This window comes from Psittacula echo (assembly GCF_963264785.1).
Source record: "Psittacula echo genome assembly, chromosome: 11".
Classification (NCBI taxonomy): Eukaryota; Metazoa; Chordata; class Aves; order Psittaciformes; family Psittacidae; genus Psittacula; species Psittacula echo.
In genome coordinates, this window is record NC_137746.1 from 14070678 (window position 1) to 14203659 (window position 132982).

At 53.9% G+C, this 132982-nt stretch overlaps 13 protein-coding genes across 19 annotated transcripts in view; 8 read left to right on the top strand and 5 right to left on the bottom strand.

Annotated features, from left to right (window-relative positions):
• UBE2D2 (ubiquitin conjugating enzyme E2 D2) overlaps positions 1–18407 on the bottom strand; it is a 27264-nt gene extending 8857 nt beyond the window's left edge. Inside the window, exons 1-5 of one of the 2 annotated variants that reach the window (XM_080627115.1) lie at positions 8709–8772; positions 4476–4544; positions 3804–3835; positions 3635–3712; positions 3442–3547 (exon numbers count right to left, since the gene is read on the bottom strand). In XM_080627115.1, coding sequence (XP_080483241.1) covers positions 3442–3547; positions 3635–3712; positions 3804–3835; positions 4476–4485 — 226 coding nt within the window. In that variant the 5' untranslated portion in view covers positions 4486–4544; positions 8709–8772. Of the gene's footprint in view, positions 1–3441; positions 3548–3634; positions 3713–3803; positions 3836–4475; positions 4545–8708; positions 8773–17879 lie in introns of those variants that run through there. The other variant, XM_080627116.1, reaches the window with a different exon arrangement.
• A 3864-nt stretch (positions 18408–22271) lies between these two features.
• On the top strand, positions 22272–28034 carry STING1 (stimulator of interferon response cGAMP interactor 1; the record flags this gene model as incomplete). The annotated part of the gene is made up of 7 exons (XM_080626928.1): positions 22272–22393; positions 22714–22958; positions 23540–23714; positions 24758–24866; positions 25024–25262; positions 26735–26921; positions 27841–28034. The coding sequence occupies exons 2-7, from the start codon at positions 22714–22716 to the stop codon at positions 28032–28034; spliced, it is 1149 nt and encodes a 382-aa protein (XP_080483054.1). The 5' UTR covers positions 22272–22393.
• A 5762-nt stretch (positions 28035–33796) lies between these two features.
• LOC308226108 (SLC35A4 upstream microprotein) lies at positions 33797–34346 on the top strand. Its single transcript, XM_080627517.1, has 3 exons — positions 33797–33827; positions 33921–34019; positions 34132–34346. Exons 1-3 carry the CDS (start codon positions 33813–33815, stop codon positions 34327–34329), a joined length of 312 nt encoding a protein of 103 aa, XP_080483643.1. The 5' UTR covers positions 33797–33812; the 3' UTR covers positions 34330–34346.
• Positions 34347–34890: 544 nt separating this feature from the next.
• Positions 34891–36548, top strand: SLC35A4 (solute carrier family 35 member A4). Its single transcript, XM_080627516.1, has one exon. It carries the CDS (start codon positions 34905–34907, stop codon positions 35850–35852), a length of 948 nt encoding a protein of 315 aa, XP_080483642.1. The 5' UTR covers positions 34891–34904; the 3' UTR covers positions 35853–36548.
• A 6197-nt stretch (positions 36549–42745) lies between these two features.
• Positions 42746–45441, bottom strand: CD14 (CD14 molecule). The gene is made up of 2 exons (XM_080627027.1): positions 45424–45441; positions 42746–44620 (listed from the first exon to the last, which is right to left on the bottom strand). The coding sequence occupies exon 2, from the start codon at positions 44608–44610 to the stop codon at positions 43264–43266; it is 1347 nt and encodes a 448-aa protein (XP_080483153.1). The 5' UTR covers positions 44611–44620; positions 45424–45441; the 3' UTR covers positions 42746–43263.
• Positions 45442–47966: 2525 nt separating this feature from the next.
• TMCO6 (transmembrane and coiled-coil domains 6) lies at positions 47967–53916 on the top strand (the record flags this gene model as incomplete). The annotated part of the gene is made up of 12 exons (XM_080626929.1): positions 47967–48051; positions 48704–48828; positions 49067–49176; positions 49319–49502; positions 50456–50560; positions 50763–50848; positions 51375–51491; positions 52107–52218; positions 52312–52486; positions 52607–52701; positions 52868–53035; positions 53752–53916. 12 exons carry the CDS (start codon positions 47967–47969, stop codon positions 53914–53916), a joined length of 1527 nt encoding a protein of 508 aa, XP_080483055.1.
• A 306-nt stretch (positions 53917–54222) lies between these two features.
• Positions 54223–55899, bottom strand: NDUFA2 (NADH:ubiquinone oxidoreductase subunit A2). The gene is made up of 3 exons (XM_080626979.1): positions 55767–55899; positions 55548–55654; positions 54223–54415 (listed from the first exon to the last, which is right to left on the bottom strand). The coding sequence occupies exons 1-3, from the start codon at positions 55865–55867 to the stop codon at positions 54324–54326; spliced, it is 300 nt and encodes a 99-aa protein (XP_080483105.1). The 5' UTR covers positions 55868–55899; the 3' UTR covers positions 54223–54323.
• IK (IK cytokine) lies at positions 55845–64282 on the top strand (the record flags this gene model as incomplete). 2 transcript variants are annotated; one of them, XM_080626975.1, is made up of 20 exons in its annotated part: positions 55845–56016; positions 56603–56669; positions 56886–56978; positions 57422–57481; positions 58041–58208; positions 58292–58406; positions 58633–58703; positions 58811–58857; positions 59098–59261; positions 59345–59453; positions 59897–59936; positions 60342–60567; positions 60922–60940; positions 61432–61508; positions 61749–61831; positions 62351–62408; positions 62606–62694; positions 62981–63089; positions 63730–63764; positions 64031–64282. In XM_080626975.1, 20 exons carry the CDS (start codon positions 55845–55847, stop codon positions 64056–64058), a joined length of 1830 nt encoding a protein of 609 aa, XP_080483101.1. In that variant the 3' UTR covers positions 64059–64282. The 2 variants fall into 2 exon arrangements, with proteins under 2 accessions (XP_080483101.1, XP_080483102.1); XM_080626976.1 differs by lacking the exons at positions 61432–61508; positions 61749–61831; positions 63730–63764; positions 64031–64282 and having other exon boundaries at positions 62981–63092.
• Positions 64060–71643, top strand: WDR55 (WD repeat domain 55). Its single transcript, XM_080626978.1, has 11 exons — positions 64060–64195; positions 64792–65183; positions 65267–65409; positions 65497–65597; positions 65673–65760; positions 65870–66049; positions 66460–66559; positions 67001–67170; positions 67274–67584; positions 69740–70056; positions 71578–71643. Exons 2-11 carry the CDS (start codon positions 65166–65168, stop codon positions 71626–71628), a joined length of 1479 nt encoding a protein of 492 aa, XP_080483104.1. The 5' UTR covers positions 64060–64195; positions 64792–65165; the 3' UTR covers positions 71629–71643.
• Positions 71644–71688: 45 nt separating this feature from the next.
• On the bottom strand, positions 71689–87765 carry LOC308225819 (histidine--tRNA ligase, cytoplasmic-like). Its single transcript, XM_080626977.1, has 13 exons — positions 87674–87765; positions 86810–86899; positions 84638–84757; positions 84393–84488; positions 83515–83640; positions 79043–79150; positions 77466–77564; positions 76948–77041; positions 76712–76839; positions 76387–76629; positions 75368–75484; positions 74586–74732; positions 71689–73692 (listed from the first exon to the last, which is right to left on the bottom strand). The coding sequence occupies exons 1-13, from the start codon at positions 87749–87751 to the stop codon at positions 73633–73635; spliced, it is 1506 nt and encodes a 501-aa protein (XP_080483103.1). The 5' UTR covers positions 87752–87765; the 3' UTR covers positions 71689–73632.
• Positions 87766–87900: 135 nt separating this feature from the next.
• Positions 87901–93660, bottom strand: LOC308225866 (histidine--tRNA ligase, cytoplasmic-like). Of its 4 annotated transcripts, XM_080627066.1 has the most exons (12): positions 93351–93660; positions 93151–93270; positions 92693–92788; positions 91522–91647; positions 91290–91397; positions 91031–91129; positions 90625–90718; positions 90389–90516; positions 90064–90306; positions 89182–89298; positions 88784–88930; positions 87901–88541 (listed from the first exon to the last, which is right to left on the bottom strand). In XM_080627066.1, the coding sequence occupies exons 1-12, from the start codon at positions 93495–93497 to the stop codon at positions 88485–88487; spliced, it is 1482 nt and encodes a 493-aa protein (XP_080483192.1). In that variant the 5' UTR covers positions 93498–93660; the 3' UTR covers positions 87901–88484. The 4 variants fall into 4 exon arrangements, 3 of the variants coding, with proteins under 3 accessions (XP_080483192.1, XP_080483191.1, XP_080483193.1); XR_013957796.1 differs by having other exon boundaries at positions 88784–88926; positions 93151–93578; XM_080627065.1 differs by having other exon boundaries at positions 93151–93568.
• ZMAT2 (zinc finger matrin-type 2) lies at positions 93559–103614 on the top strand. Of its 2 annotated transcripts, none has more exons than XM_080627069.1 (6): positions 93559–93689; positions 97168–97261; positions 98009–98132; positions 99532–99605; positions 100730–100875; positions 102785–103614. In XM_080627069.1, exons 1-6 carry the CDS (start codon positions 93672–93674, stop codon positions 102926–102928), a joined length of 600 nt encoding a protein of 199 aa, XP_080483195.1. In that variant the 5' UTR covers positions 93559–93671; the 3' UTR covers positions 102929–103614. The 2 variants fall into 2 exon arrangements, with proteins under 2 accessions (XP_080483195.1, XP_080483194.1); XM_080627068.1 differs by lacking the exon at positions 93559–93689 and adding an exon at positions 94034–94237.
• A 9123-nt stretch (positions 103615–112737) lies between these two features.
• On the top strand, positions 112738–117075 carry LOC308225919 (protocadherin-10-like; the record flags this gene model as incomplete). The annotated part of the gene is made up of 4 exons (XM_080627152.1): positions 112738–115224; positions 116313–116371; positions 116476–116564; positions 116816–117075. 4 exons carry the CDS (start codon positions 112738–112740, stop codon positions 117073–117075), a joined length of 2895 nt encoding a protein of 964 aa, XP_080483278.1.
• Between the last annotated feature and the right edge of the window lie 15907 nt (positions 117076–132982).

Here is a 132982-nt window from a genome sequence, read left to right on the forward strand (position 1 = left end):
CCAAATGACTGCCTTCCAACTACGAATGGGCAAGATGCATCCGAGTAAACTCCAACAACTCCAGACTCTGCTTGGGTAAAATCCTATTTCTTAATGACAGCCCCATTTCAAACTCTTCTAGCAATCTTATCTACTCTACAGAAGTGTACCTTTAAATCTGAGCAGGTTAAACTTCTTGCTTCACAGCAACTTGAATTCCTGCTAAGTCAGTTCAACAATTTCTGGTGACAAGAGAGAAGGGTTAAGTTTTGCCCAGTGCATCATAAACTGGCTGAGGTTGGAAGGGTCTTCTAGAGATCATCCTGTCCAACCGCCCCAGCTCAAGCAGAGTCAGCTTAAACAGGTTGCCCATGACCAGCCCAGATGGCTTTTAAGTATCTCCAATGTGGGAGACCCCACAACCTCCCAAGGCAACCTGTGCCAGTGCTCAGGGTTTCCTGATGCTCAGAGGGACCCTCCTGTGTGTGTCTATTACCTCTTGCCCTGTTACCCTGCACTGAGCAGAGTCTGGCTCTGTCATCCCTGCGCCTTCAAGTATTTATATATATACACATCAACAGGAACCCCTGAGCCTCTTCAGGCTGAGCAGTCCCCACTCTCTCAGCCTGTCCTCACAATGGGAGATGCTCCAGAATCTTCATGTTCATGACTCTTCACTGGGCTCTTCCCAATGTCATGTTCTGGGGAGCCAAGCACTGGACAGATGCTCCAGGTACAGCCTCACCAGTGCCAAGCAGAGGAAAAGAATCACTTCCATCCATCTGCCAGCAATACTCCTCTAGTGCAACCTCCTCTCCAGCAAAGGCAGCATCCCTGGGAAGCCACCCAAGCAGCTACACTGAAGGTGCAAGAGATGTGGACTACAAGAATTAAAGTTTCCCTTAGAGCCCTAACTCAGTATATGTGGAAAGACTGGTCCATGTTATGTGACAAAGCCATGCCAAGCAAGTTCAGTCAGGTTGCTGGGTACTTGGGAATTCCCACCCAGTATGTCTTGGTGAAGCCACTTCTAACACCTCTAAGAGGAGCACCACAGAAAATTACCACTGCACTGGGCATGGAAGAGTTTGAGTAGTGTGAACGCCACACAGACTCCTGAGTTATAAAGCACAGTGGGGAGAAGTGGGGACAGGACAGAGTAAGTCAGCCCGATCTTTACTGGAGAACTACTCAAGTTCAGTGTTAACTCTTGCCCATCCACCCACCAAAAGCAAAAGCAAGCTGGATTTCCCCAAAAATGGCTGACAACAGTTGAAATTGTGTTAAACCTCTCTATTCTCCTGTTAAAGGCAACCGGGATTCCTATTTATGCAGACTTTGAGGTAACATTTTTAAGCCTACACATTCTGCTTAAGCTTTGGAGTTTAAATTAACCACCAAGGCGTGGTTAAGGCTGTATTTTGAGATTATTTATTCTCCACTAAGTATTCTTTAAGGAACACTTACTCCAGAATTAATACAAGGAATTTAGCTATTCTACTGAGACTCCCAATGCTTCAGAACCTGTTTTAACAGGCCTAGGAGGGACAAACACTGAGAGACAAAACAAGACCCCAAGATGCAGTCACCTCTAATACCCTGGCCAAGAGCTTTCCCTCTGTAAGCAAGTTCACAAAGGGAAAAGTTCCTTCTTTACGTAGTGGTCTGAAATAGAACTGCTCATAGCCCCCAAGCTCAGGCCTGCAATACCTTTCCCAGCAAACAGTGCAGGTTCCCAAGGCACAGCCTTTGGGAGCAACCCACTATCCTCCAGAGTGTAAGCAGCCAAGACCACACCTTTACCCGCTTAACTGGGATGATGAAGTAGCACTGATGTGATTTCTCAGTCTTTCCGCCAAGAAGCAGCACAGAAAGGCCACACTGATCCCATGGCTTAAACCAACTAAGCCATAAGGATACAGTTTGAGGAAGACAAAAAAGGAGTTCAAGGCAGAAAACAGGAGATTTTAAAAGCACATCCCAACTGTATCTAGGTTACAGAATTAAAGTTTAGACCTATTTTGTGAGGGGTGTACCATCCCTGGCAGTGTTCAAGGCCACAATGGACAGAGCTTGGAGCAACCTGCTCTAGTGGAAGGTGTCCCTGCCCATGGCATGGGGTTGGAACTGGACGAGCTTTAAGCTCCCTTCCAACCCAAAACATTGTAGGATTAAAGCTAACAGCCATTCATAGGCAGTCCACTGATGCCCTTAACTAGCCTCTTAAGTTCTTTACCCCATCTTCCAACTCTCCTAATTCCAGTCTTCCAGTATCTTCAAACATGCCTATACAGTCATTTCAGTCTCTCTGAAACAAGACACATTACACGCCTCCAACTATGGCACTCTAATGAGTCACACAGCAATCTACCCAATGGATGTCAGGGCTTAGTACTAACTTAATGCTTCTTTCTAACAGTAGCCAGTACCTGATAGGAAGCGCCTGCAAGGAAAGCTGTGTCACCCTGGCAATCGTTCCCCCTTTTCTGACACCATTTTTTCAGCTCTTTCAACTCACGGTGAAGACTTTCAGCTTCACGCATGAGCAGATTCACTGACATCACACACCTCAAAATACTCTTTTGCCTTTCCATCCATTTCTATAAATTGAAGCCTTTAGCTGAACAGAGAAGGTTGGGGCATCCATGAGCTCAGTAAAAGGGAGCTAGTTATGACGTCCAAGAGAGGGGCATCAGGAGCCATCTGTCTGAACCAAGAAGTCTCCAGGAACATCACATGTGGCTGGAGAGAAGAATTACAAGCAACAGGACAGCCTCACACGGCTGCAACACCATGAGGAGGATACTGTAATTAAATCGGGTAACTGCAGTATTTGGTTACAAAGACACTGTGAAGCTATGAAATAGAATGCATGGTCCATGCAGAGAGATCCAAAACTAGTCCTCAATAGCCACAGTTTGATCTACAGTTTCAACAGCCAGAAAAAAAAAAAAATCAGTAAAAAGCAAACCCAGGTCTTCTTTCAAGGTGTTTAAAGCCTCCTATTTACATTAAACATGAATACTGCTCTAGCAGGCAAAGGATGGATTTCAGTGCCACACAAGCTAACAGAGCTCACAGGGACCAAGATGTTTTTAGCTGAATATTAAGACAGTGCAAGCTAGTTAAGTTTTAATGTGTGTTTTAGTAGTCCCTGTCATTGAAAGCTCTGTTAGAAAGTGACCAACATGGAGTTCTGATGTTCCCCTTAAGATAACCAAGAACCAAGCAGCTTTAGTGGTGTTTTCAAAGCCACAGCTGTTCGCCTCCAGCCTTTGCTTGGTTTGCAATCTTCCATTCACATAGGCCAGGTTTAATCTCTGGCTTTAAGCTAAGAGTGTTCAGACCCTGAGGTGAGGTGACAAGACTATGGAACTCAGGAGACAGAAGCACGTTTTACATTCTAAATCCAAGTGAAAAAATTACTTCAGCAGAGTAAAATCCAATGAGCAATGGAAGTACCTTTTGAAATAGTTAGTGCTGGGGACCACTGTGATCGTAGAATATCAAGACAAATGCTGCCATTACTGTTAATATTTGGATGATAGATTCTTGTCGTAAATGCAACCTGCAGAAGAAGGAGAATTTCAGTGTAGGCTCACAAATATACACGACACCACACAGCAATAAAAGATTTCCAGCACAAGGCACTCACCTTAGGTGGTTTGAAGGGATAATCTGTTGGGAAGTGAATTGTCAAGAAGAATACTCCACCTTGATAGGGACTGTCATTCTGTTAGTGAGAAAGAATCATTGCAGGTTAAGGAGTTAGTACAAGAAGGCTCATCAGAAAGAGCTAGGAACATCAATTCTCTTATACTTACTGGTCCCATTATTGTAGCTTGCCAATGGAACACTGCAAAAGAGAAAGATTTACTTCAGTTTGGAGAAGCTCAAGTAATGAACTACTTTCTTCCAGACAAAGCAGCACAGAAAAGCCCATTTTAAAAACAAAGCCTTCTGAAAGGCTGCAGGAAGCAAGCCAGAGAATTAAACAGAGTGAAGTACCCAACACTCCACAGCCACTTGCTCCACACTTTCTGAGATTGCTGTGGTACCTCACACATGTGCCCTGCAAAACAATCCCCTACAAAACACATCCAGGCAGAGAGGAGTCAGCTTTTCAACCCTCAGAATTGTGAGTTCAGAGTTGTCATTTCCAATGAAACACCAGAATCAAAGCCACATTTCCAACAACTGCCCTCTTGGAGCAAGCATGACCTCACACCTTTGTTAGGTAGGATGTCTCCTACACGGATACATAGCCAAATGGAAAGTTAGCCTAAGCTTTGTATGTACCATATCTAAAGATATAACCTAAGCCAGTGGTATCTTGACTGAATCTTGAAGTTTAGCCTCCACAGAGGCCTCAAGATGTCATGAAAGCAGCAGGAAGCAATACAAGGCTTAAGAGAATTCAGGACTGATGGTCTCCATTCAACACTGGGGACCAGGGTTAAGCACTTCAGATTAAATGGACAAAAATCAAGTCTCACTCGTATGCATCTGTCCAAGAGAACATCTTAATGTGGTAATACAGAAGGTTCGTGGAGAATGTCGTTATGCTGCAGAACACAAGGAAAACAATCAAAGCTGTTAATCCGTATGAGGCACGGCAGAAGTTCTTGGTGTTCTCCAAAGGCTCTAACATTAGCCTGCGCAAGGAGCATCAACGTAATAGATGAGTTGTGAACTAGCACCATGGGAAATTTCCCTCTGGGGAACTGTACACAAGACTTCAGTTGTTGCAAGGTGAGTCTTCAAGCCACAGAGTTGCAGCTCTGTACTTAACTTCCAACTGGTGTCTATAGCCTCCAGGACTGCCTTGGCCAAAAGTAGCTCTGGCCCAGAGTGGCACTGCTTGTTCTACTCGAGCAGGTTGTAATTACAAGTGATACAGGCATAATATACATACTCCCATACATGGGAGTGATCTCATACAAGGAAGGGAGGAAAAGCAGAACAGGAACGGCCCTGCTGAGGCAAGGAGAGAAGAGCATTTGGTTAGAGCAGGAGGTTTGGTACAAAGGGTATTGCAACTGATAACACCAGGTAGCTCCTGAAAAACTACTTTCTACAGTCAGGAAATCAAGACAGGGGTTTATGGAGAAGAGAAGGCACTAGGGAGATCTTAGAGCAGCTCCCAGTGCCTAAGGGGGCTACAAGAAAGCTGCAGAGGGGCTTTGAACAAGGGCCTGCAGGGACAGGACAAGGGGAATGGCTTTAACCTGCCAGAGGGGAGACTGTGATGAGCTCTTAGGCAGAAGCTCTTCCCTGTGAGGGTGCTGAGGCACTGGCACAGGGTGCCCAGAGAAGCTGTGGCTGCCCCATCCCTGGCAGTGTTCAAGGCCAGGTTGGACATAGGGGCTTGGAGCAAGCTGCTCTAGTGGAAGGTGTCCCTGCCTGTGGCAGGGGCTGGAACTGGATGAGCTTTAAGGTCCCTTCCAACCCAAACCATTCTGGGGTCCCATGTGTTCTTATGTAGTGTTCACCCATTTTAAAAGGGCTCAGGCAGCTTCACAGCAAGTCCCCACCACCTGTAGCAGGACACCGAGAAACCTGGAACAAGAGGACACAGGGGCAGCAGAAACCCAGCAGTGAAGGTTGTGGCTAATCACCGGAAAACCACCAGGAATTTCAAAGGCTTCAGCAGATGCTGTAAGATTCACAAAGCACAGGACCTTAACCTGCACAGCCCTGCACTCTGAGAAACCAGTATAACCAACTACTGTCTAAAATCCAAGGAGCAGCCAGAAAGAAAAACATATTCACAGTAAATCTGAGCATTTCACAAGCCAGAAGGGTGGTTGGTTTGGATTCCCCCCCAGCTCCATTCCAGACTCAAGGGAAGTGCTGTCTAACCTCAGCTTTAGATGACTCCAAACATCCAGGACAAGTGCAGTGAGCACTTTGAACTCTGAGGACTGGCATTCTGACCAGGCAGCACAGGGACTCTGAAAAGGTACCTTTCTGTTGCTGCCTCTGTTATCCACTGCCACACACTCAGTGCTGTGTTCAGTAGTCAAAGTCCTTCATTAGAGATCCTTCAGAAAGATGGCATGAGGAACAGAAATGAATATAACTTTAAGGCTTTCTGAATTCTGTAGTAACTTTTCATTATAAGCATTCACCAACCTACATTACCACCTCTTCCAGACAAGCTCTGTCTCCATCACCTTTGAGAAGTCTTCAGAAACTGCAAAGTAGTTTTATCATGGAACAAAGGACACTTGCCCCATACTGGCTCTACAACTTGGTCTTTTCTCTTCCATGAACCTATCAGTTTCTTTGAGATACTATTTGGAAAGCAGAACTATGCTGAGCAGTAACCAGAGGCAGTTTGACACTACTGCTAAAGCCCTCAAAGCCACAGCTTCTACCTCTCAGTCCTGTCTGCACTCCTTTCAGTGCTCTCATTCTCAGATTTCAAGTGCCTTTTTTAACCTATCCTAGGTATCTATAGAAATGTGCACATTTCTATAACACTTCAGCACTTCTAAAGAGTTCAGAAATGATTCAGAAAGATCTTGGCAGCTAATTTTTTTCTTTTAGAAAAGATACCATAGCTTAGAGCAATTTGTGCTTAGTTAGAGGGTTTTCCTACTTAAATATCCCCTATTCATGAGCTTGAATTCTTCACTAACAGCACACTTGTCAGAGAGCCCACATCACACAGCAAGTTCTATGCATCCCAGACAAAGCTTCCAAGTGCTCTTAAGGAGCATTTTCTACACAGCAGCGCTGCTATGAGAAAGAGCATAAACACATTCCAGTATCTGAAGGAGGCCTACAAGGACGCTGCAGAGGGACTCTTCAGGAACTGTAGCAACAAGACAAGGGGAATGGCTTTAACCTGCCAGAATGGAGACTGAGATGAGCTCTTAGGCAGAAGTTCTTCCCTGTGAGGGTGCTGAGGCGCTGGCACAGGGTACACAGAGAAGCTGTGGCTGCCCCATCCCTGGCAGTGTTCAAGGCCAGGTTGGACACAGGGGCTTGGAGCAACCTGCTCTAGTGGAAGGTGTCCCTGCCCGTGGCAGGGGGTTGGAGCTGGATGAGCTTTAAGGTCCCTTCAACCCAAACTAGTCTGGGATACTATGATTCCCTGATCTCAGGTATTTTATGCATTAAGTGCCAATGCAGGTACCTGAATCCACCTCAGGGCTCATGGTCAAGTTATAAAGCACAAGATGAATTTACAAGTGTTCTGCTTCCCTGAAAACATCCCACTGATCTTGCTCACCTAAGCTATGACCAAGAGTTTAACGCTGCTATAAAAAGTAGTTCACCAGAAAGTAAAAGGTCCTGGTTAACATAGAGGAGAGCATTGAGCTTGCAAAGCCACTGCACTTTAAAAGCCTCTCCCAGAAAACCACCATAAAGCACAAGGCAGCAATTAAGTTGCCTTACTCACAGCTCATCAAAGCATAGTGGTGCACATCACCTACAACTAACATCATGGAGCATCCATGTAAACACCATTAAGTCAAGTCTTGCCTTCCTCCCTAGGAAAAAAAACACATGCACAAGAACGTGTCCCTGCCCATGGCAGTGGGTTGGAACTAGATGATCTTAAGGTCCTTTACAACCCAAACCATTCTGTGATTCTAAGATGACAGCAGATCTTCTTGCTATAAACCAGTGAGTTAAAAAAAGTCAGGGCAGGACTTTAAAGCAGGAAAAAAACCCAAAGAAACAAAAAAACCCTGTTATTCTTTAACACAGCTCCTCAGCTTCAAAGGGACAGAACAACTTCAAATCGCACACCAGGTGATCACGGGAATGGCCAGATACGGTCCCAGGCTACCCTTACATGGAAGCTGGCAGGACCAACTGAGCTGAGCACAGATCTTGCACATAAGAGCACTGCGTGCTTTCGGAAGTGCAGGTGGAGCCTCCTTATCTCATACCTAAGCAGCTGGGTCCAAACCAAAGCAGGATTTGGCAGTGTTCAAGGCCAGGTTGGACAGGGCTTGGAGCAACCTGCTTTAGTGGAAGGTGTCCCTGCTCGTGGCAGGGGGTTGGAACTGGATCAGCTTTAAGGTCCCTTCCAACACAAACCAGTCTGGGATTCTGCAGTGCAGACATTCTGATTTTGCTTATGGAGAAAGCCACAAACAGAACTCCAAGTTTAGTGAAAACCTGCCTAAAAATTAATAATAAATAAATTAATCTAACATGTCTTCATGAGTCAAGGTGTAATTTACTTTTTCCTGCCATTCATATTTTAACCTCTTACAACAAGGACTGCATGTAACCCTCTTACAACGCAGTGTTAACTAACTCCTCATAAAATACAGTTAACCCTGACCTTGCTGTGGTAGCATCTAGTGCTAGGAGTAGATTGCTTTACTTCTACAGGATGTGACCACACCACACTCAGTTCGGACATCAAAGTAGCTCAGAAGCTGTGTGCAGCTGGTTGGGACCCAGAGCTACTGAAGTGCAGTAGCATCACATCCTGTGAGTGCCAGAATAGTTAATTCTAAAGGTGCAATTTAAGATGTTCTCAGTGCACAGAGCTCTCAATAACATGGAAGTAACACAGATCTCCAGTGATACACAGGAAGGTGTTAGATACAGAAGGGCAATACAGTTAAGATTAGTATGAGGAGGGGGATCTAGTACTTTAACCAAAAGCAACAGTAGGGTTCTCCTTCCTCAGGAACTGGACATCCCATCTTAGAAGGAGGAAGTCAGAGCCAGCGGGTTGCTGATAGTAACATACTTACTGTCATCACCAACAGGCCCTGCTGAACACTGTGCTGGAGGATCACGTGCCAGGTCATTCAACTCCTGAAAAACACAACAGTTATGTTAGCACTAAAGCAACTACTGGTGGCACTCTGGCCATCACTCCTGCTCATGACCATGAAGCTCAAAATGCTGAGTTTCCTGAAACCACAAAACTAATAGCCCAGGAAACAAAGGTGCATTTTAAACCCAGGTAATACATTTGGCACATGCCTCAGTTAACTCTCCAGGATTCCACACAGTATTAAGTCACAACAATCCTTACCAAGCCATAGGGTCTGTCAGGTTTGCTTTCACTGAAAGTAGAACTTAGGAGATCCCAGTACTCCCAAGGTGTTACATATCCTACAATCTCTAAGAGCGAAGATGGCCTCAATCCAACACCTCAGCATCAGCCTGATTTTATCCCCTGCCCTGGAACAGCTCCAGGGTGGCTCCAGCTCATGAACAGATGATCTCTTGGAGTTCCAGCTTCTACTTCCCAAGAACTGGGAGGTCACCACTAACCAAACCCTCTTCTGTCACAAGACAGGAACACTGCTCCACAGCAAACAGGTAACCTCAGGATTTCCCCCTCAGTATACAGTCCCCCAGACTGTCTTGCAATAGAGATAAAGCTCCCCATGCCATGACTACTGCAGAGCAGACACAGCTTGGGTTTGCTCTCAGCAGCTCCCAACTTCTGAGAAGCCCATCTGAAAGCCTCCTGACTTGACCCCAGACTGCTGAAGCTTGCCTTGTGCTCCTCCCAGCGCTGACCGAAGTAAAGCTTGCTCCCACACTTTACGGTTCAGCATGGACCCAGACAGGAGCAGACACTAAGCATGCAGCACCTGCTGAAAAGCCTCCTGAATGTGAAGAGCACCTCCAGATACCCTCCAAAGGAGGAAAGCTCTTAGGAGTTTGTCAGTTATACATGGCAATTCAGAGTAGCCAACATTAGCTAAATAGGATCCCCTCTTTACCTCCTGGTTGCAAGTACATGGTAGCATGGAGATCAGTCACGCCCCCTCATTCCCCACCACCAGCACACTTCACCCACTGCACACCTCTGGTTTACCTCCAGAACATTAAATAGATCAAGTATCACCCTCGGCAACAGAACACCCTCCACCCAGAAAAGTGCATGTGCTACAGAAGCTTTTAAGTCAGCACCAGTCTCAAAACCACAGAGCAGCAGCCAGGCCTGTGATGTGCTTCAGCAGGCCAAGAGACAGCCCATGCAGCAAATGAACAGCACCCAGTGACGCACACAGCCAGCACCTGAAGGCCACACACCCCCTTTCATGGGCAGTCCAGGTATGGCCATACAGAATGAAGTGAGTGTCCACATGCATCAATGTGGAAATATGGGTATGAACACCAAAAAGCAGCCCTGCTCCTTCTGAAGGTGTAGAGATAGTACAGTCCTCTCCCAAATGCGACTTGACTCCAATCTTCCGGGAAAAATAACTTAATCCTACAGTATTCAAAGCTCCAAACACAGCTATGAAAACCCCCACATCTAAACCTCCCTTCCTTAGCTGTTCTCAATCCCCTCACTCCTGTTTTATGCATAAACACAACACTAGCCTCAGGAATACAACTAAACCCACATTTTCCATGCAGGATCACAACCTACTATGGATTATGTTTAAGAACCCAGCAGGGCCGTTCCCTACTACCAGCTGGTAGAATACACAGCCCCAAAGCTGCTCTGACACCCTCCATCCCACTGCTCCACCAGACTGGATGGCACAACACACCTTCAGTGGTACCCAAGCTAAGTCTCACAACTGCAGCAGAGGTAACAATTAAGTTCAGGCAGTAGCAGACTTGTTTCTCATCCAAATACTATTTCTCTCTCTTCACTTCCAGTTAGAAGGAATACTTAGGTTTTCTGCGGCTGCATACAGCAGCTCCCTGGGAAGAGATGACTTACAACAAACTCACACCACTTGTCTCAGTGACACTGCACCCACCTGTGGCTGCATTTCAGGTTCTGCTCTATAAATGCAGATGGCGCATTCCTGGCTTTAAGCTCCTCACATTGGAGAAGTTTAGCAACACCCCTCAATTCTAGGCCCTGCAATACAAACACCCTCAGTTTTGGCAGAACCAGCAACCTGGGTGACAATGTAATAGTTTTACCAGCACAAGCCACCTCTGGAGCACAGGTATCAGCCACAGCAGTGCCTCTGCACACCCAAGAGATGAGCACATCGCTGGAGCTCTTGCAGGGTACACATGACTGCTTTAAAGAGCTGCTCAGATGCTCACTCACCTGTCAGACCTGCAGAGCCAGGTTTCAGAGCAGGAATGGTAACTGCACAGACCCAGGCACAAATGCAGAGGAGCAGCTGGTGCTGCAGCACAGTGCCAAGCTCTTGCATCTGACAAAGAGGGCATTTTGCCTTTTGGAAACTCCTGTGCAGCCTCCAAGGTCCTGCAAGCACACCACCAGAGCTGGCAAGGTCTTTGCTTCCAGAACTTGCTGGGGGATATTGAGACCAGCTGGTTTGTAACTCACAACAACCAAGCCCAGAGGAAAACAAGAACTCAGAATATGTTGAGGAGTCAAAGACACTTTGGTATCATCTACAAACCAGCCATAAGACATCAGCCAGAAGTTCTTCCCTGTGAGGATGCTGAGGCGCTGGCACAGGGTGCCCAGAGAAGCTGTGGCTACCCCATCCCTGGCACTGGGTTGGAGAGGGCTTGGAGCAACCTGCTATAGTGGAAGGTGTCCTGCCACGGCACGAGGTTGGAACTGGATGAGCTTTAAGGTCCCTTCCAACCCAAAGCAGGCTGATTCTATTACTACATGAATCAGACCCGAAGCTGCAAGGCCTGTGCTCTGGTCAATGATCAAGTCTGATCTTGACAATGCTGATTTTAAGCCAAGGCCTGAAGAAAGCCACAGTTGGTTCCATTCAGGACAGCTTCTGAGCCTTAAGCACATGCAGAAGGTTTTGCTTTAGGAACTTAAAAGTGAAGACTCACGTGGCCTTTAGCTGAAGTCTCAGTTTGAGCTCTCAGCTCCCAGGAGGTGACCTCACCATGAGGCTGCAAAGCCAACCTACAGAGCTCACCATTTCTGCCACCTCCCCTACAGCAAAACACCCTTGTGCTGGGCCACTGCTGCACATCATAGCATGAACTCGATCCATCTCACAGTTCAAAGTATGTGTTAGTTCCTCAGCAAAAATGAGGAAGTGGAAGCAAAGCAAAGGTCCAGGTGTCTCACCCAAAGGCCAAGCTGAGTGAAACCACCAGCATCACACCCATGAACCAGTACACTGAAAGCTAAATAATTCACACAAGAAACTGCTATTTAGGTCTAAAAACAGATTTAATTGTGTTCCTAAGTTCCTAACAAAACAAACTCCTACACAAGGCTTCCAGGAAAGCCTTTTCCTGGAATCTCATTTGGCAAACACAAAGAAGGGGGAAACTGCATTGAGAGCAGCCTTAAGAAAAAGGACTTGGAGATGCCGGGTGATGAGAAGATCCCCATGACCCAGCTTCAGTGTGTACTTGATATCAGAACTCCTCCTATGTGCTGGGCTGCACCTCCAGAGCATGAGCTCTGGCGAGCATGAGCGTGATTCTCAGATCATGCCACAGACCCCCTCATGAGAAGCATCTGTGAGGCCTCAAGGGCATATAGGACACCCAGTGCCACATCTCACCCAGACCCACATCACCTTCTCCCAGCAGCACCTCCCAGCAGCCAGCACATGGCATTCAAATTGCATCTTGCTCAGGTAGGTGCACAAGAAGTTTTTAAAGCACTTGAAACACAAATATTTGAAGCCCTACTTTAAACGTTAACCCTGCACATTTCAGGTTATAATCAAGCTTTAATTAACTGTAAACTGCAAAGCTATTTGTTGAAGAAGCTCAAGTTCATCCCTCCAGACAACAATTCTCCCCCATCTAACACACTCCTGGATAAGAGCTGCTCTGGCCAGAAGATAAGGACTGGTTTTAAGGATTAATGAATGCTAATACAGCCTTCAGAAAGAATAACTAATGTAACTTGCAATCATCGGGCAGCCTACTGAGCAAGTAAAACATCAGCACCCTTTAGTAGTCAGTGGCAACAATGCTGGGAGACAGCAGAGACCCCAGACATAGTCCTGCACACCAGCTGAGCACCTCCAAAGAGCCAGACATTATCCAAAGGCCTTCCAGCTTGGGCTCCACAGTCTTTCATCCCTACTCCAGCTTGAACTGGTTTCAAAGTGTAATTTACTCAGGGACCACATCATTAGCTTGATTATAAGCCCAATCTTCACCTCAGGTTGCAGCTATAAGTGAAACAAGCTTTTAATCTGACTTCAAGTTTATCTGCCTGAAGCCCCTGACCCCCTCCTGTGAAGTGCTGTGTTATGAAATCAGGACTTAGCCAACCAAAAAGGAGCTTCCAGCCACTTAGCTATGAACTGATAGCAGCCCTCACCAGAGCACTGCCAAGCAACATGGAATCTAGGCCTTGAACCCACCACACATTCCACTCTACTTGCCAAGCTCACACCAAGGTCACACCACCCACAGGTGCTCTCCTGGTCTACAAGACTCATGTGATTCCAGAGCATCTGCATTCTAAGGCTCCTATCCCTGTGAGCAGAAGCATCTGAGTCTTCATAAAGACATGAATCCTTTCCCCTTTGACAAAATCTGCTTTTTCAATGCTTGAAATCCACTGAGTGACTTCTTTCAGGATTCTACAGAAGTCAAGGATAGAGGGAAGGTGAGCAGCACAGGAAGAGTCAAACTGCATGAAATACAGCAATAAGCAAAGTACAGGTTAGAAACAAGCTCTGATGTAACTGTCACCTTTCACTTTTGCTTTGTTAAAGCCTGAACAGCAGGAAGAGCAAAGTGTAACTTACGCGTGGGGTAAAATCCAAGTATCAAATGCTTTGGCTGGCCAAGAGAAGCTCCACTAATACTCTGTGTACTAGGGACACACAAGAGATTGGACACAGATGGGCTGCGCTGGCAGCTCCTCGAACACAGCAAGAGGCCGGAATGGAAGCACCACATTGTTCCCCCAGCTACTGTAAAGCTACAGGCACAGAAACACCAGCCCTGCTCAGCACAGGTAACACACATACCATCATCAACACTGCTCTATCTACCAAGCACCCTGACACAGCCCAGACAGGGGCAGGGGTCAGATAAAGTGATGCTGTAGCATCTCAGGTCAAGCAGCTCTGGGATACAGGCAAGTCCATCATCTTCTGCAGTGAACAAGGATATCACTGTGGAATATATAGTTCAGTTCTGCAAAGCACTACATGCTGTTTGGGTCTCTACATTATAAACCACCACTCTGCTGCAAGAAAGCATTTTACTTCAGCAGGGCTGAAGCACAACTTCCCATGTCCCATTCCCTCTTGCTGTACAGGCTGGGGAAGACTGGATGGAGCAGCCCTGAGGAGGATTTGGGGATTTCGGCAAGAAGCTCCCCATGACCCGGCTTCAGTGTGCGCTTGAGCCCAGAACCCCTCCGTGTGCTCGGCTGCACCCCCAGAGCGTGAGCAGCAGTTCAGGGAGTGGATTCGCCCCCTCTGCTGTGCTCTGCAGAGACAACCCCCCTGCAGTCCTGGGGAAACAGGATCCAGCTCTGGGGCAACAGCACAAGAGGGACGTGGAGCTGTTGGAGTGAGCCCAGAGGAGGCCATGGAGATGCTGTGAGGGCTGGAGCAGCTCTGCTCTGGAGCCAGGCTGAGAGAGCTGGGCTGGGTCAGCCTGGAGAAGAGAAGGCTCCTGAAGGGGAGACCTTAGAGCAGCTCCAGTGCCTAAAGGGGCCACAAGAAACCTGGAGAGGGGCTTTGGACAAGGGCCTGTAAGGAAGAGGCCAAGGGGAATGGCTTTAACCTGCCAGAGGGGAGACTGAGATGAGCTCTTAGGCAGAAGCTCTTCCCTGTGAGGGTGCTGAGGCCAGGTTCGCAGTTAGAGCAACCTGCTCTAGTGGAAGGTGTCCCTGCTCATGGCAGAGGGTTGGAGCCAGATGAGCTTTAAGGTCCCTTCCAACACAAACCAGTCTGCGATTCTAGGAATTTGTCAGGTCCACCAATTTCCTACTGAGCAGCCCATAGAAGACAGTGAACTCAGCTTTTACTTGCTCTCTCATTCAGTGATCTCCCAGCAGTGCCCCAGTTACCCGGTCACAGGTAACTGTGGCATATCACACCAGGTAATGCATTTCCTAAAGATAAGCCACATACATGGGGATGTGCTGAACTCAATTTGTTTCAGCCCAAATCCTGAAATGGAAGCCACTGGCTACGGTCCTCCAGTGTCATGCCCCATCCTGCCCCTGCACGGCTTCTCATGGCACTTCTTATAACAGATATCCATCAAAATAGATCATTATGTATATATAAAAGTAACAGTGAAGCTGTCCTTCCCTGTTACCCCCACACTTGTGGTTGGTGTCATTACTTACACCCCAAACATATCTCACAAGACAAGAGTTCCAAGTTTGAGACCTGCAAATCAGGAAGTGCCTGAGCTCACTGCTGAAAGACTGCAGTGAACAACACAGGCAGCAACCCCATAGCAGACCTCAAGTCCTGAGCTTTTTTGGAGCATCTGCTTAAAGAACAGCTGCTGCTTCACGTGGACACATCTTGAGTCTCTGGACAACCCCAAGAGAGACCAGCGACACACTGGGACAGACCCCAGGGCTCCTGCTCTGCTTCACACCCCAACACTACTTACAGCCACTAAGAACTCCTTGTCCTGCCCCTCTGCCAGCCCAGAAGAGTTCAACGTGCAAGAGGCCATTTCAGGTAACACTGTATTAAATGTTTACTCTTGGGATTTTCTGCTTTTTTCCAAGTTCTCATCCCTGTACTACCCAAGGACACAAAGAGCTGGGAGAAAACCTCACAGTCTGTGGTCGAGCATCAAACCCAAACTGCCCCAGCACAAGAAGCAGTGGCAAGCTTGAGACCTGAAAAAGACTGAGAACACCCTCTAACAATGCCTGAGCAGCAGCCTTCCTTCCCATTGCTTCTTTGTGCTCAAGTCTACCGGGATTATTTCCACTCCATCCACATTTTGCAGGCTTTTGTTCCTGCCACAAGGTGCAACAGCAAAGGTCAGACACTCCCCATCCCCCTATTGTCCTGGCAGGGCTGGTCACTTCACACAGACACCAGAACAAAAACAAGAGGATACTAACCTCTCCATAGGCTTAAAATAGCTGGAGTGTAAACAGAGAGTGACTCCCGCTGAAGTAGTTAAGAGGCAGCCACAGTAACTCAAGAGTGCTCCTTTCTAGCCTGTAGCTTAACTCCCATCTAACTGGTAAAGCACCAGAGTAAGTGGGTTTATTTCCCTTCACATACTTGGTTGGATATGTTGCCTATAGCCTCATCACCTCCTCAACAGCCACCACATTTACTCCACTGAAACACTTGGGATTTTGCAGGGCTCCATATACACAACTGCTTTGGCAATGCTCTTGCCACTTCCCCAAGGCTTTGAGCACTCTCCAAACCTCATACAGTTCCCATTATCCCTCAGGATCCTTCATCTCTCACAAGTAGCACAGAGTCACAGTCCACAAGAACCCAACGGTAACAAAGACTCAACATATTCAGCTTCTCTCCTGTTCAAAGCCACAGACTAGAAACAATGACTCAAGAGTGTTGAATGCTGAACACCAGCATGCACTAAACTCTACTAAAGCAGCATTCGTGCTTCCCAATAGAAACCAGACCCTCCCCACTAAAGCCTCACGCTACCCATGCATCCCCCCCGCCAAACTGACCCCCCTTCAGCAGACATTGCAGTGTACTGGGTATCACCGAGTACCAGTGTTGCAGACAAGTGATACTCAGCCAGAGCACAACTTCCTTACGTAACCCACTACCACACACTCATCTGGAAACTCCAGTAGACAAAAATGATACTCCAAATCCTCCCTTCCCACCTCTACCTACTCCTCAAGGAAACACAAGCCTTCAAGCTCTCCTATTTTCTTCTCCACCTCATCTTTAATTTGAGTCAGTATGACATACGAAGCTTTACCCAAACTTCAAGATAACCTACAAGCAAAGCAAAGAGGTTAACACACAGTCCAACACTGCACACGGGGCAAAACAGAGCTGCCACACTGATCTTACATATCAAGTACTGGATTCGCATCTGGTTCTAGTCCAAAACCAGATTTACATAGCAATGGAGACCAGACACCCTCTGACTGAGCTGATGGCTACACCTGAGCCTCGCAGGGAGGCTCCAAACAGACAACTACACATTTAGTGAGGAAGAGGATATAAATTCCCTGCCTGACTCACCAAGGCAATGGAAGTGTACTGCAATAACCCTCTTTTTCCAGGTAGGAGACAGAACGATGATGGAGCAAAGTACAGTTTCCAGCCCTCAGGGGGCTCAGCAGCAGCGCTGTCCTGAATGAGGCAGACACCAACCAACACCCTCCTGCTTCGGGAGCAGGCACCTCGTCTGCCTCTCCCTGTGAGCCTCCAGCTGACTCCGGCTGTGGAGCAGCATCGGCTCCATTGAACACCAAACAGCACCGCTGCGGCCGGCGGTGACAAGCGCTGCGCTCCCCGAAGAGGGAGGACAAGGACCTTTCACCGCGGAGCTCCCGCCCCGGCCACGCCAGAACTTGCAGTGCGGGCGGGTTCCCGCTTCCTGGGCTCCTCCTCCGCTGTCCCCACGCGTGTCCCGCTCCCCGCACCGACCCCCCCCCGCTTCCCCCCCGCCGCAGCAGCTGCCGACGGCCGCTGCCCACCCCCAGGCCCCGCCACCGGCGCCCCCTCGCGGCCCCAGGCCTGGGGGCCACGTTGCTTCAGAAGAGCCCGACCGCGGCCTCTCCGCGACTGTGGCGGGGGTGGGGGGAGCCCCGGGGCAAGGCCCCGTGAGAGCTGGGGGGGAGAGAGGGGGCACCGCACAAAACCCTCCCGGGCCCGCAGCGCTGACGGGAGCTGGGCGCTCCCCCCCACCGTCAGGCAGGCCCAAAGGGTCCCCGCGCCTCCGAGGCAGGGCCAAGCCCGGCCTTTCCCCCACCCACCAGCTCATCCTGCGGGCCCGGGGCGGCGGCGGCGGCGGCCGTGCCGGGTTATATAAGGCGGACGCGGGCGCGGTGCGGGCGGCGGCGGGGCCCGGCCCGGTCCTCCTCTTACCTTGTGGATTCTCTTCAGCGCCATTGTGTGCGCGAGGCGGCGAGGAGGGGCGGGCGGGGAGGGGGCAGCCGCGGGGACTATTTTCCGAGGGGGAGGGGGGGGAAGGAGGAGCGCGGAGGTGGCGCGGATGAAGAAAAGAGGGGGGGAAGAGAAGGAAGGAAAGGGGGGAGGGGAAGGAGAAAGAGAAGGGGGGGAAGGGAAGGAGGGGGAAGGGGCCCCCCGGAGGCGGCGGCGGGCGGGGGCCTGCGGCGGCCGGGGCTGGCGCGCTGCTCCCTGGCCGCTGCGCTGGAGCTCGCTGCCGCAGCTCCTACCGCATCCCTCCGCCGACCCTTTATGCGCTGGCGCCTCCTCTCCGGCCTTCCGCGTATCACTGCGCCGCGGCGCACCGACCCCCTCCGCTCTCGGCTGCTGCTGGATGGCGCGGAGGCTGCCGCCAAGACCGGGGCGGAAGGGAACCGAGGCCGGGGCGGGAGCGAAAGGGGAAGGACACGCAGGAGAGAAGGAGGAGCAGGGGGGATAGCCCGAGGGGTTGTGGGACTATTTGTCCTGAGGCCGCCGTGCAGAACTCTCCAGAAGGGGGAGGGGGAGAACGCGGAAGGATACGTCGGCGGCCGTGCCTGTGGAGTGGCACCACGCTCATGACGACGTCTTCTCGCGAGAAGACGGGACGGGAAGAAGTTCCGGCCGCGCCGCCGCTGTAGGGATAAGGATATGGCCTGAAGCGGGCCCGGTGGTACCGGTACCTTTTCCGGTTCGTGTCCTGGTAGCATAGGCGGGACTCGGCAGCCCATGCACGGAACCGCCCCGGGACATAGGGCCCGGGCACAGGCCGCAGATGCCCCTTCGAGTGCCATGGGGCTGTGCACAGGGTGTCCGGAGAAGCTGTGGCTGCCCCATCCCTGGCAGTGTTCAAGGCCAGGTTGGACACAGGGGCTTGGAGCAAGCTGCTCTAGTGGAAGGTGTCCCTGCCCGTGGCAGGGGTTGGAGCTGGATGAGCTTTAAGGTCCCTTCCAACACAAACCAGTTTGGGATTCGATTAATTCATTTTTAGGCCTGGGAGGACACGTGGTCAAAGCACATCAAGTAGGCCATGGCATGGCTGTGTAATAAAGCTTTAACCCAACACACATGCTTAAATAGTGATGGATCTCCAGTGCCACAACCACAATGTGGGCTGAAGAACACGAGGCTTGGTACCCATCAGGCAGCATGGAGGGAGGTGAAGGCTCTCCAGCAGCAGTAGCATCAACAGCTGTGGTGGGCAGAGGTTTTTTACATCCAGGTCATTTCCATCCAGCATCTGCATGGAAAAACCCCAACATGGGCAAAACCAACTGTTGTGAGGTGACTGAGCAGCTTGTGTCAAAGCAACTTCATCCAGTGGTAATCCTTATGGATACCAACAAGCTGAAGGGTTCTGTGCAGCCTCAGCGAGCCCCTGGGCCTGTAACTGTGTCCTGTTTGTGTAACTGCACTATCAGAGTGTGATGGGAACTGCCATAACAGTCAGCTCAGACCAAAGGGCAGCTTCCCTGCAGGTCTGAATCACAGAAACCAGTGAAGGAGGCTGGGAACAGGAGGAAGGAGGCAGGGAACAGGACACTGCTTGGGATGAGGAGTGCACCCAATCAAACAGGGTTGTTCAGGCTGACAACCAAACTGCCTGCACATACACACAGCCATGGGACATCTTGTAATAGTGAGATGTTTTCAAATCTACATCAAATGAGGGCCGTTTCTGTTGCTCCTGCTTCTCTTCCCGTCATCAGCTTTAGATCATGAGATGGATTGTGGGACTTGCCCTCCATCCTGGGCTTGTGGTGGGCTTCCAATCACTTCCAAGTTGGCAGTCCTGCTACTAGGGCAAGTAAGGAAAATGCCAAGAGCATTTTTAATCAGGATTGGAAGATCAGACTTCCCCAAAACCCATCCAGTTTTATTCCTTTACAGGAAAGCCTGGTTTTCTATGGATTTCCCTCTTGTGTAGCTAACATTTTTAGTGGATTGTACTATGTTTCTCTATTACTGTCTTCCCTTCACCTGGTACTGCAGCACGGTTGTTTTTCCCTGTTCTTGTCAATCCCACACCTCCTGTGCATCTCTTGGCAGAGAGGGATGAAAGGTTCAACCAGGAGGCTTTAGAAGCTGGTGGCTTTAGCATTGGGTGTGTTTTGAGTTAATTTCTCTGTTCTCCTTCACACTTGATATGGAGAAAATAAATCACAGTTTTGGGGTGGTGTGTGCTTCAGTTACTTTTATGCTTTCTGGCTTTTTCCCCCTTTTCTGTCACCTTCTGGGTTGCTGGACACCCCTTGGTTGCAGAAGAGCAGAGAAAAACCACAAGGAAGGCTGCTGTTCATCCCTGCCACACCGATCTCCACCAATACGGGGAGCTGGAAATGCTCAGATAACACTAACCCCAAGTAGTCCTGGCCCTTACGGCTCTCTCGGTCCTGGGGCAGAGACAAAACTGCTTTTCTTCCAACGTTTTTGTATAATTCCAGATTGGTTTGTGTCGGAAGGGACCTTAAAGCTCATCCAGTTCCAAACCCTGCCACAGGCAGGGACACCTTCCACTAGAGCAGCTTGCTCCAAGGCCTTGTGTCCAACCTGGCCTTGAACACTGCCAGGGATGGGGCAGCCACAGCTTCTCTGGGCACCCTCTGCCAGTGCCTCAGCACCCTCACAGGGAAGAACTTCTGCCTAAGAGCTCATCTCAGTCTCCCCTCTGGCAGGTTAAAGCCATTCCCTTGTCCTGTTCTTCTCATTTCCTACTTTCTCTTGTTAGGACATCCTTCTCCCACCTACTACCTTTCTCCCTGCTTCTCTTCCCGCTCGCCTCTGACTTTTCCAGGTGTCCTTCTGCAGGTTTCAGTCTCTTCCCACCCCTTCCCAAACAGTGCAAGTGACCCACATGCACTTTTCTTTACCCGACATGAGCTCATATCCTGGTCCTCTTCTCCAAAAGGATGAGTTCTGCTCCCCAGCGCCAGAGAAGATGCTCTGGGCCGCATCTACTGTGAGAATTCCTGACTGTTCCCCATCCATGACAGCCCCTGCTGCAGACAAAGCACTCATTGCTTAGGCAAGGGCTGCCTCTCTGTGCTGGTGGCTGCTGGCCCCTCACCCTGCACCTAAACTGGCATTTCAGGAGGCATTTCACTTGCAGCTCTGCTTTCACTCTCTCAGCCTGAAGAGCCAGGGTGTTGTGGGGTCTTTTGTCTTCAGCTGTGCTCTGCTTTCTGTGCCTGCCAACATCATCCTGTGCCAGCATCATCCCCTACGAACCAGCAGAGTATCACTGGAGGAGTTAGTTCACTCCTGCCTTATCCTCACATGCCTCCATGTGTCTTTCCTTCACCATCTTCCTCTGAGCAGCTCTGCTCCACAGGGCCAGCTTGCAGTGCTGTATGAAGAAAAAAGACTTAGACATGGTTAGGCAAAGGCTCAAGAACTTAAAGGAGTGCAAACAGCCCAGCCTCACTGGCTAAATCTGATGTTCCTAGACTTGGGCAACCAGTGAGGCCTTTGTTAGACAGTGAATAAAGCTGAAGGAGGTAAAACACAGGTGGAAAAGGAAAGATCCCACACTTAATCACTGTTGGGCACACACTTCTAAGCTTCAAAGAGAAAAAATCCCAGAACAACAGAGCTGGAGCAGGGAGAAGAAAGCTCTGCCTCTCAGGGAAAAGCAGAGGACCTGCACCCCTTCCTTGCCTCCAGAGCTGCTAAACCTTTGTGTCTTTCAAACACCGAGAAGCCACTTTTGCCCTTTCTGGTTGGTGCTCCCTCCAGGAGCAGATATCTCCAGAGCAGAGCTGCTCCAGATCTCACAGCATCTCCATGGCCTCTGGACTTGCTGCAACAGCTTCACATCCCTCTTGTGCTGTTGCTCCAGAGTACATCTGCTACTCTGGGTCTGTGGCCACCAGGACCAGGCATCCAAGAGGCTGGAGGGCCTTACTGACCAGCAAGAGCCTGGCTGCAGGAGCCCTGCTATGTTGCAGTGTCCATGGGCACTGCCTCCCAAGTCAGTGCCTCCCAGAGCTGTGTGGGGTGGGGGGACCCCACTGTGTGTGCACTGTGAGTCTCCCTCTCTTACAGAAGGAATTTGCTTCTGTTTCACCCCTGGAAACCTGCTGCACTCAGTAAATTAAACCTCCATCAATTCTTGTCCTTTTCCTTACTGCAGCTTGGCTCAGCCCCGCTGTGACCTGACAGGCATGTTTGGGCTTCCCAGAAGTCATGTCTGAAACCTGCTCCATGCGCCAGTGCCTGGGTTTCCTGAGTGCTGTGTGTGGGCTGCAGAGTGGGAGGGCTCTGCTGCTCTCCAGGCATGATTGCTCCTTTCATTTTCATTTTCCATGGTGCTGGGAAGCGCAGTTCCACTTAGGGCACCAGGAGCTTGATAAGGCGCTCCAGGTCTTTGTGTGCAGCAGTAGCTGCCCAGGCTGGAGAACTGAGCCCATCAACCCAGGTGCAGGAAGCCCAGGCAACAGCTGGTAGCGGCTGAGGTGAGTACAACAAGGAGCACGCACTGCTCTTCCAGGCCCTGTGGCTGCAGAGCAGGAAGAGCTGGCATGAGTATGAGATCTGAGAGTGGGGTGGCCACCCAGGCCCTGCTTGCCAAGCCCATTTGAGCACGGGGGGCTGCCCTGGGCAGCGCACAAGGGAGCCTCCCCAGAAGCAACTGCATTTCAGTAGCATAAAGAGGGCTCTGTTGCAAGCTTTGGGGTGCTCAGTGAGCGCTGGATGTTCCTGTGTCCCCCTTGTCCACTCCCCGCGGTGGGTGCTGGGAATAGTGGTCACCGCTGACCCTTGCTCTCTGCCGCAGATGTCTCGGGGACCGTGGCGGCCGCAGCACCGCAGCGCCCTGCTCATCCCCAGGGCGCGGGGAGGCCGAGCACAGGGCGCCGTGTACCTGCTCCTGGCTGTGTGTGCCGCAGCGCTGTACCTGACTGGGGAGCCCCTCATGCCCACCGCCCGCAGCCTCACCTGCCACTTTGTGGCCCTGCAGATCGGGGTGCTGCTCAAGGGCACCTGCTACCTGGCGGAGGAAATCTTCCACCTGCAGTCCAGGTGAGGCAGCTTGGCAGGGTTCCATCCCAGGCTTCAGAGCCACCCTGGGGACAAGGACATAGCCTCTGGATGTTGGGGAGGTATCTGCCCCTCTCTTCTGCTTGTGCCTTCTGTGGCAACGGCCTGCTGAGCCCCAGCAGCACACACTGCTCTCCATCAGCCTGCCTCTCTCATCTTCCTCCCTTTCTTCCTCTCCTCCTCTCCTAACTGCCCAGCTCCCATCCAGCATGGACCTGACCTCTCCTTTCCTTTCCTCTCTGGCAGATCCCCAGTGTGCCCTTTCCCTGTGTAACAGACCTCAGCCCCCAGCCTCTTCCCACCACTCTGTACTGGTGGGCGTGGAACTGTTGGAGATAGTCTCCCCTTGCTGTCCAGTGTGACACTGCATCTGCTCCCCTCTGACACCCATGGGTGCTGCAAGTGACCCAAGCTCTGTCAGGGCTGGAGGCACCTGGTGTACCCTGAGCAGGGTCCCACAGGGCTCCAGAAGTCAGCAGCACTGGCAGGGAGTGGGAGCATCCCCCGGCCAGTGCCCCATGTGCTGCAGTGGCTGCTGTCTCCTGTCTCCCTGTCCCTTGCAGGCACCGCGGCAGCTTCTGGAGGGTGCTGAGTGCCTGCTTCCCACTGCGCTGGCCCACACTGCTCCTCTGCACCTTAGCATATGTGGCTCTTCTCGATGAAGACAGGCAGAAGCTTGGCCTCCACCTCGGCCTGGCTGCCCTATGCCAGCTCCTCAGCCTCACCCTGGGGCTCCACGTAAGGCACCAACACCTCTGACCCGGCTGGCTACCCGGGGAGCACTTCGAGCCCTAAGCAGTGGTGGGGGCACAAGGCCCAGATCTGTGCAGCCCCTGCACATACAGCCCATCGGCATCCTGCCCCACAGCAGGAGAAACACTCTCATCAGCTCAGCCCTGAAGGGCTGATCTCCTCAACCCCATGCTGGCTTGCTATAGGCAGGAGTTGCCAGGCTGCCTTTGAATGAGCACAGCCCTGCCAGGGTGCTGGCAGCAGCCCTCAACAGCCAGAGCCCCACTGACACAAAAACCCAGGTATTTTTAAAGATGCCAGTCAGGCTGATGCTTGAGGGAAAGGGTGGCTGTGTGGTGTCCAAAGGGTTCATTGCAGGGGTGGGGTGTAGGCAGAGCCAAGCTCCAGGTACCTCTGCAGCACTCCAGGGCTCTGCTTTACCCCAGCTGAGCTGGATGGGGAGAGGGATCATGTGGGCTCAGAAAGGTGTTTTGGGGACTGAACATCCATTTCCACCTAAATCATAGACTCACAGAATCAGACAGGTTTGTGTTGGAAGGGACCTTAAACTCATCCAGTTCCAACCCCTGCCACGGGCAGGGACACCTTCCACTAGAGCAGCTTGCTCCAAGCCCCTGTGTCCAACCTGGCCTTGAACACTGCCAGGGATGGGGCAGCCACAGCTTCTCTGGGCACCCTCTGCCAGCGCCTCAGCACCCTAATGAACACACAGAGCTGGCAGGAGCCACTGGTGGCCCTGGAAACCCCGCTATCAGGCAGTGGAATGTCCCCTCTCAGATGCTGGAAGCACTGGGCAGAGCCATAAATTGCACTGGGACAAAACAATCCCAATTGATGGTGCAGCCAGAAACATGCCCAACTTGCCCCAGCATCATCTGCCACACCTGCAGGGGCTGTGGTGGTGGAAGGGGCCGCAGGGAGCTCACCCCTGGATCAATTTGCTCTCAATCCCTGCAGAGAACTGAGCATTGCAGAAGAGCCCAGGTGCTGCTTTCACCACACTTGCTCTGTCTTTGTTCCCTCTGCAGAAGCCCTCAGCAGTGGAGGTGTCTGAGATGTCCGAGAGGTCCAAGCACAACGTCGCTCATGGACTTGCCTGGTCTTACTATGTTGGGTACCTAAAAATAGTCCTTCCACGTACGTAGCTGTTTCCCTGCATTATCATGCCTAGAGATAGAAATAGCTCCTAATAACAATCGTCCCGCTTTTACAGTGTTAGCAGGGAAATGCGGAGCAAGGCAGAAAGCAGCTGGACTCACACCAGGCACCTCTGCCCCATGCTCTCTTCCACCAGGGCTGCAAAAGTCAATGGAGGAATTCAGCAGAGCCAACCCCAGCGTGCTGTCATGCAGGGAGACCTGGAAGCTCCACATCTTGGTCCCTCTGAGCTGTGACGTCTGTGATGACCTGGAGAAAGCTGACAGCAACATCCAGTACCTGACAGACCTCACAGAAACCACTCTGACCCGAGCTGGCACCAAAAACAGGGTCTACAGACACAGTCTCTATGCCATCAGGGATGAAGATAACAAGGTATTGAGTGCATTGTCGGGCCAGTGGTCAGCATGCATCAGCCCAAAGGTCCTCCTGGCCTAGACGCTGGCCCAGAAGTGGCCATAAGGGCAGGACAGTGTCCCCTCTTCTCTTAGATACTCCCAGCTTTCAGCAGGCTTCTGTGAGATGGAGAGGTCCTGGTCAATGAAGCCTATCTGCACGCATTCCTGCTGACTGCCTCCTCCCAGGCTCAGCCCTTTCAGGGATGCTGGGCTCACTTAACCCCTCCTGGAGCAGATGTGAGTCCAGAAAGCAGCAGAGACCTGAGCAGAAAGCAGCAGCTGTGGGGTACAGAGCATCACTTCCCATGGGACAAGTGAATATTTTTGTTGTGAAGACGTGCTAGAAGATGTCTGTGTGAGTCATTACATCATTTGACTCTCTCCCAATGCACCAGTCACCTCTTTTCCAGGCTGATAAGCCCTAAATCCCTCCATCTTACACTGCACTCATCTCCTTTCACATCTCCAGGCAGTTGGGCCTCAGTGGAGGAGGGAACACACTGGTCCTGCTGACACAGCCATGGATGGAAGTGTTGGCAGAGCAATGCTTCCCAACTGGGTCCTCCTAATTGGCCTTTTGCTGGTGCCTGAGCACGGAGCTGTTGCCTGCAGGGGCTCCAGAGCCTCTTTTCTAGCCCTGCTTCTGGGAAAGTGCACTCAGCATTGGGCTTTTCCTGCCACGATGCACACACTGATGCTGTGTTTCATCTGCCAGCCTCCTGCTGAGTCACTCGGCTCCAAGTGAGCTCCAGCAGCTCTGCAGCCTGGACCTGTCCTGACTCTGTGCTGTCAGTAAAACCCACACCTTGGCACCAGCACTGGGGCATCTCCCTCCCAAAGCTGGAAACTCTTTCTACAATTTACCCAGGGATCCCTTCCCTCTTCATTCTAATACTTTATTAAACTTTCCAGTTTACCCAGTATAAGACTTACTGTCAACCCTGCTCCTTCTTGGAATTCTTATGGCTTTAAAAAATCTCATATGTTTGATCAGCATCCTTCTAGCTGTGCATTCATCTTGCCAGTGTTTATCCTCTTCTCCATTCTCCTGTGCTTCATTAGGATGCTCAGACTTACACTTGTCCAGCAGAGAAGCCACAGAGAAGATGTGATCAGACAGCTCCAACCTCCTGCCATGGGCAGGGTACACCTTCCACTACAGCAGCTTGCTCCAAGCCCCTGTGTCCAACCTGGCCTTGAACACTGCCAGAGATGGGGCAGCCACAGCTTCTCTGGGCACCCTGTGCCAGCACCTCAGCAACCTTACAGGGAAGAACTTGTGCCTAAGAGCTCATCTCAGTCTCCCATTAGTCCAACACACAGCCCCAGGGCAGGGCAAGGAGCTGTTGAGGAGACTTGAGGGCTCTGCCCAGCACCAGGGTCCCCTGGCAGCCCTTTGCTGGGTGTTTGGTTCTCCTGCCCTCATGTCTTTTTCTTCCTTCCCTGCAGCTCTGGCACTGTGCAGTGGAATATGCCACCCCACTGCAGTCCCTCTACGCCATGTCCCAGGATGAGTGTGCTGCCTTCAGCCGGGAGGACCGCCTGGAACAGGCCAAGATTTTCTACAGGACCTTGGAGGAGATCCTGAAACGCTCCAAGGAGTGCATGGGTACCTACCGGCTCATTGCCTACGAGGGTGAGTGAGGAGGCAGGAGGGTGCCCACATGGTGGCTGTGCTCTCCCAGCCCTTGAGTGAAGTCAGATCAGGGCAAACAAGGGGAAGTGGGCCATGGAGGTGCTGCGAGGGCTGGAGCAGCTCTGCTCTGGAGCCAGGCTGAGAGAGCTGGGCTGGGTCAGCCTGGAGAAGAGAAGACTCCTGAAGGGGAGACCTTAGAGCAGCTCCAGTGCCTAAAGAGGCTACAAGAAACCTGGAGAGGGGTTTTGGACATGGGCCTGTAAGGACAGGCCAAGGGGAATGGCTTTAACCTGCCAGAGGGGAGATTGAGATGAGCTCTTAGGCAGAAGCTCTTCCCTGTGAGGGTGCTGAGGCGCTGGCCCAGGGTGCCCAGAGAAGCTGTGGCAGGGACCCCATCCCTGGCAGTGTTCAAGGCCAGGTTGGACACAGGGGCTTGGAGCAAGTTGCTCTAGTGGAAGGTGTCCCTGCCTGTGGCAGGGGTTGGAACTGGATGAGCTTTAAGGTCACTTCCTACCCAAACCAGTCTGGGATTCTGTGATTCCAGGAGTCCAGGAGCGACATTCTCCCTTCTCATTTTCCTTTCATTTCCCTTCTCCACACCTCCAGAACAGCAGGGCTTGACAACAGGTTTGTGCTTCTTGCTGAAGTGAACCTCATTCTTTTTCAGATGAAATTCAGCTCTCTCCCTGAAGGGGAGAAGCATTTCTATCCAGCGAGGTAGTTCCCACCACAACATGATGCCTGTATTTCACTCTCCTTCCTGCACTTTGTCTTTTAACTTCTCTCTTCTGACAAGGAGGAAGAAAGAACCATGTTTTGACTTCCCAGGGAATCCTGTGTATGCAGAAACTCTGCTCTCTGCCCAGCCCCCTGCCTTGGGCTGACCAGTGAAGGTGGGTTTTGTCTGTTTCTGTTCCAGAGTCAGGAGAAGCAGAGCCCCACTTCTTGTCCAGAGAGATCCTGTGGCACCTCCAGCAGCAGCACTGTGAGGAGTACACAGTGCAAGAAGAGAACGCCTCCCACATCCCATCCACCACCCTCGACTCAGCGGAGCTCAGCCTTCAGATCAGCAGCTCAGACCTGCCACAGCCACTGCGAAGTGATGGCTTCTAAAGCACTGCCCAGCCCCACACTGTCCCCTTGGGCCTGCCGCCAGCCCCTTTCTCCTGCAGCAAGTGCTGCCCATGGCAGCAAGCCCCAGCCTCCTGCAGGAACTGCTCACCAAAGCCTCTTGTGCGTCATGGTTACTGGAAACTGCTGCCTCAAACCGCAGCCCTGTGACACGCTTCCTATCTTCTTTGTCATGTCCATCTCATATAGTCATCTGTGAATGTTTGGGTTTGGTTTCAATCTGCTTGGATTTGTGTCATATAAAGCATTTTCCTCCGGGCAAATTGTGTTAACCCCAAATCTCTGGCATGATGTGCAGTCTGCCCTTGGTGATCCTGTGGTGCTAGATAGGGCTTTGGAAATCCCAGCTATGAGTGTGGACGTATGTGCTGGATCCAATACATCCTTCCACCCTGGCCTCACTAATCTGATGGTTTCTGCAGGCACAAGGACTACATGCAGGACTTAAGGGCACCCTGCAGCCTGATGAGCCCACTGCACACTTACACACAAGAGCCTCAATTCCACCCATTTGGGATGTGGAGGACTGACACTGTCTGACAATTGGTGGTCCCAAAGTGCAAGAAACCTCCCTGCCTTTGCTCCATCCAGTAATTCCCATGCCCACATTGCTCCCAAGCACCCCAGAGAAGTGTTTCTCCAGGCCCAAAGGACATGCCAGACCCCTGGAGCTCTGGGAAAGGGGCAGGGTGCAGCCCAGGGACAACATTCATGGGGGTTTAGGTGCAAAATATCCCATGTCTGAGCTGCTCAGCCCTCTGTGCTTGAGAGTGAGGTGTCCCCAACAAGTCCAGCAAGCTAGGTCCTCCCTAACTATTTGGGCCTCATCTGCTCAGGCAGAAGCAGAGCAGGGGACAGAGCCTGCTCCAAAGGGACTGCCAGGGCCAAGGAAGTGGCGAAGAAACACAGTCCCCATGGTCAGCTGCTGCCAGAATCCTTCCCAGCTGGGGAGACAGCAAAATCCCAAAGAGGCTACAAGAAACCTGGAGAGGGGCTTTGGACAAGGGCCTGTAGGAAGAGGACAAGGGGAATGGCTTTAACCTGCCAGAGGGGAGACTGAGATGAGCTCTTAGGTAGAAGTTCTTCCCTGTGAGGGTGCTGAGGCGCTCGCCCAGGGTGCCCAGAGAAGCTCTGGCTGCCCCATCCCTGGCAGTGTTCAAGGCCAGGTTGGACACAAGGCCTTGGAGCAAGCTGCTCTAGTGGAAGGTGTCCCTGCCTGTGGCAGAGGTTGGAACTGAATGAGCTTTAAGCTCCTTTCCAACACAAATCAGACTGGGATTCTGTGATTTCAGCCACTGCTGAGACAACTGCAGTTCCTTCTTCCTCTCCTAAGCTTTCCTTCCCAGGATAGAACTGCTCTTAGCTGGCAGCTGCCCCTCAGCACAGCACCCCAGGTGAGTGTCAGGGCTCCATCTTCCATGCATGTGGCAGAACATGGTGGGAGATGCCTCCCCCCAGCTCCAAGCTCTCAGAGATTTGGCTGCACGTTGGTCCTGCTGGGAGTGGGAACTGGAACCCATTTCAGGACTCGGTAAAACCTTAATCTGCAGCATAATCCCTGGGCACTGCATCTGTGCAGGAGACAAAACCGGCAGATGAAAGGGCTGTTAAGGGAGGGTTTGTGACAGCAAAGACCAAGAGCCAGCTCCTCTCAGCCTGGTGGCTTGCAGAGGTGATAGGGATCTTTGTCGAGGCCTTCAGGATGTGCTCAGTGCCCGGTTCTGCATTGGCCAGAGAGGGAGAGGGGAAACCTGCTGGTGCAGGGGAGGGACCTCCTGCTCCTGGTAGGACACACATACCCCGGGGTGCAGGGAGCAGAGTGATGCACCTGAGGGGTCAGGGCATGGTCCTGATCCCCACCTCCTGTTTCAGAGCAGCGTTCCAAGGGCACAGAGCTAACGCTGTGGGTACCTCCTAAGACTCAGGATAAATGTGTGGCATCAGGGTGAGCTCAGAACACAGGAACAGCCAGAAGCAGCAGTGTGGTCTTGCTGAACATTTTCCTCCAGCACTGCTCCAGAGCCTGAGTAGCTTTTCCTTTCCCTCAGGATGAAGGAGAGGCATCAGGGAGCAGCAGACCCACACCCCAGCCAAAGGCAGGGAGCAGCAATGCCACCACAGCTCAGTCAGGTGAGCTGAGCAGGTCCGAGGTCCATTATTCAGTAACAGGCAGGTCCATGGTCAAGTTCTCAGTAGATGTCCAGGTGAGCGAGGCACAGAGGGAGGCACAGCATGGCTGCACCCTCCCTGTAGTCAGGGGTGAGCTGGGATGCCAAGGACAAGGCTCCTCACACCCTTTTCTCACATCTTTGCTGTTCTTCCACCAGGTTTTGTCAGTACCATTCGGATGTAAATAAGCCCAGCTCCTGCTCATTTGCAACCAAAGGACCAGCCCTAGGCATCCTTTCTGAGGCATGGTTTGCTCTTTCCTCCTTGTGGGCACCAGAAATCACTATTAACTGCCCGTAGCAATCCATCCTGCTCCATACAGCAAAGAGGCTTATTTTTTAACCTCAGGGAGGCTGATAGTTGGGTTGTCTCCAAGCCCCACTGCAAAGCAGAAGCTTGGGCTTTTACCATGAACTTAGACAAAGCGACCAGTTCTTCTGCAGGAGACGCTGTGCCTGTACAAGAGTGGCTTTACTCCTGCACTTGTACATCTTCCCCTTTTCCTGGGATGAGAAGCCGGAAGTGCAGCCTGACCTGCCATGTGCACAAATACAGCTATTGTCTGGGTCAGGCAGATGGAGAAAGAATGGCTTAAATTTGTGCTTTTTGAATGGTGAATTTAGGAATTCTTCTTATGGAGTTTGCACCCCCCTTACTGCCTAAAATCGCTCTGAACTCTCTCTCTGGAGGGATGTGTGTATTAAATATCACTGCACTGGAAGATCCAGAAATTTTCAGGCTGACTCCAGCTACATGGACTCTCAGTCCATGTAAAAGACAGGGATGGAGCTCAAAGCTGCTGTGACCTTGCTAGGTTGAGAATGGTAAGTGTTTTTGGCTCAGGAGCCATTTCCATCCCACACGGCCATGGTGGGAGGCAGGAGCACTGGGCACTCACCACCAGCCTGGTGTCAGCACATGAGCGTCCTTTGGGAGGGTGAGCGTATTGCTCAGGGGGCTGCTGAAAGCAGAGCAGCTCCTCTAAGAATCCCCTTTGTGACTCTGGATCACAAAGACTAGAAAGGAGAGCTCCTCTGCTTCCATTTTACTGCTGGGTTTGGAGCTGAGAGGTCTGTGTCTGTATAACTACTGAGAGCCTGTCCCTATAAATACAGGCACCATCATCAGTGCTAACTCATTTCAAGAACAACTATTGGCAATTAAAAGATGCCTCACAGCATCCAGCTTCCTGCTTCTTTAAATGGCACAAAACCAGTGATGGAGCATCAGCAGAGACATTTCCCTCCCGGTTTTAATCTGCTGCTTTGGAGAATAAGGAATGGCCTCATGTGGCCACAGGAGGACTGCATCCAGTTTGCTGTGCCACCTGCTCTGGGATGCTCTGTGTGAGAGATACAATGGTTTGGGAGCGAAAACCATCATCCAGCTCTTCTGGAAAATATCCTCCATATTCTTGCTGGCTTGTGATGGATGCTGGCACCTCAGACCAATAAGTATTTGTGTTGCTTCTGATCCAGTGCTGAACAGTAAGGAAACTGTAGAGACCTTTTGTTGTTCATGAACAACAAAATGCGGCCCTTATTGCCAACTGGTTCCTTCAGTCTGGTGACTCTTCTTGGCTGGCTTCAGACCTGACTTTCCTCTCGAACATGTCTGGTAAAACCACATCGTCTCCTGCTTGCGAAGTCGGTGACTGGTCCACTCTTCATGAGGAACCAGCTCCAGGTGAGCAGCAGCCACCGCTCAACAGGGCTGTGCTGCCCCCAAGTGTTGCTTTTTAACCACATCCCAGTTCTGTCAGCCTGCACCAAGTTGTGCTTTCCCAGTTTTGTGGTTGTGCTCCAAGGCCCTTGATTCACACCAAGTATTCTTATTTCACCTTCCGTGTAGTAAAAGTCCTCCTGCTTGAAAAGTGGGTTGGTGTGAAGGGCTGAGGGAAATGGCTCACTCCTGCCTGGCGTTGCAACTTCTCATGGTGCAAAGCAAAGCAGACTGCTTGGGATGTCAGTGAGGGGTGGACTCACATCTCTTGGATTTATACTGGCTAGGAGTTAACTGCCTCTGCTTCCTGCTGCAACTGCCACTGACTCCAAGGTCCCTTTCGTTGCCTCTTCCCAGTGGCTCAGTGGGATCAGGGTAATACCTGTGGGGAATGTGTCTAAATTAAATTTATTAATTAATATATAAATGCATACATTATACATAATAATTATAGCATTATATATTGTATTATATATAATAGTATGTATTCTATCTATAAATACTTTATAAATTAATTAAATTAAATGAGCACCAGCAGCAGTCCCGAAGCCCTCACAGGGCTGTCCCAATGCTCGTGCATGCTGCCTGGTTTAGTGCACAGCTCTGCCTGAAAAGTCACACCTTCAGACCCTTAAGCCTTTACATCCTGGTGTAGCATCCATTGGGATAACATATATGTAAACCTCTATATACCGATTTCCAATTAAAGTTCGCCAAGCATCTGAAATCTTCATTTCAAACACGCACTTCTCATTCCTGCCTCTAGCTCTGCAGTGCCTGTTTCCCAAGCTGAAAGTGCTGCAGTTCATGTCTCACGGGCATCTTCTGCGATGTGTTAGATGCAGTGTGGTCCCCAGCATGGCTGTGAGGTGTTTAGGTCTCACAGAAAGGGGAACAGACAATGGGAAAACAACCTAAAGCCCCAAGTGGGGATAAAGGGTTATTTTGGGGTGTCAGGCTGGGTCACAGTTGGCTCAGGGGTCCACAGGGTCCCTTCTAGTGGCAGTTCTTTACTAAGCCAAGCCTCTTAGCAGAGAGAGACCTGCAGCTCCAGTCTTTAGGTAGTAAATTGAAGGTTTTAGGGAGTCACTTTTGTTGTTTCCTCATCCCCAATGGTGCTGGGGTTTGCAGGAAAAGCAGGAGCCACCCCATTGCTCCCACCACCACTGAGTATCCCCATACCTGGTCAGCGTGGCTCGAAGCTGCTCAGGGCCAGAGTAACGCTGCTGACCATGAATGCAGGGAGTCACTGTGTGTGCCCAGCCAAACACCTCTGACGTCCGAGTTGCTGTGACCACAGAGGAAGGAGCCCACAGAGGTGCCTGTGTGAACACATCCTGCCCCCGGAAGGAAAGGAAGAGAGGTTAATGAGGTTGGGACATGTTTTGTCTCCTTTTCCTGTGCCTGGTGCTGCCCCTGGGCTGGACACTGCCTCATGAAGCCAGACACTGTTATCTCTTTAGCAGGGAAGAGCCAGGGGCCATTGCCTCCACCCCTTGCTACTGGGGGAAGGATGGCTGTCTTGTACTGGGGCCAGGCAGGGATCGTGAGGCACACGACAAGGCATCACACTTGGAATCAAACATGTCCTGCCACTTGTGCTTTATACCAACACCAGACTCTGCTGCTGTTCACCAGGCCCCCACCAGCTCCTCCCTGGGACTCCTTCCTCAGCATCAGCCACCGTTGGACGCCTCTGAAGGGAGGCGGTGCTCCCGCCATCATGCCGGCACCCAGCCAGACCCCGCCTCGCCTCAAGATGGCGCCGGGCGGGCCAGCTGCGGGAAGGGCGCATAGGTTGTCACCGCCCTCACCAGCAGCCAATCAGCGTCCGGCAGCGCCTGCGCGGTGGGTGGTGTCTGTGCTAAGATGGCGGACGATAAGGTGAGTGGAGTGAGGTGTTGGGAGCGGCTTGGTCGGGGCTGAGGTAACGTTGCGTTGTCCCTCCCGTCGCCTCGGCCTTCTGTTCTCCCTCAGGACTCGCTGCCGAAGCTGAAGGACCTCGCCTTCCTGAAGGATCAGCTGGAGAGCCTGCAGCGCAGGGTGGAGGACGAGGTGCACGCAGGCGTGGGGCAGGTAACGCGCTCCCCTCGCCCATGTGATGCCTGGGGCAGGCCGGGCCCCGCTTCTGAGGGAAGCTGTGTCCCCTGCGCTGCCCGCCCGCCTCACTCTTGGCTCCTCTCCTCAGGATGGCTCTCTGCTGGCGTCGCCCTTCCTCAAAGGCTTCCTGGCAGGCTACCTGGTAGCCAAGCTCCGCTTCTCGGCCGTCCTGGGCTTCATGGTCGGGACCTGCACAGGGATTTACGCTGCTCAGAACTATGCCGTGCCCAACGTGGAAAAGACAATCCGGGAATATGTCAGTTCCTTGAAAAAGGGCCGGGACTAGCGAGGAGCCCCTTGGCAGCAGTGACTGTAGAACAGTGTTCCTTAGTTAGCAGGCACACAGGATTCCTAGGGCTGTCAGAGGCACGGCACGGCCACCGTTCTTTTCCACTGGAAAAGGGCTTTACACCACATCATTGCAAGACATCAGCAGGTCTGGTTATGGGGTATTTATTATTGTGGCAGCAGTGATCACTCCACTAACACACAGTAGCTTGGAAGCACCAGCAGCCCACGGTTCTCCAGCTGCTGTTAATCCTCACTTCTCTCCCCATGCCTCTGCAGACTGAAGGGCTGCCTGTGGCATGTCATCACGCTCACCACACATCCCTCCTCTTGTTGAGCGCATGCTTTGCCTTAGGAACATGCTTGGTGTGGCTTCCAGGGGAAGCTTGTAGTTCTCTTCCTTATGAAAACCAAAATCATTCTCCTCTGCTGCATCAGAAATGTAGCAGGTAACGTCTTAATCAGGCTCATTAAATCCATGGTATTTGGTCTGTTCTTGAAAGTTCTAGGCTGTGAGTCTGTCTGGCCTTTCTGCATTGAGAGCAGCTTGCCCTTGCTGGCTACTGCTTAAAAATGGTGATGTTCGGTAATGCTGCTGCCTCTGCAAACTGGGTGCTCCAGAGGGGCCTGTGGGGACTGATGCTGCTCTTGTCTGTAGTCATATATGGCTCTCATGCCCCTCTCCTGACCCAGTGCAAGGTGGATGGGATGATCCCCTTCAGCTCCACGTCTGTGGTGGTTCTTGTCGAGTTGACAAAGCTGCTGTTCTCCCTCCTGTTCCTGCTGGCCTGGGACCGAGAGCTGCTGGGAATCGCTGTGTCATGGCACCACGTTGCCCCATTTGCCCTCTCTGCCCTGCTCTATGCTGCCAACAACAACCTGGTGGTTCACATGCAGCTTTTCATGGATCCCAGCACCTACCAGGTCTTGAGTAACTTAAAGATCGTCAGCACTGCACTCCTCTACAGCCTCTTCCTACGCCAAAGACTCAGCATGCGCCAGTGGCTGGCTCTTCTGCTGCTGGTGGCTGCGGGGGTGAGCTACAGCTGTGGGGGCCTGCAGGACCCTGGCAGCCCCTCCGAGATGAAGCTGCACATCACACTGGTGGGCTTGGTGCTGATCTCGGTGTACTGCCTGATATCAGGTTTGTCTGCTGTCTACACAGAAGCCATCCTGAAGACCCAGGCGCTGCCTCTCAGTCTGCAGAACCTCTTCCTTTACTTCTTTGGGGTCCTGCTGAACTTGGCTGGCTACTTCTGGAGCAGCACAGAGGGCGGTTTCTTGGAGGGCTTCTCCTCCTGGGTGCTGGTGATCGTGCTCAGTCAGGCTTTGAATGGCTTGATCATGTCTGTGGTGATGAAGCACAGCAGTAACATCACCAGGCTCTTCATCATCTCCTGCTCTATCCTGGTCAACGCTCTCCTGTCTGTCACCCTCTTCAATCTGCAGCTCACCCTTCTCTTCTTCATTTCTGTCTTGTGCATCGGCCTTGCTGTTCACTTGTACTATGGGCGCACGTAGCTGCTGCCTTCCTGCCCTGCGTGTGCCAGGGCAGCCTTTGGTTGTTCCTCAGGGGTGTTTGGTGCTGGTGCTGAAAGCACAGCAGTGCTCTGCCCATCGGCTCCCAGCCCTCATGATTGTGGGGAGTCAATACTGATGGGTGCATGCACGGAGTGCTGAGGACGAGAGTGCCCTGTCCCTGTTCTAGGGGGAAAACTGGGCCCTGCTCCAGCTCTGTGCCTTGGGATTCCTGTGCAATCAGTCATGCCCAGCCTCAAGGGTCCTGAGCCTCTGGTTTGTGTGGTATCTCGTGTTCTAAAGCTGCTTCCCCAGTGTATGCATCTCTTGTGCCTGTGCTCCTGCAGCAGTTAGCTCTGCTAGGGGCTGCCAGACCAGTGTTGGGCTGATGCTGTTTCAGCTCCTGTGGATGGTGCTAGTGCCAACCATCAGCACAAAGCCGGGTGCTGCTTCCTGCAGAGCCTCACACTGTGTCTGGGGACATGACTCCCACCTCTTTCTCCAGCCCCTGGCTGAATATCTGCTGTCCTTAGGCTCCGTTTCTCCTCCTCAGGCGTGGTGTTACTGCTCTCTATGGAGCTGTTGGGAATGGGGGGATGTGGGAGCTGTGTCACTTGCAACCCAAAAGGGAGACAGCACCCAAATTTGTACTTATGCTGTAGCTAGTGATCTGGCATGCAGAAGTCACTGCTGGCTCTGGCTAGGGTTATTAAAGTTGTGGTACAACAGCACATGTGTGTCTGTCCTCCATGTAGGAATCAGCTTTGCCTGGCAGAGGTTTGGGGGCCAGGAACATGACACTCATCAGTGAAGTGCATATGCTTTATTCATGGAATCACAGACTGGGCTGGTTTGGGAGGGACCTTAAAGTTCATCTAGTTCCTACCCACCAGCCCTCCCACCCTGCTTCTGCAGCCTGTGCCCAGCAGCAGAGCAGGGTTTTCCCTGGGGGGAGAAGGGTGAAACGCTTTCCCCACAGCCCTTTTGCCAGCAGCCACCCTCCCTGGGGCCAGTTTTCCACAAGGAGCAGGCAGGACGGGAAGCCTTGCCCTGTGCAACCACTGTAGCTGGGGCTGGCCAGTCCCCTGGTATGAGGGCTGGTGGCTCATTCGATGGAGGGGGCTGAGATGTCAGGGTCTGCAGGGACACCAAACTGTCCCCACTGCCCTGGATGCTGGCTCAGGGTGTCTGTGTGGAGGCGTCGGCTGATTCCATGCCCCTGGCATGCGGCACTTCCTGCAGCAGCACCCGGTGCCAGCGGGCCAGGGCCTCCCTTTGCTCCTCTGCCAAGTGCTGCTGGTCCCGGAGCACCTGCGGGATGTGGGGGAGCTGCCCGGGACAGCTCTGCCAGGCTGGAGCAGCGTTCCCAGCCCTCCCTGCCCACCTGCAGCAGGCGCTGCCTGCAGCACTGCAGCTCCTGCCGGTGGCTCTGCAGCAAAGCTTCCAGGTCCCGCTCGGCCGCATCCCGCTCCTGCCGTGCTGCCTTCAGGCTCAGGCCCAGCGCGGTCACCTCCTGCTGCCAGCGAGCTGCGTCCCACTGCAGAGACAGGGGTGAGGACAGGGAAACTCTGGAGTGTCTCTGCTCCTGGGGCTGCCCTGCCCTGAGGGACAGCCTGGAGCCCACAGTGATGGGTTCCCTGCTCGAGTGGGTCCAGAGGAGGCCATGGAGATGCTGCGAGGGCTGGAGCAGCTCTGCTCTGGAGCCAGGCTGAGAGAGCTGGGCTGGGTCAGCCTGGAGAAGAGAAGGCTCCTGAAGGGGAGACCTGAGAGCAGCTCCAGTGCCTAAAGAGGCTACAGGAAACCTGGAGAGGGGCTTTGGACAAGGGCCTGTAGGGATAGGCCAAGGGGAATGGCTTTAACCTGCCAGAGGGGAGACTGAGATGAGCTCTTAGGCAGAAGCCTAAGTTTCCCACCTGTGAGGGTGCTGAGGCGCTGGCACAGGGTGCCCAGAGAAGCTGTGGCTGCCCCATCCCTGGCAGTGTTCAAGGCCAGGTTGGACACAGGGGATTGGAGCAAGCTGCTCTAGTGGAAGGTTGCCCCCTGGGGCAGGGGCTTGGGACTGGATGAGCTTTAAGGTCCCTTCCAACACAAACCAGGCTGGGATTCTATGATTCTTCCTGTGCCACCTTCTTGCTCTCCTCTTGGCCTGACAGGGCAGAGCAGGCTCAGACAGCACCCCAGAGCACCCAGTGCTTCCGGAGCAGAGGGCTGCAGGCCCTGGGCACTCAAGGACCCAGCACTCACTGTGTCTCCCCTTGTCAGGAGCTGCGGTGCTTCGCTTGGTGGGGGCTCCTCCAGCAGACTCTGCCCTGTGCTCACGGGGGCTTGGCTGTCTCCTCTCTGGTTGCTCTTGCTGGCACCCTGTGCTGGGTGGGGAGAGGGAAGGAGAATGAGCATGATGTGGTGTGACTGAAGAGAGACTGAGGCCTCTTCCAGCCTTTTCCCACCATGTGAAGCGATGCTTCCTGCCCACAGATCAGCCACCCAGTCGTGGGCTGCCTGCCTGTCCCCACGCTCCAGACCTGCTGCCTCTAGGCTAATATCAGTCAGAGCCACCAGGCTGCTGGTCTGGCACTGTATTCCCTGCAGAGACCTGGTCCTGTGGGAGCAGGAAATGTAATGGGGATGCAACCAGGACTCAGGGCTTCTCCTGCACCTGGGTTATCCTTGGATGAGGGGGTAATGTCCTGACCAGTGCCCATCTTTGTAGTGGTTTGATGCATCTCACTTGTCCTGAGCATCTCAGCTGCTGCCTGCTTCTTCTGCCACCTTTGGCTCTTCAGCACCTGGAAAAGAGGTTCCTTGCTGGGGTGCTGGAGACCTCCAGGGATACAGCTCTGCCTCGATCCCCAGCAGGAAGCCCTCAGCCCCTGCCCTCAGTGCTGGACAATAGTGTTGACACCAGCATGGACCTCAGCCTTCATCCTGGTCCAATGTGGTGGCCAGGGGACTTCCCTCACCCGCAGCTCCCGCAGGGCTTTCCGCAGCTGGGCCAGGGCCACCTCCTGCTCGGGAACTGCAGCTCCAGCCAGCAGCTCCAGCCGCAGCCCTCGGATCAGCCTCCGACGTGCTGTGATCTCTTGCACGGGGTCCCAGAGCGTGGCTGAGATCCTCCTGGCCAGCCCCTTCACCCGCTCGGCCAGCCCCAGGGCCGCCAGGACCTCTTCTCGGGAGGTGTCTGGGACAGCAGCAAGCCCTGAGCAGGGACCACGGGGACCCAGCAGCGCCCCCCACTGCCTGGCACAGAGTCAGGATGAGGGTAAGTGGAGCTGGTTTCCAGCCTCCAACCACTGCTGTCTGGGACCAAGTGCCAGGAGTGGGGTGAGATGGGGGGAAACCTCAGGGAGGGGACACCCCAAAGCACCATCCCAGTCCCAGGGGGTACCTGGCAGCTTCACACACAGCAGCAGGAATGTCAGGCTGTTCCCCTCCAGCAACTGCTCCATGACCCAGGGCAGGCAGGCAGCGCCAGGCAGAGGGTGGCCAGTGCCCGGTGCCCTGCGTGTAGGACAAGGGACACCCCAGGAGAGGAATGGGGCTGGGCAGACTGAGCCCCGACCCACAGGAGCCATGCTGGTACCAAGCCCATGTCCCCAGGGGTGATGGCACCCCTTTGGCTCCCAGCCATGTGCTCCCACTGGGGTGTTGGGGTCTCTCCTGCTTCAAAGGGGTACCAAATCCCTCCTGACCCACAGCAGCACCACGGGGGTGCCAGGGTAGGGGACATGGCTCAGCCCAGCACAGAGCTGTAGCTCCAGTACGTACAGCCTGGGGCAGGGCCTGGTGGCCCCAGGGGATGCCAGGATCCTGAGGGCCGAGCGCTGGTGCCTGCCTCCCTCCAGCTCTCGCTCCACAGTGAGAGTGAAGAGGCTGCCGGCTCTAGGGAGAGCATCTCTAGAGAGCAGAGCACAGCGATGCCCACGGTCATGGCCCAAACCCTTCCCCTCCCTATGGGATATCTGCCCAAGCCCTCACCCCTGTGTGGCCGAGTGTCCGCCTGCAGGGAGCTGCTGTGCACAGCCCTGGAACAGTGCCGGGATGGCTCCCAGCCCTGAGGCATACACACTGATGGCAGCTTGGGCATCACACACAGCAACTTCCATTGCCTCCTCCACCATCCTGGAAGCAGAGGAAGAACAGGGTGAGTGAGGATGCCGATGTGCATCCAGCTCCTGTGTGCTCCCTGAGGGATGCCCCTGGCCATCCTCTGCTGGGCACCATGCTCCCTGCCTAGCCCATGTGCTCAATGTTGGGGTACCACCTCCCAGGAGCAGCTGCCCGACCACGGGGTATCAGGTACCTACAGGCCCAGGGGTGCAACATCCATCATTTGCAGGGCTCGGCCATCGGGATGAAGCAGGTCCCAGGCTTTGTCATGGCTGCAGACCTAGAACGGGGCTGCGTTAGGCAGAGGGGGGCAAAGCGGGGAGTGCTGGTACTCCCCAGGAACCCAGCCTGCTCATGGCTATGCAAAGGTAAGGGCTGAGAAGGGAGAAATCTCAGGATCTGAAGGTCTGCAGGCTTTGGTCACCCTCTGGCAGAGGGCACTGGGGCAATGTATGCCCCTTGGCACAGCAAGGTCTGGCCGCTGGCAGAGAGGGAATGGGACCCTCAGCCCACCACATCCTGCTCCTGCCCTACCTGGACCAGGCTGACAGTTTGCAGGCGCCGCACATCACCCCCCAGGGCCTCCAGTTCTTGGAAGATGGTGCTGATCACCTGGGGACAAGCTGGTCAAGATGGGAGCCCTGGGTTCGTGGCACCCGTGGCTGGGTCTCATCCCATAGCCGCAGGACCAGGGTCAGTGGGATGAGCCAGGAGCTGTCAGCTCTCCCTGTCACCTCTCTCTGTGCCCTCACCTGCCAGATGGTGCTCTGGCAGGGTAGCTGGGGCCCAGGGCTGTGTGGGTCCCACAGCATCAGGGTCATGCTATAGCCAAGGGGAACCAGGGCCAGCTGGGGTCTTGCCAACTCCAGAACCTTCTCCTGTAAGACAGACATAGCCAGCAACGCAGGGATGGCACGGCACAGCCAGCACGGCACAGCATGGCACAGCCAGCACGGCACAGCATGGACACCACGGTGCAGATGGCCCAGCACAGAGGGCACTGCCATGGATTGGGCAGCACAACACAGGTGGGGTACACGGGTAGCACAGCACAGGTAGCCTGGTATGGATGGCATGGTGCAGATGGCAGCATGCGTGGCATGGCATGGCACGGATGGTATGGTGCAGTGGTGCACAGCATGCCACAGAGAGCACAGCATGGACAGTAAGGCACAGACAGTGTGGCAGCCACATCCCAGCAGCACAGAGGAAACAGGGCAGGGGTAAGGAACATCAGCAGAACCACACACAGGACCAAGGCCCAGGTCCCCAGCACTGCCTGTGACACCTGAGGAGGTGGCAGTGGTGCCCAGTGCCCCCAGCCAACAGCCTGGGCCAGTGTGTCCCTGCTCATCTGGCTGGGGACAGGGGTGCAGGAGGACGTGGTGCCCGCAATACCTGTCCTCCGTCCAAGCGGAAGACACCATCGACAGTGAAGCAGCTGTCCTGGCATGAGGGAGGGTGACAATATTCAGCTTTCCCGGATCCCAGTATGACCACTGCAGGGTAAAGGGGGACTGGGCATACTGGGATAGAGATGGCATGGAGGGCTTAGCACAGGTAGGGGTGGGGGGGAAACCCCCTCTGCTATCTGGTAGCCCCCAACAGCCCCCCACAAGAGAGTAGCCCATAAGGGTGTAGGGCATGGATCAGGCCAAGACCTCAGCACCCATCACAGTCCCAAGTAGACAGAGCCCCCCTGCTCCGGTCTGCTTCCCCAGGGCCCCTTGTACCCTTGTTACCCGTGTCCTGGCCGCTCTCACCTGGGCATCATTCCCAGCAAAAAGGAGCTTCAGGGGGTCCTCACTGCTGGCTGCAGAGCTGTCCCCTGCTCCTGGGAACACTGCACATGGGCTGGTGTGGGGGACATCACCCCCCTGCCCCAGCTCTGCTCCTCCTAATGCTGCCTGGACCCGGGTCCCAGGACTCCATGTGGTTCCCAAGCCCTCCCACCACAACCACAGTGCTCAGAGCCACCAGGATGAGGAGGACATCCCCTCCCATCACCATTGCCCAGGCCAGGCCCACCAGCACCAGTGCCCTGGCATGGAGGTTCACGCTGAAGGCCCTGAGGTGTTGAGCAGGGCTCTACCTGCTGCCTTGTGCAGTCCCACGGCCGCTTTCACACACACATCCTGCCGGGACACAGGGCAGAGGGGGATGAGCTGGGTCCTGCCCCACACACGCAGGCAAGCCCCCAAACCACCCTGTGATGTCCCCACGATGGCACTCACCTCCCCAGCATCCATGGCCAGCTCAGCAGCGGCTGGACAGGGCAGGGGATGGGGTTACACGGGGGATCCTGTTCCCCTGCATTATTAATGGGTGTTGGGTGCAGTCAGCAGGAGCATGGGAGACAAGTACCTGGACCCATTCACTCCTGGCTCCAAGAAGCACATCTTTGCAAGGCAGGGGTGGGATGTGAGGGACCTTGGACTACCATGAAGGTTTCCTAGGCACAAGGAGCAAGCAGCAGCCACTGTGGGATAATTCTGGGGACCATCCTGCTCCATAGCCTGGACTGGTGACCTTGGCTGGGATAGGGTTCATTTTCTTCCTGGTAGCTGGTGCAGAGCTGTGTTCTGGCTTTAAGTCTGAGACTAATGCTGATAACAGACCCATGTTTTAGTTGTTGCTCAGCAGCGCTCATCCTGATCAAGGACTGTTCAGTCTCTCATGCTCTGCCTGTGAGGAGGGGCACAAGAAGCCAGGAGGAAGCAGAGACAGGACCCTTGATCCAAACCAGCCAAAGAGATATTCTGTACCACAGCACGGCATGCCCAGTGGGATAAAACTGCAATATAAACTATAAACTGGGGGGTAATATGTATTTATTTATACATATTTCTATATGAAATACAAACTGGGGGGAGCTGCCCAGAAGGAGCCAGTGGGGAGCGGGTTATTCTTTCCTCTCTGTTTCCTATTATTATTTGTAGTAGTATCATCATCCCTGTAGCTTATTAGCTATCACCCTTGATATATTAAGGGTACCAGCTATTGCTAGCATTATTGTTGTTACTGTCATTGCTGTTGTTATTCCTGGTTTATTATTGTTCCATTTTACTTTTATTTCAATTATCAGACTGTTCTTACCTCAACCCACAGGTTTTACACCTGTTTTCCAGTTCTCCCTCCCATCCCACAGGCAGGGGGTGAGTGGCTGTGTGGTGTTTAGTTGCTGGCTGGGCTTAAACCACGGCAACCGGGAACACTGAGAGCCCTTTACCAGCACTTGGGGGTCCTGTGAGTCTTCCCAGAGAGCTCCTGGCCTTGCAGCCCCCATGGGGATGGTCACAGGTCCCCTTCACACTCTGGGGCAGGATCGGATGAGCTCAGGTCTGGATCGGACCAAGGAGACAGCTCCAGCCACGGTGATCAGGACCAGGATGATGCAGATGGGGACGACCACAGCAGCACTGTTACACTGCAGCACTGAGACCGGCACGTCCTCCACCAGCCTGCCCCGGTAGTGAGGGGGAGCGTGGCACATGTAGTGCTGGGGCCAGCCCTGCCCCAGCTGCCCCATGGCTGCCAGCGCCTGCAGCCCCCCTGCCTCAGAGCATGAGCACAGGTAGGGGTTGTCAGCTGCGGCCACATCCCGCAGGTTCTTCATCTCGTCCCACGGCAGCTCCATGATGGAGTTGTTGTCCAGGTGCAGGGTGTCCAACAAGGGGTGATTCCTGATGGAGGGCGCAGCCTCCAGCATATTTTGGCTCAGGAAGAGCTTCTTCAAGGAGCTGAGGGAGATGTCTACAGTGTGGAGGTGGTTGCAGCTCATGTCCAGCACTTCCAGGTGGGGGGGCAGAGGTGTGAGGACCTCTTCCAAGCCAGCATCAGACAAGTTAAAGCTGAGGAGGGACAGCGGCCACTGGCAGGAGGAGGACGGGTCTGCCGTGAGCTTGTTCTGGCTGAGGTCGAGATGCTGGAGCTCCCGCAGCAGCTGCACGCCCTCACACACACTGTGGTAGGATGTCAGGTTGTTGCGCTGCAGACTCAGCACCCGGAGCTGAGGGAAAGCCCTGCTGCAGAACGCGGGCATCAGGCTCTCATCCCCAAGGCTGTTCTGTGCCATGTCCAGGGAGCGCAGGGCTGTGAAGAGCCTCCCGATGGCACAGGGCAGGCTGGTGAGGAGGGACGTGGTGATAGACAGCTCCTGCAGAGCCCCGAGGAAGCTGCTCAGGCTGGAGAAGTCCTGCTCGCGGCCCGTCAGTGCGGCAGAGCTCACGTTGTGGAAGCGCAGGGACAATATGGGCAAGTCCTGGCCAGCCATTCTGTCCCAATTGCCTCTGCCCTCAAACACGCAGCTGTCAAACACCAGCTCCTGGACGTGGGTGTAGGAGAAGAACCTCAGCACTTGGGCAAGGAGTATCTCGGGCACCAGGAGATCACCAAAGATGATCTTCCTGAATACCAGGGAGTCCAGCATCTCAATGGTAGAGGGGTCTGGGTCCCTGATGGAGAAGGCTACATATCTCTCCAGATCTCCCCCCCGAAACTCCACGACAGAGGCTGGGAGGCACTGGATGATGCTGTCGGCGCTTTCCTGGGACAGGTTGTAGCACACACAGTGCTCCTGAGTGCGGTTGAAGAAGCACCTGCATTCTGCCTCCAACAGCCTCAGCCCCAGAAGGAAGAGAACAGCCACGCTCATGTTGAATGACCTAGAAATGAGGAGAGCAGTGGTGAGAGGCAGCTGAGAGGACCACTGAGATGCAGGCAACATGGGCAGAGGACCATGGAGAGCCACCTCTGAGGGGCACAGCGCTGCCCTCATCCCTCCTGCCCAGCTGAGTGTCCTTCATATGGATCCAGCACACTCACAGGGCAAAGCACTACCACCAGCAAAATTGGGAGGGAGTTGGTGGCACTGGTTGCCTGCACCGCAAAAGCAGGGTTTCAGCTCTGTGCTTTCCTGCCTGGGCTGCCCTGCTGCAGAGTCCTGTTCCTGAGAGACCAGGAAATCCCACGGGTCAGGAGAAACTAAAACCAGGGAGTTAGGGACAGGGAAGCCAGATATGTCAGTCTGACCACATGACGGGAGAGCCACAGCTCTGTTTGCTTCTCTGAGTGCTGTGCTCTGTAATCTGAAGCAGGAAATTGCAACAGAGGCTTCATATTTTCCTTTTTCTCACCCAAGTGACTTGATTCATTACCAGCTTCCAAGGGGACAGCAGAAAATCACATCTGAGGGTCTGCCGCATCCCTGTCAGCACCAGGCTTGGCTTTGCTGTGCAGCCGACAGGAGAGCCTTAACAGGTTGCAGGGAAGTAGCAAGCAAGGATTAAAGGCTGCTAAGAACTCGCTGACTCAGCTCCATCCAGGCACCCCGGCGGGGTGGTGGCGATGAGGCTTCAGGGGTCTCCAACCTCCTGCTTTGAGCAAGCCTGTGCCAGCGCTTGCCTCGATCGGCTCTTTCTGGCCACATCCCAAATCCCTCCCCAGGCAAGAACGAATGGACTCCTACCTCCCTGTGCCATCGGGGGCTGCACCACACTCCTGGGGAGAAGCTGTGTGTGTTGTCCCCATCACGGGGGGCACAGCGTGCAGCAGGGGTAGGTTTGGGCAGTGACTCACCCACGCACACCGGAACGCTTCCCTGCCCCACAGCTGCTTCCTCCCGCTGCTGCCAAAGCAAGGGCTTAGGTGCCAAAAGCTTCGCAATGCTCAGCTCCCTCCTGCACCCGGTCACGCAGCCGGATGAGACGCTGGTGCCTGCAGGTGTCTTGCAGATGCCCTTGCGCTCGCTCAGCCACTCCTGCTGTGATCGCACTGCACAGTGGGGTGGAGGGCACCCCCAGGCAAGCTCCTGGGTGCTGCCCCTGCTCCTGCTGCAGAGCTTCCTGAGCAGGACGGGCTGTGCCCGGGGAGCCACGTGCTGTGCAGCAACCGCCCAACTTCTTTGTTTCCCTGCAGCGAGGCTTGTGGCTGCCCATGGCTGGGGGCATGTTTGGTCAGGGTGCCAATGCTGCTCGCTTTCCTAGGAAAGCATGGTCAAAGTTCCCTAAATGCACTCCCAGGACGGGCCCGAACACATCTATGCTTCCAGATGCTCTGGGCTTGCTGTGCCTCAGAGCCCAGTGCTGAGCACCATGCAGGACGCAATGAAGAATAATGGAATGGTTTCTGTTGGAAGAGACCTTAAAGCTCATCAGTTCCAACCCCCTGCCACAGGCAGGGACACTTTCCACTAGAGCAGCTTGCTCCAAGCCCCTGTGTCCAACCTGGCCTTGAACACTGCCAGGGATGGGGCAGCCACAGCTTCTCTGGGCACCCTGGGCCAGCGCCTCAGCACCCTCACAGGGAAGAGCTTCTGCCCAAGAGCTCATCTCAGTCTCCCCTCTGGCAGGTTAAAGCCATTCCCCTTGGCCTGTCCCTACAGGCCCTTGTCCAAAGCCCCTCTCCAGGTTTCCTGCAGCCCCTTTAGGCACTGGAGCTGCTCTCAGGTCTCCCCTTCAGGAGCCTTCTCTTCTCCAGGCTGACCCAGCCCAGCTCTCTCAGCCTGGCTCCAGAGCAGAGCTGCTCCAGCCCTCACAGCATCTCGGTGGCCTCCTCTGCACTCACTCCAACAGCTCCCGGTCCCTCTTGTGCTGTTGCCCCAGAGCTGGATCAGAACTGCAGGGGGGGTCTCCCAGAGCACAGCAGAGGGGCAGGATCCCCTCCCTCGACTGCTGCTCACGCTCTGGGGGTGCAGCCCAGCACACGGGGAGGTTCTGGGCTCAAGCGCACACTGAAACCGGGTCATGGAGAGCTTCTCATTGACCAGCACCCCCAGCAGGGTACGGGAATACCATACTAAGTATCCAAACATCCCCAGACACTTGTGTCCTGTGTAGCAGGGGGATGGGACAACTTCCCATGGGCTGTGTGCACAGCGCAGCGCTGCAAAAGGCACTTCTTCACCGAAGGTTGGCTTCAGCAGGTTGGCCAATGAAGCCGCATCACTTGCCCTGTGCTCCTTTGGCACCTGGTGGCTGTGCCTACACCAAAGTGTCAGCGTTCTCCACCAGTGAGCAGAGACCACCAAGCACTTGGAAAGTTCTGTCAGGGATTTCTTCTTTACCTGGGGATTCCTCTGCCTGTGCTGGGCTTCAGAAAGGGTTTCCAAAGGGCAATGAAACTGCATGGCTAGAAGACACATTCCCAGGCATCCCAGAGCTGCCATCAGTGTGACAAGGGCTGGGGCAGAGCTGCCTGTCTCACTCTGCACTGCTGCTGGGATGGGTGAAGGGAAGGCAGGTCTGGGGGCACTGTGGAAAAGCCATAGCAGCCTCCGTTCTTTGGGTGAGGGTGGCATCTCCAGGCCTGGTACTTTTTCATTGCTCATTCCTGGGCACCAGCTGCCAAAATTCCTCCATATTGCCTTTTTGGGTAAAACTGAGCTCTCTTCCCTCCTTGGTGGTCACACAGACAAACATGTGGGTGCAGAGCCGTCCTTTGGGTGCTGACTTCTTGTTCTTGTAACCACTGTGGAAGATCCCAGCACGCTAAGACCCATTGTCTGACGTTCCTCGTTAAGTGTCAGTGCTTCTTTTGGGTTCGAGAAGCACGCAACCCAGGCCTGCGGGGGAGAAACCTTGCCTGAGCATGACGGCTGGATGGCTTCAGAGATACCAGACTGGTTTGTGTTGGAAGGGACCTTAAAGCTCATCCAGTTCCAACCCCTGCCACGGGCAGGGACACCTTCCACTAGAGCAGGTTGCTCCAAGCCCCTGTGTCCAACCTGGCCTTGAACACTGCCAGGGATGGGGCAGCCACAGCTTCTCTGGGCACCCTGGGCCAGCGCCTCAGCACCCTAACGGGGGAGAGCTTCTGCCTAAGAACGCATCCAACTCCAGCCCCGCAGCGGCGCTGCCGAGCTCCCCCTGGCGGCTGCAGCAGCCGATGCCGGGGGGGCCCAGCAGATCCCCGGGAAGGGCCGGTCTTGGCGCTCAGGGAGGCGGGGGGGGGGGCTTCGACCGTCAGTGGCGGCCTCGCTCCGTTCCGGTTTCTCCTCCTCCCGCCGCCGCCATGTGGGGTCGGCGGCAGCGCGGGTCCGGATCCTGCACCCGCGGCGCGGAGGAGCTACGGGCGCGGCGGCGGGAGCAGGAGGCAGGTCCGGATGGGGCCGGGGCCTGCCCGTGCGGGAGGCGGCAGCGCGGCCGGACGGGGCCGCGGCCGGGCCCGGGCCCGGGCTCGGGCTCGGGCCCAGGAGCGGAGGGGCCGGGCGGGTCTGTGCCTCCGCCGAGGGTGGGAGCACCCCGGCTGCGAGTCCTTGCCCCTCGAGGAAGCTTTTTAGCATTTTACACCCTCTTTTCTTATTAAATCCACGTGTTTCTGACCTGGATTCCTCATTTCCTGCTGCGGTTTGGGTTTTCTGAAACCTGCCTATGTGAAACCACCCTGCTCCTCACACCTCTGGTGCTTTTGTGCCTTTAGAATCGTAGAATCCCAGGCTGGTTTGTGTTGAGAGGGACCTTAAAGCTCACCCAGTTCCAATCCCCTGCCACGGTCAGGGTCACCTTCCACTAGAGCAGGTTGCTCCGAGCCCCATCCAGCCTGGCTCACCCAGCCGTGGCTTCCCAGCCTGAGCAGTGCCCAGCCCTGCATTGTGCAGGGTCTAAATGCAGCCACTGTCTCACACATCCCCCCCGGCTCACACAAGAGGAGCTGGCAGCGTCTCCCTGGTAAAAGGAATGAGGCTCTTTGCTGGCATGGAAAAGCGCCTTGACCTAGGCCAGTGGTGACGGGGACCGTTTCAATCACAGCGCTCAGGAAAGCCCGGCGGCAGGAGCAGCTGGTCAGCAAGCGGCTACTGCGGGAGGACACCGCCGCAGAGGAGGGGGCACCGGACGGAGCAGGGATTGAGCCGGACCCTCTCTCGGAGAATGAGGTGAACAATGTGGTGTTGGGGGTTCCTGGGGTCTTCCCAGCCTCCAGGCACGCAGAGGAGCCCAGGTGGCCGTGGGCTGGGGGGTGTTTTCTGAGTCAGTGCTGCAGTGAGATACAATGAGGTTCTTTGTTACCATCTCTTTTTGCCCTGGGTTTCTTTGCCCCCAGGATGAACAGGATGAAATCGTAGCCCTGTCACTTCTGGGAGTTCACCCGTCCATCTTTCCATTCTCGGACAGGTTCTTGAGCTGCTCAGGAGCGTGCAGAAGGGCTCCGAGGACAGGAAAAGATCTCTCGGCCACCTCTGCTGGGCTCTGCGGAACAAGGAGACTCAGCAGAAGTTTGTCAGGTCAGCCCAGGGCTTGGCCCTGCATGGCTGTTATCTTGGGCATGTCCAGAGTGGCCCTTTGTCCCAGTCCCTGTGTGTGTGAGCTGGTGTGTGGCTGAGGCTGGGAGGGCAGGAGGTGACGGCACCTTTTGTGTTCCACCAGGCTGGACGGCAGCATCCGGACACTCATCGGGCTCTTCACCAGCAGCCTCGCTGACGTGCAGATGCAGGCAGGCCGCTGTCTCCATGAGCTGTCCCACTCCAGTGACCCTGCTGTGGCTGAGGCATGTCTGCCAGTGACCTCCTACCTCCTCACCTACCTCTCTGGACACAGCATTGAATTCACGGTAAGATCCATATTTGCCTGGGCACTGGCACCTGATAACCCTTTGATAGCAGTTGGGTGTTGGCCTCTCTTGACCAGCCTTAGCCTAACGTGGCTCACAGGGGAGTGCTGGCAGGAAGGGGCCCCTGGAAGTCTCTGCTTCAACCTTCCCCTTGTCCCCAGTGCTAGCCCAGCATCTGGCCAAGTCTTGAACACATGGAGACCCCCTTCACTGTGCCCTCACCAAGAGGAGTTTGGTTCCATTGTGTTCCAGGTAGCTGCAGACTGTTTCTAAATGCTCTCAGGTCTTATCCAGGCCAGGCAAATCCTCCTGCCACAGCCCAGGAGCCAGTGTTCTTCCCCATTTGCAATGGTTCCTCCTCTCCAGCTCCAAGCTCCATTTAGGGACTGCAGTGTGGTAGCTGGGCTCTATCCTTAGACTTGAGTTCTGGCCTCTGGGCCTGGACAGGAGGAACCCTGGTGTCTGTGTATGGGTAAAGCAGAAATACCAGATGGAAGTCAGCTGAGTGTTTGAAAAGAGGTTGGAAAAGTGAAAGGAATGAGCAGCTGCAGGCTGGGTCAGGGACAGCTGCTTTGGCAGGGTACCTGCATGCAAGAAGCAGGAATTTGGGTCAGAGGAGCAGAGAGTGCCTTCGGCTCCGCGCGGTGCAGTTTGACCTGGGCAAAGGCATAGCTCTGTATTGCCAGCTGCTGAGCAGTGCACCCTGTGCTGCACACTGTGCTTCTCTGAGAGACAGACAGGATTGGAGCTAAGGAGCAAGCTGGTGAGCAACCCCAAGGTGATAAGCACATTTTAATGTAGCACAGTCTTTCCAGGGAAATACTGTGGAATTAGAAGGGTCTCAGGGAGATCATAGAATCGTATCACAGAATGATTTGGTTTGGAAGGGGCCTTAAAGCTCATCCAATTCCAAACCCCTGCCACGGGTGACCTGCTCTCTTGGTGTGTTTCAGGAGCTGTGTTTGTACACGCTGGGGAACCTGGTAGTAGAAAGTGAAGCTGTGAGAAAGCGGCTTCTGCCTCAGGGCATCATTCCAGTGCTGGTATCCTGCATCCAGGTGGGTGAAATAGCTCAGCCACATTCTTCCCCTGCCCTGCCCCAGAATGGCCCTATTCTCATGGTCTTTAGGTGTTGGCTGTAGGTACTAAGCTGTGCCGCTCAGCTGCTCGCTCTGATGTTCCAAAGAGGTATCTTGCTCTCAGCAGCTGGGATCCCCCGGCTCTGTCACGTGGGATTAGCTTTGCTCTCTCTGATTGCAGTCCCCGCACGAGGCTGTGCTGGAAGGTCTGGGCTACGTCCTCTCGCAGCTCCTCCAAGCCAAGGAAGCCCCCACAGAGATCATTCCGTGAGTCCCAGCCTCATAACCCTGCATCAGGATGGGCCCTGGGGCTCAGTGTGGTATTTGTGTGCCAGGGACAACAACTCCTTTCCCATCTCAGTGATATTAATAGCTCAGAGCAGAACCCTACCAGAACGATGGAGGTTTTGTTGCAGAACAGGGTGTGGGGCTTGACTCTTCTCCCTCAGCCTCATCTGAGCAGACAGCTCTGGTATTTCAGTAAAGGACAGTGTGGAGCAGGGCAGGCTTGCAGGGGAATGCTGGCTGTATTCCTCCTGCAAAGGACAAGACCAGCTTGATAGCCCCCAGTGCCAAAAATGTGACCCTGGCTACAGTGCCCTGAGAACCCTCAGGCCCTGCCATGAACAGGGAGAGCTTGGGCTGGGCCTTAGTGGTGTCTGAGGCTGCAGCCCTTTGGCAGGAGTCTCTTCCAGGTCTGTCTGTGGAGACAGGGCTGGTGCCTGCCTGTCAGGTGTCTGTTGTGTTTGTGCTCTGGCCTGTGCCTCCGTTAACTCTGTTGTTCTGACCCCAGCCTGGTTCTGGCGTCTGCTCTCCCCCAGCACATGCTTCGACTGGTTTGCTCAGGCCTCAAGGCTGGGATAGGAGCAGCCGTGGAGTTTGCATGGTGTCTGCACTACATCATTTGTAGGTAAAGTGCTTTTCTCTCCTCATTTTGCGTTCCCTAGGGGCAGCCAGAGAGGCTGAAAGGCTCAGGGTCCTGTGAGGGGACCTGAATTGCCTCCCCTTGCCTCTTTCCCTTGAGAAAAATAACTTCCCTGCCATCCTGGCCATTCCCACTCCATCTGATCATAGAGTTCCTTTACAAGGTCATAACAGGTGATAAACCTGAGGAGGCTGTTCCTAGTCCTCTGAAACCCTGCAAATCATCTCCCCATGGCTGGAGTTGTCTCCCCCACTCCCTAAATCCTCATGCTCTGGGACTTTCCCAGTGTCACCTGGCCAGGCTGGCTGCTCTCTGCCTTGGTGTGGCTGCTCCAGTGCCATCTCTTTCAGCAGCCCCAGCAGAAAGGAACGTGTGGGTACTCGAAGGATTGGGGCTGTTTCCAGACCCACACAGATAACTGCAGTGCCTCTGTTTTCCATGGGCTTTTAAACTGAGTCACAGGCTGCTGCTCAAACAAGAAAAAAGCCCTGTGGTGGTTCAGGAGAAAGCTCTGAGTTTCCAGGCCCTGTTATTATGCAGGGCTGCAGCAGTTTTCCCTCTCTGAGCACCATGAGCACTCACATTGCCTTTCCTTTGCAGCCAAACGGCCAACACAGCTCTGCTGTCACTGGGGGCTTTTCCTGCCCTCACCTCGGTCTTGCTCGACCTGGCTTCTGAACCCCCTCCAGATGCTGCTGAGGGCCTGGAGCTGGTAAGACATGAGCAGGGCACTGAGCACTGGCTGTTCTCAGCAGCACTGTAGGGATATGGTCAGGTAAAGGGCTCTGTGTTCCCACTGTCACAGCTCGTGTGCCCGGTGCTGCGGTGTCTCAGCAACCTGCTTGCAGAGGACACAGGCTGTGAAGTGCAGGTGCAGGATGAGCGCCTGCTTATCGCCATCTTCCTCATCCTCCAGAGCTTCCTCCAGCAGCACCCCTTCATCGCCCAGGAGTGTCTCTGGCTGCTGAACAACCTCACAGGTGAGCATCCCGCAGAGCCAGAGCTGCTGCCAGGCCCTACCTCGATTGCTGGCAGCCTTGTCTGCAGAGACCCCTCAGAACCTCAGTTTTACTGACACGTTCCTCCCGTGCCCACCCCAGCACATGAGCCCTTCTTCTGCTCCGCTCTGCTCTCCCTGGACCTGCTCCCAGCCCTGCTGCAGCTCCTGCCTTGTTCCCAGATGGCCACTGTGTTGGTAAGACCTCACCTTGTGCCCTGGTCTGGAGGGAAGCACTGGACTTTCAGGAGCTTTCAAAAGCTGTGGCTGCCCCATCCCTGGCAGTGTTCAAGGCTAGGTTGGATGGGACTTGGAGCAACCTGCACATACACTGCTCATTCTGTGTCATGGTTTCTCCACCCAGGTCCTGACAGTTGTGTGCAATATAGCAGTGAAGGGACCGGCGTTCTGCCAGCGTCTGCACCAGCAGCCAACCCTGCCCCTGCTGCTGCCCACCCTCACACTGCCCAACCCTGAGGCCGTGGGGCAGTGCTTGGAGCTGCTGCACCTCCTCTTCCTGCACTGCCCAGAGGTAAGAGCCCAGAATCAAGCCCGAGATGTGGATGATGATGATGATTTAAATGCATTCTGTCATTGCCCCACTACCCCCCACTCCTCAGCACTCAAACACATGCCTAAAGTGGGGCACTCACGTGAGGCAGAGCATGGAAGTGCTTACGTCCTTCTGTGCCGCTGGGAAGTTCTTTGACAAAGGGGGCCTACAAGAAAGCTGGAGAGGGGCTTTGGACAAGGGCCTGTAGGGACATGGCTTTAAACTGAAGAGGGGAGATTTAGATCTCTTTACCTTGAGGGTGTTGAGGCACTGGCACAGGGTGCCCAGAGAAGCTGTGGCTGCCCCATCCCTGGCAGTGTTCAAGGCCAGGTTGGACACAGGGGATTGGAGAAAGCTGCTCTAGTGGAAGGTTGCCCCCTGTGGCAGGGGCTTGGGACTGGATGAGCTTTAAGGTCCCTTCCACCCTAGTCTGTAAGTCTGACAACTGTTTTTTGGGGCAAGTTGTTTGTCATTTTGAGGTTATTATGGGGGGATTCTTTTGATTCAGTTGTGGTTACTTCAAGCTCTCTGCATGCCCAGCCAGCAATGCCCATGACTGGTTCACCTGGCTTGGGACTTCAGTGTCTGGGAGTTCCTTCAACCCCATTCCCCGTGGTGGCTCTGAGCACACAGGATCATCTGCTGCAGCCACTCAAGTGGCACACTGCAACTGTCGCCCCTCTCCTCTCTCACAGGCTGCTGCTGACTTCATCAGACAAGGCGGGCACCAGGCCCTGGAGCAGCACCAGAGCACCCCAGAGCTCCAGGAGCGGGCACAAGCACTGTTGGACATGGTGGGGCAGCCCCTGGGCAGTCCCCCTTCTCCTAGGCCACCTTCCTTCCCTCCCCCTGTGCTCTGAGGAGGGGTCGATCCGTGTTTACTCCATGCCCTGCTTTCCCAAAGGCTGGTCAGAGGTCTAACCCCCAGCAGTAAGCACCAGTGCTGGCTGCACAGGGACGCTGGTCCTTGGCAAGAAAAGGATGTTTCCATCTTTGTCACCATCTCAGAGCTACCAGGAGAATGTGCCTCCCATGAGCTTGGTGCAGGGGCAGAACTGGGCTGGAACCCAGAGAAGGCTCCTGATGCAGGGAGATGATGGATAAACCCCACTGGATCCCTCCAGTGTCTCCTTTTGGCTTTAAAACCCAACATATGAAGCTCAGGGTAAGCACGTTGCTTTTTTATAATTGATAAGTTAAAAGATACATGTTTTACATTAAAGATCATCAGTCAGGTCTTCAGCACATGTATGTTTACTGCCTGTCTTCACCCCATGCTCTTCACAATGGTCTCCAGGGCCTTGGCCACTTCATCCGCACTCAGGTTGTTCAGAGGCACACTCCTTTCCCTGCCAAACTCTGCAGGAAAGACAGAGGGTGAGGGGGGAGAGGCAGTGTCTTGGTCCTTCTCTGCTGCAAGGGCAACCTGAAGCCCTGCTCTAGTTTCCCAAGTATCACAGCCCAGGTGCCCATCACCACCCTTCACACCCACCTCTCCCCCTTCGTCACCCTGTGCGTGAGATACTGCTTCTACCTTCTCTGTATTCCCAGCCTGTCCCTTGGGGAAAAGCCAATGCAGCCCAACGTGTTTCCATGCCTTTTTGTTAACTCTTGCTGCACAGCAGCTGGGCAGAGGCCAGCACCACATCCCAAAGCAACCTGGTGGCTTCTGGCCTGCTCAGAGATGCTCACCAATGCTTCAGCAGAACAGTGCTGAAACCCCAGTTGTTCCTACAGCAGCCCCTGCCTGGGGGTGTGTGCTCCTCCAAGTCACATCCAGACAGGAGACAGGCGCACTACACCAAGAGGCTCCATGGTCCTGTGTGCTCACACTGGGAAACTTGCTGAAAGAGTCATTGCATCTCTTTGAAAGAAAGTTCCAAACTTACTTTTTTTCCACCCCAGGTGGCATTAAGAAAGAAACAAAGCCTTTACAGAGGAGCTTTTCTGCTCCTTCCTTGGCCTTTCCCAAAGAACAAGCAGTCTTCCAGTATCTGAAGGGGGCTCCAAGTATGCTGGAGAGGAACTTTTCATCAGGGACTATAGCGACACGACAAGGGTAACGGGTTCAAACTTAAAACAGGGGAAGTTTAGATTAGATATAAGGAAGAAATTCTTTACTGTAAGGGTGTAAGCACTGGAATGGGTTGCCCAGGGAGGTTGTGAATGCTCCATTCTTGGCAGTGTTCAAGGCCAGGCTGGACAGAGCCTTGGGTGACATGGTTTAGTGTGGGGTGTCCCTGCCCATGGCAGGGCGGTTGGAACTTGAGAAGCTTTAAGGTCCCTTCCAACCCCAACCATTCTATGATTCTATGATTTCACTGTATAAGGGTCCTACAAGGGCAGGCGATCACAGCCACGAGTTGCAAGGCACCTCCAGAGCCGTAGATCCCTTTTCTGCCCCACACGAGGTCCCCACACCTCCTCCGAGGTTGCTCCTCGCAGTGTCCTTCGCTATGGCCGCACAGGCCCTGGCCGTGCTTCCACTCACCGAAGCGCGCCCAGAGCCGCGGCTGCACCCCGGAGCACTCGCGGATCAGGATGGGGAAGTCGGGGTTGGCCTTCTTCAGGGTCACGTAGTGCTGCTCGATGAAGTCTCTGGGGAGGGAGTGAAGGGAAGAGGAACCCGGGTCCCTGGGCTGCTCACCCCCCAGCGCCCGGCCCGCCCGTGCAGCGGCGGCTCCAGCCCGGGTTCTGCTCCCCCCCTCACCTGACGCCGCGGCTGCCCGCGGAGCTTTGGCAGAGGTGGAAGCGCAGCTCGCGCAGGCCGCGTCCCAACCCGCTCCCGATGCCCCTCACGGACGCCGCCATCTTCCCTGCGCTCCCCACCACAACACGGGGGCGTGGCCTCGGCGCCGGCCAATGGCAGCGCCCGCCGCGGGGTTGCTGGGAAGGGGAGCGGTGGTGTCGAGGGGCCGCGGAAGGAAGCGAGGATCGGGGCGCGATGCCGGAGCGCGACAGTGAGGGGGGCTCGGGGGGCTCGGGGGGCTCGGGGGGCGGGCACTGCGAAGCTCCGGGACACCCGGCCCTGGGGTGGGGGGGAGCAGCGTCACTCCTGGAGTGGGGAGCGGCCTGGCTCGGCTCGGGGCGGGGCGGTGTAGGCCGTTCCCGGGCTTGGGGCACCGAGGAACGGGGAGATCCCGCTCATGGGCCTGTTGAGAGGAGCAGCTCTGCTAGGGAACGGGAGCGGTGGCAGCGCAGGAGCTGGAGGGAGCGGAGCTCCCGGGATGCGCGGGGGCTGATTGGGGGTAACCTGGCAGTGTTCAAGGCCAGGTTGGATGGGGCTTGGAGCAAGCTGCTCTAGTGGAAGGCGTCCCTGCTCGTGGTAGAGGGGTGGAACTGGATGAGCTTTAAGGTCCCTTCCAACACAAACCAGTCCCCGTGCCCCCTGGTGAGGCCACCCCAGTGTGTCGGTGGCCTGGGCTTGGCAGAGCACTGCCTGGCAGTTGAATGGTGCTTCCTTCACTGCTCCGGGGCAGGGGTTGGGCTGGGGGCTGTGCAGCCATCAGGCAGACTCTGAGTGCTCTCTTTCCTCCTGTTTTCCAGATGAACCGTTCTCCAACCCCCTGGCCCCTGATGGCCACGATGTGGACGACTCGCATTCTTTCCACCAGTGAGTCCAGCACTGAGGCACTGGGGTGGGACTGGACCAAGGCTGTGGGGCCTGAGCCTGACTGCCTGGTCTGCAGGCTGGAGTGACTGCTGCAGTGCAGCCTTTGGGCTCCCTCCATGGGACCCATGTCTGACCCCATCACAAACCCTCTGCCTCCTCGGAGGCTGTCAGAAGTCACTGGGGGATGACGGTTTCTGTGTCCTCTCTTCCTTGCAGGTCCAAGCTGACCAATGAAGACTTCCGAAAGCTGCTCATGACCCCGCGGGCTGCGCCTACATCTGCGCCACCGTCCAAATCTCGCCACCATGAGTGAGTAGGACTCTGTTTCACAGGACAAAGCTTTCCCTTGGGCTCCGTCTCAGCCTGTCTCTCTTCCCCCTGCGCTCTGCAGTGAATTATCTAAAGGGACTTTTGCTGATGAATGAGGAGCAGACCTCACCCTTGCTCAGTGCTTGGATCCATGCAAGCTGTACATGTGTTAAGTGGAGAAACAGGAGGGTCAGGACTGCTGTAAATAACAGAAGAGTCTTATATAGCTGTGAAGATGCTTTATGCAGGAGGCAGATTTAGGTTTTGTTTGGTGAAAATTGGTGCTTTCCTTTCTCCCTGCTGACAGAGTGGAATTAGGGAGGCTTGGGACTGGATTGTTCCCATCTTTGAGCATCTCGATCCCTGCTGTGTCCAAGGGACTGCTGTGTAGCTGCATGGTCTAGCTCTGCAGACTGTATCTGTGCTCTCTCACCCTTTTCCAGGATGCCCCGGGAGTACAACGAAGATGAAGACCCTGCTGCTCGCAGGAGGAAGAAGAAAAGGTAAATGGGGAAAGCAATTCATCAGGGCTTGTCTTTATACATCACGTCCCTCCCATGGGAGCAGCTTCTGAGCTCTTGGGCTGCCAAAGAGGACCCTGCGTGGCTTGGGTTATTTTGAGGTTTGGAGCCAGGCAGGGTAAGAATTGCTCAGACTGAGTGTCTGTAACTGCCTGTGGGAGCAGACGTGGGATGCAGCAGCGGGGGGGGGGTGGAACTTTGTGTCTGGAAGAAGCACAAGAGGCTCTGCAGGTGTCTGTCAGGGCAGTGGCAGGACATCTGCACTGGTGAAAGTGGTTTTGGGACACATCTGTACAGCTGGACTGCTTTAACCTCTTCCCTTTGGAAGGGACGACTGTGTTCCTCTTCAGTTAGGCTCAGTACAATAGTTTCATATTGTCTGGTGTCTTCCAGGTATGCTATGTCTCATGGTGCTTTAGGAAGGTTTTGGGGAAGGGCTTGGGAGTGGGACAGACATATATGCAGCCTCAGGGGCTGTTACCTGATGGGTGCATCAAAAGTGTGAGTGTGTCTCTAACCCTGAGCTCTTTGTCCAACCCAGCTATTACGCCAAGCTGCGCCAGCAGGAGATTGAGCGCGAGAGGGAGCTGGCTGAGAAGTACAGGGATCGAGCCAAGGAGAGGAGGGATGGTGTGAACAAGGACTACGAGGAGACAGAGCTGATCAGCACAACTGCCAACTACAGAGCTGTGGGCCCGACGGCAGAGGCGTACGTGAGCCTGTGGCATGCTCTTGTTTTGCCATTGCTCCAGTGGGGCTGGTCTCGTAACTGACTCCATTTGTGTCACACAGGGATAAATCTGCTGCGGAGAAGAGAAGACAGTTGATCCAGGAGTCCAAGTTCTTGGGTGGTGACATGGAGCACACCCACTTGGTGAAGGGTCTGGACTTCGCGCTCTTGCAGAAGGTGAGCACAGAGACCACTGTGCTGCTGCTCTTCTGCCCTGCCCGCTCCCATGGGCAGAGGGTGGTAGCTGCCACTTACAGGGGCTTCCATCTTGTCAGTGTGGATTTCTCTTTCTGAGAAAGATCTCTGAAGGGTTGGGGAGCTAGTGGAAGAGTTGGGCTTACTGGATCTGATGGGCAGCAAAGGCATGGATTGGTCTGTAATATGCAGATTTATTTGTGGCCAGGTACGGGCTGAGATTGCCAGCAAGGAGAAGGAAGAGGAGGAAATGATGGAGAAGCCCCAGAAAGAAACTAAGTGAGTGGCTGAGGATTTGAACTCCTGAGTGGAGCTGCCTCCTGGAGAGGAGGATGCAGAGGAGATGTGCTTAGCATAATGCTTGTTTCTTTGCTGCTTCTGTTCAGGAAAGATGAAGATCCTGAGAATAAAATTGAGTTCAAGACCCGGCTGGGTAAGACTGGGTGGATGTGGCTGTTCCCCACCTTGTGCTGTGTGAATGTGGGAGAAATCCTGGAGGGTGAATGAAAATCTTCAGTCACTGAAGGGGGAAAGGCTTGAGGTGTAGATGTCCTGACTTTGAGGGCTGGAGGAAACGTGTCTCTTAGGAGGTGATTCTTGTATTTCTGATAAACTAAATATGCATCACTATAGGCTTGTCCATTGCTCTCTCACACCTTTCCCTCTCCCTCAGGTCGCAACATCTACCGCATTCTGTTCAAGAACAAGGCCTATGAGCGGAATGAGCTGTTCCTGCCAGGCAGGATGGCCTATGTGGTTGATCTGGATGACGAGTATGCAGACACCGATATCCCCACCACGCTGATCCGCAGCAAGGCTGACTGCCCCACCATGGAGGTACCCAGCTAGCATCCTGGGTCTTGCCAGGAGGGGTTCCCTGTCAAGGGAGTCAGATGCATCCTTGGGGATTTCTCTTTCAGGCACAGACCACGCTGACCACCAATGACATTGTCATCAGCAAACTGACGCAGATCCTCTCCTATCTCAGGCAAGGGACCCGCAACAAGAAGCTCAAGAAGAAAGACAAAGGTAGGAGCTGAGGGGAACCAAGTAGCAGGAGTTAATGCTTGAAGCATATCCCAAAAGAATGAGGTGTGCTTTGGTTTGCTGCCTTCTGCTGTGCCATAAGGTGGTGGACTCAGAGGACAGAGATTGCCTAAGGCTCCCCAAGCACTTCAAATGTCCTGAAGGCAGGCTGCTCTGTGGCAGCTAAGACGTTCTAGCTGTGAGGGTGCCTTGTGCTGCTCTGCTCTTCCTGGTTAAGACCCAGTTCCTTAGGGAAGTGTCCCCTGCTTTGGGGAGGGACAAAATGGTTTCCTGAAGGGACCAGATATACTGTGGTAACTGAAGAGGAAGTCAGGACATCCTCCAGGCCTGCCACTCTTGGGGCTTGGGAACCAGACTGGGGACAGGGAAGCAGTACAGGTAGCAGAGTGGATGATGTGCGTCTCATTGCTGTTGTGTCCTTTCAGGGAAGCTGGATGAGAAGAAGCCCCCTGAAGCTGATATGAAGTAAGTGCCTCCCTGCCCCAGGCTGTGGGGTCTTAGCTCTCTGCCTTAAGGAATGTCTTTCTGGCCCACAACATCTGGAGAGGGCTGGGTTTAGTGTCTGTAGAGCGAGCTGCTTCTTCAGACCTGCAGCTGGTAGGACAAGACTGGAGGCAAGCTCTGTTTAGTGGTTTCAGGCTTGAGGCAGGCAAGGGCTCTCTTGTCCTGGGCCACAAGAAGCAGGTCCAGGCAGCAGAAGAGAGCACAAATGCAGTGATACCTGTGACAAATGTAGAAACCAGTTCTAGTGGATGTCCATAGCTCTTGGTGTTGGTGCTACAGCTGCATTATTAGGCTCCAGTTAAAAGGGAGGTGGTTGTGGCTTCCTGCCTTGCAGCACCCATAATGGATGCTCTTTCCCACTTCTAGCATCTTTGAAGACATTGGGGATTACGTGCCCTCTACTGCGAAGATGCCCCGGGAGAAGGACCGGGAGAGGTACCGCGAGAGAGAGCGTGACAGGGACCGGGAGCGGGACAGGGATCGAGAACGGGACAGAGACCGGGAGCGCGAGCGGGATCGGGAGCGCGACCGTGAACGGGAGGAGGAAAAGAAGAGGCACAGCTACTTTGAGAAGCCCAAGGCTGATGATGAGGTGAGCCTCTGCTCGGGAAGCCTGGACCGTCCCACCTGAACCCTGTGCTCTGGGCAGTGCAGCTGTGGAGTTGGTGCGGTCACTGGTGACTTTGGGTGTCTCTGGTTGTGCTCCCACATGTGCCAGTGTTCAGCTCTTGCTGAGCTCTGTCTGTCCAGCCAGGAGATGATGGGTGGCTGAGTGCTTGTCCTCTCCTTCAGTAAGGCAGGACTAGCACAAGCATGGAGCTTTCATGGTTCAGGTCTGTGAGCTTGCCACAGAGACTCTTAAAGCAGGGATCCCAAGTCATGCAATGCTGTCTCTTGCCTGCTTTCACCCCCTTGGGTGACATGTATCTCTCTGTTTTCTTTGCAGCCCACAGACATCGACAAAGGTGAGTCAAGTGGTGTGGGTGTTTGAATGAGGCTGGATGTTTGAGTGAGGCCATCTGGGGTTGCAGCCTTCTGCTTGGCTCCCTGGGCTGCCTGAGTCCCCTGTTCTCCCAGAGATGGCTGTGGTGGAGAGAATTGTTTGTAGTGAGAGTTTTGGGTTGAAGAGTCTTGTGCCTGCAGGCTGCTGTATGACACCCTGGGTTGAGGGCCTGTGCAGATCCTTCCCTGGCAGCAGACCAGCTCAAACAACCCTCTTCTGGCTGTAAGCTGAGGAGGATTTGGGGTGTCCTTGGACCAGCCCATGCCTATCTGTGCTCAAACTGGTCTGCTGCTGCTCACTGTTCTCTTGGCTTCTCTACCTCCTATGCAGCCTGTCCTGCCTGTTACCCCATCCCAAAGAGTTCGTTGTGCAGAAGTGGGCTCTGCCCAGCCCCATGTGTGTTGTGGTGAGCTGTCCCTCCCCAAAACTCAGGCTGCTGCTCTCTCTACCCAGGACCTGGCTCAGCCAAGGAGCTCATAAAGTCCATCAACGAGAAGTTTGCTGGAGCCACTGGCTGGGAAGGAGCAGAGACATATCCTTTACTATCTGTGCTAGCCTGGCCTTGCCCGAGCATGGCTGTGTGGCTGTTCTTCCTCTTAGGGAGAGCTCTTCTTCCTGTAGCAGAGAAATGCCACCCAAACCTTACTGCTCATGTGCCAAATACAACCTCTGCAGCCTCTAGTTTGGTTCTGTTGGGGCAGGACATGGTTGTTGTGCTGTCTGTGCTTAGCCTGTAGCTGTATAAGGTGGTGCTTTCCTTGACTGTTGTCACATTGAAGAAGCCAGAAGACAAGAAGCAGCTGGGGGACTTCTTTGGCATGTCCAACAGCTACGCCGAGTGCTACCCTGCCACGTAAGGGAGCCACAGGAGGCTGTGGGTTGGGAGCAGGGGATGCTGAGGGGCTGCTGTTCTCTGGCAGCAAGAACTTCAACATGAGCCCCACTACTTGTTGGGAGGAGGAAGCCTGGCTTTGTATAGGGTTGCAACCTACTGTTAAAATGATGCTCGTGCTTTGGTTCTGGTAGAAGTGGGTGTTTCTTAGCTGGTGTCTGCTGTTAAGTGGCTGCCTGGAGTTTGCTGCCAGGGGGAGGCTGAGGTGGTTGGAGGTCTGCTGGGTTCCCTGGTCACTCATATGCTCATTGAGCTCTGGCCACAAAGAGGAACAGCTTTCAGCCTGCAGTGTCACCTTAGGAGCATTCACAGTCTTGGATACCCTGTGGTCCAGCTCACCTGCAGGGCTTGCAGCTGAGGAACTTCTCTCTGGTCCAGGAACTGTGTTCAGTCTGAGGCCATGACAGACCTGGCTTCAAGGTTCTCATCTGTGTCCCATGGACCCACTCCAAGCCCTTTGCTTGCTTTTCTTTTTTATAGAATGGATGATATGGCTGTGGACAGTGATGAAGAGGTGGACTACAGCAAAATGGATCAGGTATGTTGGGACCAGGCAGTGAGCTAAGCATCCGTGGAGGATGCCACTGGAGAGAAGCAGGCACGTGTGAAGGGGCTGGATGCCCTGGGGCTGGATGGTGGGTGTTTGGTTGTTTGCTGATTTGCTGTGTGCTTGGGTGGGATCTGGTGTCCCAGTTTGCAGCTCAGGAGTTGCTCTGAGTCGTTCTTTCTCTGCAGGGTAACAAGAAAGGACCCCTGGGCCGCTGGGACTTCGACACCCAAGAGGAGTACAGCGAATACATGAACAACAAAGAGGCTCTGCCCAAGTGAGTGCAGCCCTTGGGAAGGGCTGAGCAAGGATTCTGGCTTGGGGGTGGCTGTGGTGGCCAAACCTGGGTCCTGGGGGAGCTGAAAAACAAGGAGGAGGTTCCCTGGGGAGGAGCTGTGGACCCTGGGCCTGGTGGCTTCTCTTTGCTCTTAGTATCGTTCTTGAGGCCTCCTGCCCAAGTGGCTGCCTTCAGGGGTCCAAGCCAGTGCCTGGGTACAGGCTCATGGCTGGGACAGGCTGTGGATCCCCTGCAGATGCTGAGCTCTCTCTTGCTCCTTCCCTAGGGCAGCATTCCAGTATGGGATCAAGATGTCTGAGGGACGCAAGACCCGTCGCTTTAAGGAGACGAATGACAAGGCAGAGCTGGACCGGCAGTGGAAGAAGATCAGTGCGGTGGGTGCCTGGTGCTGCGCTGTCATTGGGTCAGACCATGAGCTCCCCCCTCATCTGCCCTCACTGTCCTCGTCACAGCTCCTCAGCCCCTGTCCTGGTGTGTGTGTGTGCAGCAGGGCTGGCTCTCTAGAAGCTGGATTTGCTCCTTGCAAGAGCGTTGGGCAGATATTTGGGGCTCCAGGACTGCAGAGGCATCTGGAGCTGCATTTGGATCTGTTACCCTGGGAGCAGTCCCAGCTGGGGGCTTTTTGCTCTGGACTCTACAGTAGATGAACATGTCCAGAACTGGCAGCTTGGAGCCACCCACAGGGGCTTGGAGGGGACAAGGCATGTTTAGTGGCTCCACTTCCTAACCAGCAATGGTAGGGGCAGTGCGAGCTGGCCATGAGCACCCTAACAGGGTGGGATGGGCATGAGGAAGGTGAGAACAAAGGGTCTTTGGTGGCCAAAATGGAGCAAAGGGGGAACAGGCCCAGATTCTCCAGACTTTGGGCAGCTTGTGGACAATTTCAGCTCACCTCAGTTTGCTCTGGCCTGACTACAGATCTCCTTGGGTGTATCTTGCACCCTTAAACCCCTCTGCTCTGGCTGTGGGCAGCCAGAAACGTGAGGGTAAACGGGCTTTGTGCTTTTTCTGCAGATCATTGAGAAGAGGAAGAAGCTGGAGGCTGATGGGTAAGTTGTCATAGAGTTGTCTCTGCTCTTGGCTTAGCACAGGCCAGTTCTGGGGCCTTGCTGGCTCCTGACACCTCACCCAGGGACTGTGGGGAGCAGAGACCGCCCCAGTGGCTCTCAGCAGTGGGGCTGGACGGAGAGTGGAAAACATTCAGTCCCTTCAGTGTGCTTCTGCCCTGCTCAGCTTAACAGGACCTGGCCATGGGAGTGGGATGGATTTTCTGCCCTGCATCCTCACCACCATCCTGCCTGTCTGTCTCTTCCAGGGTTGAGGTGAAACGTCCCAAGTACTGATGTCTCCAGTATCTTCTTCAGCTCCTGGAACCCGAGCCTGCACCCTGAGCTTCTTGGTGTGCTGTCCTTGTCCCCCATATCCTCTACTTTCCGCTCTGGGCTGGGCAGCACATGTCTCCCCAGCCTTGTGCTTTGGGGTGAGCAGAGGCTCTTCCCTCCAGTGTCTGCTACAGCCCCGTGATGTGTAAATTGTTTGTAGATGTAATAAAACTACATTAACTTTATGTGAGCAGTTGTTTATGTGGGCAGAGAGATGGTGCCTGGGCTCCTCATTGCATCCACCCAGCCCTGTTGGCTCTCATGGCCTGAGCTCTAGTTCAGGTTGTTCAGGGGCGGAGCATGTTGGGGATATCCCTGGATGAAATTAGCACATAAACCTTTGGGAGGGAGCAAATTCCAGATGAGGAACCTCTCTGAAAGTGTATGGAGAAGAAATGGGGACCTTGCATGAGGTGGAGCAAGAGGAATGGCCCAAAGCAGAGGATTTGTATTGCTTCCACTGTACAAACTGCATGCTGGTGGGCTGTGTGTAGCACAGGAGTAATGATCACTGATCAGTGGCAGGGTGGGTGCGATGGGGTGAGCACTACGCAAAGCAGGGCCAGCAGGGACCGTGGAGAGGATAGGGACACTGTGCTGGGGCCCTGGGCAGGATCTCAGGGTTCCCCACCAGCCCCAGGCCTTGAGAGGGCTGAAGTAACACCAGTCTCTGTTCTTGTTCCCTGGGATGCAGGAGAAGGTGGCCATGGTGTTCCTCTGTGGTGCCCTAAGAAGAGAAGGCTCCGGAGAGACCTTACAGCAGCTCCCAGTGCCTAAACGGGCTACAAGAAAGCTGCAGAGGGGCTTTGGACAAGGGCCTGCAGGGACAGGCCAAGGGGAATGGCTTTAACCTGCCAGAGGGGAGATTGAGATGAGCTCTTAGGCAGAAGCTCTTCCCTGTGAGGGTGCTGAGGCGCTGGCACAGGGTGCCCAGAGAAGCTGTGGCTGCCCCATCCCTGGCAGTGTTCAAGCAGCTCCACGAGAGGGCGCCCTCCGGCGGCGGGTGGGCGGCCTCATGCAAATGAAGGGGCGGAGCTATGTTAACGACCCCGCCCACGCCAGGCCGCCATGGCGGCACCGGCAGAGGTGAGCACGCGTGGGGCTGCGCGGCCCCGGCGCCACGGGCGCCACCGGCCCCGGCCCCACCGCCCCGCTCTGTCTCCCCCTAGGAGAGCGCGGAGCCCGCCGGGAGGGAGCCGCGGCTGCGGGACACCCCCGAGGACATCTGCTTCGAGGCGACCGCCAACGCCATCGCCCTGCACCCGGCCCGGCCGCTGCTGGCGGCGGGGGACGTGGACGGCGATGTCTATCTGTGAGTGAGTGGGGCCGTGCAGGTGTTCGGGGGTCCCGTGTGCAGGAACCGCCGGGCAGCGGCCGCTGAGCCTGGCCCGCTCCGCAGGTACTCGTACTCCTGCACCGAGGGGGAGAACCGACAGCTCTGGTCCTCGGGGCATCACCTCAAGTCGTGCCGGGACGTGGCCTTCTCCCAGGACGGGCAGAGTGAGTGCGGGGAACACGGGGTGGCAGCGGGGTGCGGGGGGCACCGAGACTGCGGGTGCTGATGGAGCTCCCCAGAGCTTTTCACCGTGTCCAAGGATAAGTCCATTCACATCCTGACGGTGGAGGAGGGACGGCTGGAAACACGCTTCCCCAAGGCACACAGGTAAGTCCTGGAAGGGGGGCTCCAGGCAGCGATGTCCCCTTCCCTCCGCTGCCAGCATCATCAACGATGTGAGTGTGACTGTGCTGACATGGGGCCGGGGTCTCTGCAGCTCGGCCCTTAACTGCGTGCTGCCCATCGATACCCATGTCTTTGCCACGGGCGATGACAACGGGGCACTGAAGGTGTGGGACTTGCGCAAGGGGGATGCAATCTTGGAGGCCCGGGAGCAGGAGGAGTACATCAGCGCCATGGCTGTGGATGGTAACGGGAAGCTCCTGCTGACTGCCAGGTACCCGCGGCTCTGCGGGCTCCCACGTCCCCACACAGGTCATAGACTCACAGCCTGGTTTGGGTTGGAAGGGACCTTAAAGCTCATCCAGTTCCAACCCTCCGCAGAGGGGCAGGATCCCCTCCCTCGACTGCTGCTCACGCTCTGGGGGTGCAGCCCAGCACACGGGGGTTCTGGGCTCAAGTGCACACTGAAGCTGGGTCATGGGGAGCTTCTCCTCATCCAACAACCCCAAGTCCTTCTCAGGGCTGCTCTCAGTCCCATTTCTGCCCAGCCTGTATTTGTGTTTAGGACTGCCCCAGCCCACTGAGGATTGCACTTGGCCGTCCCTTAGGTCCTTCCCTTAGGGCTGGGGGAAGCGCCCTGCACCTTGTCCCATGCTCACAACGTGCTGCTTCCATCTCCGGCAGTGGTGATGGCACCCTGGGTGTCTTCAATGTGAAGAGGCGTCGCTTTGAGCTACTCTCAGAGCCGCAGAATGGGGACCTCACGTCTGTGGCACTCCTGAAGGTTGGTGCTGGGCCCTGCCATGAAGCAGGATCATACATTCACAACTGGTTTGTGTTGGAAGGGATCTTAAAGCTCATCCAGTCCCAACCCCTACAGCAGGCAGGGACACCTTCCACTAGAGCAGGTTGTTCCAAGCCCTTTCCAGCCTGGCCTTGAACACTGCCAGGGATGGGGCAGCCACAGCTTCTCTGGGCACCCTGGGCCAGCGCCTCAGCACCCTCACAGGGAAGAGCTTCTGCCTAAGAGCTCATCTCAGTCTCCCCTCTGGCAGGTTAAAGCCATTCCCCTTGGCCTGTCCCTACAGGCCCTTGTCCAAAGCCCCTCTCCAGGTTTCTTGTAGGTCTCCTTAGCTACTGAAGGCTATAAGGTCTCCTGCAGATCCCTCTCCATGCCCTGGGTTTCTTGTCCTGCCTCTGCTTTACCATCCTCCATCTTGCCTAGAGGGGGAAGAAAGTGGCCTGTGGCTCCAGTGAAGGCACCATTTACCTCTTCAACTGGGACGGCTTTGGGGCCGCCAGCGACCGCTTCGCTTTGAGGGCTGAGTCCATTGACTGCATGGCCCCCATCACGGACAGCATCGTGTGCGTGGGGTCCCTGGACGGAGTCATCAGGTCAGGACCATCTGTGGGGCGGGTGTGGGACGAGATCAGCCCCGGCCAGTCACAGGCTGAGGCTGTGATGGACCAGGATCCCCACAGCTCCCCTCATCCGCAGGGCAGTGAACATCTTGCCCAACCGCGTGCTGGGCTGCGTGGGGCAGCACCTCGGGGAGCCCATTGAGCAGCTGGCGCTGGCGCCGGGCGGGCAGCTCCTGGCCAGCTGTGCCCATGACCAGAAGGTGAAGTTTTGGGATGTGTCGGCGCTGGCGGGGCTGGTGGTGGACGATTACCGCAAGAAGAAGAAGAAGGGGGGGCCGCTGCGGGCGCTCAGCGGGAAGGCAATGGGCAGCGGTGAGGACTTCTTTGCCGACCTGCGGGATGAGGCCGAGCCGGATGCGGCACCAGGGAACGACAGCGACAGCGATGGTGGGGACTGAGGGTCCTTGGGATGGGGGGTCCAGGGAAGGGGGGATGTGGCTGCAGTCCCTGGTGGAAGGGTTCAGGGGTTCATGAGTGATGATCCCTGGTGGATGGAGGGGCTGGGTCTGAGATGTGGGGGGGTACATGGATGGAGAGCCAGCCCTAGGAGGGGAGTGTGGTGTGGGTGTAGGAAAGGTGGGGTTTGCTGGTGTATCTGGGGGTCCTGGGATGGGGGGCAAGGCAGGGCATTGCTCAGGGGTCTGGAGGGTGATAGGGCGCCTGGTCAAACGGGTCCACCCCTTACCCGAGGCCCTGCCTGGCCCTGCAGTGCTGTCCAAGCAGGTGTGTGTTTATTATATTTTGTTAATTAATTTATAGATCATCTCTACTGCAAATAAACCCAGTGCCTTTCAGTTCCTAGTGCCTTGTGCTGATGTTTTGGCTCACCCCAACTTCCCTGGCATCCTTGGTACATCTGAGAGCTGCCTGTGGGGCACTGGGGACAGAGATGGGGATGGCAGTGGGGAGAGTATCCTGTGCCTGGGTGTCCTGACTTGTCACAGGCAGTGGCTGGTCCCTGCAGGGCAGGGGGCTGGTGCAAGCTGTGAGAGCATCCAGGGCATGGTTTTAAACTGAAACAGGAGGTATTAGGATGTTCTTCCCTGTGAGGGTGCTGAGGCGCTGGCACAGGGTGCCCAGAGAAGCTGTGGCTGCCCCATCCCTGGCAGTGTTCAAGGCCAGGTTGGACACAGGGGCTTGGAGCAAGCTGCTCTAGTGGAAGGTGTCCCTGCCCATGGCAGGGGTCGGCACTGGATGAGCTTTGAGGTCCCTTCCAACCCAAACCAGTCTGGGATTCTATGATTTAATACCATCAGAGAGTCCAACCTGCCCCAGTGCAAGGCAGGGACCTGAGCCCACAGGAGCTCTGGGAAGCAGAGGCAGGTGTGCAGAGCCATTCAAGGCATGCCAAATGGACTCAGAGCTCCATGGGCCACATCCCAAAGCTCTGGGAGGTTGCTGGGGCACTATAAAAGGCAGTGGTTCACCAGTGTTGAGCACAGAATGGCTGCTGAAGGACACCTGAAGGCACTTCAGAGTCCCCTGGTGCTGTACTGCACTGTGAGGCACCTGGGCAGCGCAGAAAGGCACATGGAGTTTCCTTAAGTGCACCAGAAGACACTTGGGACCATACTGAGCCCAGAAAGGCCCTTGGAAGGCTCTAGGGGCTAACAGCAACGTACCTGGGTCCTTAGCACAGGAGATGGGACTGGCAGAGCTCTGTACTTGCAGGCACCCAGGTATGCCCTGAAATGCACTTGGAAGCCACCAGTGCTCACCAGCAATCAGCTGCAGACCTCATCCCTCCTGCAGCTGAAGGCAGGCTTCCTCATGGGGGGAGAAGACTGAGATGGTGCAGGACAGGCAGGGAGCTGGGGAGGTGGGAGCAGAACGGGACAGACACAGCCAGTGCTTTCCAGGCCACTTTAATCCCAGTGAACAGCGCAGCCGGACCTCCCCGTCCTGAGGAATCATTCATAGACAGCCGGGCCCCACGGCTGCTTCCCTGCAGCACAGACAGCCCTGCACCGCCCCAGACACTGCCCTACACCCGCTCCACCAGCACAGGGAACAGCCCCACGGGCTGCTCCTCAGGCACCAGACACAAAGGAGACAGGGCCCCAAGGAGCCCAGACAGTGCCAGTGTCCCCTCCGCCTCCCCAGCCAATGCTGCCTGCAGCTCCAAGCAGCCGCTGCTTCTCCCAGGGCCCCTCCACCACAGCAGAGCAACGCAAACCAACTGAAAAGAAGCCAAACTGGGCCAGATAAAACCATCCCCAAAACAGAACCATCCCCAAGGGCTGGCCAGGGACAGGGCAGCAGCCATGCACCAGGCCAGCAACTCCGTCCTCAGCACCAGCTCTCAAACCAAACCAAACCCAACCAAACCCAAATGAACTCATAACAAGGCTGGAACAGGACCCTGTCCCAGCGGGGCTCACTCGCCGCTCCAGCAGCACCGGGGCTGGCGGCTCAGGTCCAGCTCACCGTGCAGGCAGAGCGCTGCCTACGTCAGCCGGCACCCTGCAGCAGGGAGGGAAGCGTCAGGCTTTGAGCAGCATCCCAAAACCCTCCTCCCTTTGCATCCTCTGCTTCCAACCAGGAAATCCCACCCAAGGCTCAGAGACATCAGGGTCACATCTGTTTGGGGGGGCGGATCTGACCCTGCTTGTGTTCCCCCGAGCTCCACACTCCCAAGAGATGCTCCAAGGCTTTCAGAGGTTGGCACCGGCATCGCACAGGGACTCACCCAGCATCCGCAGAACCTGCAGCGCCATCGCAACCTTCGCCTCCTCGTGCCCGCTCCTGCCCGGCCTGTCCTGCACCCACGTGAACCCCATGAAGGGCATGGGGCACCCAGGGATCACCAGCTGGCACCAGAACCGCAGCCACCCATTGGAGTTGGCCTGGACACACTTGGTGAGGAACAGGGGGGGCCCCAGGTACTGGCTCCAGCACAGGGTGTTGAGGTGCTCCAGCGCATTGCGTAGCACCGGAGATGGGGGAGCCTGCTTGGAGAGCCCCTGGTGCTTGGCCCTTTGTACCCGGCTGGGCGATGGCTTCTCCTCGCGTGACTGCAGCTTCTGCTTCAGGTCAGGGTTCAGCCAGTCCACCCTTATCGCTGCCCCACCGAGTCTCATGTTCCCTAGAAGAAACCAGCAGCAGCTGCCAGGGGATGCTGAGGCACCAGCACCCCAGTATCACCTCATCCCACGCCACCCTGTCCCCCAGTATCTGGCACAGTGACCCCAAGGGTGGTTTGGTGCTGAACCACACAAAACCCTTTCCCCTGCCTCTACAACCCCTCATGCAGCTACGGGGCAGTTGCTCCTTCACCTCCTTTGGCTACCAAGGTGGGTTAGGAGCTGCAAAGCTCAGATTATAGGGGCAGCCTTCAGGGACAAGGTGCAGAGACATCAAAGCCAAATGTTTCTCAACCGGGGATAAGTGGATACACATTGGGACTTTGGAGGTTCTGGCTGGATGTCTGTGAAACGTGTCCCAGGGTTGTGCAATCACGGGATGGGGCACTGAGGAGTAGGGAATCTCCGTAAGAAGGGTAACTTGGTTAAAGCTCTGGATGCCCTAGACTCGTACTGGTGATGCTGTTGCTCTGAGCAGGCAGCTGAAGACCTCCAGCAGTCCCCCCACCCCACCTCCCCAGTGAGGACAGCTGGCCTCCCATGGGACACAGGAACAGAACAAGGAATGTCTTCACCTCACGACTGAGTCCCAAGGTGGAATCAGCCCTTAGAGACACCAGGAAGAGCACCCCAAGCATCCCCCCAGCCTCCCACGTACCTTCCATGAGGGTTTTCTTGGCCATGGCAGCAGCGTGGTGCGAGCTGAACTTGAGCAGGGCGAGCTGCGTGCGCTGCTGGCCGGGGCTGGGGTGCAGGGTGACGCTGAGGATGCCCGCGGTGATGCGCCGCAGCACAGCCTCCAGCTCCCGCCGGCTCACCGTGCCTGCCAGCCCGTCCATGCTGAGCTCGCACTTCTCCGTGCTCCGGCACACGACAATGGCGCAGCCCTCCCGCACGCTGAAGTTGTTGAAGGTGGCGATGGCCTTCCTGGCAGCGCGCTGGGTGCTGTACTTGGCGTACGCGAAGCCGCGGTTGAGCCCGCTGAAGGTCATCATGAGGCGGAACTCATAGAGCGTCCCCACGCTCTGGAAGAGCGGGATCAGGATGTTCTCGTACATGTCCTGCGGCAACTTCCCGATGAACACCTCTGTGCCTGCTGGAGGGGGGTCGCCCACCCAGCCTGCGGGCACACAATGGGCATGTATGAGTGACAGCCAGCTCGCCACCAGCACCCTACAGGCTGTGCTCCCAGGGCACTACAGCACTGAGATGCTCTGCTCACATACCAGGGGGTGGGCCACCATATCGCCTCTGCCCGTTGATCTGCACCAGGTTGATGCCCGTTTCTTTTGCCCAGGTAAGCAGGGCCTTCTTATTGGCCTGGTTGATGCTGTTGGTCCATGTCTGAAGAAGAAAACGATGATGGAGTTTGTATGGGCAAAGAGTTTCCAACCTCCCAACAACTGGGGGTATCCCAAACCCGTGGAGCAACTGCAAGGCCCAGCACCCACCAGCATGTGGAGGAGCAAATGGTGAAGCCCTCTGCCTTAAGGAAAAGAGAAGAGCCTCTTGGCAATGCACACCCAAAGCACTACCCTACCCACTGTCCAAGCCTGCGCCACAGGGTGAAGTCCAGCAACACAAGGCCAGGTCGGACACAGGGGCTTGGAGCAAGCTGCTCTAGTGGAAGGTGTCCCTGCCCGTGGCAGGGGTTGGAGCTGGATGAGCTTTAAGGTCTCTTCCAACCCAAACCAGTCTGCGATTCTATGACACCAGCACCTGCCCTATGGCTGCCTGAGAGCCAAGACACAGGGAGCAGTTGGCTGCAGAGATGAAGTGACCCATCACAGGCAAGCTGGGACCCCAACACAGCCAACCCTCTTCTACCAGACCCTCCTCTGGCTTCTGAGGACACCAAGCATGGTCTGGACACACCAATATCACAAAGCTTCAGCTCATTAAACACTGCAAAGACTCACTGGGGCTTCTGAAACTGTTTGCTGAGCGGGATTAACCCGAGCTCAGGCTACAGCGCACCTTGGCTGCTCCTCCACCTCCTGCATCTCCAGCTGCAGCCCCAAGCGGTGGCACCTTCCCACCTGCAAGGGGTTTTGTCCTCCCTGCGGACAGAAAACACCTTTGGGCGGGCACCCCTCTAGGGGGAATCTCTGCTGAATGGGCGCAGGAAGCTCGGCCACGCACCGCAGGGCGCCGGGCACAGCCCCAGGGCAGGGTCCCCGCTCCGGCTCCTCCGCTCCCTGCAGGTTCCAGGGAGTGGCAGGACCTGGCTCTGCCCCGGCGGAGCCCACCCGAGCCCGCAGCCCCCGGGCAGGCGCTACCGGGGCTTCACCGTCACCCCCGAGGGGCAGCCCCGCCTCACGGCAGGTGGGATGGAACCAGGCTCGGGGCCGGCGCCGGGACCCCCCGCCCCTGGGCTCCCCTTCGGAACCCCCCCAACGACGCCTACCTCGATCTCCATCGCAGCCGCTCCTGCTCCTCCTCGCCGCCCGGACCAGGCTCTGGAAGGTTCCAGCACCGCCCATCGCATAGCATCGCACCGCCCCGGGCGGGGACCCGACTGCAACGCCCGCCCCGCCGGGGTGCAGCGATCCTCTCCCCAAGCTCGGCTCTCGCTGCCTTCCCACGCCTGGAAGTCGCGGAGGAGAGAACTGACGTAGTGCGAGGCATGGAGCTGGGCGAGATGCGGGGCAGCATCGAAGGGAAGCTGGGGATGAGGGGCCCCCGAGTCACCCCAGGGACCCGTTTCACCCGTGGGGAGCCCAGCTCCTGGCTGGTGGGAGCTTTGCTCTGCACATGGTGCAGTGGTGGGAGTTGGAGGTGAGGAAGAACAAAGGCAGCTGAAGAGGCATCCACCATGACATTTAAACCCTAGCTCCTGCTCAGCAAGGCAGGGGAGCAAATCCCTGCCCCTGGCAAGAAGTAAGGATGAGAAGCACAGAGTGGGAGAGACAGGTTTATTATGTTTCTGGGAGCAGTGCTTTTACATGTTGCTCAGGATAAGGTCACCTCCCTGCAGCCAGAGCAGAGGGACAGGGCAGGACGCTGATTCAAAGCGACAGGAACAAGAAGCTGCAGCCAAGCCCCTGGGGTCTGCTGACAGCACAGGGCTCCAAATGTCACCACGGAACTCCACGGGTCACCACAGCCACCACAGCATTTGCCAGAGCTACTCAAAAACATCCTTCCAGCAACATACTCAAGGGCCAGGGCATGTCACAGGAGTCAGTGCAGCCTCTCTGCTCCCAATAGGAAAAGGAGGGCATGAGACAAGAATAAATACAGCGTTCAAAGGCCCCCCTGCCCCTGTTGCTCCATGGGCTGGTGAAGGTATTTACAGGAGGCAGTCTGTCAGCCAGAATCCAACAAACGAGTAGACACATACAGAAGGGGCTTAGGGACAGCTCGTTCGCATCCTGATCTCTTCAACCAGGCTCTCCCGGCGAACATTGACCTGCACGGGGAGAGCACAAAGTTGTTTCAATACAACACAAGCAGCTTGATGGATCGTGACCTTCCCTGCTCCCACAGGGATGGCTGGCACTGCACTGTGGCCCTGTGGTCACACCACGATGCTGTCACCAGTGCCACTGCAGGGCTCAGTGGGCTGCAGCACATGTGGAGTGACTCCATCAGAGCAAGTACCTGCCTACAACCTGCCAAGCCCTCTTCTGCCCACCATCATGAGAGTGATGCTCTTCCCACTCCTTCCCACTGGTTCCAAAGCCAAGACCGGTGCATACATAGCACCAGTCCCACATATTCCAAGAGGGCACCTCCTGGAACTTCAGCATTGGTCCCATGCCCTAGATGGAATGCACAAGCAGTCATACATGGAATCACACCTCCGTGTTCCAGTCTCCAGAACTGAGGAATATCTGGGAGTTCAAGGAGGCTGCATGATGGCAAACTGCTCCACAGCTCTAGGAAACTGTGTGGGGTGAGGAGCTGGAACATGAGGTGTTACAGAAGTCTGTGGAGAGACCTCTCCTTGAAAAGATCTAATGAGAAGCCACTGTGTAACATCCTGACAGCCTGTTAATAGGGTGCTTGGTGGCAGACACCAGGGCATGTGCTCCACACAAAAGCACGATGGGCTGAGGAAACTCACCCAGCCTCCTAAAGTGCACCCACAAGTCCACCACCATCAGTCCACAGCCCTCACCTCGAGTTTGCCAGTCCCCTTTGAGCACTACACTCGGAATACGGGCCAGCAAAGCCACCTTGCAGTGTACAGCCTGAGGGCACCAGTGCAGAGAGGCACAGATGGGGCTGGAAGGCTGACCTGAGCCGGGATGAAGGGTCAAAGAGCTGATCCCCCTCACACCAACCTGCCCTGGGCCTCACCTCCTCCCTGGTTGCCACTACCCGCAGCTTGACGACTCCATCCTTGAGCTCCTGCTCACCCACAATGGCAACAAGAGGGATGCCAGTGTCCTCACAGTACTGCAGCTGATTCAGCAGTTTGGGGTTCTTCTTGTAGAGCACTTCTGCCTGGAAGAGAACCAGAGAATAGCACCATAATTTGTGGACCTGCTTGAGTGAGTCCAGAGGAGGCCACGGAGATGCTGAGGGCTGGAGCAGCTCTGCTCTGGAGCCAGGCTGAGAGAGCTGAGCTGGGTCAGCCTGGAGAAGAGCAGGCTCCTTAAGGGGAGACCTTAGAGCAGCTCCAGTGCCTAAAGGGGCTACAGGAAACCTGGAGAGGGGCTTTGGACAAGGGCCTGTAGGGACAGGACAAGGGGCAGTGGCAGAAAACAGCCCAGGCTCCTTCCTGGCCCCACTTTCCCTTGCAAGGCTCCACTTTTTTTGGTGTTTTTTTTGGGAACAGCATGGTATTCCAGCCATGACCACACAGCAGGGGCTGGAGTGCTGCCTGCTTTCGGAATATGCCTTGAGATAACAGATACAGAGCAGCCCCTGCAGTGTTACCGGGCTACCAAGTCATGCTGCCCAGACCTTCCTGAACACCTGATTCAAGACACCAAGAAGAGGCAGGCTCCATTCAGGAAGCCCATCTGCTGCCCACGGTCTCCCTGCGACTCCTTCCTTCCAAAGCAAAACCAGATCTGGTCCATCCCTGGCACAGGGTGGACCAGGCAGCTCCTGACTTTGCCATCACCTGGTCATACCTTGATTCCAGCATCCCACAGCTCAGCAATGAGCTTCAGCCGCTCTTCCAGGAGCTTCTTTTGGGCAGAGGCCACCAGCACCTGTGTCTCTGTTGTCCTGATCTTCTCCTCAGAGGCCTAGGGCAGGGACAAGACTCAAAAGATGCCCTGGACATACAGAGGTATCTGAGACCCTTGTAGCAGAACAGGTCACCACCCCAGACCCATCAATTCAGCAGTGAAGAGGATCAGGCTCAGTGAGAAGCATCAACTCAGGAGAGTCAGGGAGGCCCCACAGACCCCATCCTGAAGCAGAACCTCATCTTTTGTTATTATTCCATGATGGAAGCTTAACACCAACCTCCCTCTCGCACTGCAGGTGCACACAGACTGGAGCATGTACTGAGAATGAGCAGTTTCCCTACCAGCTTCTGCATAGAAGCTGCTCCTCCACACCCAAGGGCCTCCCAGATACTTGCTCCAAGTAGCTTAGGAGCAGCAAGTCTGGAAGACCCCAGACCAGCTAAGCTGGTGACTATGGGTTAGATCAACAGCAGCAAGCTGAGATGCTGCAGTGCTGTCAGGAGCTGGCTGCTCTCAAGGCAGATGCTGGATACTCAAAGTGGCGTTTTCTTGCTGCTGCTTTCACTGAAGGGACAAGCCTTGAAAAGGTCACCTGCAGAGGAACAAACCTGGCCAGGACTGGAGGTGGTGGAGGAAGAATTCAGTTTTCACTTAGAAAACCTGGATGTGTTTGGCTTCCAGGAGAGGTCTCTCCACAACAGGGTTCTGGGGGAGGGAAATGTGCAGCAGCATTTTGGGAGCCTACAAAGACCCATCTAACAGTCAAGCCAGAGAAAATTGGAGCTTATGTCCTGGTTCTGACTCCTGCTTCAGATCACATTAGGGGCCTGCCTGGCTTTTCCTTCAAAGACTGCAGCAAGAAAGGCTCACTTCAGCACTGCCGGACTAGGGGTACATGGGGAAGATGTAAATCCTTGGTCCTTCTCTATTCTTAGTTGAGTAGTAAAGATACCAACCTCCACTCTCTGCTCCAGGATGGAGAAGATCCGCTCGATCCCAATGCTGACCCCCACGCAGGGCACCTTCCGTCCCTTGGGATCGAACATCCCCACCAGCCCGTCATAGCGGCCGCCTCCAGCCACGCTCCCAACGCTCACGGGCTCCTCCACGTGCTCGTTCTCCTGCTGCAGCAGCACAGCCTCAAAGATCACCCCCGTGTAATAGTCCAGGCCCCGCGCCAGGCTCAGGTCAAACGAGATCTGCAGGGCACAAGGGAAAACCCATCACTGCCTGCACTCAGGGGGGCTGGGCTGTGCCCCTCCCGCTCCTGCCCCTCCTCACCTTCCCTGTGATGCCAAACAGGGTCAGGTACTCAAAGAGCAGCTTCATATCCCCCAGCCCCTCCTTGGCCAGCTTGTTCTGGGACAGCTTTGGGTCCTGGAGCAGCCGCTCAATCAGCTCCAGGCCACCTGTGGGAATGAGACTCTGTTAACAGAGTTAACAGCACCTCTGTGTCCTCAACCCTCTCTGCCTTGCCTGGAAGAGCAAAGCCAAGGGCTCAACCCCACAGTGCTCACCGTGAAGCTGGACGTACTCCCCGATGTGATCCGCAGCCTCGGGAGAAAGCCCCTTCTCCCCTACCATCTCGCTCCTCACTTCTTCCCATGGCACCTGTGGGGGGAGAGAAGAGCATCAGCCACAGCTCCAGGGATGTGGTCTCTCCTGGGGAAGGTCTCTGGTGATCCTGCCTAATACAGATGAACAGACACATCTCCCCTCAACAGATCTTTATAAAGGAGAACCCCATCAGAGTCAGTGTAGTTAAGAGGTACATGAGAGAAGCAGCAGGTCGAATGCTCTAAGAGGATGGCCATACTCCATTTCTTGTACCTCTCTGTCTGGTTGTACCCCAACCCTGCAGTCAGCAAAACTGCCCAGAAACCTGAAGCCCCAGGACAAATGCTCTGGGTTTGATTTCTGGCCAGAACCAAACATCCAAGCCAGCTCTCCCAGCCCATGTTGAGAGCAGTCCAGGGGGCAGAGCCTCACTGCCAGTCCAGCAGCAGCACATGCAGCCCATGGCTCCATCCCATACCTTGTCCAGTTTGTCCACGCTGGAGCAGATCGTTCGGAACTTGCTGTCAGGGACACCACAAACCGCAAACATCCCATCAAGGATGCACCGATCATTGACCTGAGAGAGAGGGAGCAAATCATTCACTGTAACTCAAGCAGATGCTTCAGCTGGGTCCAGTTTCTCTCCTCTGTTTTCAAGTGTGAAAGAGAAACCAGCAGATCTCTGCCAAGATTTTTTGCTGTTTGGAATTTCTCTTCCCCATTCCCAGGGAGCAGAGCTGCTTCTCTGCCCACAGCTGACCACTGCCCACCCTGGGCAGGGCTATCACGTTCTCCTTCTAGAGCCACACACACCTCCACTCTAACAGAGAAGAAAGTCCAGTGTTGCCTATGAGTCCTCTCACGTGGACAGAAACAGGCAACGGAGATGAATTCAGTGTTATCCTGCTCTCTCAGTGTAAGAACAAAGGGACATCTGATCGTGTTAAAACCTCGCTAAGGAATTTTGTTTCATTCTTTTTTGATAGTATAGTGAATGCCAGAGTTTAATTATGCTCTGTAATAGCAGGTAATTGAGGCCAGAGGCTCAGCTGGATTCAACATCTCCATGGTTACTGAGAACATCTACAATTAAATTAGATGGAAACAAAGACTGCTCAGGAGTCTGTAATCCTCCAGCATCAACATGAACCAGACAGTGCCTCATGGAAGACAAGAACAGCAGCAGGCAGGTTATTCTGCTGTCCCCATTGCAGGGGTGCCTCCTCATCCTCAAAGGCATCCTCTTTCACCACTGCCCAAACACACAGTAGCTGGACAGGCAGCTCCTCTGCACAGCGCTTAGCTCATCCCACACAGGTTCAAGAGCAGGTAACTGCCTCCCTGCCCAGTGGGGGCTACAGAGAGGAGCACAACACCCAGCCCACACTGCTCACCTCCTCTGAAGAGCCCAGCAACAACCCAGGTCTGGGTCCCTCTCAGAGATCCACCAGCCTCTTGCACATCACACACTCCTTCCCATCGCTCTCCTACTGCTGTACCCCCTTCCCCATCCTGCCTGACCTGCACACCCAGCACCATTTGCTGCCACACCAAGACAAGAGAGGTGCTTTAAAGCAAATGGCTCAATCCACAGCAGGGCATGACTTCTGGAAAACACCTCAGCCCCAGAATGGACTTGGTGGGAAGGCAGGAGCCTGCAGAGAACACACTGCACACACTGACCAGATGTCCCTACTAAGGGGACATCGAGAGCTGGGACAAGGATCCTGGGCCAGAGCCTGTGTTTTACTGCAGGCAGTGAACATGACAGTTACCCTGTTACTTGGCCACTGGACGTTTTGCAGGGGACTGTGGTTAGTGCTAAAGAGAACTCTGCTACTGCAGCCTCAGAAACCTCCCTGCATTCCCAGCTGAAGGCAAGTTTGAGCTGAGGTCCAGCCTTTCAGCATATGCACCAGGTGAGGCAGAGGCAGGATGAGCTTCTGGATCAGGCTTTAGTGGGCTTTAAGAGTGGGAATAGGTACTGCTGCATTAACCACAACAGCAGTGACCATTGCTTCCCACTGTGACACAGAGAAACCTGCTGAGTCTCACCTTGATGAGGAAGTCCCCGAGCTGCAGGTCACTCAGGATCTCGTGCACGATCTTCAGGCACTCGGCATCGGGAATCATGGGGTCGAACTGCCCGGCGATGTCGAAGTCCTGGGAACAGGAAAGGCGGTGAGCAACTCAGCACTACTGCTGTGGCTGCAGCAATACAGCTTCAGCTCTTCTGTTAACAGCAGTTTGCTTACAAAAAGCAACAGAAATGGGGTGTAAGGGAGGACTGGCTTTCACTGATAGGATCCAGAAGGAACAGGATGTGGGCTTATAGAATCATAGAATAGTTAGGGTTGGAAAGGAACTTAAGATCATCTAGTTCCAACCCCCCTGCCATGGGCAGGGACACCCCACACTAAACCATGGCACCCAAGGCCTCATCCAACCTGGCCTTGTACACCGCCAAGGATGGAGCATTCACAACCTCCCTGGGCAACCCATTCCAGTGCCTCACCACCCTTACAGTAAAGAATTTCTTCCTTATATCCAATCTAAACTTCCCCTGTTTAAGTTTGAACCCGTTACCCCTTGTCCTGTCACTACAGTCCCTGATGAAGAGTCCCTCCCCAGCATCCTTGTAGGCCCCCTTCAGATACTGGAAGACTGCTCTGAGGTCTCCACGCAGCCTTCTCTTCTCCAGGCTGAACAGCCCCAACTTTCTCAGCTTATCTTCATACAGGAGGTGCTCCAGTCCCCTGATCATCCTCGTGGCCTCCTCTGGACTTGTTCCAACAGTTCCATGTCCTTTTTATGTTGAAGACACCAGAACTGCACACAGTACTCCAAGTGAGGTCTCACGGGAGCAGAGTAGAGGGGCAGGATCACCTCCTTTGACCTGCTGGTCACACTCCTTTGGATGCAGCCCAGGATATGGTTCCTTTCTGGGCTGCGAGCGCACACTGCAGCTGGCTCATGTTCATTTTTTCATCGACCAACACCCCCAAGTCCTTCTCTGCAGGGCTGCTCTGAATCTCTTCTCTGCCCAACCTGTAGCTGTGCCTGGGATTGCTCCAACCCACGTGTAGGACCTTGCACTTGGCATGGTTAAACTTCATCAGGTTGGCATCAGCCCACCTCACAAGTGTGTCCAGGTCCCTCTGGATGGCATCCCTTCCCTCCGGCGTATCAACCGAACCACACAGCTTGGTGTCATTGGCAAACTTGCTGAGGGCGCACTCAATCCCACTCTCCATGTCACCGACAAAGATGTTGAACAAGAGAGGTCCCAACACCGATCCCTGAGGGACACCACTCGTTACCAGTCTCCAGCCGGACATGAAGCCATTGACCACAACTCTTTACGTGCAGCCATCCAGCCAGTTCTTTATCCACCGAGTGGTCCATCTATCAAATTGATGTCTCTCCAATTTAGAGACAAGAATGTCATGTGGGACAGTGTCGAGCGCTTTGCACAAGTCCAGGTAGATGACATCAACTGCTCTGCCCTGTCCATCAGTTCCGTAGCCCCATCATAGAAGGCCACCAAATTGGTCAGGCAGGATTTCCCCTTAGTGAAGCCATGCTGGCTGTCACCAAGCACCTCCTTGTTTTTCATGTGCCTTAGCATTTCTTCCAGGAGAATCTGCTCCAAGAGTTTGCCAGGCACAGAGGTGAGACTGACTGGTCTGTAATTCCCCGGGTCATCCATTTTCCCCTTCTTGAAAATGGGGGTTATATTTCCCTTTTTCCAGTCGTCGGGAACTTCACCTGACTGCCATGATTTTTCAAATATGATGGCCAGTGGCTTAGCAACTTCATTCGCCAGCTCCTTCAGGACCCGTGGATGGATGTTGCCAGGTCCCATGGACTTGTGTATGTTTAGATTTTTAAGATGGTCTCGAACCAGATCCACTCCTACAGTGGGCCTAGGGTCTTCATTCTCACAGTCCCTGCATTCACCTTCCAAGACTTGGGTGGTGCAGTCAGAGACTTTGCCAGTGAAGACCAAGGCAAAGAAGTCATTAAGAACCTCAGCCTTCTCCAAATCTTGGGTAGCCAGTTCTCCCGATATCTTCCGAAGGGGGCCTACGTTGTCCCTAGTCTGTCTTTTACTCACTATGTACCTATAGAATCCCTTCCTATTATCCTTAACATCCCTAGCCAAGTTCAATTCTAACTGGGCCTTAGCCTTCCTCACCTGGTCCCTAGCTTCCCGCACAGCATCCTCTTTCACTAAGGGCAGCTGTGCTCTTGTGTCCATAGAATTGAAAAAGAGTTTGCACACTGTGTCATAGACAGTGGAGACAGCTTCATAGAATTCCAGACTGGTTTGGGCTGGAAGAGACCTTAAAGCTCAGCCAGTTCCAATCCTCTGCCACAGGCAGGGACGCCTTCCACTAGAGCAGCTTGCTCCAAGCCCCTGTGTCCAACCTGGCCTTGAACACTGCCAGGGATGGGGCAGCTTCTCTGGGCACCCTGTGCCAGTGCCTCAGCACCCTCACAGGGAAGAGCTTCTGCCTAAGAGCTCATCTCAGTCTCCCCTCTGGCAGGTTAAAGCCATTCCCCTTGGCCTGTCCCTACAGGCCCTTGTCCAAAGCCCCTCTCTGGCTTTCTTGTAGCCCCTTTAGGCACTGGAGCTGCTCTAAGGTCTCCCCTTAAGGACCCTTCTCTTCTCCAGGCTGAATCAGCCCAGCTCTCTCAGCCTGGCTCCAGAGCAGAGCTGCTCCATCACTCTCCAGTTTGCAAGAAGCTGTTCTGCTTCTCCCTGCTTTCTGTTTCTGGACATGTGTGACCTGCTCCTTGCCTCTGGCACAGCACTTTACACAGTGTGTGATACACTTTGAAACAGAGATCCTTGAAAAAACAACAGAAAGAAGACAGCAGAGCAATCAGCAGCAGTAAATAAATAGAACAAAGGAACCAGGAAAGGGAGAAAACTAATTATTTGGTATGACCTAAATGCAAAATGTGTCATTTTCATTCTTAAGATGTTCTTTTTTTAATACACATGCCAGTCAAGTTAATGACCAGGGAAGAAGACAAGCGAAGGGTTCTCAATTGAGGCAAACCCCAAAGTTTCAACTGCCAAGACAGAAAAAGAGATCATAAAGCCTGAGTGGTCTCCACCAGAGACTCCCCGATGAAAAAGCACATAGAGCTAAAGCCCAACAGCAAGGTGTGTGCATAGCCTGTGACTGGAAAATAGCAAAGACAACATCAATGTTCTGAGAGAAATAAACCACAGAAGCAACAAGAGACCTTCTATTTGACCCCCCTTTATGAATCCCAAAATGCAACATCTTCAATGAGATTTTGAGTACAAGAACAGTTTTCATTAAGTGAGTGAATTTCCATATGGTTCTACCAAGCTTCCAAAAGAAACCAGGGCAATGGAGGAGGAAACAGATCACATCAGTTAGTCCCCAAGCAGCTGAGTGCAGGAAAGGCTGATGCAATCCCTGTGGAAGTTGGGCAAGGGCTAGTTCAGTCAGGGAAGTGCCGCTACCACTATATGTGACACAGGTGAAATGACACTGAAAAACCCAGCCAAGGGCTGCGGAATTCTGTTTAGGAAAAGATGCAGAAACATCTTTTCTAGGCTAAGCAAAGAAGGGAAGCATCTCCATGGAGAGAAGGTAAGGGATGATTTATGTGGCCTAAAGAGGGGAAGATTTCAGATAAATAGTCTCAAATATTTATCTGGGACACAGGAAGAATCCATATCAAGGGATGACAGTTCACTTCTCCTTGTGCCAGTGCAGCTCTTTAGTAGCTATCAAACACAAGGAAGTTTAGCCTGGATACTGAGGGCTATTTCTAGCTATCCTAGGAGTGAGATCTTGGAACAGTCTTTCAGGTGAGACAGCAGTCAGAGTGGTCTGGAAATGGGAATTCACCAAGCTGGAGCTGGAAGGTATCCACAGGGTACAATGGAACAGGAACAGTCTCAAACAGGAATCTGTTTACAATATGAGGCCCTGGGAACTGCTAGTACAGTGGAACAAATCCATTCCTTGAGGCTACCACACTTGTCTGAGAAAGCCACAAAGGAAATTGCTTTCTTACCTGTTCTGTAATTTGGCCTCTGGGTTTTTCCCCTCCTTTAAGTACAGATTGACTAAGCAGAGGATAGAAGTAGCGCATGCTAAGCTGAGGTGCTAGCCTGGTTCATGTGTCCTGCTACGCACCCAGGAGTTCAACTGCTGCTGGATCAGAAGGAAACTCTTCCCCCTCCACCTGGCTGGCAAGAACTGTGGGATGTAGCAAGGAGCTGCTGTGAAGCAGGCTGACACCTGGGGCACCTAGGAGCTGTATTACACAGGCCCTCCTACACCAGCACCCTGTGTCACAGCCATCCTCACTCTGCCATTCCCAAGCTGTTTTTCAGACCAATAAGGGCACATTAAAAAGCAGATGAGTGGATTCTCCTTAGCTTTCCACAGCAGGTAACCCAGCCTTTGGTGCTGGGTCCCCACAAGCACTGCCCAGCCTCCCTCAGCAGTGTCTCTGTCAGTGGCCAAACTCACACACTGGTAGAACTCCCGGTAGCGGCCCCTGGTCATGGCTGGGTTGTCTCTCCTGTAGACCTTGGCAATGTGATAGCGCTTGATGTTGGTGATCTTGTTCATTGCCAGATAGCGAGCGAAGGGCACCTGGGATGGTTGGGCTAAGGATTGAAGAGAGAGGGATCACCCCACCCAGTTATCAGTCACAGGCAGTGCTGGGTGCTCGCTATCTCCCCAACACCCAGCACAGTGTGTGGCACACACCCTGGGACAAAGCAACTGCTGAGAGATGGATGGATTTTCCATAGCTCCTAAGGTCTCCACAATCGCCCAAGACCTGGCCTGTACATGCTGCCATTAATCATAGAATCAGAGTGGTTTGGGTTGGAAGAGATCTTAAAGCTTACCCAGTTCCAACCCCCTGCCACAAGCAGGGACACCTTCCACTTGAGCAGCTTGTTCCAAGCCCCTGTGTCCAACCTGGCCTTGAACACTGCCAGGGATGGGGCAGCCACAGCTTCTCTGGGCACCCTGGGCCAGAGCCTCAGCACCCTCACAGGGAAGAACTTCTGCCTAAGAGCTCATCTCAGTCTCCCCTCTGGCAGGTTAAAGCCATTCCCCTTGTCCTCTTCCTACAGGCCCTTGTCCAAAGCCCCTCTCCAGCTTTCCTGTAGCCCCTTAAGACACTGGAAGCATTGCTTCATTGAAGAAACATAAATAACTGAACAAGTTTCCTGCACCCACTGAACCACACTGCCTGCTCAGGCTCTCTCTGTCAGGATGGGGTCAGAACAAAAAGACCATCCTCCCTCCTCCTCCCCTACCCACTGGACAGCACGGCCCCAAAAGGAGGGCAGCAAAGGTGATGAGCCCCCTCAGCACTGGCTATGGCAGGATACTGTCAGGTCATAGCGCAGGGACAGCAGCTCTCCTCCTTGATCTTTCAGATCATAGATGAGCTTCGAGTCTTCACCGTATTTCCCTGTTAGTGTCTCCTACAACAAAAGGACACACAAACAAACAGCATCTTCAGTGACAGGGAAGACACCTGGAGATGGAAGAATAAAACTCAGCCCTCAACACATCACAGGCTTTTAACTGCAGGATCCTCATCAGCTCAGCAACCTGCTGTGTCCTCGCTCACCTTCAGCTCAAACACTGGTGTATCAATGACTTCTGCTCCATGGCGCTTGAAGCAGGAGATAATTGCATTGAAGACCCTCTCACGAATGGCCATTTGCTTGGGGCTGTAGTCCCGTGTGCCCTGGAGTGAGAGAAGGCAAAGGAGAGCAAAGAACACACTGGGTTAGAGGCAGGTAGTGGAGACAGGCTTGAGAGGCAATATGATAAGCTATCACACTGCTAATAAAACCAGACAGATCAGGTCCAGACACCAGATGTCAGGAGAAATGGTAAAAAGCAGCACTGAAAACTACTGGAAAACGTCAGGATGCAGCTCAGAAACAACCTGCCAGGGTCTGCAGAGCTTAATCTAAGTCAAGACTTTCATGTTGCAGGAAACAAAGGAGCTAACACAGACCCAGCTGTCAGCGGCTTCAATGCTTTGGAGTGTGACAGTGCAACTCAGATCTGCTCACAGCTCTGAACACAATGTCAGCCAGACCCCTGCAAAACCAGCCACATCGAGAGGTGGAATCAGAGGGCAGGCACATTTTGGAGCCATGGAACAACTCCACAGCTTCCAAACACACATAAAGAGAAATTGTCTGTTCAAAGTGTGATGTCTGTGAAATACCCATTTGCTGTTCACTGGGATGTGCTCCCTTTTAATTCCTTCACCGTTCAGAGTCACTGCGTTATTTCAGTGACCACCTTTAGGCTCTCAGCAACATGTAGATCACTGTAGACTAACCAGACCTCCCACGTGCATCTTCCAGGGGCTGGGAGTCAGGTAGGAGGAAGCAGCGAGCAGGCGCTTCCTGACACCCCACCTGCAGGTCGCACAGCGAAGAGCAGCTTCCAGCAGTACACTGACGTGGCTGAGGCAGGTGGAAACCCAAACCAGGCTTCCCTGGCACTCAGAGAGCTGTAAAATCCTCTCTCACATCTTTAAACGTAAAATACCCTTCCAGGCTTCACACCAGTTACATTTACCAAAACATACGAAGGAAATGGACAAAGGAGACAGTTTTGAGACATTTAAGTCAGTGGCATTAAACTGATTAGTTTGTCAACAAAATTCCTGTCTCCACATGGACACAGTTGATCTCTGGTCAGCTGCTAGTGATGAAAACATTAAGGCTACAAACAATTTCAACATAAATTGCACTATGGACACTATTCTCAGAGGCCTGGAGACTGAAGAGCTACCTCTGAAGGAAGGGTCCTTCTGCAAGAGGACACAAATGTCAGCAGCTGGTAAATGGGATTACCCACCTTCACTGGCTAAGGCAAGACCAAAAGCCACGAGACCTTTCATGCTCCCCCCATTTCAATATGTGCTGATCATTCCTGGCAAGCACTGCCAGGGTTTATGCTTTGCAGATCCTCCACAAGCAGCCTCACACCAGCAGAGCTGCATGTTGCAGCACCACATGCTCACCCAGTCCAGCAGCAGCTCCATCCACTCTGTCTGCATTTACAGGGAACAGGACCAGCTTAAGGATCCTTGATCCAGGAGAGCCGAAGCCTGCAGGTACTCATGGGGTCATAGAATCCCAGACTGGTTTGTGTTGGAAGGAACCTTAACTCATCCAGTTTCAACCCCTGCCATGGGCAGGGACACCTTCCACTAGAGCAGGTTGCTCCAAGCCCCATCCAACCTGGCCTTGAAACACTCCCAGGGATGGGGCAGCTTCTCTGGGCACCCTGTGCCAGCGCCTCAGCACCCTCACAGGAAAGAACTTCTGCCTAAGAGCCTATCACAATCTCCCCTTCGGCAGTTTAAAGCCATTCCCCTTTTCCTGTCCCTACAGGTCAGTGCTACAACAGCTGAAGAGTACTAACCTTTAAACTCATCAGGCAATGCAGTGTCATAACCTTATTTCAAACAGTGCAATCCCAGCAGATACGAGACCTCTCACACTGGGCAGCTACAATAACACTTGGCCAAAGGGGAATTTAGTTTTCTGACCACACCAGCTAGTGGTTGGCTAGTCACAGAAGCACCAGAAAATCTTTATGCTAGTAGGGTCTCTGAGTCAGACACTGTCAGGGGTATTTTCAACTCTCTCTCCCCTGCTGCTAAAAGGGAACAGAAATGAGAGCCCAGTCAGGCCAGTCTGTGCTGAGGTTTTGCACACACAGATGTGGGGGAGGTTGTGCACACATAGAGGTGTGTGCTGGCGGAAGTTACCTTTGGGGTCTTGAGTACAAACTTGTGTTTCCCTTCATCTCCTCCCAGCTGGGCCTTCATCTCCAGCAGCTTCGCCACCTCCTTTGCAATCTGGAAAGGGAGCAAGGAGGGAGCTGGGGGTAAACCCACCTGCCAGGCCCAGCCCACAGGCCTCCAGTACCTTCAGCCTCAGCATTCCCAGTATACCCAGACTTCCTAACATCAGTACATGCACAAATCCCAGTCTCCTACAACAGTCAGAGGGGTGCTCTCTGCTCGTCTTCAGGACTCCTCACTTCTGCTACAAGCCCCCCAGTCTCAGCACCCTCAACATCCCCATCAGTCTCTGCCTCCCACGACCTCCATTACCCTCAACATCCACTTCCCCAGTGCCCCTACCTCCCATCCCACCGGCTCCTACTATGTCCACCCAGCATCAGCAGTCTCCAGCATCCTCCTCTCAATCCTGACATCCTAAGCCTCTCTTTCCTAAACCTAACACCAGTATCACCACTTCCCACTCCCAGCTCTCTCCAGGGACCTCAGCCCCTCTGCTCTCCATCCCAGACCTGTGCTCCCACACCCCTTTCCCCATTGCCACTACATCCAGCCCAGCAACACCAACACCAGCACTCCCAGTTCCCTCAGCACCTGAGCCCAGCAACCACACCCCAATCACAGCAGCCCCCTCTCCAGCCCAGCACCAGTACCCCCAGCTCCCCAGAAACCTCCATTCCCCATCCCAGCACCCCAAGTCCGCTCCGCCCGGTCCAGCTTCCTGCTCCCAGTCACACCAGTCTCCAGCCATACTGGTCCTCCCCCATCCCCACAGCAACCCCCGAGCCCCGCCAGCTGCTCCCCGCCCCGCGCCGGGACCGCCCGCACCTCGTCGGGATCGGCCTTATCGTGCTTGAGGCGCCGCACCACCTCCGCCTGCGCCCGCACAGCCACCTCCTCCGCCATTGCCGGCCCGCGCCTGCGCGCCGCGGCCCTCCCACCACTGCGCCTGCGCAATGCCACGCCCCCCCTCACCGGCACGACGCCCGCGCAGTGCCGTGCCCGCGCGTTGCCATAGCAGCGGGGCCGCGCATCAGGAACCACCCGAAAGCGGCTGCGGTTTGGTTCAGGTTTAATGTATAAAACACAGGGTTCCCACACGCCTGACCCCAGCCGGAGCCTGCCCCAGCGCCCGGCCGAGTCCCGCCCCGAGTCTGTGCTCCCCACAGGCTGGGACTGGCCGCTGCAGCCCTCGGCGGGCAGGAGGTAGCTTCCACTGCCACCAGCTCCCTGTAGCCTGAGCCTCTGGGCTGCTCCTGCACCACAGATAACTCCACACGCACTGCAGAGCTCAGCTCGATCCTGCTGCAGCTGCACCACATCCATCTGTGCCCGTGACACCACCATCACTGGGAAAAGGGCTGCAGTCACAGGTATAGCAATAGCAGGAACCCACAGTCTTGACGCATCTTTCAGAGCAGTTAACCACAAGGTTAACCTGGCAACTGCACTGTCTGTAACCTTTAAAGCCCTCTTGCTCCTTTCCAAGCAGACAGCCCATGTTGACACTGCATTAGCCCAGGCAGATGAGCCTTAGGATGGTAGATATTGACCAGTCGTCAACAGGGAGTGAGTGCTAAGGGTGCTGAGGATTCCAGTTGTACAGCAGCTCAGGCAAGCAGCTCTGGCCTGAAGAGTCCTAAGGCTCCAGCCTTCTTCTGATCTCATCAACAAGCTTTTCTCTTGGGATATCAACCTAAAAAGCAAAGGGAGAGGAGGAGGTAGCAGCAGTGGACCCTTGAGCAGAGCATGGTTTAATCTGGCCCCAAAGACTTGCTGTGACCAAAGCAGTTTGTGACCAGTTTTCTGGAGCAGTCACCCAACAGATCTGTGCTGCGGCTCCCCAAGGGAACATCACTGAGGGAAAACACAGAGCCCTCAGCAACCTCTGCATTTCGGAAGCACTTTTGGAAGCAGGTACAAAAAAGGCATTCTCACCTCCACTCTTGTTGCAACATCTCGCAGCTTGACGACTCCATCTGTCAGCTCCTGCTCCCCTACAATGGCAGCAAGGGGAATTCCCGTGTCCTCACAATACTGCAGCTGCTTCAGCAGTTTAGGATCCTTCTTGTACAGCATCTCTGCCTAGGACAGAGGGGAAAAGGTGAATCATTAACACCGAATTTGTTCTGGTGGGTTTTGGGAGCAGAACAGCCAGCATCAACACCTGCAGCAAGCAGTTGCCTTTAGCGCTCTCAGCTGTTCCTACCTCCTAGCTCTCAGAAAGAGATTATCTTGAAGAGACAACTAATGAAGTTGGTCTTGCTGTGCTACAGCTCCCTTCAGGCTCTCCCTCTCTCACCCATACCAGTGCCAAGCCCAAGTCCTTACGTTACCTTGATCCCTGCACCCCACAGCTCGGAGATGAGCTTCAGTCTTGCAGCAAGTAAGTGTTTGTGAGGTGTAGCCACCAGCACTTGTGTCTCCGTTGTTCGAACCTTCTCCCCAGAAGCCTGCAGGAACAGACACTCATGGCAGTGACTGGTTCCAAGGGAATCTACAGCTCACATCAGCTCATCTCACCTTATTTCAGACTCTGACTTAGCTCCCAAAAACAAGTAAAAGCCAACCATCACCTTTTGGTGGATGCTACTAGAGCAAGGCTGACCTTCCACAGCAAAGAGAGCACAGAGGTAAGACAACCTGGGCACACTTAATGAGTCCCCCAGAGAAGCTGCATCCTGGCATGCTATTTCAATCATGTGCTGCTGTTCCTGTGGGACCTTGGTTTTCCTCCCTCCCTCCCAGATGGGACCTGGCCAGGTTTCCAATGTTGCCTTTGATTCTGCAGGCACAAACACATTGCCCCAGCCTCATTTGCTGTGAGTCACAACTCAGAACTGAACACCTAGTGATGAATTTAGGGCTCATTAGAGTGCTACAGCTGCTATTGAATTCCTCACAATCCCCAGGACAGACAACTTCACAGGCAAGAGACAAGAGCAAAGTGACTGGAGCACAAAGTTTGGAACCAGGACCAGAGGTCAGGGCCCATCTCTAATGGTTTCAGGGCATCTGCTGTGAAATGCAGCCCACACCTGCATCCTGCTGGGCTGCAGAACACGGCTCTGTCTTCTGTGCATGGACATTCAGGCATGGGATGAGCCACCCTGTCCCCTAAAATACTTTCCCCTTGAACACAGTTGAGCTGTAAAGCTCGATAATAAAAAACAGCTGGCTTCCTAGAGCCCTCTTCCAGGCACTGCTGCAGCACCAACCTTCATTCTCTGCTCCAGGATGGAGAAGATCCGCTCGATCCCAATGCTGACCCCCACGCAGGGCACCTTCCGTCCCTTGGGATCGAACATCCCCACCAGCCCGTCGTAGCGGCCGCCTCCAGCCACGCTCCCAACGCTCACGGGCTCCTCCATGTGCTCATTCTCCTGCTGCAGCAGCACAGCCTCAAAGATCACCCCCGTGTAATAGTCCAGGCCCCGCGCCAGGCTCAGGTCAAACGAGATCTGCAGGGCACAAGGGAAAACCCATCACTGCCTGCACTCAGGGGGGCTGGGCTGTGCCCCTCCCGCTCCTGCCCCTCCTCACCTTCCCTGTGATGCCAAACAGGGTCAGGTACTCAAAGAGCAGCTTCATGTCCCCCAGCCCCTCCTTGGCCAGCTTGTTCTGGGACAGCTTTGGGTCCTGGAGCAGCCGCTCAATCAGCTCCAGGCCACCTGTGGGAATGAGACTCTGTTAACAGAGTTAACAGCACCTCTGTGTCCCCAGCCCTCTCTGCCTTGCCTGGAAGAGCAAAGCCAAGGGCTCAACCCCACAGTGCTCACCGTGAAGCTGGACGTACTCCCCGATGTGATCCGCAGCCTCGGGAGAGAGCCCCTTCTCCCCTACCATCTCGCTCCTCACTTCTTCCCATGGCACCTGTGAAGACAGAGAACACCCCTCCCTGCAGGCTCTCATCACTCAGTCTCCACCAGCCCATGTATTCACCACACATGTAGGACAGCAGTCAGCAATCACCCATGATCCACATCTCCCACAGACACTGTTAACAGAAACCACTGGGACACCAAGTTTTTCTCAGTGATGCCCAAGAGTTCCCCAAATCCTTCACAGACACCAACAGCTGAGCTGCTGTGAACCTCTGCATGATAAAAGCTGCCCTGACATTGCCCAGCCCAAGACATGCACCCTGTGAGACTGCGAGCATCACCCCATGAGCCCAGCTCTCACCTTGTCCAGCTTGTCCACGGTGCAACATGTTGTTATGAACTTGCTCTCTGGGATGTCACAGACAGCAAAAATCCCGTTCAAAATCCTCCTGTCGTTGACCTGGAATAGGAAAGGGACACTCAGCTCCAGGAGATCCACCACCATTCCTTCCTGTCCTAGAGCTACAGGAACTGCAGCCACTGGGTGTTCCCTCTTGCCTTTTCAACCCCCTGGGAAGAGAAGGCTCAGAGGTATGGAAACCCCTTGGCTTTGAGCTCACCTTGATGAGGAAGTCCCCGAGCTGCAGGTCACTCAGGATCTCGTGCACGATCTTCAGGCACTCGGCATCGGGAATCATGGGGTCGAACTGGCCAGCGATGTCAAAGTCCTGGGGGCAGAAGAAGCAGCACAGGCTCCTGGCACAGCTGAGGTGCTTTGGCTCTGCAAACCACATCCCACAGCTGCTGATGGTGATTCAAAACCCCCTGAGCAGTGGCCACCACAACACTCACGCACTGGTAGAACTCCCGGTAGCGGCCCCGGGTGGTGGCTGGGTTGTCTCTCCTGTAGACCTTGGCAATGTGATAGCGCTTCATGTTGGTGATCTTGTTCATCGCCAGATAGCGAGCAAAGGGCACCTGGGCGGCCAAGGAGTTAAGGACAAGGAGATGATGCCCTGAGCTGCAGAAAGCTGAACCTTAAAGTTCCTCATCTCCCCTTTGCAGCTGCTCTCTGCTCTCCAAGGAGTTCATCAGCCCAGGCTGATGATGAGCATGATGAACCATGCTGAGCTCCTCCAACACCAGGACAACTCCACTGACCTTCTTCTGAAACATAGCATGTCAACGCCTTGCAGACACAGACCTTTGTTAAGTCATCTCACAGAATCCCAGACTGGTTTGGGTTGGAAGGGACCTTAAAGCTCAGCTAGTTCCAACCTCCTGCCATGGGCAGGGACACCTTCCACTAGAGCAGCTTGCTCCAAGCCCCTGTGTCCAACCTGGCCTTGAACACTGCCAGGGATGGGGCAGCCACAGCTTCTCTGGGCACCCTGGACCAGTGCCTCAGCACCCTCACAGGGAAGAGCTTCTGCCTAAGAACTCATTTCAATTTCCCCTCCGGCAGGTTAAAGCCATTCCCCCTGGCCTGTCCCTATAGGCCCTTGTCCAAAGCCCCTCTCCAGCTTTCCTGGAGCCCTTTTAGGCACTGGAGCTGCTCTAAGGTCTCCCCTTCAGGAGCCTTCTCTTCTCCAGGCTGACCCAGCCCAGCTCTCTCAGCCTGGCTCCAGAGCAGAGCTGCTCCAGCCGTTGCAGCATCTCCATGGCCTCCTCTGCACTTGCTCCAACAGCTCCAAGTCCCTCTCCTGTTGTTACCCCAGAGCTGGATCAGTCCTCTTGCCTCAGAGAGAACTCAAGGTACAGCACAGACACACAGACACTAAATGCTTTTTGGTGAAGGTAGGGAAGGCACCTGGGATATCCCAGCAGCAAACCCTGCTGCTCCCTCAGAACCACTGCTGAGGCACTGGGCAGGTGGGTTGGGCAGGACTGGAGGAAAAGGAGGTTTGTGTCACCCTGCTGGGACCTGTGGGCAGGGCAAGGGCAACCCAAGGACACCAGGGTGGCAGCAACCCCAGGGTGCCACCATCCCCCCGGTGAGAACAAGGTGTAAAGAGCAGGATACAGTCAGGTCATAGCGCAGGGCCAGCAGCTCCCCTCCCTGGTCCTGCAGCTCGTAGATGAGCTTCGCCTCCTCCCCATACTTCCCCATCAGCGTCTCCTGAAGGGAGGAAAAGGGGTGGTAAGGGACCAGGATGGAGGACAGACCCAGAGCCTGGTTCCCCACGCTCCACAGCTCAAGCAGAGACTGTGGAGGACACAACACACATCATCCCCCCTCCAGCTCCCTCTGACCTGAGGCACAAGTGGGCCCCCATCCGCATCCCCCGTTCCCCAGTGGGGACCCCACAGAGACTGTCACGGCTGCCGCCTGTTCAGTATGTCCGAAAAGGGGGGGATCTCCCCACGCTGCCCGAACCTGCCGCCTCAGCCCCGGGGAAGGGGAGCGCTTCCCAGTGCTACAGGAGGGGACCCCACAGCCCAGTTCCCGAGAAGCAAAGGGGGTTCCCGCCGCCGCCTCACCCGCAGCTCCAGCACGGGGGTGTCGATGGCGGCCGCGCCGTGCCGCTTGAAGCAGGTCACCACAGCGGCGAGCAGACGGTCACGGAGCGCCGTGTGCGCAGGGGGGTGGTCGCGGGTGCCCTGGCCCGGGACGGAGAGCGACGGTGAGCGGCGGGGAAGAACAACTCCCGGTAACCGCAGCCCCCGCTCCCCACCGTTACCTTGGGTGTCTTCAGAACTGGGCGCCACCCGCCCCCGGCCGAGCTCGCGGCGGCCCGCCAAGGCAGGAGCCCGCCGCACCCGAGCGGCCATGCCCGGGCCTGGCTGATGCAGAGTGCGGCGGGACCCACAGGCACCAGCCGCAGCATGGCCGGTCCCGGGGAGACCGGAAGCGGCGGAGCCACGTGACCTTTCGGCGGCCCTACCTCACACCGCTCTAAGCCAGCACGGTGGGTATTTAGCACTGGGGCGGATTGCCTCGCTTTACGGCCCGGCCGCCACCGCACGACAGTTTCCGGTCCCTCGTCGCCCTTACCCTCAACATGGCGTCGGGCAGCGGGGTAGGTGTTGGCGGTGGGGCCGTGCCCGGTGCTTCCCCGTTTGCTCGGTACATCCTGAGTCAGGGCAGGGCCTCAGCGGCTGGGGCCGCTTTGGAGGGGCAGGAGGCAGGAAAGGTTGCTCCGCTGCGGCCGGGACGCGCTCGTTGCCTGTGCCAGGCCGTGGGGTGAGGAACCCCGCGGGTGGGGACGCGGCGGGGCCGGGGGTAGCCGGGGCGGGCAGCGGCTTGTGCGGAGGCCCCAACACTGCTGTTCCCACTGCTGGGGGGAAGGGAGGGGGTTGGGGCCCGTGGAGAGGCCCTGGTGCCTTCAGGGTCCTGGCTCGATCTCCTCTCCCTGGGAACAGGCCTCCGCCGTGGGAGCCGCTGTTTGACTGGGTGTCGTCGGGAGATCCTGCCGGGGCCCTCCCGGGGCTGGGCGATGGCTCCCGCAGACAGCTCCCTCCTCCTTTTTTCTCTTGTCCTGCCCCACTGCCTGCGTCCCGCTGCCCCTCGCTGCCCTGCCGAAGTTCCTGAATGGAGAAACTGCCCTTTCCACGTCTCCAGTTTCTGGTAGCTTCCGTGTAACGCGTTGCTTTTATTGGCGTTGCTTGGTTTGTGTAGTGTGACAGCGAGGCCTTTCTGCCTCTATGAATCCTGCAGAATTGGGTGTTGGGATGAACAAGATGGATGCTGTTGGTGTAGCCAGACTGGTGTAAACACTTTGGTAATGCCCCTGCCAGCTGTTAGCACTGCTGAGGATGTGCTGTCCTGCTTTCTAGGCTGATCTTTCCTTCACTTGAAGCCACTTGCAGTGCTGAGAGAAGTCAAGAGCAAGGCATCAGTTGGGAGTAAGACAGGGCCTGGGATTTATCCTCAGCTGTTGGTGGTTCTATTCCTGTTAAACTGAGCCAGGTTTGAGCCTCCTGTGTTATCTTACAGGCTTTGATGCTGATACCACGCACGTTACTTGGTCTCTTATCTCCAGAGGGAACAGGCTGTAGGATATTCCTGCTTTATAATGCTCCTACTTATGTAGGAAATACTCTCTGTCCCCCAAAGCAGTTCTTAAATGAAGATTTTTAGGGCTTGCAGCAGCCCCTGCCTGCACCAGGCCAGTCAAGCAAAGTTCCTTTAGATAATATCCTGCTGAGATCTTGTTACACAGTTGGGTTTAATTTCTTTTTCCCTGGGCCTGGATGAGAGAGATTGATAAAAGAGCCTTGAGAAACTCCTTCTCTTTTATTACAATAGAAGAGTGGAGTAGCAAGTGAGTAAATCACCTCCTGCCAGCTGTGATGTGTGATAATGTGCTGGTGTGTGGGAGAGGCTCGAACCTGGACAACCCCCCCAAACATTCATTTACACTCTGTGATATTTTCCTTTCTCTTGCTCAGGGGGGTTAATAAAACCTGCTCTGACATGCTTAAAGTGCTTAAGAAGCTCTGGGAAGAAATGAGACTGTTTTGATGCCTCCCTGAGGCGTTTTCATTGCTATCAGTAGTTGTTGGTTCCATTTGAAGGATTGCCAGAGGAGAAAACATTAAATGACTGTGCTGCTGCTGTAGCTTCAAATGGGATTTATTCCCGTTGGATTGTGATAGGGTTTCTGATTAGGCTGGAGGGGGAGGTCCTTCTTTCCCAGAGGTGTTTTCAAATACATTTTCCTTTTCTTAATATCAAACTGAGCCTCTCAGTGCCGTGCTGAGTGAAACACAACTTTATAACCAAGTGAGAGTTGTCTTCTCAAGGCAGTGAAGGGTGTGAGTGAAGAAGTAGCTGAGTTCTAAGCAGATGGGGCATACATATGGAAGAGGCTGTGCTGGTTTGGGGAGAGTAGATGTGAATGGAAGAGGGATTCCTATCCAGTCCCTTCTGTCCTCAGTGTTTATGACTGACGTAAAAATCCCCCGTGAAAAGAAGTCTTTGTATTCACAGTGCCAGCTTCAGCCAAATCCAGCTTCTCTTCACACAGCTTGTGCTGTGGCTGCCAGTGCAGTGTGCTCTTCACAGCTGCCATAGGGCCAGTCTGCCATGGGGGGGTTTGCTCCCTTCCCTGCATGTCTGCAGTGTGAAACTGCAGGAGCTGGATGGCTTACTGGGGGTTTGTACAGGGCCTTCCCTGATACCTCCATGCCCTGCCTTCACAGATAGGCTTTTAGAGGTTTTCCTGGTTTGCTTGTATGTTTGTTTGCTTGAAAAACCCATACCCAAGCACACAGAACCCAAGCACAGACACAGGCTGGGATAGACTGGATGGAGCAGCCCTGAGGAGAAGGACTTGGGGTGGTGGGTAACAAGAAGCTCCCCATGATCTGGCTTCAGTGAGTGCTTGAGCCCAGAACCTCCCCGTGTGCTGGGCTGCACCCCCAGAGCGTGAGCAGCAGCTCAGGGAGAGGATCCTGCCCCTCTGCTGTGCTCTGGGGAGACCCCCCCTGCAGTCCTGATCCAGCTCTGGGGCAGCAGCACAAGAGGGACCGGGAGCTGTTGGAGTGAGTCCAGAGGAGGCCACAGAGATGCTGTGAGGGCTGGAGCAGCTCTGCTCTGGAGCCAGGCTGAGAGAGCTGGGCTGGGTCAGCCTGGAGAAGAGAAGGCTCCTGAAGGGGAGACCTTAGAGCAGCTCCAGTGCCTAAAGGGGCTGCAGGAAACCTGGAGAGGGGCTTTGGACAAGGGCCTGTAGGGACAGGCCAAGGGGAATGGCTTTAACCTGCCAGAGGGGAGACTGAGATGAGCTCTTGGGCAGAAGCTCTTCCCTGTGAGGGTGCTGAGGCGCTGGCCCAGAGTGCCCAGAGAAGCTGTGGCTGCCCCATCCCTGGCAGTGTTCAAGGCCAGGTTGGACACAGGGGCTTGGAGCAAGCTGCTCTAGTGGAAGGTGTCCCTGCCTGTGGCAGGGGTTGGAGCTGGATGAGCTTTAAGGTCCTTTCCAACCCAAACCAGTCTGACTCTATGATACTGGTTCCTGTGATTTCACAGCAAACTCAGTGCTTTGATTCCTGTAATGTGTAGACACACTGCTGAGAGTAGACACACATCACCTGCCCTACTCCTGCTTTTAATCAAACCCTTTGTAGCTTGTGTTGTGTTTCACACGTTTCTCATGTGATATTTGCAGCTTGGGTTTAATTGACTTTAGGAAGCAGCATGCGTAATGTTTGTCAGGGGCACTGCTGAGACCTTGGATCAATCAGTTGAGATGCTGTTTGTGTCTGGTTTTCAAAGCAAAAGCCTGAATGATCGTCTCGGGAGCTGTTAACATAAACTCATTACTTTTCTCAGGGCTTTGAAATCCTTCTAGAAGAAGTAGCTACAGACAGGCTGGGTGTTATCCTCTGAAGCTACATCCTTAATTCCTGTATCTGAAAATAGAGGACATAGGGACATAATGTAGTGCCCCCAGTTCACTGCTGTGGCCTTTTAGGCCAACTGATTCCACCTCTTTCCCCAGCCTCCCCTCAGAGGTGCTCAAACTCTTCAATATCATTAATACACTGTTTCCTTCTCAGACCAAGAACCTGGACTTCCGCCGAAAGTGGGACAAAGATGAGTATGAGAAACTTGCAGAGAAGCGGCTCACGGAAGAGAGAGAAAAGAAAGATGGTGAGTAGTGTGCTGCTGAGTGCAGACAGCTCTGCTCCCATGAATAGTGTGCTGCTGAGTGCAGGCAGCTCATGTGAGTAGTGTCCTGCTGAGTGCAGGCAGCTCTGCTCAGGTATGTAGCATGCAGTTGAGTGCAGGCAGCTCATGTGAGTAGTGTGCTGTTGAGTGTGGGCAGCTCTGCTCCTGTGAATAGTGTGCTGCTGAGTGTAGGCAGCTCTGCTCAGGTGTGTAGCATGCAGTTGAGTGCAGGCAGCTCTTCTCATGGGAGTAGTGTGCTGCTGAGTGCAGGCAGCTCTGCTCAGCTGGCAGCCAGTCACCCAAATCCTTTGAGTCAGAGATGGGGAGAGCAGTGGAATCGCAGGGAGAAGTAGCAGCAGTTGAAGGCTGGCTTGCTCCAATCCTTTTTCTTGTGCTTGCCAATGAAGATATTGTTTTGCCAAAAGTAATTGCTGAGAACCTTTGCCTCTGCCTGTTCTTTGGGGAGGGTGAGTAACAATCAACTCCTGGAGACAAGATCTCAGAATAGGACCCAAGTCAGAGCTGGAGATACCTGAGAGATCAGCCTGGGTTTCATAAGAACCAGGAACTACTCAGGAGGAAATTATCCTTTACTGGTTTTGAAAAGAGTGCAATTTCTGCCTGAATCAAGTAGTTTCCAGCACCCCTCTTCAGCAAGGGCAACATGAACTCAGTATGGTGAGCTTAGCCTTTTCTGAGAAACACTTTGGCTTTTTGCTTATGTTTTAGGCAAACCAGCTCAGCCTGTCAAAAGGGAACTTCTGCGGCACCGAGACTACAAAGTGGATCTGGAATCGAAGCTGGGGAAAACCATTGTCATCACTAAAACCACCCCTCAGTCAGAAATGGGAGGGTAGGTTTTCTTTTAGGTGGTCTTTCTCTTGGAGCCTCAGAGCTGTGCTGGTGAGCCCAGGTGCTGTGATTCAGCAGGGAGCCCTTCGTCTGCATCAGGTCCTGATTTCCTCCTGTGTTTTCACACCTGAACTGGGTCTGCTGGATTAATGTATGGAAGGCATGCAGCAGGCTGAGCACCCCCTGCAGTCCTGCATCCAGCTCTGGGGGCAACAACACAAGAGGGATGTGGAGCTGTTGGAGCAAATCCAGAGAAGGCCACGGAGACTCTGCAAGGGCTGGAGCAGATCTGCTCTGGAGCTGGGCTGATTCAGCCTGGAGAAGGCTTCTTAAGGGGAGACCTTAGAGCAGCTCCAGTGCCTAAATGGGCTACAAGAAATGTGGAGGAGGGGCTTTAGATAAGGGCCTGTAGGGGCAGGACAAGGGGAATGGCTTTAACCTGCCAGAGGGGACATTGAGATGAGCTCTTAGGCAGAAGCTCTTCCTTGTGAGGGTGCTGAGGCGCTGGTACAGGGTGCCCAGAGAAGCTGTGACTGCCCCATCCCTGGCAGTGTTCAAGGCCAGGTTGGACACAGGGGCTTGGAGCAACCTGATCTAGTGGAAGGTGTCCCTGCCTATGGCAGGGTTTGGAACTGGATGAGCTTTAAGGTTTCTTGCAACCTAAACCACTCTGTGATTCTATGATTATTACTTCATAAGTGTTACCTACTTGTAGAAACAACTGAGGCAGATCTCTGCTGTCACATGGGTTTCTTTAGCCAGGAGGCCTGCTTGCAGTTATCTCACCGAGTTTCTGATCGCAATATCTGTGCACTGGGAATGGAAGAAACACCCAGATACCTGGCCTTCGGAGTGGTGTTTGGCCACTGTTTCTGTGACTGTGTTTGGCTGAAGGTTGAAAGGATTCTTGGCTTACCCTAAGCCACCAAGAGCTTGAAGAGAATGTATTGGATTTGTGCCATCTCAAGGGCAAGCTTGTCCGTGTATCACTGTCAGAGCCCAATAGCCAGCAGTGCCAGGGAGATGCAGAGCCGCAAAGAGCATCCAGGGGTGGAAGTGCAGGCCCTAACTAGAAGGGGAAGATGCTGTGGCTTTGGGTTACACATCAGCTCATCATTTGATTTCTGTCATCTGTCAGAGTGGCATCACCATAAGGGTCAGTACCTCCAGGGTTAAACGAGGCAGCTATTTCACATCTCTCTTCAGTTGTACAATGGTTGTGCACATTTGTCTTCACTGGGGCTCTCTGTACTGGAAGTAGCTTCCCTCTTGCCCTGGAGAAAGGACCCACATCCCAAGTGACACTCAGGCTTCACACTGTAGATTATCTCTAAGAGTTGCTTTGTTAGGTGAGGTTTGTCTCATGCTTTGGAGTTAATTTTCTCTCTTTCTGCTGCCAGGTATTACTGTAATGTATGTGACTGCGTGGTGAAAGATTCCATTAACTTCTTGGATCACATCAATGGCAAAAAACGTAAGGATCATTTTCCTGCCTTGTTCAGGGGTTGCAGCAACACACTGGGCTGTGCCCTTCATATCTGAGGGCTGAACAGTTAGACATGGATCAAAGTGTGCTATGGAGAGCAGATTGTGGATAGCGTTTGCTCATGGGAGCTGTGCAGGTGCTGCCTTTATCTCCTGGCATCTCTCAGGGTGCTGGGCCATCTTCATGGAAGAAGCCCAGAAAAAACAGACATCAATTTACTCTGTCCAGTGGCTGTATCTTCCCCACAGAGTGTGCTCTGAAAGGCTCAGGGTCAGTAATCCTGATGGCTCTTCTGAATATCTGGAGAGAGGCTTTTCTACAGCTCCTAAACTTCAAAGAAATTCTTATCTAGGTTAAAAGGCATGGGACTAACCTGTGTTCTGAATGGGAAGCTTCTCTTTGTAGAACATTAATACAAAGCTCAAAACTACCTGGTCCTTGAGGTCTAGGTAGGGATCAGAGTTCACCAGGATGGAGGCTGTGGTTTACAGATGAGCAGAGACAAGAGTGGGGCAGTTTGACCGTGGAGCTGGGCCCAGCCCTATGCTGTGCAATCAGGATATCTAAGTGCCACTGATACCTTGTTTAGCACTGCTGCAAGGTGCCAGCCTGTCAGTTTTATTCTGGCTCCCTTTTCAACACTTCGACCCTGGGTTTTGCCACTGGCCCAAGACTAAATTTCCTGAAGTGTCAGAACACCAACGTGGTGGGGAGCATCCTAAAAGGGAACTTTGAAAGGACAGGCTGTGTTCCCCTTCCTGTTACGAGTAATGTACAGATTGGTGATGTGATGTAAGGGGTGCTGAGGTGGTGGCATGGAGTGCTCAGAGAAGCTGTGGCTGCCACATCCCTGGCAGTGTTCAAGGCCAGGTTGGACACAGGGGCTTGGAGCAAGCTGCTCTAGTGGAAGGTATCCCTGCCCATGGCAAGGGGTTGGAACTAGCTGAGCTTTAAGGTCCCTTCCAACCCAAACCAGTCTGGGATTCTATGACAGGCAGCAAGAGGCTGTTGTGCTGAGATATTTAAATTGGGATCAGGGAAGGGGACTGTGTGCCGACCATCCGAGGCTGTGAGTACTGCTCAATGTGAGTGATTCCACTCCCATTTTCTAGACCAGAGAAATCTGGGCATGTCCATGCGGGTGGAGCGCTCCACGCTGGACCAGGTGAAGAAACGTTTTGAGGTGAACAAGAAGAAGATGGAGGAGAAGCAGAAGGACTATGACTTTGAGGAGAGGATGAAGGAACTCCGTGAGGAGGTAAGCCTGAGTCTGGGCAACGATTGATGAAGCAAAGCCCCCCCAAAACATGTTTTGTGAGGAAATCAACCACAGTTTCTACCCTTGTTCTACAGAAGCCTTGTTCTTTGTAGCATGGCCCTCTCAGCTGCTGCTTTGAAGTGGCCTTCTGCTTTCTGTCCCTGGAAACCCTTTTCCCTTCTGTCTGTGAGGATAACTTTTGATGTTTCAGGTTTCAAGCAGCACAAGAATGACAATGCACCCGTTTTGACTCCCATTACTTGTGTTTGAATTTGTGTGCTCTGATAAGCAGATCCATGTCTTGGTCCCGTATCTTCCATGGCCCTTAGGATTGCTGGGATTCCTCTTCACATGGCACATTGCTTCTGTGTGGTCTCCCCAACTCTGGAAGGTCTTCGTGAGTGTCTGTGGTGTGAGATGCGTGTGGAGGCAGTAGAAGACAGCAGATTCCTCTCCAGCCTGGGCTTAGGTGTCAGCTCCCTGACATGAAGATCACATTTATTTGAAAACCTGACAAAGTTCTGACAATTGGGGAGCTTCTGTGGATGCTTCTGCTCCATCAGCAGTCAGATGTTTAAAAATCACTGCCTGTTTGCATCTCCCAGAGTTTGGCCTCATGATGGGGTATCTGCTGGGGGGTACATGAAGCAGCCGTGTGCTCTGCTCTCGAGCAGGCTTGGGTCTTGCTGAGCCTGATGGGTTGGGGGGCATTACAGGAGGTGCTGCTGGTTGAAAAGCTGCTGCCGCTCGCTGTATGGCACCGGAGAAATCAGCAGCAGCTTTTGGTGTAGCTTTCTTCAGGGCACAGCTGTCTGCAGTCGCTGTGATGCAGCGGATGGTGACGGGAGCAGCAGGAGCAGTTGCTAAGTTGGGAGCTGCAGCCATAGTTCTCGTTGGCCAGTACAGGCCTGGCACTGGTCCAGAGCTTGTGATCCTTGCAGAGCAAAACACTTTGATTAGAGCACAGCAAACTCTTTGATGCCAAAACCCCCCAAAGCTGCTCAAAGCTTCATCTTCTGTTCCAGTGAGCAGCTGTCACTCTGCCAGGCTGAGAGCCAACAGGCAGCAGCATTCAGCAGCACAGTCACTGAAACGGGGCATCAGACAAGGGAAAGGCCTAAAAGCAGCTTCGTGCCTCAGCATTGATTACAGGCAAAACTTCATAGAATCATAGAATGGTTTGGGTTGGAAAGGACCTTAAAGCTCATCCCGTTCCAGCCGCCTGCCATGGGCAGGGACACCTTCCACTGGAGCAGGTCACTCCAAGCCTCATCCAACCTGGCCTTGAGCACTGCCAGGGATGGGGCAGCCACAGCTTCTCTGGGCACCCTGTGCCAGCGCCTCAGCACCCTCACAGGGAAGAGCTTCTGCCTAAGAGCTCATCTCAGTCTCCCCTCTGGCAGGTTAAAGCCATTCCCCTTGGCCTGTCCCTACAGGCCCTTGTCCAAAGCCCCTCTCCAGGTTTCCTGTAGCCCCTTTAGGCACTGGAGCTGCTCTGAGGTCTCCCCTTCAGGAGCCTTCTCTTCTCCAGGCTGAATCAGCCCAGCTCTCTCAGCCTGGCTCCAGAGCAGAGCTGCTCCAGCCCTCACAGCATCTCCATGGCCTCCTCTGGACTCACTCCAGCAGCTCCACTTGTGCACCCTCTTGTGCTGTTGCCCCAGAACAAGATGCAGGACTGCAGGAGGTTCTCCCCAGCGTGCAGTAGAGTGCAGTAGGTGAGGTGCTCTGGAGACAGTGGAAACCTCCTCCTCAGAGCCTGCCAGCCAGGATTTCTGGCTATTTTTTTTTCCTCAGACACAACGTTGCTGCTGTTGGTAGGACTTAGGTTACCTGTGCAGTGCCCAGTGTCTCAAAAGCTTACTCAGCTCAGGAGGTTAACATTCTTCTGCTGTTCTGTCCCTTGCTGCAGGAGGAGAAGGCCAAAGCCTACAAGAAGGAGAAGCAGAGGGAGAAGAAGAGGCGGGCGGAGGAAGACCTGACATTTGAGGAGGACGATGAGATGGCGGCTGTGATGGGTTTTTCTGGTTTTGGCTCAACCAAAAAGAACCACTGAGCAGCTCTGGACTTCCTCTTTCTTGAAACAGATTGTTTTTACCCCGGGGACTGTGGATAACTCTTAAAAAGACTTGATTGAGGACTTGTATGTGAATCTCCCAGTAGAAATGGATTGGAGGAGGCAAAAAGCGATTCCATGCTCTACCTGTGCTGCAGAACAAGCTCCACCTGTCATTAGTTTCCCATCTCCTGTGTCCTAGATCTGGCTGCTCAGCACTGCTCCATGGCCTTGTGTGTGCAGGGAAGTGTTCTGCTGGGTACAGTTTTGTGTCAGATGGCCTGATTCAGGAGCAGTTTCGTTGTCAACCAGGCAGTGTTGTTGCGGGCCCAGGTTGTTGTAGTTGTGAACCAGGCTGTGTGTTTGTAGTACAGGAGTGATTCAGATTCTCTTTGGATCATGTAGCTGAAAGGAATGTGCTGCAGTGAGCAGTGTGGAGTGGTGCAACCTGCATCTTCACAGCTTGTGCTGGGCAGAGCTGGTGGCTGCATGGAGTCTGGGTTGCCGAATCTTTCCTGTGTTTTTACCCACAAGGGATTCCCTCCTGGCTTTTCTTTGTGTTTCGTCCCGTAACTTTGGTATCTTTAAGGCAGGGGAGAAATTCCTCCCCACCACTGATCTGGTATAGAGCCAATGAAAGAGACACATGCAATTTGCCAGAAATAAATGGATTGTTTTAATGGGTCCATTGGTGGGAGTTTGACTCCTTTGCTGTGAGAGCTTCTGCTTCCCACTGAGAAGAGCTGCACAGAGCTGGTGGTGGCCTCCTGGGGCCTCAATGGCATGGTGTGTGCCCCCCTCTCGTGGCTCAGCTGCCCCATGCAGGCGGTTGCTGTCAATCTTGGCTTGGGGATGGGTGTAAGAACATGGGAGGGGAAAGGAAAGGGGAGAGGGGAAGAGTGCTGGGGACCTGCATGTCCATCGGGCAGTCCAAGGCTGGGCTGCCTTCCACATTTTACCAGCCTTAGTATTATTAAGGGCCATTTGTTTCCTCTCTGCTGGCTCTCAGCGTCCTTTCACCTCTGTCCTCCCCTAAATCCACTTCATTTCTGCTTTTATTTACCTCAGCCAAACCTTGTGTGACTCATTGCTGTCTGCAGTTAGGATTTATATTTTGCATGGCTGGGTTTTGTAGCTCTGTCTCACTCTGCTCTCTGGTTTTATGTATGCTGATGAAATCCTTGCTCTTGCCCTTCTCTGCACTCGTATGAGATTCCCGACCCGTGGAAGGCTGCAGTGTGTTTAGCCTGCTCTTTCTAATACATCTAGAACAAATCCTGTAATGTTGTGCTGCTGTTTTAATTCCTTAATCTTAGCCTGCTGACAGCTTCATTGCCTCGGGTCTTTCCGCTTCAATTCAGATTATAATCCCTGTTGAAGATGCTATTGAAATGATATATAACCACTCTGATACAACTGTCCTTGGAGGTTTGACCCTTTTCACTTGGCAATCCTTTGACTTGAGTCGCTCTCTGAGCACACGGAGCTGGAAGGGCCACTTTCATTCCAGCCACGTACCCAGTGCTGTTCAGACTGCAGCACGTGGCTCCGGCTGAATGGCAGAGAGGAGATGCTTGTGCCTTTGTGCCCTCCAGGGTGTGAGAGGGAGGCTGCCGTGGTTTCACACACAGGAAAAGTTTAGGACATCTCAGAGAAGATTTAGCAGCAGCCATTTTCTCCCAGGCACCAGCTCTGCAGCCAGTCCAGCCCTTGCTGCAGCCTAAGCTGGGGCTCCGTCCCTCTTCTGCAGGTTTTGACCCTGGAGCCAATGGTTGCTGCCTTGGTTTCCCCATGGAGCATCCTCCTGTTCCTGCCCATCCCAAGGTGAGGTGTGAAAAGGGCAGCCCCCCAAAAAAACCTTCTTGGGTGGCCAGGCTGGAGCCTTTCCAGGCCTGACCCATCACTGCTGTCCTGGGAGATAGGAAGGAAATCTTTCCGCAGTACCATGGAGTGGGAGAGGGCTTTTTTAACCGTATTCCTCTAGGGTAAAAAGCCTGTCACAGCCAAGCTCCATCCCGAGGCCATCTGCATCCTCTGGGCTGAAGCTCCAGCACCTCCGGCGGCTGCTGCCGCCCAGTCCCAGCGCTGGGGCTGCTCTCGCCAGGGGAGCAGCTCTTTGTCTTGCTGGGAGCAGTGGTGTGTGCAGTAGCAGATACCAGCTCTCGCTGCATTCCCAGCAGCAGGAGCTGCCTCTAGCCAAGGATGAAAAGCTGGTTTCATGGGAGGAAATAATACTTAGAGAAGAGACAGATAACGTTCCCTGCAGCCGCCACATTAACCCTTTGCTCCCACCACTGCCTAGTGCTGCTGTGGGATGTGAAGGGGTTCATGTGCTTTCTTCGTTGGCACCCACCATCTCCATGCTGAGCTGTCAGGCTGCTGGTGCTGGATGTGCCCGTGTGGGTCAGGGCTTGGGGTTGAACTGGAGAGAAGGAGCTCTGCAGCTCTTCTTCTCCAGCAGCAAATGGGGTGAGCTGCTTCTCACTTTGCTCTTGCCAAAAGGGGACACAGCTATTCCTTCAGTTAAAACTGGGAGCTGGTGAGTAAGGAAGGGTACTCCTGATGGTACCCACCACCAGGCTGAGGCATCCTGCCTGGGCTCACCATGAAAGTGTTCTGAGGTGCCTGCAGCCAGGTTGGTGCTTGTTCTCAGTGCCTGGGCAGGGGCTGCAAGGCTCTGCCTTGTGGCTCAGAGACCTGGGGAAGAATGTCCCAGTCCAGCAGGTCTGCCTGCACCCCTGTGTCCCAGACGGACTGGGGACCATGCTCAGTCTGGGCTGCACTGGTGTGGCTCCATCCCATTAAACATTGATGGCAATGTTTGGAGAAGCATCACAGCAGACTCTAGAGAAAACACAAATACATCTTTCCCCAACCACTTCTCATCTTCTGTGGCTTTGATCTGAGAGGGAGGGCTGATGCCTTGTAGAGAGGCTGAGCACTGACAACTGGCTGGTGTTCCCCTTTCCTTCAGAGGGACCTGGCACCCCTCAAACATGCTCTCTCCTGCTTGCCCACCTTCCCCTCACTCACTTCAGGTCCTGCTCAGGACAAGATCCAGCCCAACATTCCCACTGTCCCAGTAAATGACTGGAATCAGGGATCTGGAGTGATTCTGGAGAAGAAGAGGTTTCAACCTGGCCCTGTGCACTACTCTGCCTTGGCCAACCCAATCATTACCTGCTTCAGTGACTTGATTAGCACAAAGACCCAGCTTTTCAGTGATTTATACCAGTTTTATATCCCAAAAGAGAGGTTTAGGATCTCGGCAGGAGCTCCGTTCCTCCCACTGCTCAGGCCGTAAGCTACCGCTGCCCCAGTTAGGCAGCTGTTCCTGCCATTTGCCATCATTAAGCTAAAGAACATCCATAGGTGATATCCCTGGAAACCCCTTTGACCCAGTACAGTGGTGCCAGGAGGATGTACCACCAAAGCCCTGTTGTGCTGGGAGGCTCCTGGGTCTCCAGGGGAGAGCTTGGTCTGAATAAGGGCAAAGATCCAACCCCTGGTTGGTGCTGGTGTTGCTGCAGAAGGGATGGAAGCAGGGGAGGAGGAGGCTTGTGGAGAGGGTCCCTGGGCTGGGAGGTGTTTGCTTCCCAACTGGAGCTTGAATGGGAAACTTGGACACTCGATTCTCAAAAAGGGCTGAGCAGGGGGCACCCACAGCAAAGTAGTGCTTGACCTGGAGACCTCAGCAAGTTGGGCCACCCTCCACACACTCAGTATTTGGAGCTGAGCCAAATCAGGCCATAGGTGGGCCCAAGAGGGAACAAATGGTGCTCTGCAAGTATTCCATACTGGGAGGAAAGAGACAACCCCAGTGGCTGCCCCCATCCCTGTTAGATGTGCTGCTGCAGGCAGGTTGGGCTGGAGGGTTGTTGGGAGGATGAATGGCTTCTGCTAGGCTTGGTGGGACTCCTGAGCAAAGGGGAGGCTTTTCTGTGTTGCAAGCACAGTAAAAAGCCATCATCAGGCAGAGAACAAACAGCTCCGGGCTGAAGGAGGATCAGGGAGAGGGTGAGGGGGGAGCGTGGGGACAGGGCACCCGCAGGAGGGGTTTTGGGGACTTGCGGACTCAGAACGTGTCGCTGCTGCATCCCAGTGGCATCATTTCACCAGCTCACCCTGGCCCCCCACCACCAGCTCCCGCGCCGGGGGGGTCGGTCACAGAGGGGAACATGTTCCCTGCTCGGGGAGCGTGTGATCCGCCGGGGAGCGTGTGATCCGCCGGCAGCCCGGGGCCCTGCCATGCCTTTGTTCCTCCTTCTCTTTCTTTTCCACCTCCAGATGATGTATTTTTTCCCCTCTGCTTCCAGCCTGCTGTGCAGGCAGCGCTCCCCCCTTTCCACCCACAGTTCCTGACTTCATTTTCCTTCCTCTCTACAAATATGTGCTCCCCAGGCTCCTTCTCCTCCTCGCCTGGCTCCCCCCATCAACATTTCCTCCCCAAACTTGTCCTGTTTTACCTCCCTTGCCTCTTCTCCCTGTTTTCCCGCAGGCCCTCCTCATCCCTTCCCTGCCCGCTCCTCTCCCCTTCCCTCCAGCTCCCGTTCACTCACTCTCTTGTCTCCCATTCTCTGACAGTTTGGGGGGAATCTGTCTGTGTCAACACACAGATTCCATTATTTATTGGCTGAGCGGAGCAGGGTCCTACACTGTCTGTGATTGTCTGCAGATCAAAGCGCCTGCTGATGGCAGCTTTGCCTTCTCAGAGCCGAACACCACCCCCAGCTCCACACTCCTCATCCTCCCCGGGGACCGTGCCTCTGACACCCTCGATGACTGAGCTCCCTGACAGGGAGGAAAGAAGTAGGGCTGGAGGGGGGGGAAGGGGAGACCTGGAGGATCTGCAGAGCTCCTGGGTGCACATGGGGATGTTGGGGGTCTCAGGGGGAGCACAGTCCCAGGAGGGTGGGAAGGTAGAGGTGATCCCTTTCCTGGGAATGGGGACAGAGGAATGATGTGAAAGTGGAGATGGAGAAGCAGGAAACATCCCCATGTTTGTCCATGAATTTCTTTCCCAGACACCCAGGATGGCTGAAAATCATCCCTGAAACAGGGACAAGGGAGAACGTGCCTTTTTCTACCTTTCCCTTCCAAAATCACCATCCTAGCCCAGGCGTAAGGGACTTCAAAGTAAAATGTGGGCACCCTTTTATTGTTTGGGTGTTGGTGCAAGGAGATGTGCGTGAGGAGAGGACAAGGAAACATCCACTCTGTCTCTCAGCTCTTGGGCTCCTTGTTGGGGTCCTAACTCGAATGTTTCCAGCTGCTATTTAGTGGAAAGGAGGGGAGAGGATATTTCAGGCTCTAAGCACAGGATCATGGAGTCCTGCCAAGGGAAGATGTTGGGATTATGCTTGGACTTACAGCCCAGGGGTTATAGCCCCTTCCCACCCTTTGAGAGCTGACAGAGTACACCAAAAGACAGATACCATCAGGTCGATCCCCACTCGCTGCCCTGTGCATGAAGCTGGCTTGAGTCATGGGGCTGCCTTTAGCTGCCCTGTCATTCCAGCATTTCCTCCTTGGGACATCTCCCTGGCCCTGCCACCAAGCCTTCTGCTTCTTTTAGCACAGAGCTGAGCAGTTTCACTCACACTTCTCCCTGGAAGGTATTTTTCCAAGCCTTTAATCAGTTTTTCATCCTTCTTTCAGAACCGCAGGTGCAGGCACTGTGCAGTGTTCCAGGATCAGTCACGCTGGTGCCTGATGGAGCAGAGGTGTCACTTCGTCTCTCCCAAAGCCTCTCCTCTTCCCCCATGCAAGCATCACACTGTTGCACACCCTTACTTGTTTTCTGACCCCTTCCTTCTCAGTGCTTTCCAGAGGAGAGAAGCCATCCCACAGGACATTTTAGGGGAAAGCCTCTAAGTGGGTGCTGAGAGCAGTAAAAGTCCCAGCACTTAAGAGGGACACAGCCATTCTGATTTGGGTCTGAGGTCTGTTACTTCAAGAAGAAGACATCAGCCATGGAAGCAGCTCCTTTTGCAGGCTTGGGCTTGCCCATTGTGAAGCAGGAGCAGAGACGTTGGCTTCCGGAGCTGCTGGTGAAGTCTGTGTCCTACAAAGAGCCAGAACTGGCTCCTCCAGAGGCTGGACCCAATGTCCTGAAAATGCTCAGGAGTAGATGATGACTACAGGGGTAGGGCCAGAGCTCAGCCTGTGTCTCAGCCTCCATCTCTCCTGGGCAGAGGGATTGGGGATTTGTTCTTATGTGCTGCTGTCCGAGAGAATCCAGTGTGCTCTACCAGTAGTGGCCCTTGCATTGGGTGCCTCAGCTGCACCTTCTCACCTATAAACCACATGGAACTTCAGGAGAACTTCACTGACAGTTTTCCTGCAAACTTTCCCTGATGTGAAAGATCTGTCTGCACCACTGCCAGGAAGGATGAGGGTGCTGAGCAACTCATGCACCTCACAGGGCAGAGCCCATGGTTTAGACTTCCAGTGGGAAAGGAGCCCAGCATCCTTCATTGCTCCATTCCCAACCTCTGGACAAGGCATCTGTGAAAAGAGATGGATCCTTGACAAACACAGGACCTCTCTTGAAGCCAAGGCTCTCTGGGCTGTGGTCTCCCTCGCCCTGGGGACCACCTCACCTCTGCTACAGACTGGGGCTTTCCGAATCACACAATGGGTTTGATCATTCAGGATCTCTGGAGGTCCCTGGTGCATCTCTGCTCAGAGCAGGGCTGGTAGATGGGGTTGCACAGGAGGATCTCCAGGGATGGCAATTTCTGCCCTCTCTGGTCCCTGTGCCAGTGTTTTACCACCCTCACAGGGAAGATTTTTTTTCCCTCATAAGAATTTCCCTTCTCCAGCTCGTGCTTGTAGCGTCTGTCCCTGTGTGCTTCTGAAAGGAGATTGGGCATGTTTAATGTTTTGCATCCCAGCACCAAGAGCAGGCAGACTGCCCACCAGCCCTGATAAACACAGCTAGATGGCCACTGTTCCCTTCAGGGAGCCAAAGGTTCGGAGGGGAAGGAGCATCCTGCTGCACAGAGCTTTGTGCCTTCAAAGACAGAGCCTCCAGCACCTGACCCTGCACAAGCAACCCAGGACTGGCTTTCCCAGCCGTGCGGCCAGAGCTGCTGCTCTTTGCTTCTCCCAGGAGAACCCCCTCCCACTGCAGTTTCCCTCTTGGGCACTGCAAACTATAACTGCTCTCGCTTGGAGCAAGGAGGGAGCAGCAAAGCCACATGCACGGCTGGGCAAACGGCTGCCTTGGGGACTGGGGGAAGGGATGTGTGGTCTGGCAGGGACAGCTCTTGCAGACCTTTCTGCTGCCCCAGAACACAGCGGGCAGGGAAATGGAGTGAGGAGGGTGCCGGGCAGGGGTTGGTGCCTGCAGGAAGCTGGGTGATGGTCCCATAACCTTTCACTTTCTGCGTGGATTTCCGAGGTGGCTCAAGCTGCAGCAGCTCCTGCTACATCCCACCCTGATCCCTCTGCCTGGCCTTGCCAAGGCACATCACTGCTGACCTGCGGCAGCCGGCCACCCGCCTGCCTGTGCCAAGACATCTCAGATAGACAACCCCCGCCTTCCAGCTTCCAACGCCTTCCAAATCCAAGCTTCTATCCGTGTCCTGATTCCTTACACTGAGAGAACAGGGCTGAACGCCTGAGAGAAGAGGGGACTTAAAGCCCACAGGACATGAAGTGAGGTGTCATTTGGGGTGCTGGACTGTCACCATGCCACCTCCCCCATTCTGCTGTTCACCCTCCTCTGCTATGCCCCACTCAAAGCAAGGCTCTTTTTTGGGATGGGATCCTCCATCCCTCTGCAGCATCCCCAACGACCCCCAGCCTATGCCATTTCCTTCAGGAAAGGGATCCTTGGACAAGCTGAGCCCCTTCTCAAGCCCCCCACTTTTGACCTTGTCCCGCTGGAATCGTGGGGACTGGGAGAGGGGGGAAGAAAGGGACCCCAGTGTTTGGGAGGCTGAGGACAAGGAACAGGATGGGACTATCCTGTGGTCTCTCTTAGGGAAGGGAAAGGGGGGGGCGGGACAGATCCCCCGCCCCAAATGAAGCGGCGATGGAGAGCTGCGGGGGGGGAATCGCCGAGCAGAGCTGGAAAAGGGCAGGACCGGCCAGGGAGCGGGAAGAGGGGTGCACGAATCCTGCCAGGAGCAGGTTGCAATGGGGCAGGGAGGGGGTGATGAATATTTTAACCTGAATCGAACAAAAGGGCGAGAGCCGCTCCGAGCATTTGCAGAGACGGGGAAGGGCTGGATGGAGGGAAACGAGACCCTTGAAAATCTCAGTATCCCACCAAACCCCCTCCGTCCTGAGCAGCCCTTGGGGGGTCCCAGGGCCATCCCGCCTCCGGGGTCCCAGCCCCGGGCAGAGCAAGGATAACGGGGGAGAAACAGATCGTGGCTCTTGCCGCGGGAATGGGGCGGGAAACGGGCCGGCTGTGATCGGCGCTTCGATGGAGCCTGAGCTTGGCTTACCGGGAGCCATCCCGAGCCCACTCGTGAGCGCCCGGAGCCCACCCGATTACCCAGCCGGCGGTCCCACGGCAGAGGCACGTCCCGCGCGGGTCGGGCTGTGCTCCCAGGGACCATAACCCTTTTCCCCAGCCACACAAACCCCTCGGTCCCCTCCGCCTCCTGCTTCCTCCGTCTCCCGCTCTCCCCTGGATTCTGCTTCCCACGCGGGTCCCCGTGGAGAGGGGGGAGGTTGGGGGGGGGCTGAAGCCGGCAGTTCCGTTCCCACCGGGGACCGGGAGGCAGAGACAAAGGCAGTGAAATATCAGTGCACGGCTAAAGCCGCTCCGAGCCCCGCCGAGCCCTTAACTAGATCGTTAGGGGATTATCCGCACCCGAAGCAGGCGGGGAGGGGGGGGGGTGGGCTGCGTGTTGCCGCCGCTCCGTCCCGTTACCGAGCGCCCCCGGGGACGGCGCCGGTGGGAGGCGACGCGCGGAGCTGCCCTGGCGCGGCGGCGGCTGGAGACGGACCTGCGGGGAGAACGGAGTGGCCACCGGAGGGACCGCGGTCGGTACCGGGGAGGGGAGGGGACGGGGGGCGTCGCAGGGGTCCGTTTGTCGCCCTCCGGGGACCGGTGGGGACCGAGGCTCGGCTGAAAGTTTGTGCCCAAGGTTGGGGGGGGGGGGTGGCAAGCCCTCGGGTCTACGGCTGGATCGTGCCCCGAGCGCCAGAGGGGCTGACACTGGAGTAGCCGGGGGGGCCGGGATTAGGGGCGCGGGGCTGTGGCAGGCGGGGTGTCGGGGGGGGGTCTCTCTGTGCCTCCGCGCTGATGGGCTCAGCTTTATCCAGGGCTGTAATCCCCCCTGCTCCGGTAATTAAAAACTCCGCATTACAAGGAAAACGGTGTGCAGGGAAATGTAATCAAGTCTGGAGGGGCTTAACCATCTGGTAAAGGTTAGGACCGGCACGGCGGGGGACGCGGCCGGGGATTTGGCAGCCGCTGCGATCCGGGCTCCTCTTAATCTACCGCGGGGCCAAGCGCAGCATCTGTGGAGTAATACCGGTGCCCCGGGAAGCGATCGGTCTCGCTGGAGCTCGCACCGCCGTTAACGGGACCTCCCCGTGGCTAGCCCCCTCCCCAGGTGCGTTCAGCTCCGGTGAACAGGTTCTGCTGTGGCTCCTGGGCGCGAATTGCATCCCCTCCCCGGGGCCGGCAGGGAACGGGTTAAGTGGGAGCCGGTGGTCGCTGCTCGGCTCCCCCCAGCTCCAGGCAGGGCCTTCCCCCGCCGGCCTCGGGAGCCCGAACTCGCTGGAAGTGCAGGAGGGAGCAAAGGCGAGGAGGGATCCCTCGTCCCGGGGAGGGCGGCGGCACGATGGGGACCGGGGGCGGCTCCAGGCTGGGGCAGCTCTTCCTCTGCTCCGTCCTCTTCCTGCTGCTGGTCGGGCCCCCGGCACCGCGCCCGGCGAGGGGGCAGCTGCGCTACTCCGTGCCGGAGGAGCTGGAGCACGGAGCCTTCGTGGCCAACCTGGGTGAGGACCTGGGGCTGGACCTGTCCACCCTGTCAGCGCGGCGGTTTCGCATCGTGTCACGGGCCGGGGCCAGGCAGCACCTGGAGGTGAACCTAGAGAACGGGATCCTCTTCGTGAACGAGCGGATTGACCGTGAGGAGGTGTGCGAGGCGGGGGGGACCTGCCTGCTCCACCTGCAGCTCCTCATCGAGAGCCCGCTGGAGCTCTACCGTGTCGAGGTGGAGGTGCTGGACATCAACGACCACGCACCCACCTTCCCCTGGCAAGAGTATGTGCTGGAAGTGGCCGAGTCCGCTGTCCTTGGTGCCCGCTTCCCACTGGAGAGCGCCCAGGATCCTGACGTGGGCACCAACTCTGTGCGCACCTACCGCCTCAGCCCCAACGGCTTCTTCTCACTCGAGGTGCAGACACGCAGCGACACCAGCAAGTTTGCAGAGCTGGTGCTGGAGCGCGCCCTCGACCGCGAGCAGCAACGGACGCACCGGCTGCTCCTCACTGCTCTTGATGGAGGCGTCCCTGAGCGCTCAGGCACAGCTTACATCCTCATCACGGTGCTGGATGCCAATGACAACGTGCCTGTCTTTGACCAGCCCTCGTATGGTGTCAGCCTTCCTGAGGATGCCCCTGCTGGCACGCTGGTCATCCAGCTCAATGCCACTGACCTGGATGAGGGCCTCAATGGGGAGATCGAGTACTCTTTCAGTGGGCACGCACCACTGCGCGTTCGGGAGCTCTTCCACATAGAGTCCCAGAGCGGGCAGGTGCTGCTGAAGGGCCCTCTGGACTATGAACGGACAAGCCTCCACGAGCTCTATGTGCAAGCCAAGGACCGTGGACCCTCGGCTGTGGCTGTGCACTGCAGGGTGCTTGTACACCTCCTCGATGTGAATGACAATGCACCAGAGGTGACCCTCACCTCTGTGTCCACACCAGTGCTGGAGGATGCCCCACCAGGCACTGTTATTGCTGTCATCAGTGTTCTGGACCGGGACTCTGGGGACAATGGGCGTGTGAGCTGTGAGGTCAGCCCTGATGTACCCTTTGAGCTCCGCTCCTCCTTCCGCAACTACTACACGCTGGTCACCACACAGGCACTGGACCGGGAGGCTGTGCCTGAGTATAACATAAGCATCACTGCCCGGGACATGGGCTCCCCTGCCCTGCTGACCCACAGCACCCTCACTGTCCCGGTGTCCGACGTGAACGACAATGCCCCACGCTTTCTCCAGCCATCCTACAGTGTCTACGTGATGGAGAACAACGCACCAGGTGCCTCCATCTGCTCTGTCAGCGCATTGGACCCTGACTGCCAACAAAATGCCTACCTGTCCTACTCCATTGCTGATGGGCACATCCACGGCATGCCGGTGGGCACCTACGTGTCTATCAACTCAGACAGTGGGCACATGTATGCCCTGCGCTCCCTCGATTATGAGCAGATCCGCAGCTTCCAGATCCAGGTGCAAGCACAGGATGCGGGTTTCCCCCCACTGAGTGCTAACGTCACCGTCCACATCTTCGTGCTGGACCAGAATGACAACGCTCCAGTCATTGTTTCCCCCCTGCCACGCAATGGCTCCGTAGCCACGGAGCTGGTGCCACGTTCAGCCAGGCCTGGCTACCTTGTGGGCACAGTGTCGGCGGTGGATGCGGATGCAGGGCTGAACTCCCACCTCTCCTACCAACTCCTCCAGGCCACTGACTTCACCCTCTTCAGCATGGCACCAGACACGGGCGAGTTGCGCACCCTCCGCTCCTTTCTGGAGCAGGATGCAACCCGGCAGCGGCTGGTGGTGCAGGTGAGGGACGGGGGACAGCCAGCCCTCTCTGCCACGATGTCCCTCCTGCTTTCTGTGGTAGAGACCATGCCTCAGACTTTCTCTGACTTCAGCGAGTTCAGCCTCCCCACGGAGCCTTCCTCATCCTCCCCACTCACCCTCTACCTTCTCGTCTCCCTGGGCTCTATCTCCTTCACCTTCCTCCTTGCCATCCTCATCCTCACAGCCATTCGGTGCCGTGGAGAGCGTTGCTCCCATGGAGGTGATGGTTGCTTACCACCCTGCTGCCGCTGCTGCCCCGGCTCCAGAGCCTCCTCTGATGGCCTGAAGACATCCAACCTGACAGGACAGCCCCCTGCAGGGACCACGGCTGCCACCTGCCTCGACGTGCCTGGAGGTGGCCCCCCAGGCTACTGCTACAAGGTCTGCCTTGGTCCTGAGTCTGCGCAGAGTGACTTCATGTTTCTCAAGCCCTGCACCCCCCCCCGGAACAATGAGAAGGACTCTGGGAAGCGGTCCCAGCCAGGCCAGCATCTCCAGGTCTCAAAGCAGGTAACACTATGCCCTCGACAGGTCCCTCCAGCCCCCTCCTTCAGCCTCTGCCGTGCTTTTCCCAGATAATAACAGATGCTTTTGATCAGTGCAGGAATCAGGAGCCGTCAGGCAGTGAGAAACTCTCCACTGAGCTTTCTGACAGGCCTAATTACCCGAGGAAAATCCCTTCCCACCACCTTTTGCACCCATTAGAGGCAATGGAGATGCTCCAGTGCCTGGGGGATGTAGGATGGTGGGGGTGGCACCATGTGGGTGAGCAATTCACAGCCTGAGCATTACTGCTTCCTCTGAGCCAGTGGGAGTCTGCAGGGTCCCACTGCTGCATACAGGGCTGGTCCTGGCCCCAACATCACCACTTGTGTCCCCAGTTCTGGCACTGAGGCTGCTGTGCTGCACCGGGCTGTGCCGGCGGGGAGGGAGTGAGCACTTCAGGGCAGGATTTTGATGTCAACATTTGTTGGGTAGTGAAATGGGGAACGTCTCATTTTCCCGATGAAAGACTCTTTCTGAAACACGATTACAAGGCTGGAGAGTGATGAGGCGTCTAATCCACTTACATTTGACTTTTAATAAAACAGCCCTTCCAAGGAGAGCCCAAGACTGGCTGCCAAGAGGCTCTCCCCACACGTCTCCCTGCACCGCTGGACTCCCTTCTCTAATACATTAATGGGATTTTCCTGTTGTTCCTTGCAACCCACTCCTGGGATATTGGGTATACAGCCAGTTTCTGCACCTCTCACACTTTGGTGCCTGAGTCTTGGGCTAAGTTTCCATTGCACCTGCAAAAAAGGCTTTTTAATATTAACAGGAATAGGAAAAGGCCCTTTCTCTCCCAGAAGGACAGACTTTGGCAACTAAACAGAGAGCAAGCCTGAGACAACCCCAGGGCCTCAGGAAGGTCCAGAAGGGAACAACACTGCCTCAGTTTCCCTAAAATGGGAATGTGCTGCTTACTTCTCCACAAAGGGCATGGGGAAAGAGGAGATAGGGTCCTGCATCCCTGCCATCTGCAGCCTTGTACGGGCAGGGCCGGGTTGATTAAGAGGGTCCCAGTAACCAGCCTTGATCTTCCCTTTGTTTTCCAGATCAAGCAGCCCAACACAGACTGGCTGACCCCAAGCACGCAGCGACCTGCCCTGAAAAGGTACCAAATCCAGCACTGTGGGTACAGAGGGAGTGGGTGGAAGGGGGATGTGGGGATGGGGAAGTTGTCTCCAGCACAGCTTTGAATCGGTCTCTTCTCTTTAGCTCCCAGAGCCTGGAAGATGTGGGGGAGATACGTAAAGCCTTCCAGAAGGAGCACGAGAGGCTGTGCACACTGGTGACCCCTGTCTCTGGTTAGTACTGATGCAATGGGGCTGGGAAGACCAGAGTGTCTTGTCGCTTGGTGGAGGTGCAGAGGAGAGGGGGGGACATCCCTGTTCTAGCAGTGGTAGAGTTTTGTGGGGTGGGAGGGGTGGCCAGGCTCCGGAAGGGAGGTTGGTGACACATGGCCATGGGCTTGCACCCTGGGATATGTATATGACTGTCCCACTGAGCTATGGGTGAGACCTCCCCTGAGCTAATCTTGCACTTATCTCTCTTCCAGAGTTTCAGAAGGCTTCAGCAGGCACCAACAGCATCTGGACACCCCAGTACAGCCCCTTGTACCCAGGGCACATTCCACCCCTGGATTACCAGCACAACGTCTACATCCCTGGCACCCCCACTCTGCTTTCCAGCAAGGATGGGCCTCTCTTCCTGGGCCGAGAGAACAAGAACAGCTTCTCCACCTTTGGCAAGAGGAAGAAGATGACAACTTACTGTGACATGCATGACAACGTGGTTATCAACAACGACCTGAAATAGGGACCAGAGCTGGGCCTGGGTGGCACTGCCCCATGCCCTGGGCATTACTGATATTATTTCAGCTGCCAGGTCTACCCACAGCACACAGCTCCATGTATGGACCACTCAGGACTTTGTGGGGCTGCTGGGATAGAGCTCACCAGAATGTGGGGAAAGGATTTAAGGAGCAAGAGACTAAAAAGTGACAGGGGACAGCATTTCTCCCATCTCATCCTGCAGAGCTGTGTTGGCAGCAGGTGCTATTGGGGGTCCATATGACCAGATCAAAGCAAATCTGCCTTGAGATTACCCATTACCACGTCCCCTTAGGGACTGTCTATCTCTGTAAACATTGTCACTTCTTTGTCTTGTCTGGCTGTGTGAATGTACTGAGCTGCATGCCTGTATTTCTGTCTCAGTAGGCATGGAAAATGTATGCAGACCAAGCCTGGTTCAGTCAAGCCTGAACATAAATACTGGGACAGCAACCATTGCTTTGTCCCTGGGATCCAGTGTTGCATGTCCAGAGCAGCTTTTGGTGTCTGTCTTCTGTGGGAAGTGAATGCAAACCCCAGCAAGTATGGGTGCTTCTTTTCAAATCCTGGCCCAACCCTTTCTGGGTTGGAGATCCAAGTCCAGGACACAGGCAGGGTTCAGGACACAGCCAGTCTGCTCTGAGAACAGCAGGGGCTGAGCACACACAGATTGAATGGCCAGAACTGTTAGCTTAAGCAGCTGAGAGATGCATCAGGTGAGACCCTGTTGGGTAACTCTCTACCCCAAGGCAACATTATCTGAACAAAAGACGGTTTCCAGACATCAGAGGTGCCCCGCACAGGTGACATCCTCTACCCTCCTCCCCTTGCCCTCACCCTCACTGGGATCTCTGTTCTCCCCAAGTCCTGAATGCCTGGGGGACCCCCTGCACTGGAGGCCCCCCCTGTATAGGGCAGACATCTACTGTGCCCTGCTTCTCTTTAAGGACTCTTATCTGGCTGTCAGAACCCCTCCAGGGCAGGAATCCAGCCCCAGAAGAGCCTCTCCCCTGCCCTGACCACCCTACACCTGTCCACCCAGTCTGTCTGACACCAATTGCCAATCGCTGCTGTCACGGGACAGTTCATTTCCAATCTGTGCAGAACACGACAGCTCCTTCTCAACCAAGTTTGCTTCACGATGTCTGATTTGTACCAATAAATTGTATTTTAATAGCTCACCCTGGCTCCTGGCTGTCCCTGAGCTGCACATGACAGCAGGGATTGCTGCTCAGCTCATGGAGCACAGCTCTTGGCTCCAGGAGACATGTGTGTCCTGGCCTCCTTAGCTGCTGAAGCAGCTCAGGGGAGCTCATTTTATTCTTTTACCTGGATCTTGGGAGCTCAAGGTCACCTTTCCCTGGACTCAGGAGCACTTTGTGGTTGTAGCCAGGAGGAGCTATGTGCTGGAGAGGTCACTCATCTCCTTGCTGCATTCTCCAGCTTGGGCAGAGACACTTCAGGGATCTGCACCAAGGAGTGGGCATAGAGGGCTCTGAACTGCTGGGGAGAGGGGCTGGATCTGGCAGTAATGGCTTGTGTTGTTATTGTGCATTGCTTTCCATGGTTCATTTATGCTTTCTCATGGATGCTCACCATCCACCAGCTTGCCTCGGGAGTCACAAAGATAACCTGAATGTGTGCCAGGTGTATGGACCAACTGCCAGAGAATAGGTAAGCCTGGATCTGCTGGTGGGGTGACACTTGCTGTGGGAAGCAGTTCACCTTTGGATGAAGTCCCAAGACAGCCAAGCCATGGCTGTCCTTCTTGTCTCCCCTGCTTGTTCAGTGGTTGGCTTGGGGAAGCTGCAATGCAGTTTTTGGGATTAACCCAGAATAGTCCTTGTCCTCAAGTGAGTAAGATGCTCTTTACTGGAAGCAGGGGGCAAGGAGCGCTCAAAGGGGCCCCATGAGATTCAGGGACCCTGGAGGACAGTGCTTTGGGCATGAAAGGGACCTGGCTGCTTCTGGTGACTTCAGTCCCAACTCGCGTCTGCCTGACTGTGAGTAGATGAAATATTCCCTGTTCCAATTAGACAATAGGATGAAGGATTTTATGCTGCTGAGTTAATTTTTCAATGGTCTTTACAGAGTGTTAAGGGTAAGAAAAGAACCCCAAACAGACCTTTGTATTGCATTAGCCTGTTTCACTGTTTCAAAAGAACAAGAGAATTATGTAAAGTGATACAATAAAATTAATAACAGCCTCAAGAAGTAATAAAGACATCAAACAGACCTGACTCCCTGTGGGGCAGCAAGCATCTCCCTCTCCTGGCTTAGCTCCAGCAGTGTCTTCCCTGCCATTTTCAGATGGTGCTGGTCAGGCCCTAGGAGAGGACTGCAGTCCTTCCAGCAAAGCCACAGGGGCTCAGCTACAGCCCCTCTGCAGCACCTGCACAGCCAGGGGCTAAACCACAGCTACACCATAGCCCCTGCGGTTTAGATCATGCAGCGAATACATCCAGAGCACGTATTCGTGGCATCCAGGATCTAAATGATCTCACGGAGCTGGTGTTTTGTAACAGATCCCCAGGTGTGGCTTCCCAAAGGGATATTGATCTCAAAATTGATCCCACAAGCCACAGACATTTGAAAGTGATGTTTTACATCCCTGTCTTTGGAAATTCATGGGGTTGAGCAACCAGAAGCCCAGCTTTTGCCACCTCCTTGTGAGTGTGTATTTTCTTGGCATTTTTTAACCCTTGCTACTATGGCTCAGCTGGCACCCAGTAAATTTCTCCCTCTCCTCTCCATTACTCCTGGCCGTCCTCAGCCCAGGAGATGAGATAAATGCAAACGCACGTCCGCAACTCTTGCTAATCCCCAGGTTTGCATGTTCAGGACAGACCTCTTCCAAAAGGGATTTCAGGCTCAACACAGCACCCAGCCCATGCCCCAGCACCCCACATTTCCCAAGCATCTTCTTTTGGTTAGCTGAAGGAAATCCTGCACTGACAAGAGCTCAGTTTCGATCTTTCTTCTTTATCAACATACTGATAAAAAAGACAATAAGAAGGGACTTGCCTCTGGGGAGAGGGCACTTGCTTAAACCTAATTCAACCACTCTACTATCCCTTCTTCAAAGGGCACGCCTGGGCAGAATCGTCCATCTAATAGATGAGATCTCCTTTGAAGATCTCCCACAGGGACAGGGCATCATTAAAAATGCAAGGTCTTTGCCCTACAACCAGTTATTTTTACAACTCTTCCTCTGCTTACACTCCTACACAGTTCATGAGCATTAGCTTCTCGTTTCTGTAGTGTGGTAATGCACTGGGCATGAGGGCTGCTTTGGAGATGCACTAAACAGAATGCTCTCTATATACCCCTCTTATACAATCCAGCTCTCTCAGAGATCCAGAGGCAAATCTGGCTTTCAGGGACCTGCCAGCCAGCTTGAGATTTGCTTCTGCAACAGTAGGAAAGCTGCCATGTGGTGCAGTTGGCTGCAAAATGCTGCAGGCCATGCTAGGCAAGCACATAGTGCTTCTGGGCACCAGCACAAAGAGGGCTTTTTTTGTGCTCTTCCTATTGCTGAATAGACTCTTTGGATGGAAATATTACTTGGAGCTCTGTAATGACTTGAAAGTGTACACCAGAGAGACAGAATGAATGCAAAGGTAGAGAGGAAAGAGGCCAGAGAGGAGGGGCTGGTGCTCAGCTCTATTCTGGTCTGCCATGGAGTCAAGTGAAGTCAGTGAAGCCCTCAGGAAATCCTCAGGAAACCTTAGTGGGGACACAGAACTCTGCATGCGATCAGGTTAGGCTGGGTAGAGCTGTGGATACAGAGGGTCAGTATCAGCAGGGCAGAGCTACATTCCATGGGGACCAGTGTGAGCCTGCACCCTTGGAGGGTTCTGTATCCAGCCCAAAGTCTGTGGCACTGAGTGGCTAATTACTGTCTCCAAAGATGCTAGGACTTTGTTTTCTTCTCTTCTCACTTGAAGCTGATGCTGGAATGAACACACTTTGATTCAGTCAAGGCTGGGCCAAGATCCATCCTGGTTTCTTTTCCAATTGCCTCAGCATCTTAAATGTCTCCCTGCCCTGACCCTGCAGAGCAGCCTTCTGTTCGTGGCTGGACCCCCTCCTCCTGCTTCCTTTTTGATCTCAGTAGATATTTTGTACAAATAAATATCCTTTAGGTTTTCTCATACTGATTTAGCCTCTGCCACACTGCCAGCTGCTCTGCATCATTGTCACGTGTTGATTTGCTCTGCTCCTTTGCACCTTTTCTCCTTTTTACTGCTCTGAAAACCTCAGTTGCCAGCTCCTCCACAGAGATCAGATGAAAAAAGAGGCCTGGGCTAAGTGAAGCTTTTGCCTCCCCACTTTGCCTGTAATGTGTTTTTAATCTAAGTGGTGGAAATGTCACTGACTCTGTTTGCAGCGTTCTCTTGAGCGGAATTAATGCTTCTTGTTAGTGATAATATGACTTAATCAGCTTAATTATGGTGAGACATAAGTAGACACCTTTGTGTATTGAATAACTTATAACCTACTGGACCAAAAAGCGCGAATGAAGGCTTGGAAAATAAATTAAATATGACCCTTAGCGCAGTCTGCACTTTAACGATTCATCTCCCATGAAATTCAATGATTTGCAAACCTTACATTTGAATAAGTGATACATTTCTTGCATGTTTTAAACAATAGCAGCGACTTTGATTTCAGCATTTGGAATTCCAAGTGTTTCTCCGATGCCGGCAAGCAGGGAAAACAAGTTCATGGTAAACGGATTGAAAAATGAAGCATTTGTGCAGTCAGCTATCAGAAACACATCCCCAGGATCTGCAGGCATTGGTGATATTTATTTCAATTCATTGCTAGGAATATCTGCAACAACAGGTGAAAAAATGCACTGGAAGAAATGAAGAGAGAGCAAAGATTTCCAGAAGGGTCACTAATGTCGTCACATCAAATCTGCTCATTTCAGTAGCATCTACAACAGAAAATCCCATTAAATAGCTCCAGAAATGTCTTATCATACATTTTGCCTGCACAGAAAACAAATCTTACAAAGGAAAAAGAAGCAGGAAAAGCAAGAAAATGATTATGAGCATTAGCAGGGTTTCTGATAGGCCAGGATGCAGAGACTCTGTGATAGCAGGCTGCATGAAATAGAAAAATTGGGGTTAAATTGCTATGTGAACCCAGAAAAAAGATGAGCTGTCTGAATTCGTTCTGTTCTATTGCAATGAGTCACTGAATTTCTGTGTCCAAATCTTCCCCTAAGAAGCACTGGAGTTCATCGTGGTGCAAACAACAAAGCAGAGCTCCACACAGGGATTTTTTGCAGCCCAAGTCTATCTGAAATGCAGAGGTGAGTTTAGACTCCAGGATCACACGGAAGCCTGGCTGGTTTGATGAGTCTCCTCTGAAGTCCATGTCCATATTCCTTGGTATTTTAACTAACAGAATGTGTGTGTGGGGGTGTGTGTGTGTGTGTGTGTGTTCATACTGCCAGTAGTGAGGGCTGAAGGCTTATTTCTAATGTCAAAGAACTGCTGCTCTCTTACACCCAGTTTATCACTGCTCTTGCTCTGCAGTTGTTCAGTCTGTATTGACTAAATCTCCAAATCCCCTTCCCCAGTACAGATGGAGCATATTCACACAGGTATCTAAATGTAAGGGCTTTGACCAGGGGCTGAATCTCACCTATAGGATCCCTCTTGTCCCCAGTTTCCTCCTTGATTTTCCATCAATATCATTTACCAGATGTGCAGATAAAGCCCTGTGTGCCCAGCACACAGTGTCTGTCAGTGGCTTCTTATCAGAGACCAGAGGAACAGATTTGCTATTTCTTTTGAGTCTCCCCTAGAAGACTAAACTTCAGCCATGTAATCCTGAAAATCCTGAGATCCATTCCTAAAACTAAGGTGTATTTTTTTCTGTTGCCAGGAAATGCAATGTTATATTCAGTTTGCTTACCTAAACCATCTTTTCTCCCTCTTTTTTTAACCCTGCGAAATAGTCTGGTAGTATGTGAGGAGATCTACAGCTGGGGTAGAATCCTTTTCCTGTGTTAGCCAAGAGCCCTCTTTGGCTGTGCCACATGACATGAGCCATTGACTCCCTCAATGCCTCTCTGATGGTGTTTACCACGATGGTCATGTTCTTCTCATATCTGAACAGTTTTCAACATGCCACTCCTGTTGCTGTGGGGTCCACTCTGATGCCCTCTTTTCTGCCTCTCTTTTAGCTCAAGTTTTACATCTGACATAGTTTCCTAATGAGGTTGGATTAAGTCTGACCCTGCTTGGAACACAAGATTGACCTGATCACTTTGGGGTATCTATTTCAGCCTCAGTCATCATGTGAATCCATGAAGATCTCATACTGCAACCTTCAAATACTGGTGCAGTTATGCCCCCTTCATGTTACTCACATGATGCACATCAGCAGGACAAAACCATTCTATCTGCTATGCTTGTGCCTACTGAGCCACCTTGTGTGCAGCCTTGCGGTGTCTGGAAACCAGGGTGGATTTATGCAGGGTACCAGAGCTGACCAGCAAGACAGTTCCAGTCTTACAAGGGAGAGGTTAGGAGATCATTTCTGGTTCTCCTGCTGTGAAGACCAGCAGGGCAAGTTACAGGCTGCTTTAATGTTATACCTTCTTTAAAAAGATAACAAAATAAACTAGAAGCTTGGGTCTGAGCTGCAGGGACAAATCACAGCACAGAGCTTGGGAACACAATGGGGACCTTCATGTACTCCCCCCAAGCCTTTCTGTCTAGTAAAACACTGCTGAAGGAATGAGGAAGGAAGACCACTCAGGAAGCCACTTGTGAAAAGGTTGATGGTGTTGGCATGGAGAATTTTCTTCACAAAGGACTTCTATATGCAAATGGGAAATGGAGATGGAGAAATGGGAACGAGCCAACCAAAAAAACTCATGGATGTTTTTTGCTGCCTGCAGGTGAAATTCAAGTGAAAAGCAAGGCGGGTGTGTGTGTGTGTGTGTGTGTGCGGAGAGAGAAAAATGAAACAGCCTCCTCTCTGCACAGATTGCATTGCTGAAGAAGCTCTGAATATTGCAAGGCAGAACAATTGTCTGTTCAGAGGTTCCTTCCCCAGGGACTTTGCCTGGGATAGTTTCATTCATTTATCCCTGACTCCTGACATCTGCATAACACGCTCACAGAGAGAGTTATTAGTTTAATTTCCTTGTGAATTACAACAGAGGCAAAGAGAATTAGAAAAGACTTTTTTATTAGTATTATTATTATCAGTCCTTTTTGTTTTCCAGTTGAGAGATTGTAAATGAAGCCATTCATCCTGCTAACATCAGTAGGGACCCAAACCCAAGCCTTTCTGGGGTAATTGGTTTCTGATGAGCAATCACTTGTAAAAGCAATAGCAAAGGCAAGAAGTGAAATATAAATTCTCCCTTTACATGCTGAGCTTTTCATTAGGATTGTGTGTCTGGTTTCTTTCTGGGATTTAGTGGAAAAGCCAAGAAGTGGTAAACAAGGCAGTGGACTAAGCCTGACAAGGAGTTTGTATTAGCATGAAATTGGGAGAAAAGCATTGCCCAATGCCCTTGGGAAGAAATAAAGCAGCTCCAGAATTCCTCAAGCTACAGCTTTCTAGGGAGCCATTTGGCCAAACTAAGGCCTTGGGCAGGAACCAGAAGCAGCAAATCTTCTCACAAGCATGTGTTTTCATGTGGGGCAGCCTGAGTGTGCTTCTGTCTCGCAGAAACCAACACGTTGAGGAAAGAAACAGAAAACTAAGAGCCCAGGGGCAGTTGTCTATGCTGCAAGTCTAACTGATGGAAATTTGCAATCCCTTATATCCTGCAGCTTGCAAACTGTAGTAGACCATGTTATCTGGATTTGTGCAAGGGCTGAGACTGTGAGTCAGGCTCCAGTTCTCTTTTTATTTCCCCAGTTCCAAGTGAGGAGGCTGCTCATCTGCACCAGCTTTTGTTTCCCTGATGGACGTCACAGTGCTTAAGGCTTGATTTATTTATTTATTTTGGAGGCAAATTAAGTATCAACGTAGATGCAGATCTCAGTGTTTTCTAGGTTGGGGCTATGGGGCTGCCATTCATTGGCTTAACTGGATTGCTTGCTGTTTTATGGGAGGGTTTTTTTCCAGTTAATCTTTTGGCACACATGCAGCTGGTTGTTGCCTTGAAGATGAGTAGAGAACAGCAGGCTTGACAAAGACAGAATATTTTTAAGCTCATGTACACAGAAATGCCTTCAAAACAAGAATGATGCAGACATATCTCTAACAAAAAAAAAAACCCAAGCAAAACTCTTCAAACAAATCCACTTTTTCAGCTTCCAAATGATGAAAGCTGATCCCTAGGAAACCAATGTGGAGTAAAATCACTGTTTGGACTCAGTCCTGAGCAACCTGCTTTGAGCAGAGGAAAATGGACCAGATGTTGTCCAGAGATATGTTCCAAACACAAGAATTCTGTGATCACAGCTTCTGCCTTTCCTTAACCCCCAAGAATAAGGACCTGTTGCTGTGGTCACAGCAGGAAAGGAGACAACTAGGACATTTCAATATTTGCATTACATTTGCTTACAACATACAGCTCAGTGCAATATTCTGCACACTTATCAAGCAAACCAGTTTCTGTTTCTCTCATTTGGAGCCAAGCTTTCCAGGAGCCTCGTAAAGCCTGAATGCACCCTGCACTAACCCCACACACCAGCCAGGCTCTGCTGACTGCCCTGGCTTTTTGGCCTCCTACCTCAAATATGAGGCAACCTTGTCATTTTGGTACTGCTTGAGCAGAAGCAAGTGTCTTTCCATGACAATGCCCAGGATCATTCACTGAAGCTTAAACATTGGAAGTTAGGAGGATATAAGGCATTGAGAAGTGAAGAGGTTTTAGCTAACTGCGGTGTGACCTAGGAGAGGTGGAAGAGGACCAGCTGGTCCCGGCAGTTTTCCAAACTGCCCAAACCCCTGGAATCATTGATGATGGTTCCGCCCCTTCTGCCTGCAATGTGAGCAGAGGTTTCTACTGGATTTGTACCTTAGAGAGAACTTGTGTCTTCCTGTCAGACTGTGCAAGGACAATCTGACCCTGCACCCACACCGCTACCAGTACCTCATTTCTAAAACCTGTACAGACAGAAGCAGAGTCTGAAGGTAACGAACTTTCTTTCCTACTTCGAACAGCTGCCCCATGAGTTCCCCACCTCCTTTGGTCTTCCCCAAACATTCCCACATGCCCCTGCTCTGCAGAGAGCTGAAGTCCCCAGCTGAGTTCTGTTCTGCACATATATCTGGCTGATCTTTATCTGGCTGATCTTTCAGAGCATGTTCCCATTTTGTCTTTACGTATGTGTCTCCTCCTGGGGATGGACAGTGCAGCTGAGCCTTTCATTCTCAAGGGTAGAAAAAGGGGGGAAAACGCAGGAAGTGAATCCTTCTGACTTTTGGTCAGTTGGTTGTTGGTTGGTTTATCACCAGGCTTTACTTTGCAACTTTGTTCTTTTGCATATGCCTTGTATTTCCCCTTTTTCAAGTTTATTAATGAGGAGGTTGGGACTGAAGAATAGCAACAGCTCACACATTGCACATGCCTTTAAAATGTGGGTGCTATTTATAAAGATTTACTCACTGTGGCAACAATCTGTCAGAGGCGCAAAGTGGTGATTGAAGAAGATTTATCAACCCAGAAAGCAATTTTGTTGCTGTGCGGGTTTTGCTTATTCTCTGCTTTATTCTGTGACCTGGCCTAGGAAACTCATTGGGGATGTTATGTGCTTGGGAGGTCTGTAAAAGAGAGAAGCAGATGGCATTCCAGACCTGCACAGCTGGTGCGCAGCAAAGGAAAGTGAAAGAAAAAGCACTATGGTGGGAAATTTGTCTGATTTCACAGCCTATATATATGAATTTCTGCCATGGGATAATATTTGTAGCTGTTGTTACAGAAAGAAGGAAGAAAAATGAGCAGAACACTGAAAACTGGATAAAATAACCACTATCTGAGCAGGAATCCTGTATCACTGTTGGAATTTCACTCAGTTCTCTTTCTGGTGGGCATTTAAGGGAATCTGTTGTATTAGGGATAGGAAGGAAAATTGCAATGGAAGCAGGGTGCAAGGTATTCTATGGTTTCCACCTGAAACTGCAAAGAGCTCCGTCTCCGACAGCCCACGGCCCCCCTTCACATCATGCTCACTGGCCATCTTAAGACAACATCCCCCACTTTTACATCCTCATTTTCCTTTCTGTGGCATCATTTTATGCAGTTTTCCCTATTGCAAGGGAATAGAGCAAGGAGGAAGGAATTCTTTCTCTTACAACTGCATCATTCTCTCACTTTATTTACAGAGGCTGAAATAAAGAAAACTCACCCCTGTGCTAAATCTGCTGGGCATGGGGAGCATGGTGGAGTCATGGAAGTGGAATTCTATTGCAGATGTCAGGAGCTATGAAAAATGTAACAGACTTTAATATTCTTCTGCTGTTATTCCTGGAAGCACCTCTCACCTGCATTCACAGAAAGTGAAGTGCCTTTTACCAAGCCCAGAGGCCACTAAGCAGAAAAGATTGCCAGGATTCCTATTTGTATTTTAACACTGCACTATGGATTGCATGTTAATAAAGGCATGTTCCCTCTAAACTCTCATCAAACAGAATGGTTTGGGTTGGAAGGGACCTCTGGAGATCATCTAGTCCAACTCCCTTGCCAAGGCAGGGCCACACAGAGCAGGTTACATAGGAAGGCATCCAGGTGGCTTAAGTTTAATCAAATTAGCAATTAACTTTCAGCATCAAAACTTCATTTAAGCTCTCAACCATGAGGGCTGTCCTTTCTATCATGCCCCCTTAAACTTCAGCCGCAGTGTCCTGCTAATTATACCTTATGAGTGGCTTCTATGTTCCAAATTGTAACTACAGCCCCAGCCTTCTGTGATACCTAGCTGGTACTGAGCCAGTCGCTTGGATGCTGCTCTGAAGATGTAAAACATTAACGATGCATCTCTCCATAGCTCACTTTCCCGTGGGGCTGTGTTTCAAGGTAAGTGGTTTGCATAAGATCCCTCAGAGACCTGTGTTCAGTTTATTCAGTGGTATAAACAACCTGCTGCTTTTGTGCTTCTCCCTACAGAGCAAGGAAAAGCCCATTTTATACATTAAAATTGAACGTAGAGTTGCTGAAAGGTCTGTGATGGCTTTTTCTGGAGCTCAGAGCATCTTATCTCGTTCTGAGTGGGGTCTTATAGCACATAAGCAATTTCTCCCCATACATCCCCCTCCTCTCTTAAGACCCTGGGTCCGGTGGGGGATATAGTGTCACCTGGCTCCAGCTCTGTCTATCTCGCTGCCCATAATGCCCAAGCTGGGAGAGCTCCTGTCGAGGGCACTATCAGTTTTCTTCAGAGGGTTTTTTCCATTTCATCTCGATACAGCGATCCCTACGGTTCAGAAAACAGTTCCGGGAGGGGGAACCTGACTCTCCGCGACCCAATTAGCATAATCCCTGGAAGTAAAGGGTTTAAATGCCGGCTCCTGTTTTACCAGGAGTCACGGCACGTCGCTCCCTGCCAGGCACCGGCGAAGCCGGCTGCTAATGGATTCCTCGGTTTCCCGCCCCACCGCGGAGAGGAACACTGGAGGGCTTCGACGGCTCGTCCGTGCTGTGCCAGCGGGGAGCTCTGGCGATGGCTCTCCCCGGACACGGGGGTTGGAGGGGATCAAACCAAGGCTGAACCAGACCTAGTTCAGTCCCAGACACTCATAGGTAGGATCGGAGCTTGGGGAAAAGGAGACGAATTTCACCCTTTCTCTCCTTGTCGTGAGGTCGATTCTGGTAAGGCACAAAGAGGAGCGGTGGAAGATAAATGAACAGCTCCCCCACGCCGGGATTTGAGCAATCAGGAAATATAGTCTGAGCTGGAAAGTGCCCGAGCATCTGCTGGGTTATTAATAAATTGTATGCAATCTGTCCAGGATGAACCTCGGGACGAAGAGGAGCCATCTGCTCCCGAGGGTAGCTTTAATGGTGTCTGGGGAATAAACTTAGTGGATGAAAGGCAGCTGGATCGGCCAGGCAGGCTCCCAGAGCGCTGATCTAGGCACAGATTTCACAGGGTGGGATAACACGGGGGCTCCCCCACCTTCAGAAAAGGACCCCGCACGCAGAGAACTGGGACTCAGGCCGAACACGGGCATCATCTCTCCGGCCTCACAGGGTATCGGAAAACTCGTGCTCTCTTTCGAGATCCCTTCCAGAAATCAAAGGATCCTGAGCTAGGGGCAGCTCCGCTCCCAGGGGCTCCCTTGTGTCCCCAGGCCCGGGGAAAGCAAGGACACATTTACTCCCGCCAGCCTTTCCTCTCATTCAGTGCTAATTACTGCTCATAAGCATTATTTTCCACCTTTTATCTTCTAACGGTACTAACTGGGGAATTCTGGGGCGTGGAGGGGTTATCACACGAGCGCAAGGTGATTAAGTCAAAATGTTTATTGCAGGCGGTCATCTCCGCCTTATCGCAGGGATGGGAAGCTGTGTCAGCGGACATGCTTCCCTTAGGAAGAACCCAGAATGGTGTCCCCGAAACACGTCAGAAAACCCGGTCTCCCATACACCCCACTCGGAGGAGTTCCAGCCTAAATCCAGGCCAGCTGAGCATAAAACCTACAGCGACAGGGAAGAGCGGCAGAAAGGGAAGGAGCGCAGGTGGAGTTGTGCAGAGGGAGCTGCGGGCGGGCAAACCCGCCGCTTCCCCTTCGAGGGGGATAAGCGAGAATTCCCGACTCGCCCCGCAGCGGCAGCCCAGACGCAGCGGTGACAGCCTCTCCCGCTCCGCAGTCACCCGGCGGTGGAGCAAAGGCTGCCGGGACTTTCCGGCGACGGGAGGAAGCGGCGCCGGGCTCCGCCTGCTCCCCGGGATGATCGGGCTGGAGGAGTGGCTCTGCGCTCTTCTTGGGCGGCCGCGCTGCCTTCGCAGCGGCTTGGAAGTCGCTGGGGGTGGTGGGGAGGATATTCCTCTTTGATTAATTAATTATTTTAAATGCCCTTTCTGGGCTCTCTGGGCCCCTCGCCAGGCTCGCAGGCAGACGCGGAGCTTGTCGGAGAGAGCTGGGCGGCTTGGGGCCGTCAGCGGCGGGATGCTCGGCACTGGGCATCGCCGGGGGAGGGAGGCTTCAGCTCTGCCAGCTCCCTGAAGACAGCGGTGGAAAGGGATGGGTTTGGTGTCCGTTACCCGCTCTCTGACCCTGTCCCCCTTATATTCGGTGCTGAAGGTGGTGGTGTAGAAGGGGGGCTGAACCCCGCGGGAGTGAGTGTTTCAGCCGCTGAGGTCACCCCCTTCCCTGGCTCTCTTAGGGGCTGTCCCTTGCTCAGTGTTTAGGGCACTCTTAGTGTTTAGAGTAGGAGATGTTTTAACAGCTTTCGATCTCAAGAGGGCTTTGAAATCAGACGTCGGCTTTTCTGTGCCGTGCTCTAACAGCTCAACGGCGTTAAAGAGGCATCAAGGACCCGCTTTCCAAGAAGACAAAGCCGGCAGTGTGTGCTCGGGGTTCGCCAGCCCTTCGGGAGGGGATGGGCTCTTTTTTCCATTTCAGGAAGGTAAGGCTGGAAGCGTCCTATGTCACGGGAGGAACTCTGCGGAGCTGCTGCTTTTCTTCTTCGTGCTGAGTCTCCATTTCTTGTCTCGAAGCATATCTGAAGTCCTGCTTTGAGTTCAGCGGGGAGCGAATTAGAGCTTTCCAAATATCCCTGGAAAAGTCTGTCTGTCTCCCCCCATCTTCGACAGGAGACGAACCTTTCAGCTGGTGTTTGCCATTGGGCTGTACTTGCTTTTCTAAGAATCCAGCTTTTACTCCATGAGCTCTGATGGACGAAGTGTTCTGAGGATGTCGAAACTCACCGTGGTTATTTTTTGCAACAGTTTAAACTAGGTTTTCACCCCTTCCTTTCTAATGAAGGAGGCTCAGAGTAACGTCCGGGCATTTGAGGGGCTTTTTGGGGTGTAAAAGTGAGTAGCTTTTAGTAATTTTTCTGTACAGATTCTTTCTTGATATGGATCACCACTCCTCACATCTTGCTGCTTAGTCAAAGGCATGGGGTATGCTGCATATGGAAACTGACTAAAGTTAGCTAAACTAAGCCTTCCACCAAACAGGGTGCTTTTACAGGATCGTCTCAGCTTTTTCTGGTGACCTTTGTGGCTTCTCATTATAGATGCAGGTGGTATAAAAGGGAAGGTAGTTGTAGATCTGTAGTAGTAGTAGTAGCACAATGCTATAATGCTTAAGTGTTTGCCAATGCCACCCATTGCCCTACTGCTCAGGTAGTAGCTGGATTTCAGCAGAAAGTGAAAATCTGGCATGGACTGGATGTGAGTAAACAAGAAACAGCTCTTCCAATGTATGCTCTTACAACTCTTCCAGCAGTTATCCTGGATTCTTCACCTGTTTCTTTGCATATAGAAATAGTTTTATCCATTGCTAAGCTCAGATCTCTGGCATCGTGGGATCATTTATTCAAGTTGCTGCTTTGTGGATGTAGAAAGATGCAGACAGGCGTTCAGACCACAGGAGAAGGGACGCTATGTCCTATACCCTCGATGTCAGTGTTTGTCATCTCATTAAAAGCTTTTCTACTGATTTATAAACCACCTACTACATTTTACAACGAGCTTAACTTGAACCCTAGCACAGCTCTTAAGACACTTGAAAATAAAGTAGTGCTTTTCTTGCAGACATCGGAATTATATTTTCATCCCTATGAATACGGCATGAAATATTGCTCAAAAAAAAAAAAAAACAAAAAACCTACTTATTCCAGGTAAGTGGATTAGCTCAGCAAGCAGGTAAGTAGGGAAAGCAAACAAACATGAAACAAACAAACAACAAACTGAACACCACCACCCCCAAAACAGCAACAACCAAACAAAACCCCACTGAAAGAAACAAACAACAAAACCACAAATCCCAAAACCTATCCTGCTTAAACACCTCTGGTCCCGGACTCCAATGGAATTAAACAAACTGTTGGAAAACTCCAGGAAACTCGGAGGCTGAGGATCTGTCTCCAGATTAACTGGGCAAAAACAATGCCTTGTAGACTCTTTTCCGTCGATTCTCTGTTGTCAAAAAGTTCAACTCTGTCGCCTGCTCCTGGAAGAAGTTAATAAAGGTTGTTCTGCTTGGTAGGATGGATTTGTCTCTGTTACCTGTGGTGTAGTAATGACAAGGAGAGACTGCAGAAAATCCGTGTGAAGGCATGAACAGTGGAAGAGAAGGACAAAACCTGTATGGACGTTATGAATGTGATAATGATGTGCTAATGGGCTTCATAAGCCTGAGTCCCCGGCAGCAGCAGTGTCTGCTAGAGGTCCCTCTTGCTGTTTACCGTGGGCTGCTTTGCCCGAGAGCGGTGCTGGAGGGAAAGACTGCTCTTCGTCTTGAAAGGCTGAACTTCCACAAGGATTTTGGGATATGAAATGTGATCTGTCTGAATGTCTTCGTCTGGGAGAAAACCCTGTCACTGGTCGGGATAGGGAAATTCAGGTGAGTTACAAGACGAAGTAGGAAAAGTTTATCTCTGTGTTTTGATGGCATAGACCATACAAAATTGGCATCAAGGATGCATCTATAATCAAGACATCACTGCTGTCCACGAAAAGCCTGACTACCTTCAGCAGCAGATAAGCACTGTTTTCTGTATGAACCAGCAGCACTGTGAAGATCACTCGGGCAGGAATACAGAAAGGTCAGTAGGCATGTTTGTGTTCCATAATGTTTTGAACTGTGGTCTGTGTACATGAGCTGCAAAGGTAATGGCAGAAGTTGATCTCACCCTTGGTCCAGCTGTGGGGAGTGCAGCAGCTCAGCTGCCTGTGGGGGCCCAGAGAGCTCATGGTGAATGTGAACGAGGGCATGCCCTCGTTCAAGCTTCAAAT

Coding starts and splice junctions, on each gene's coding strand:
- LOC308226108 (XM_080627517.1), top strand. Junction 34,020..34,131: donor TGCACGCAGGCGTGGGGCAG/GTAACGCGCTCC, acceptor TCCTCTCCTCAG/GATGGCTCTCTGCTGGCGTC.
- NDUFA2 (XM_080626979.1), bottom strand. CDS start 55,867: ATGGCGGCGTCCGTGAGGGGCATCGGGAGCGGGTTGGGACGCGGCCTG. Junction 55,655..55,766: donor GCGGGCAGCCGCGGCGTCAG/GTGAGGGGGGGA, acceptor CTCCCTCCCCAG/AGACTTCATCGAGCAGCACT. Junction 54,416..55,547: donor GCGGCTCTGGGCGCGCTTCG/GTGAGTGGAAGC, acceptor TCTTTCCTGCAG/AGTTTGGCAGGGAAAGGAGT.
- CD14 (XM_080627027.1), bottom strand. CDS start 44,610: ATGAGCGTGGCTGTTCTCTTCCTTCTGGGGCTGAGGCTGTTGGAGGCA.
- ZMAT2 (XM_080627068.1), top strand. CDS start 94,202: ATGGAGAAACTGCCCTTTCCACGTCTCCAGTTTCTG. Junction 94,238..97,167: donor TTCCACGTCTCCAGTTTCTG/GTAGCTTCCGTG, acceptor TTTCCTTCTCAG/ACCAAGAACCTGGACTTCCG. Junction 100,876..102,784: donor TGAAGGAACTCCGTGAGGAG/GTAAGCCTGAGT, acceptor CCCTTGCTGCAG/GAGGAGAAGGCCAAAGCCTA.
- SLC35A4 (XM_080627516.1), top strand. CDS start 34,905: ATGGTGATGTTCGGTAATGCTGCTGCCTCTGCAAACTGGGTGCTCCAG.
- WDR55 (XM_080626978.1), top strand. Junction 65,598..65,672: donor CTTCTCCCAGGACGGGCAGA/GTGAGTGCGGGG, acceptor GGAGCTCCCCAG/AGCTTTTCACCGTGTCCAAG. Junction 70,057..71,577: donor AGTTGGCCTGGACACACTTG/GTGAGGAACAGG, acceptor TCTTTTGCCCAG/GTAAGCAGGGCCTTCTTATT.
- LOC308225866 (XM_080627065.1), bottom strand. CDS start 93,441: ATGGCCGCTCGGGTGCGGCGGGCTCCTGCCTTGGCGGGCCGCCGCGAG. Junction 90,719..91,030: donor CCGTGGACAAGCTGGACAAG/GTGAGAGCTGGG, acceptor CTGTCTTCACAG/GTGCCATGGGAAGAAGTGAG. Junction 88,931..89,181: donor TGTGGGGTGCAGGGATCAAG/GTAACGTAAGGA, acceptor CCTCTGTCCTAG/GCAGAGATGCTGTACAAGAA.
- LOC308225819 (XM_080626977.1), bottom strand. CDS start 87,751: ATGGCGGAGGAGGTGGCTGTGCGGGCGCAGGCGGAGGTGGTGCGGCGC. Junction 84,489..84,637: donor CACCAGTGTTTGAGCTGAAG/GTGAGCGAGGAC, acceptor CTTTTGTTGTAG/GAGACACTAACAGGGAAATA. Junction 76,630..76,711: donor TGTTTGGCATCACAGGGAAG/GTGAGGAGGGGC, acceptor TGTGCCCTGCAG/ATCTCGTTTGACCTGAGCCT.